This window comes from Chenopodium album, chromosome 9 (genome assembly GCF_948465745.1).
Source record: "Chenopodium album chromosome 9, dcCheAlbu1.1, whole genome shotgun sequence".
NCBI classification, from domain to species: Eukaryota; Viridiplantae; Streptophyta; class Magnoliopsida; order Caryophyllales; family Amaranthaceae; genus Chenopodium; species Chenopodium album.
In genome coordinates this window covers 58,157,594-58,301,772 of record NC_137842.1, presented here as the reverse complement: position 1 = coordinate 58,301,772, position 144,179 = coordinate 58,157,594, and the positions used below count along the sequence as shown (strand labels likewise).

General features: G+C 35.1%; 9 protein-coding genes, 1 long non-coding RNA gene and 2 pseudogenes across 14 annotated transcripts in view; 7 read left to right on the top strand and 5 right to left on the bottom strand.

The window, feature by feature from the left end:
* The window catches only part of LOC145558616 (uncharacterized), a 12,538-nt gene extending 11,401 nt beyond the window's left edge, over nt 1-1,137 (bottom strand). For both annotated transcript variants that reach the window (XM_081619909.1, XM_081619910.1), the window contains exons 1-2: nt 694-1,137; nt 1-102 (exon numbers count right to left, since the gene is read on the bottom strand). The exon at nt 1-102 is cut by the window's left edge and continues 497 nt beyond it. In XM_081619909.1, the coding sequence (XP_081476035.1) occupies nt 1-62 (62 nt within the window). In that variant the 5' untranslated portion in view covers nt 63-102; nt 694-1,137. The remainder of the gene's footprint in view (nt 103-693) is intronic.
* Nucleotides 1,138-4,179: 3,042 nt separating this feature from the next.
* LOC145557792 (uncharacterized) lies at nt 4,180-4,956 on the top strand. Its single transcript, XM_081618971.1, has one exon. The coding sequence runs from the start codon at nt 4,180-4,182 to the stop codon at nt 4,954-4,956; it is 777 nt and encodes a 258-aa protein (XP_081475097.1).
* A 26,821-nt stretch (nt 4,957-31,777) lies between these two features.
* On the top strand, nt 31,778-41,162 carry LOC145558615 (serine/threonine protein phosphatase 2A 55 kDa regulatory subunit B beta isoform-like). 2 transcript variants are annotated; one of them, XM_081619908.1, is made up of 14 exons: nt 31,778-32,237; nt 34,408-34,511; nt 34,594-34,692; nt 34,800-34,919; nt 35,239-35,445; nt 35,839-35,930; nt 36,739-36,857; nt 37,737-37,860; nt 38,065-38,188; nt 39,665-39,733; nt 39,815-39,906; nt 39,993-40,070; nt 40,153-40,220; nt 40,345-41,162. In XM_081619908.1, the coding sequence occupies exons 1-14, from the start codon at nt 32,102-32,104 to the stop codon at nt 40,479-40,481; spliced, it is 1,569 nt and encodes a 522-aa protein (XP_081476034.1). In that variant the 5' UTR covers nt 31,778-32,101; the 3' UTR covers nt 40,482-41,162. The 2 variants fall into 2 exon arrangements, with proteins under 2 accessions (XP_081476034.1, XP_081476033.1); XM_081619907.1 differs by having other exon boundaries at nt 35,239-35,448.
* A 658-nt stretch (nt 41,163-41,820) lies between these two features.
* On the bottom strand, nt 41,821-45,407 carry LOC145559956 (uncharacterized). Its single transcript, XM_081621223.1, has 4 exons — nt 45,306-45,407; nt 44,382-44,848; nt 42,661-43,261; nt 41,821-42,246 (listed from the first exon to the last, which is right to left on the bottom strand). Exons 1-4 carry the CDS (start codon nt 45,405-45,407, stop codon nt 41,821-41,823), a joined length of 1,596 nt encoding a protein of 531 aa, XP_081477349.1.
* A 3,399-nt stretch (nt 45,408-48,806) lies between these two features.
* LOC145559955 (phosphatidylinositol N-acetylglucosaminyltransferase subunit C pseudogene) lies at nt 48,807-51,150 on the top strand (annotated as a pseudogene). The gene is made up of 2 exons (XR_014093043.1): nt 48,807-48,929; nt 49,617-51,150. The product of XR_014093043.1 is annotated as a phosphatidylinositol N-acetylglucosaminyltransferase subunit C pseudogene (transcript).
* A 199-nt stretch (nt 51,151-51,349) lies between these two features.
* LOC145559954 (uncharacterized) lies at nt 51,350-56,102 on the bottom strand. The gene is made up of 3 exons (XM_081621222.1): nt 55,922-56,102; nt 54,599-54,701; nt 51,350-51,848 (listed from the first exon to the last, which is right to left on the bottom strand). Exons 2-3 carry the CDS (start codon nt 54,687-54,689, stop codon nt 51,646-51,648), a joined length of 294 nt encoding a protein of 97 aa, XP_081477348.1. The 5' UTR covers nt 54,690-54,701; nt 55,922-56,102; the 3' UTR covers nt 51,350-51,645.
* A 2,704-nt stretch (nt 56,103-58,806) lies between these two features.
* Nucleotides 58,807-63,225, bottom strand: LOC145557791 (uncharacterized). The gene is made up of 2 exons (XM_081618970.1): nt 61,359-63,225; nt 58,807-60,887 (listed from the first exon to the last, which is right to left on the bottom strand). Exons 1-2 carry the CDS (start codon nt 63,223-63,225, stop codon nt 58,807-58,809), a joined length of 3,948 nt encoding a protein of 1,315 aa, XP_081475096.1.
* Nucleotides 63,226-78,885: 15,660 nt separating this feature from the next.
* Nucleotides 78,886-79,623, top strand: LOC145557790 (uncharacterized). Its single transcript, XM_081618968.1, has one exon. The coding sequence runs from the start codon at nt 78,886-78,888 to the stop codon at nt 79,621-79,623; it is 738 nt and encodes a 245-aa protein (XP_081475094.1).
* Nucleotides 79,624-86,239: 6,616 nt separating this feature from the next.
* Nucleotides 86,240-113,540, top strand: LOC145558614 (brefeldin A-inhibited guanine nucleotide-exchange protein 5-like). The gene is made up of 33 exons (XM_081619905.1): nt 86,240-86,703; nt 86,794-86,881; nt 88,091-88,337; nt 88,551-88,672; nt 88,770-88,828; nt 89,862-89,919; nt 90,815-90,899; nt 90,991-91,224; nt 91,379-91,437; nt 91,538-91,607; nt 91,680-91,748; nt 93,450-93,572; nt 93,757-93,810; nt 93,888-93,976; nt 94,092-94,188; nt 94,284-94,382; nt 95,148-95,336; nt 96,032-96,142; nt 96,223-96,407; nt 99,050-99,673; nt 100,576-100,993; nt 101,200-101,439; nt 101,551-101,674; nt 101,780-101,928; nt 103,044-103,394; nt 105,241-105,407; nt 105,513-105,724; nt 105,815-105,981; nt 106,936-107,052; nt 108,822-108,958; nt 111,153-111,486; nt 112,026-112,121; nt 113,057-113,540. Exons 1-33 carry the CDS (start codon nt 86,595-86,597, stop codon nt 113,120-113,122), a joined length of 5,349 nt encoding a protein of 1,782 aa, XP_081476031.1. The 5' UTR covers nt 86,240-86,594; the 3' UTR covers nt 113,123-113,540.
* A 332-nt stretch (nt 113,541-113,872) lies between these two features.
* On the bottom strand, nt 113,873-114,433 carry LOC145557789 (BURP domain protein RD22-like). The gene is made up of 3 exons (XM_081618967.1): nt 114,350-114,433; nt 114,107-114,248; nt 113,873-114,000 (listed from the first exon to the last, which is right to left on the bottom strand). Exons 1-3 carry the CDS (start codon nt 114,431-114,433, stop codon nt 113,873-113,875), a joined length of 354 nt encoding a protein of 117 aa, XP_081475093.1.
* Nucleotides 114,434-118,312: 3,879 nt separating this feature from the next.
* On the top strand, nt 118,313-130,122 carry LOC145557788 (ABC transporter C family member 3-like; annotated as a pseudogene).
* Nucleotides 130,123-135,557: 5,435 nt separating this feature from the next.
* On the top strand, nt 135,558-137,819 carry LOC145558613 (uncharacterized). 2 transcript variants are annotated; one of them, XR_014092558.1, is made up of 7 exons: nt 135,558-136,013; nt 136,171-136,257; nt 136,337-136,398; nt 136,699-136,820; nt 136,978-137,073; nt 137,399-137,467; nt 137,584-137,819. It is a non-coding gene; the product is annotated as an uncharacterized LOC145558613 (long non-coding RNA). The 2 variants fall into 2 exon arrangements; XR_014092559.1 differs by lacking the exon at nt 136,699-136,820.
* Nucleotides 137,820-144,179: the final 6,360 nt, after the last annotated feature.

The following is a 144,179-nucleotide window of genomic DNA, read 5'->3' as shown; positions in this document are numbered from 1 at the left end:
TGAATCAGATTCATGTCATCCATTGTAGAGTTCATCCCTAACCCACTCACCGGAAGCAACATTCAGCATGTCAATCCTAACCAACCTCCAGTATCTTTTACTCTGCCAATAACCAACAACACACAGCTCATTCAACTCAACAAATGCAATGTCCATACTTTTAACTCCAAAAATCATACATAAATTACAAAGAAAATTATACATCAATGAATCAGCACAGGTACTCAAGACCATCTAAATTCAATTTCTTTCGGGATCGATACCCGAGGGCGTGCCAATATGACCACTCTCAGGCTATCAGCCCCCCACCTCAACCATCCCCACCCCCCAAATTCAACTCCTCTTTGCCCCCAGTGAGATGAGAATTTGAGAATAAGTGTTACACAGTGCAAATAACATAAGAAACAAACTTACCAACGATATAATTTACTCTTTCACCCTAATTTTCGATTTTCATATAACAATTACGGAGTATAAAAGAAAATCACTCAAAACAGACTAAATTTTAACCAAGAAAAAAAATAAATTAAATTGACATATCTTCTTAACATAATTAACATCTGATTTGCTAAAAACACGCCAATAATCAAAATCAAAATTCAAAAATTAACAAATATTTGAAACCAACAGATGCACAAACAATAATAAAAAAAACTACCCAGAAACTAAAATTAAGTATAAGTACCAAATTACCTCAAAAATCCAGGAAAAAGATGAAAACTTTGAAAATCCAAGACATGGGTTTTCCAGGATTACACTTTTACACACTCAAAATCCCCTCTTTTTTCAATCCAACTTCAAAGATTAAACCAAATTGGTAAAAAATTGATCGAAATCTTCAACGAGAGTACACAATTCTTTCTAACCACTCCCACTTCACAAACACACACTCTCTCTCCTCCCTCTCTCTAACTTTGAAGATTTTGATTGGAATTAATTTATGGGATTTTGCAAAGTGCAATTAATTTGGTGTACAAACAAACATAATGGAAGAAGAGAGGAAGAAAAAACAGTGGAAATTTTTGGTATTTTTAAAGTTTAATTTTGCTTCTTTCTTTCCAGACTTTAATCATTCTTACCCGTTTCTTAGCGCGTGTAATGCTGTTTTTGTGTTTTCTGTTTATTTGGATCACCTTATTTTCGGTTCATACTATAATAATGATCCATTATGCAACTCCTTTTATATATTCAATAAAAAAATTAAAATAAAATAAAAATTGGGTTTTGTTATAATAGCACAAAAAACAACAATTTCATGTTATTAATGCCCTTTTCTTATTTCATTGGAATTCAATTTATTAGTATTGAATTAAAAAGCGTATTTAATAATCTACTAAATATTTTGACTAATAATTATAAAGGCACAAGTAGTTCCCTCTAGGCCGCGCCTTGGGAGGGTTTTGTTCTAGCGTTTTGGCTAGGTTTTCCTCGATTTCGAGGCTCTTCTCGATCGCTGATCGAGTTTTGTGCTCTGTTTTCTTAAATTTATGTGCTCTTGAATATTGGTACTGCCCTAATGCCGAAAATAAATCAGTCCTTAGCAATGGTGGAAAGGGAGAATGGTGAAGGCAGCTCCGAGGACCCGTCGAAGAAGGTTGATCCTGATGAAGCGATTGATTGGGATGAAACTGGAGAGGATGATGAGGAGGCTCGAATTGAATTAGCCCTGGTAGGTAAAATCTAGACTATGCGTAATATTAATGTCATTGCTTTCATAAATACTATAAAATCAGTATGGCACCCTAAACATGGTGTCGATATCTCGAACATTGGGGATAATCGATTTTTATTCCAATTCTATCATTGGAGGGATAAGCAGCGAGTGTTAGATGAGCAACCTTGGCACTTTGATAGGCATGCTTTAATTCTTGGTGATACCATGGACTCTGTGAAACCCTCTGATATTGAACTGTCTTACTTGCCTATGTGGATAAGAATTTACAACCTTCCTTTAAAGGGGAGGTTAAACCTTGTTAATATTGAAAATATTGGCAACAAGCTGGGAGTTTTTATGAAACTTGATGCTGCTGCTCAGGTTGGCATTGATAAGTCTATAAGACTTCGTGTGATGGTGGACGTTCGAAAACCCTTGATCAAACATGTGTGGCTTAAATTAAGGGGGGATTGAAGAGGAGTTTGAGGTGAAATATGAAAGACCCCCTCTGTTTTGCTTTTATTGCGGTATGATGGGACACAGACTCAAAGATTGCGAAGATCACCAAGACTCTGATGAACCGAATCTCCCTTTTGGAAACTGGATGAAAGCGTCCCCGTGGAAGTACAATGTCGGCACTAGGGACAGCAAGGAATCGAAAGGGGGGGATTGTGCAAGAACTTTGTTTGTTACTAAATCGAAACTCACAGGAACAAAGAAGACCGGTGACTCTATGCAAGTAAAGGAGGTGATGGACAAATTGGAAGGTGTGGGGTTGAGCTGGGAAGGGTGAAAGAGGTGTACAAACTAAAGTGGGGGAGGGGGCTAGCATAACGGAGATGGTGGGGGCAGGAGACCTGATGGGTATGATGAGTGAGGGAGGGGCAGGTTCTACTACGGGCTGGCTGGGGATATTGATGTCATTGTCGAGGCTGCGATGGGCGTTGTATTGGGGCAGCAGGTCACGGGGTTCAATATAGGGAAGGGGGATGGTGGGAGCAAGTCTAGTGGGAAGGGATGGAGGGAAAAGGTGAAAGAAAAAGGGGGTAATAGGGGAAGTGGAATGGAGATTGACAAGGATTTGGTTCTTGGGAAGCAGAATCGGGAATTTACTTTAGGATTGGCAGAGGGCTAGTCGATGAGTAAAAAGGTGGAGGTTGATATTAATTCTGATGGATGGCGAATGGCGGAGAATGTCGATGAACAGTCCCGCCAAGCTCAATGAGTATTTTATGTATTAACTATAAGGGGTTGGGCAATTGTAGGGAATAATTTCAAGCCTTTAAAATCCCACTAGCTTGAACCCCACTGTGATCATACACTAAAGTACGGTGGCGTCCAAAAGGGAAGAAGATAGAGCAAAAGAGTCGCCAACAAGTTTTTAAGGAACTTGTAAACCATCACCAGGTGAAGGTTACACCCCTTAACGATCCAAGAGATCGTCAACTCCATAAGGTCATGAACCAAATAAGGGTTCGGGGATGATGGTACAAATCCAACCTAAAAGAGATTGAACCTGCCCTAATAATAGGCCTCTACTTTATTCTGCTCGTATTCATGTGCGCTTTCTGATTAACATGCAATCAATAGATTAACCCTAAACCTGTTTATCTATGTTGGTTGAATATTAATGCACAAATAAACTTATTATTGGCGATCACTTGAATTATAATCACAGTTAACCTAACAAGATTATTAATTATCTTATTAAGCGTGATTACAAGTACCAAATTCCCTTTAAACATGCAATAAAAGGTGTGATCAAGCAATAAATAATAAGCATCAAGCAACATAATAATGAATATCATAATCATAAAAATAAATTATAATTGAAATAATCATGATAATAATCATAAAAGAAAATAATCATCATATTAATAATAATTGAAATAATTATCATAAATAAAATAATCATCAAAATAATAGTATTCATAATCATTATAACAATTATAATTATAATCATATTCATGTTAATATTAAAGCATAATAATAATAGCAAGATCCTAGGCATGATACTAACAAGATTAATAACAAACCCTAGCATGTCACTAAGCAATAAAAATCAAAGCTTTAGCCCTAACATGATACTAACAATCATAAATATTAGGAAGAGAATAAAAGGCATCATAGCAATCATATTTAATATTAAAGTTACCCTAGACATGATACTAGGAATATCATAACAACAATGTAAACATGATTTCTACATCATAAATCAATTAATCAATTAAAGTACTTACTTGGATGCCTCGTACCTCTTTCTAATAACAAAATACACACGTTAGTAACTTCAAGGAAAATAATAATCAAAACAATTAAATTAAACAATTGAAAGAGAGATTTGGGACCAAACCCTCAGAAATTAAAACCTTTCACGTCTAGGGCGAAGACAACTTCGAATATGGCTAAGTGTTTCTAGATCTAATGAATGCGGAATTATTTATTTGAGAAAAGGCTAGTTTAGAAAAGAGAGAGAGTGAATAATCAAGAAAATCTTGACGAGAGTTGGTTTTGGGGAAACACAAATGGGTGTCTACAGCAATACCCCTGCAGTTAATAATCTCCGGAACTTAGTACGGAGAGAAGTCTCGTCTCTTGTTTTCTTGATGGAGACGAAGCTGAGTAGTGGTGAGATGGCAAAAATTCGTTCAAAACTTGCTGGTTATGATGGTTTAGCCGTGGATAGTAGAGGTAGAGCCGGTGGTGTGGCTTTATATTGGTTGAAGAGGATTGATATTGAGTTGCGTTCTATGTCGTTGCACCATATTGATGTGAATGTGGTGAAAGGGTTGGGCTCAATTCCTTGGAGATTTACCGGTTTTTATGGATGGCCTAAGGTCCATAATCGTCACCTTTCGTGGAGTTTATTGTCTTCGTTAGCCAATGAGGATGATAGTGCGTGGGTTTGTGCGGGTGATTATAATGAGATTCTGTCGGATTCTGAGAAAAAGGGTGGGAGAGATCGTGCTATGTGGCAAATGGATAATTTTCGAGAGGTGGTTGATATTTGTCAATTGCGGGATGTTCCTTATACAGGGTACTCATACACTTATGACAATGGACAATGGGGAGATGATAATATTCAGTGCCGGCTTGATCATGCCTTTGCTAATCAAAGTTGGATGGATATTTTCTCTCGGGGTAAGGTGTTTAATTTGGAGCGAGAATGGTCGGACCATGCTCCAATTAAAATTGTGTTAGATGAGCAGGAAGGGGAAAATAGGAGGGTGGAGGAGAAAATTTTTCGCTTTGAACAACTTTGGACCGAGCATGAGGGATGTGAGGAGGTGAATTCCCAATAGTGGCAGCTAGGGGGTGCGCTACTAGAGCAAAAGCTGGAAGCTTGTGCAGTTGAGCTTCGGTTCTGGAGCAATAGGGAGTTTGGAATTTTTTTTATGGAGATCCGGAAAAGAAGAGAGGGACTTGGGGTGTTAAACAAGGGTGGTCGGAGTGAGGCCCGAGTTAGAGAGAGGAGGAGGGTGGTGCGCGAAATTAATGATCTATTACACCAAGAGGAGATTTATTGGAGGCAGAGATCTCGGGCACTATGGTTGGAGGCAGGGGACCGCAATTCAAATTACTTCCATCGAAAAGCCTCACAGCGCCGGAGCAAAAATAGGATCACTTTGCTTGTGTCTGAGGATGGGGTGCGACATTCAGAGGTGGAGGAAGTCCAAGGCGTTGCTACAAATTATTTCCAGACTTTGTTCACTTCTTCGGTGCCTACTAGTTTTGATGATGCTTTGGCTGGAATTGATCGTAGGGTGACGGATGAAATGAATGAAGGGCTTTGTGCCACTTATTCAAAGGAGGAGGTGGTAGTTGCTCTCAAACAGATGCACCCTTTGAAGGCCCCGGGTCCGGATGGTATGTACCCTCTATTCTTTCAAACCTATTGGCATATTGTTGGCTCTGCTGTGACTACTTTGGTTCTGAATGTGCTTAATGGTGCTGTGTGTAACACCCCCAAATTACTCTCTAATATTAACAATAGTATCCAACTTTAAGGAGTAACATGGGAGTATTACCGCCACGTGATTACGTAAGGCTTAACAGAGTTTTGCAGCGGAAAACAATACTTATCTTTTATTAATAATAATAGTAATAATAATAGTTTGATACACTTTCAAAGTAGCTATACCACTGATATTATGTTTACTAAATTAAACTAAGTGATCACCGCCCATCGTTCTCAATGCAGCACATAGTTCACGTTGTTCGATCGTCATCACCTATCTACTCATCAAAATGATAAGTAGGGCCAAGCCAAAACAAAACAAATACGTATTAGCCAAAATGCTAAGTACATACAAATGCTAGTCATGTAAAATCAATTTAATTAAAAGAGATTTAACTTAAATAAATCATAATTTATCCAAACCATTCATGAATAGAAATTCATGTATAAAAACTTGTCCAAAGAACCAATTTTCGAAACAACCAACTTTCCAAAGATAATTCCGAATAGGATGGATCAATCCTTATTTTTGTAAATCATTTTACCACCTAAGTGTGCACACCCCCCCAAGCTAGTAACTCCTTTACATAGTGCTATTAAGGGGAAAGACTAGGTCATACAAAGTCCATAGTCTTCAACTTACTCCGCGTAGTGGGAGTTAAAAAATCCAAAGTAAAACAATAAAACTTCCTTCTTGAATATCAATACAAGTTTATAATCAACCATATAACATATTTTAACATTTGAGACTAAACGATTAAAACATGCTTCACTGAAATATATTTCACAATTATTTAAACATGGTTCGAAATCACTTAACATGTAAAACACGTTGCATATAAAAGTCACTTCTAAAAGACCTAGCCACGTGTACGTACCTTGATCTTTGCAAAACAACACGGGGTTCCTAGTTATGAACCGGAAATACCTCCTACAACAAACCAAATATCCTAATCAAATACTTTTCAACCCTGTAATACCCCTAATTTTTGAAAATATTTTCTTAATTAGTAATTTCTTTAATTAATTGAAATAATTAAAATTTCTAAATTATGATCTTGGTCGGTCCGTATTTTTATTAATTAACGTTGTACGTCGTTTTTAATTTTATTTTTCGGATTTTATCTTAATAATACTTAACAACTTTAGCTTAATTATTATCTCATAAATTACAACAAATCTTAGTTTTGATATTATCTATATATTTTAACTTGATTTAATTATCAAATCTAATTATTTTATTTATTTAAGAATGATTTTCGTTATATATATATATATATATATATATATATATATATATATATATATATATATATATATATATATATATATATATATATATATATGTAAAAAAAAAAAAAAAAAAAAAAAAAAAGGGTTGGCCGTGAGAATTGGAGTAATTCCATTCAACAACCTTTGTTAAGTATCTTAATCTATTCTACTTCCTATCTTATTTATTTATTTATTTATTTATTTTCCTAATATCTTTCATTAGTTTCTTTTCTACATAAATTAACCTAGGCCAAATGACATTCAAGTTCATTTAACTAACCAAACTTATCTAGTTTTCATACTAATCCTATACCTTCTTGAACTCTATCTTTTCCACCCTTAAACACTATAAATAGACCCTCAACACTTCACAAATTCCTCACACCAAAAATCAGAAATCCTCTTCTCTACTCTCTATCTCATCACCCCTTCTTCTTACTCTATCTAGCTTAAATAAACTCTGCAACCCATAACCAAGTTGTTGCCACCGAACAACCACCTCATCCGCCACCAACGACCACCCAACTATACTAATAGCACTATTTTGATAAAGGTTAATATTTAGGTAGTTCATGCACAATAGAATGGTGTTTTTGGTTTTGTGTTATTTTGTTAACCTTATATTAATTAAGGTTATTTTATTTGTGTAGGAGGAGTCTCCCGATCGTGGTCAAGTTTAGTAGTCGTACCTTTTTGTTCTCGTGATCAAGGTACGTATAGGTGGCTAGGTCCTTGATACAATTTTGAATGCGTGTTTTGTATAATGTTTGTTTTAATGATTGTTTGAATAAATGTTGCGTATGAATATTTAAGTTAACAATTTTCATGACAAGTTAAAGTATATAATTTTATGATTTGAAGGTTTGATCTCTAAATGTTGATCGATTTAATAAAAGTTGTTTGATTTATAAATCACTTGGTTTAATTAATTTGTAGCTCATTGTGAGCCTAAGTATTTGATATTTTAATTGTCCCTCTACCCGGGATTGGTTAAGTAAGACCATGAGCTTTGTATGATCTGGTCTTTCCTCGAGTATAGTATAACTTGATTGGGGGGTGTGCACACTTAGGTGAGGAAAATTGGTTTAGAAATGTATTAAAAATTGAGAAGTTTATAAATTGGAAATCTATTGGTTTGGAAAGTTTTTATTGATGGATATTACTACCCTTGGAAGGTTTAATTATTTTTGGAAAGTTTTATTTTGGAAAGTGACTCGTGACAGGTTTAAATTTAGATGGTTATTTCGAAAGCATGTTTGCCTAATAAAAGTATTTACATGCCTTGCATTTATACGTACTTAGCGTTTTTGCTAATCTGTTTTCCTTTTTGTTTTGGTTCGCCCTGTTTACCATTTTTGTAAGCAGTCTTGATTTCAGGTGTGAAGTTGTTCGTACGCATACTAGAGTCGGGATTGGGATCACATAGATAGGAATTAATTTTATTTATGTATGGACAAGTTTTTTATTAGCTTATTTTGAAGCAGTTATTATAATTATTCATATTATTAATAAAAGTTAGTTATTTTTCCGCTGCAGTTTGAGTAATTAATTAAGCCTTACGTTTTCACGTGGCGGTAATACGCCCAAGTCTATCTCTACGGTATTTGTATACGTATAAATATAGTATTTACGTAGAGGGAGATTTGGGGGTGTTACAAACCCATAGATATAAGGACTTAGACTATCGACTTTGACTAGTTGTGCATGAACAACTTATTATTATAACCCTTTTATAAAATTAACACTTGTATTTATAAAATAATCTATAATAATAATTAATAATAATAATAATAATAATAATAATAATAATAATAATAATAATAATAATAATAAGGTAGTAGTAATGCTACGTAAGTAGTAGTAGTACATGTGAGTAGTAGTACTCATATTAATAACAATGATAATGATAGTAATAATAATAATAATAATAATAATAATAATAATAATAATAATAATAATAATAATAATAATAATAATAATAATAATAATAATAATAATAATAATAATAATAATAATAATAATAATAATAATAATAATAATAATAATAATAATAATAATAATAATAATAATAATAATAATAATAATAATAATAATAATAATAATAATAATAATAATAATAATAATAATAATAATAATAATAATAATAATAATAATAATAATAATAATATAGGAAGTAGTAGTAATACGTAGATGTAGTTGTAGTAGTAGTACTACTAGTGCTTAGTAGTAGTAGTAGTAGTAGTAGTAGAAGTTGAGAGTAATAGTAGTAGTAGTATTACTAGTACTTAGTAGTAGTACTAAAATGAGAAATATATGGCTTACTTACGGTGCAACGCAAGGAAGGAGGTGGCGGCTAGGTGGTGGCCAAATGGTGGTAATAGGGTGGCGACGAGGAGGTGCTCGTGAGGAGCTGAAGACTACAAAATGAAAGCTTAAAAAGGAGGTGAAAATGGAGGAGGAGGGAGAAAGGAGAAGGAAAGTAAGAAGAGAAGTAGGAGGTGTGATGGAATAGCTCATGTTTCATGGCTATATATAGCCCCAACTCGGGCACTATTCCAACCGATTTCATAAATGCTGCCAACCCAATTAATGATGTTGGCCTAATAAATGCAGTTGACCCAATAAATGCTGCTGACCCAATAAATGCAGCCGGCCTAATAAATGTTGTGGATATGAGGAGTAAGGGTTGACCTTGATTACGGGAGGAGGAATAGTTTGGTGCTTGATAGTTTGACTCGGAAGTAAAATACTGAAGGCTGAAATTCCGACAACTTTGAGTTGACTCATATAATTACAACGCGTAATAAAATTATATTTTTGTAAAATCATATATAGACTTAAATAAATATTTTTTTGTATAATAAAATATTTCGGAAAAATCCATAATTAATAATTAGTAAATGGCTTAAAAATACGGGGTATTACACTGTGATCCCGGAATTTATTAATAAAACTTTTATTGTGCTAATTCCGAAGAAAAAGGATCCGGAGAGTATGACGGATTTTAGACCAATTAGTCTCTGCAATGTTGTGTATAAGTTGATTACTAAGGTCCTTGCTAATCGTTTGAAAGTTTTTCTCTCTGATATTACTTCTGTTAATCAGAGTGCTTTTATTCCGGAGAGGTTAATCACTGATAATATTTTGGTGGCTTTTGAATTATTTCATCATATGAAAAATTCAAACAGTGAGAGTGGTTCGATGTAGGGGTGTTCATAAATCGGTCCGGACCGAAAAAATGGACCGGACCACCCCGGATCGGACCGGACCGAATTTATCGGTCCGGTCTTCTGGTCTTGAAATTCATTTTCCCGGTCTTCGGTCCGGTCCAAAACCCTATAAAAACCGGTTTTGGACCGGACCGATTTTTTTTATTAAAAATATGTGTGAAACCTTAAATAATGGTTAAAATTATCCTTAATAAGCTTAGAAAACTTTAAATTTATAAGCCTTTTTGCACTAAACATACAAAAAAAAGACGTAAAAATGACGTTACAATATAGTTTTTCCAATACATTTTGTGTGCTTTCCTAAACTTTATAAAGAATTTAGTTTTCTTTTTTAAAAAATTCTTAAATTGGTCCAAAGCGGTCCGGTCCGGGTTTTGGACCGATTCTTTCGGTCCGGTCCGGGTTCGGTCTTAACTTAATCGGTCCGGTCTTCGGTTCTTAAAATTCTAATTTTCGGTCTTCGGTCCGGTCTTGGACCGATGAACAACCCTAGTTCGATGGCTCTAAAATTGGACATGGCGAAAGCGTATGATAGGGTGGAGTGGAATTTTCTGAGAGCGGTTATGGAAAAGATGAGATTTGCTGAGAACTGGGTGAATTGTGTGCTACATTGTGTGTCGATAGTAGGGCTGGCAATCAGGTCGGGTCGGGTCAGGTTCAAGTCGACGTGTTTAGATAAACGGGTCAACACCCCCAAACCCGAACCCGACTTGTTTTCATAAACAGGTCAGAAATTCTAACCCGACCCAACCTATTTATAAACGGGGTGACTTGAACACGACCCATTTAACCTGATTTTTCTAAAGCGTGTTCATGAGTCTTAAAAGTTAAAACCAAACAAAATCGTTATTTACCCACTCGAATTAACACACTGTAGCCATTAACATTCTTTAAAAAAATGAATCATTTAATACATATTAACGTTCACAAATACTTGTACTACTTACTTTGTATACATTTTGTATTACAATTTTCAACAAAAAAATAACTTTTGCAGAAATCAATAATCAATATTCTCCCGCTTGTCTTGGTTGAATTGCTTCTTCTTTTCAATGGGTAATTTCATGGTAATGAAACATCAAAATTCAAGAGCTAGATATTTGACAGGGTAAAGTCGTATCCCCTAATAAAAAGTAATTCCTAAATCCTCTAACTAATGTAGATAGGGAAGTAGGGTCGAATCCACAAAGAAACGAGTCTTTCTATTCTTAATTAATTAATATAATCTAGATTGTAAAGTAACCAAAATATAATAATCGAAGGAAACTAAACTACTAAGAGTAAAAGCGGGAAAGAATAAAAGTAGGAGGAGAAACAATGAATAAAAGGCCTAGGGCATAGGTTCACCAATAAATAATATTCCAGGGTAAAACATAATAATCAATCAACAATGCATATATTAATCAGATCATAAAGGGCTTCGCTACGTATTACAATCACACAATTAATTTACCGGTATTAGATCTCATCTCTCGAATCTCGACTTAACCATTTATAAATTAACCTGCCTATTGAAAATAGACCTAAACATCAATTCTCATCTGTCGAATCTCGAATCAATATTGTTAAACTCATGCATAAAAGATCTGCGCAAATCTAGTCACAGAGCATTAAATCAATCAATAGGAAATTAATCTAGCATTGATAATCAACAACAATAAATTACCCCTTCATATTATTTATGGATCCCCACAAACCCTATAAATAAAACTACTCACACATAATTAAATCTAAACAAATCAAAGTAATAAAACAAAACATGATCAAAGGAATAAAATAAATAACTAAGATTAAGAGAAGAGAAATCGTTACCAAATAAATCTGGAATTAAGAATAAAGTTTAGAACAAAGTATCAAAGAGAGAAACTAATCTAAAAGCTAAGTAGAGAGAGAAAATCTAAGAAAAAATTAAGAAAGAGTAAAAGAAGGTAATTAAAATTACGTACAAAAATCGTACTTAAGCCTCCCTAAAACAAATCCTAATTGAAAACTAATCAAATCCCCTAAAAAAAACACGCGCCCGATCGGGCCCGCCTTTTTCTCTGTGTACTCTCCTAAACAGCCGCGCCCGATTGAGCTAGCAGCTCACCCGACCGGGCGCGCTTTTGGCCACGCACCTGCACACTCTCGCGCCACGCCCGACCGGGCTAAACTTGCCTGATCAGGCCCTTGCTTAACCTCAAGGCTTAGAACTTCGATTGGGCTTATTTCTTCGGCCTAATCCGGATATCCACTTAGGGTCTTGATCATTCGGTCCAAATACCTCAGTATCCCGATTACCGAGCCCTTAATCACCGACTTGATGACTCTAACCGGCCTTGGGCTTCAAAGATGGTCGTGCTCCTCTAATTTCTGTAGTTGATCCATGAAAACCCGGGAAAATGCTTCAAAAGTGCAATTTTCTACAAAACTCAACCAAAACTACAAAAACACTAGAAAACACCAATTAGTAATAAAAGTGGCTCAAAAGAGCCAAAAACACTACCAATTATGACCAAGGGACGGGGGTAAAATGCTATATAAAATAGACACATCAATATTGAAGAAGAGAAGTTAAGAATAAATCCTCACCTAATCGGCTATGAACTACCTCAATTAGTGTGTTAGTGAAAGAGAAGAAAGTTAGAGGAAAGTGGTGTGCCGCCATAGTGGAGATCAGGAGAGAGAGTGAATGAGCCTAGTGAAGAGAGAGAATGATAGATAGGAGGAGAGGCGGTAGAAATGAAGAATCAGTTTCATTTAGGGTTTAGTTTATATTTATATGACTATCTGTTGCATTGGGCTAATTTCTTATGGGTTAAACGGGATATGATTTACTGACCAAAATTAGTTAAGCAAGTTAGGCGGGTTATTTTCGGGTTGGGATTTCCAACCCGAACCCGACCTGTTTATTTTCAGGTCGGGTTCGGGTTGACCCAATTACATAAACAGGCTGAAAATTTTAATTAAAACCCATTTATTTCAGGTTGGGTTCAGGTCGGGTTGTCAGGTTGGGTCAACTTTTGCCAGCTATATATATATATATATATATATATATATATATATATATATATATATATATATATATATATATATATATATATATATATATATATATATATATATATATATCAACAATTTTATCATTGATTTATTGGTACTTGGGTAAAAAAAAATACTACGAAGTATAATACTTCAAAATAGTTAAACAATGATTGTCCATGCTGACATGTAACTTCTTAGTGATTTCAATTATAATTTTATTATTTTTTAAAATCATTCTTTAGTGATTAACTGATTAAGAGAAGTTTAAGAAAAAAATTATATCATAAACCACTGACTTTACAATCACACATTGTTATCACTAATTTAATTTTCATATAAAATAATATTCATTAATTTTTGTTATTATTTTTCATACTCCGCATACGATCCTTGAAATGAAGGATAAATCTATCGTAAATCGATTGGGCAATAGGTTTAATTAATACTAGTTTTGTGCCCCATGCGATGCCCGGACTGTTTATTGAATTTTAAGATAAATTTTTAATGTATATATAAAATTTTAAAATATATCATTGATACAAAATTAGTTAGTAATTGATTTACTTTTGTGACGATTTGTTATTTAGTATGCATGTGGTGGCTAATAATAATGTTGGTGGAAATGTTCGATTTAATACATTCAAAAAAAAAAATTACCAAAAAAATTAAATTAAATAAAATTAATGTTTAAAGCCTTTTGGGTTGACTTGAACCCAAAACTTTGGGCAAGGGTTAAACATTTCTTGACTTGTAACCTTAAGTGACCAATTTTAGATGATTAATGACCTGACCCCAATTGACAGTTCTATATAGTAATAAAATCCTATTAGATTGTGAAGTATATTATTTTAACTGATTAGGATATATTATAAATGGATGTTTTACGCTTTGAACTGCTTCCTTTGCTCCAAAAAAAAAAAATTATGATATAAAAAATAAATCTATATGATAATTTTTGAGAATTATAATCTATTAATTTTTTTAAATAAAATTATAATTCAATTTGTACATCTGAAATATTGGTATTTTATCGAAAATAAGAAAACTCTAAACTAACAATTTTATCCTAAAATTCTATCCAAATAAAAATTTAAACTAACTTTTTTTATCTAATGAAATCTATTTAAATATATCCAACGTGGCGCAACACTTGGCGAAAAGTTAGAACGCCAAGTGTCGCTGCCTAATGACCTGGCTAAAAGTTTAGCTTTATATATTAGTTATATGATAAGCCAAATAACTAGAAGTGATTATCCAACATGTAATCTATATTTTTCGAATATTCTTATGCTTTTAAATGAGTTAACAAAGATTAGTTGATGACTAAGCTAATATGGACTTGTGGGCTTGCAACTTTTCACTTTTAAAGATAGCCTTTGACATGCAGCTAATGTGTGGAGAATTAAAAACTCTTTTTTTTTTTTAATAGTTTACATTAACAGGTTTTACACTTCAATCTATACACTCAATTATTTATTTTTTTTAAGGGTTTTTCTACATAGTACCCCCAAGGTATTGCGTTTTCTATGTTATGCCCTCCTAAATCTAAATGTATTGTTTAATGTATGTCCTTCATAAGCTGTTTTGTTAACGATAATTAACGTATGGTTAAATTAACCACCCATCTTAGTTGAGTACTACTTAAATTTAAAGGAAATAATTAAGATAGAAAATTAAAACCCTTCTGATCAAACCCTCACATTCATCTCTCGCCCCTGTTTATTTCTAACGCTTTTCTCATTGAATTCCCAATTGTTTCAAACCCTAAGATTATTGCTCAAAAATTCGAAGCTAATAAGGATTTATTAATAGAGTAACATCTCCAGTATTCTTCTTTGCCTTTTGTTCGATCAGTTTTTGGTGTTCATCGCTTGGGCAGAGGTATGATTGAACTACTTTTTTCATCCTAAATTGATGATTAATTTTTTGTTATTATGTGAAATAATTAAAGGAAAAATTGATGGTAATAATCCCACCTTTTGAGCATCGTAGATTAATAATCCCACCTTTGGGATTCTTTTTAATAATCCCACCTTTGATATCAATCTGCTGAAAATAGTCCCAGGTGACCAGTAACCGGTTGAAGAGGTATTTTTTTTATTTAAGTTTATTTTACACGTGTAACAATTTGATTCGTCCAAAATTAAAAAAAAAATTAAAAAAAGTAAAATCAAATAAAAAAACCCACCACCACCACTAACTGAGTTTCAGCCACCACCATCCCCACACACCACCAAAACTCAGCCCGAAACCATCGCCCGATCCAGCCGGAAACCAGCGCCACCAAGACACCACTGCGGCACTACGCCGACTAGGAACCAAACCCAGCCCGCCTAAACCCAACTGCCCTTCAAAAAATTGCCACCCACCAAATCAATTAATCCCTTCAAAAAATCGCAACTCCTTCGAAAACGGCGTGAATCGAGATCAGAGGAGGACGGAGAGGTCGGAATGGGGGATAGGGAAGGTCGACGCGACCGGAAAAGGGATGGAGGACGGTGAGGGGTTGGGATCACGACGGGATCAAAAGGGGTTTTCGAGGGGAGGGGGCTGGTGGTGGCTCACTTCGCTTTTGTTGCGGAGCTGGGTTTACGAGGGTAGGGGTGAGTCGCGACACGGCGCCGGAGCAGGAGCTGTCGTCGGAGGTTGGGTGCCGGAGTCGTGGGCTGGTGGTGGCTTGGGCAACTGGTGGGTTATAACAGGTTACTTGACCGGTTGGGACTATTTAAAGTGGATTGATATCAAAGGTGGGATTATTAAAAAGAATCCCAAAGGTGGGATTATTAATCTCCGATGCTCAAAAGGTGGGATTATTAATCTCCGATGCTCAAAAGGTGGGATTATTCTCATCAATTTTTCCATAATTAAAAACGATTAAATTAACTAAAAGAGTTGGCATTTTTCAAAATTAAAAATGATTACACTAACCATAAAAATATTGTTGATATGCCCTGTTATCTAATGATTTTAGTTTTTATTTTTGGCTTTGATTTTCGTTTCTATTTTCAATGTAAAAATCCTTGCATGTGTCCTTTATGTTTGTTTGAGTGTAGTTGCACTGACTTACAATAGGTATTGAATTTTAAGGTTTATTGTTAGAAATTTAAGTTTGTACATGGTTGTTTGTGAATTTGATGCAGAATGAATAGGAGGGTATTAAAAATTAATCATGATGGTAACGTTGTCGATGTTGTGGTAGATGGCGTTGATCAATGTGTGCTACACTGCTACTTGATGTGATCAATGATATGTGTGATGAGTTCTTGAAGAGAGGTTTTGTCTTGCCCCGATACCCAAGCCTATACTACTGTGCTAGGATGATGCATGTAAAACATTAACTTAAAAGAGGGTTAAAATGGATTAAGTTAATTAAACTTATGGGCACCGTGTAGAAATTTAGATTTAGGGGGGCACAACATAGAAAACGCAATACCGAGGGGTACTATGTAAAAAACCACTTTTTTTGAAGTGTAAAGCTAACAATTTTATTTCAAGGTAAATCGGGTCAATGTTGGGTATTATAGTTCGGGTCGTGTCGAAACCCATGATTTCGGATTTGGTTGTCGTTGGATCGGAATTTTTCGGATCGGTTTAATATTGGATCGGACCATTTTCAGATCGTATCCATTCGGATTTCGGACTAGCTTCGGCCTAAGTGGTTTTCGAATCGAATTCGGATTGGACCAAATCGTTCAAATTCGGACCATCCCTTTTCGGATCCAAGTCGAGATATTTCGGATCGGATTTTCGAATTTGGACCAACTTTTCCAGGTTTAAGTGAGAGTAAGGGTAGGTGTGGGTGGGTCCCAATGCATTTTATAGACGAAAACACGTAAAAAATATAAGTGTCATAGGTATTTTGAAACATCCAAAAACTGAAAGCGTAGTAGGTAATTTGAAACTGAGGAAGTAAATTAGTTTTGTCATGTTATGAAAGGAGTATCAGGATTGTGAAAATTTACATTTTAAGTTTAGCCGTTCAATTAGAAATCAACACCCCATTGCATATGAAGTAGTAATTAGTTTTTAGTATTTAGTTTTTAAAGGCATAAGTAGATTGAACTACTACCATAATATATAAGTTGGCGTAAACGGAGATGTGAAATTACAGTTCCCTCATACACATGACATATCCCTTAGAGCAAGTGAGCAACTATAATGGTTGGCTAATTTATTTAATAGCTTGGCATGCCACATCATCTTATTAAGCTACAACAATTCAAGCTATTTATTGCTCCAATGGTTAAGCAAGTTGTAAATTAATTTATTTTTAAATTAATAACATTTTTTATCTAACAAATGTTTGCCAAGCTAATTAGCTCTACAAAGCTAATTTGCTTGCCAAAGCTAATCATCAAGATGTGCAACAATGGTGTAGCTACTAGCTTAAGATTTTTTATATTTGCAAGCTAGTCCCTTTTCCCAACCATTGGAGTTTCTCTTAGCTTGTTTAGAAAAACTTGAGTTCATCAAATTTCTAATATTACAAGGAAGGTTCTACGGTTAGTTCATGTATCCTTCTCAAACTAGCCTGGCCACTTTATTTGTTACGAATCCGATCCACCTTCTGAACATCTCGCGGCCTTCCTAGCATTCCTCCCTACTTACAAAACATAATACAGAGATTAGTGTATCCTTCAAAATGTTAACTACGAAGTAATAAACAAAATATAAAGCTTATGAATAAGCAATGAGTTCCCCACTCCAAGCCAGCTTAAGGGAACTTTTCTAATGAAGTCTTATAATCCATGAACATGATGACACATTGCATATTCCCTCGACACCTGACATCACAAAGTTCAAGTAACAAATGAGAGCACGACGAGGTACTATGTGTAGGCGTCGTTTGAAGTGCGCCTACGTTAAGCAAGTGTAAATATGCTGGGCACTCATAGGAAGTAGAAATTGACATATACGATTAGGGGAAAATAAAGTAGTGAGCCGCCAACAAGTTTTTAAGGAACTTGTAAACCGTTCACGGATCATAAAAGGCAACCACGATTAAGGGACAACGATAGGCAACAACGATTGACCCGTTGTAGGAGATATTTCAAGCATTCCACACTTGAGCCCCACTGTGATCATACACTTAAGTGTCGCCAACAAGTTTTAGGAACTTGTAAACCGTTCACAGGGTGAAGGTTACACCCCTTTACGATTCATGAGATCGCTAACTCCATAGTAGTCTGGAACCATGACAGGGTATTCGGGGATGAAGGTATAAATCCAACCTAAAAGAGTTGAACCTGCCCTAAAAATAGGCCTTCTCATATTCATGTGCGCTATCTGACTAACATACAATCTATATATTAATCCTAAACCTGTTTAATCCATGTTAGTTGAATACAAATGCACAAACAAACTATTATTGGCGATCACTTGAATTATAATCATATTAGCCTAAAAAAGATTATTAATTATCTTATTAATCGTGATTACAAGTACAAATTTCCTTTAAACCTGCAAGAGAGGGTGTGATCAAACAAAAACAATAATAATAATCAAGCAACATAACAATCATCATAAATTCATAATCATAATAATATTCTCAAAGCATAATAATATTAGCAAGATCCTAGGCATGATAAGATTAATAACAAATCCTAGCATGTCACTAAACAATAAAAATCAAAGCTTTATCCCTAACATGATAGATGAAATAGGAAACAACCTAAACATGATACTAGAAACATACATGATATTAGAAATATTTAGTTATTACCCTAAACATGATACTAGGAATCATAAAGAAATCCTAACATGATATTAGAAATTAAAATAATATAAGCATGTTTCCTAAAAAAATATAGCAATAAAACTACTTACTTTGTTGCCTCTTATCTCTTTCTATCAAAACAATACACACGTTAGTAACTTCAAGGAAAATATTAAATCAAACAATTAAATTAAATAATTGAAATATGGATTTGGGACTAAACCCTCAGAAATTATCAACCTTTCACGTCTAGGCGAAGGCAAATTCGAGCTTGGATAGGTGTGTCTAGAACTCGTGAACGTGGTATTGTGTTTGAAAAGGCTAGGCTTAGAAAGAGGGAGAAAGAAAAGCTATTGCTTGAGAGAGAGAAGAGAATAGAATTAGATGATGATTGTGAATAATTGATTCAAAAACAGGGAAATACGACCCTATTTATAGGTAAATAGCCCGGAAACGATCTGAAAAAGACCGAATCCTATTAGGAGTAAAACTGCCCCTGTCGCAGAACGACAGGGTGCAGCGCAACGTGACAGACCTGTCGTTGTGCGACAGGCTTGTCGTTCAACGCCAGCTTTGTCGTTCCGTGCTGATTCATGCATTTTCTAAAAACCTGTACTGAATCCTTAATCTAATTAAAATCGATTAACAACGCCCGTACTTATCTTTGAAAACCAGATTTAATCTCCTTAAAAACACTTATTTTAATCCAAAAAGAATTCCTTATTTTCGTAAAAAATATAATTATTATTCCTAATCTCATTAGAACTCAAAACAACCTTCTAGATTATTCTAGAAGATTAAAATCAATCCTAATAACTTTAGGAATATTAAATAATGGGCCCTCCACTAGATCATTGAACCATAAAACCATTTCAAGCCCAAGTTAGTATTTTGGTCATAACTTCCTCATTATTCATCGAAATTGGGCTTATAATATATCGTTGGAAAGCTATTTTCGAGCCCAATCCAACTACATTATTATTGGACTCTTATCATGGACCAAACTAAATTAGAGAGTACATTTTCAAAAACAGAAAGAAGAGATATTTTTATTAAAACAACCGCATCACAAGACTTTTCACACTTTAACTTCGTTTGATAATCAAATGATGCGAAAGGTATTCATCACTGGTTTTAGTTTTTGGGGAGACACAATTAGGTGTCTACACCCGTTAAAGTTACACCCCATTCACAAGCCATAAGATTACTAACTCCATATGGTTCGAAACCATGAAAGGAGGATCGGGGATGATGGTACGAAGTGAGCTATGGAGTCACATTTGCCCGTATTGGCCTCTACTCGATTCTTATAGTGAAAAGTTATTCCTGCGATCTCAAAGGCATGCAAACAAAGATTCAATTTGCTCCAAATTAACATTAGGCTAAATTAGTTGAATATTAATGCAACACATAATTCTAAAATATCGTGATCGCTTGATTAAACAACAAGATTAAAAAGGAACCTAAACCGGTCATCCAAATTATCTTATTAGGCGTGATTTTCGATTACATATTCCCTTGAAACATGCAATATAGTGATCATAATAAATATAGTAAAAATCAACATTAATATTGGAAGCAATTTAACAATAATATTGTTATTCAAATTAAATCATATTAAACCTAATGATGATACTAGCAACAAGAATAAAAATAAGAGTTATTAAGTAATTAATTACTCATTTTCCGCATTTCCTTGAATTGTCACATCATGAATAAATTGTTAGTAACTTCAATAAATATATAAATCAAATTAAAACAATTAAATTAAATAAAAAGTAAAGTTGATTTGGTCCAAACCCTTAGTTAGTTATACCTTTCATGCCTTGATTTAAGTATAGAGTTTCAAGAATTGTATGGACTCCTTGGAGTGCTTAGGGGAAGTATTATGGAAGAATAGGGAGGCTAGTGTTTAGGCTTAAGAGGGAGAAGATAATGATTTTGTGATCAAACTTGTTAATGATTCAAAATGGGGTTATATGACCTCTATTTATAAAGAAAAAAAGAAGGGTCGAAGAATTAAGATAAAACCCGAATTCGAATCGGAATAAAAATCTTGTGATAGGCAGCAGTTTTTGCAATTTTTGTTTTTATCATATCTTTTGATCCAGAAATTGGAATAAGATAAATAACATGTCGTTGGAAAGCTCTTGAAGTCTACTTTTTAATTCAATTAAAACCAGATTAAAATAGTTTGTAGAATAAAAGATATGGCCGAAATAGTGGGACGATATCAGTTTTGGATAGAGTTTCGTATTTCTTTTATATCTTTTTCGTTATAGCTCGGAATTAGTGTTATAATATATCATTGAAAAGATAATTTCAATGTAGAAACTTCTAATTAATCCTAATTGGTTTAGGAATATATGGGATTAAATCCTTTGGACCCTCCACATAATCATTGGGTCGTAGGTAAGGTGTGTTTAGGTTCGGTTTAGGCCCAATTAAATTAGTATTTTGACAATAACTTATTCATTATAACTCGAATTTGGGCTTATAATATATAGTTGGAAATCTCTTTTCAAACCTCATCCAACTATTCAATCATTGGACCCAAATTATGGACCAAAATAAATTGGACTAAACGTTTTTATAAAAAGGACACGAAATGAATGTTTAAGGGACACGAAATGAATTATTTTTAGGTTTGAAGGCATGAAAAGAGGTTAATAAGTTATGATTTGGGGAAATGGGCTAGGAATTGGGTTGGCTTATGAAATGTATTAGGATTGAATATGGATTTAAATACTCCAAGATTAAATACTCAACCCGGCCAATAACGGCGGTGAAAGGTTTTTCATCATCAGGTTTGGTTTTGCGGAGACATTTTTAGGTGTCTACAGTATGTTATTTGAATTTTTGTATGTTAATGGGAAATTTATGGATTAATAATCACTTATCAAATTATCAACTAAAAAAAATAGAAGTAATAATGTACAACCTACAAGAACAGTTGTCTAAAGATGTGATCTCTTTTCATTTTCTCCGGACATCTAAGGAAAGGTTGGTTACATATTAAGACTTAAGAGAATGGTTATATATATTAACATGTCTCTTTGATTTTTTTTTTCTTTTGTACCTCTGTAGATCCGTCATTTGTATAGAAATATTGGTATTTTATTGAAAATAAAATTCTAAACCAAAAGTTTTATTGAAAATAAAACTCTAAAATAATTTTTTTAAAATTGTACTAAATCATCCAAATTTTATTGAAAATAAAACGCTAAAATAACTTTTTATCCTAGGCATTAAATCAATCCAACTTTTTTATCCTACTCTACAAAAAAATATTCAAATAAATTTTTGCCCCGTGTGATGCCCAAGTTGTTTATCGAATTTTAAAATAAAACTTTTTATCTAAAATATATATGTTATTTGAATTTTCTACTCATGTGATTCTTTTCATTTTCTCTAAATATTTAGGGAAAGACTGGTTGCAGGTTAAGACTTAAAAGCTGAGAAGGGTAATATAAAATCACGGATTTCTTTGATTTTTTTTTCCTTTTGTATGTCTTTGGATCCGTCATTTGTATAGAATATTGGTATTTTATTAAAATAAAATGTTAACCAAAATTTTTATTAACAAAATTCTAAAATAACTTTTTTATCCTACTCAATCTATCCAACCTTTTTTATCCTATTCTACAAAAAAATATATTCAATAAAAACCTAAGTGTCATATTAATAATTAATTATTTCCCACGCGGTGCGACACTTGGCGAAAAGATGAAATGTCAAGTGTCATTGTTTCGTGGCTTGGCTAAAAGTTTAGCTTTATGTATTAGTTATATTATATTTTCCTACATAAATCAATGATTTTTTTATGTCAAAATAGAGGATAAAATGATTATTTTTTATGATTAATTATTTACATTAATGACGAGTGATACAATTTGATATTCAAACAAAAAATTTACGAAGTACAAAAAATCTAATCAACAACTCGAGGTTTCATCCGGACAAAAGTTCATCAAAATTACTCAATATATGAGTAACAACATCAGTTTGTCAAAGGACACTATCAACATTTCACTAGTTTAGTTGGGGGGTAAAACCATGAATTATGGCAAATGTTGATGAAAACGATTGTTAGGACTAGCACAACGGTATGAAAACGATTGTTATGTCAAAATATTTTTATACGTATTTTTATTTTAAGTAAGTATTTTGGAAAGTATTTAAATAATCTGAAATGAATTATTTATGGCATTTCAATTATTTATTTTAATAAGTTTGTAAATATTTTATAAAAGAAAAGTTTTATTTAATTAATTATTTTAGGAAATTTTTATAAAAGGAAATTTTTATAAAAGTTAAATTTTATTAGGAAAGGGATTAGTAAGGATAGAAAGGGAATTTAAGGGTAGGAGGGTTGTAGCGAAAAGGGGTATAAATATTCAACACATGAGCAAATTAAACTTTGCCCATAGTGGAGAATACCCAAGGTTAATTTTCTCTCCCTTCTCCTTTATTTTCTTTCCTTTTTCCCATTCCCCTTTTTGTAGCACACGGCCGGCCACACCACCACGCACCATTGGCCGACCACCACAGCCACCGGCGCAATCGCCAGCAGTCGCGGCGACACCGGCGGGCGCAGCAGCAGCCCAGCCCGTATCGTGGTGCTTGTTGCTGCCGCTTTCATTTATTTTCTACAAGTTTTTATGATTTAATATTGCTGGAAATTTTTGTTAGTAAGCTAAAAATCAAGTTTCTTGAATGAAGGAATTTTGACTACCCATCAATTAAGGTTAAAGTAAGGGGTTTTAAATTAATTTTCAGCTTGTTTTAATTAAATTATGAGTGATTTAATAAGAGTATATATTGCTGAAAATTTGTGTGGAGTAGATTTTAATGTCATGTTATAATTTTGGATTGTAGGAGACTTCCAAGTGAGTGATTTCTTTAGTCGTGGAGATTTTAAGATCGTATTTAAGGTACGTTCACGTACTAATTGGTATTTATTTGGTGATGTAGGAACCTGCTAGAATTTGAATAATTGATTCCAAATAGTATCATGATAGATTTTGGTTGGAATTTATTATTTGGTGATTGAAATATGAAGCATGAATTATTTGTGATAGATTATTGAATGTAATTTTGACATGCTGTATATGAACCACACTTTTATTATTGGCATGATAGGGAGCATGTTTAATTATACTAAATGTTTAATTTGGTTTGGAATATTAAAAAGAAATTTTATTATGGTTCATATAATTTTTATTGATGCTATAAGCATGAGAAAAGAGCTATTTATGTGTCTATGTACACGAGGAATAAATTATATTCTTGGTGCCTTAGTGCACTTAAGGTGTTTCATTCTAACACCGAGGGATAGGAATTGTGGCGCATTACGGGTTTAAGGTGTCATTGATATCGAGGTAGATTAAAAAAGGGTTCAACATTAAATATTATGTGGTCACTAATTATTTAAGAATTAAATTGGAATGTTTAATTGTTTGAATAATTATAATGTTTGATTGTGTATGTCATTGTTTGAGAGTCATCACCAAGTTTAATAAAACGTAAATAACGTTAAGTGAAAGAGATTACACACTGTATTGTAAATAACGTTAAATAAAACTCCTGGAACGTATATATCTTGAGTATGAACATATGGGGGGAGTTATGCGACTTTATATTTGACCATAACTTCTATTGGGAATATAGGACACTGTATTGTCCTTTTATTATTATGCGCAGGAATTCCGCCACTTACGAGTGGTTATTTTTTTTATTGGTACGGTTGGCTCCCGTGTTAGTACCCCTTTATTGGGGCAGGTTAGGGGGAAACCCGTTTGATGCGTAATCAATGCTAAATGAATCAATTAGTTATTTTAATTGGGAGTCATGTTGTATGCTTGTAAACAGATGCAATGAAGCAAGTTGTGTGAAGATAGCATGTTGGTGTGTTTAATTACCCTTATGTACTCGGCATTGCTGATATTGTGCGTCTGTATATTTGTTTGGGCTTGTCTTTACTTTGGCCTTATGATGACCTATTTTTAATGGAGAGTAGTGGAAACAAGTAGAGAGAAGCTTTTCAGGTGATGAAGTATATTCATGATGGGCATGAGTGATGAGCGAATCATGCTAGTTTCCATAAATTTATGATGTGTTTATTGCTTTAATTCTTTTATTATATTATGTATGTGAGACTAACGTAGGTTTTGAGTTGATTTGGTTTTGTTAAGGGCCTACAGTGGTTCCAAGTTGTAGGTTGACTTCGTTTTAATTTGGTTTAATTTGACTTTACTTTCGTTTGGTGGAAGTTGAATGGTTTTTGAATGTTTTTAAAAATAGACTTTCGTTGTGTGTCTTTGATAATTACCTTAGCCGTTTTCATGGTGGCTGGCGATAATGTCTTAGATTTTCCTATTTTGAGTTTTTAAAAGAGCAAAACAATTATTTTAAAGGAAAAGAATTTCTAGGGTATTACATGACGCTAACTTTGGAGCAAGCGTTTTTTAAGAGTTAGGTTAGGTTTCTCTGAAAGTTTGGGGTTTCAAGCTCTCAACAATGGAAGTTGAGGTTTCCTTAATCCTGCAACAATGGAGGTTGACTAAATTGGTGGTGGAGGGAAAACTTACAAGCAAATGTTAAAAACCTTCCTTTGGGCTTAATTTGAATATATTTTACGGCTTTTTTTTTTACTTTGCAGTTGGAAGTGGTGGTGTTGGGATTGAAGTTTGTGTCGGTGTTGGATCGTATCTGCTATTGCTGTTGAGAAATGAAAATTTGGAGGAAGAAGGGAGGAAGAAGAAAGGTTAATAAAGACAGAAAAAACTCACGAGTAAATGGGTAATAACTAACAAATGTTTTCAGCACTAAAAATGAAAATTTTGAAAGTAGTAAAAACTCCCTCGAAAGATAGGGCAAAACTCTCTCGAGAGAAAGACTGTTACTCCGTCACGAACGACAATCTCCGTCCCGAACGACCTGACTCCGGCAGTATGGCTGAGGAGTTGGCGCAACAATACTCTTCCTTGAGACAGGAGGACGAGGAAGGCGACCTTATTGATCTGAACATCAATTTGCTCCTTTTGGGGCGTCTGTGTACCAATCGTCCGTATAATGTTGAGGCATTCAAACGTACGATGCTGAAGGTATGGGGTCTTACTAATAATCTTGTGATTAGGGCTCTTAGCCCTAATTTATTTGCTTTTTAATTTTTCCATTGGAAGGATAGAGATAAAGTGTTGAAAGGTAGACCTTGGTGTTGGGAAAATCATTTGTTGCTGCTGAAAGAAGTAGATGGTGATGAACAACCGGACCGTATAAAATTAACCCAACCACCGTTCTGGATTAGGGTGATTAATTTGCCTTTTAATTGTCGTTCGAATGCTTATGTGAAGGATGTTACTTCGAATTTAGGGGAATTTATGGAAATTGAAGAAGATACGTTGGGATTGGATCGTTATAGGAGGGTCAGAGTGATGATTGATATCGATAAACCTCTTAGGCGATACCAATGGATGAAGGACAAGAAAGGGAATGAGGTGAGGGTGGAATTCAAGTATGACAGGCTGTTGTACCTATGCTTTGCGTGTGGAATTATTGGACACTCTGAAAAAGATTGTGTGAATGTAACTGAGGAAGATAAATTGCAAAAAATGGGTTGGGGGCTGTTCTTGAGGGCGTCACCCAGAAAGGGGGTGATGAAGAAAGAAGAGGAAGTGTCTTAGATCATGTCCACTAGAAGACAACTTTTTATAACAAAAGAAAATGATCCTGCTGTTGATATTGATAAGAGAAGTGAGCTAAAGAAAGGAGAGAAGGCTTTGAGTTTGACTTGTGGAAATAATGACTTTGTGGAGAGTAGTAAGGGAGGTGGGACCGTGGTAGGTGGGGGACACAATTAATTGTTCCAATCCTTGATGTTTGTTCTCAAAATGTCGAGGGAAAGTTGGATGGAAGCAGGGGACAAAAGGAGGGTGAGGAAAACAATGTAACTTTGCCTTATACTTTTAAGGTGGGGGGTTGACTTCTCCTAAAAAACAAGACAGAAAGATTTTCAAGGCTGCTAGATACCGAGGTAAAGAACATGCTGATATGGAAACTGACGAAGGGTGTGGTGATCTGCAAACTGGTAAGAGGAAAGCTGGTATACTGGGGGCTGGGGATACTTTGGTTGGGGATGAATTATGTTCGAAGAAAGCAAGAGGGGGGATTGATGACGGGGTGCTGTCAGATTTGCATCAAGTAACGGAGGTTGGAGATGTCCAACCCCGTGAAGAGCAATGAAAATACTAAGTTGGAACTGTTATGGGCTTAGCAACCCATCGACAGTTAAAGCTCTCCAAGATTGGTGTTGGAGGGACCGACCGAATATTGTTTTCGTAATGGAAACAAAAATTGATTCTCACCGTCTACAGTTGGTTCGGAATAGGTGTGGTTTTGTAAATGGCATGTGTTTGAGTAGTAATGGGAGGTCGGGAGGTTTGGGGCTTTGGTGGAGAGATTTGAATGTGGAAGTGGTTTCTTTTTCTGCTCACCATATTGAAGCGAATGTTTATGATGCCCATGGTAACCCGAGCTGGAAGTTTGTTGGTGTTTATGGCTGGCCCGAAGCGGCACATAAATACCGTACATGGGAGCTTATGAGGCAAATTCATAGTGGCTGTGCTAACCCGTTGCTCTATGCTGGTGACTTTAATGAAATCTTGGGCCTTCATGAGAAGAGTGGCGGAGCAATAAGGGGGGAAAGGCAGATAGATGCTTTTAGAGATGTTTTGGTGGATTGTGGGCTTCGAGATCTCGGCTACAAAGGCAATATATTTACTTGGGAAAAAGGTAATTCAGTGGATACGTTTGTGAGAGAAAGACTTGATAGATATGTTGCCTCGAGTGATTGGTGTGCTTTGTTCCCATATGCGGAGGTCATTAATTTCCCTATATGCCACTCTGATCATGCTATTATCTTGCTGAAATTTGGTGAAAAAAATGAATGTGACAGGAAAAGCAAAGTGTTTTGGTTCGAATCTCTATGGCTCTCAAGTGATGAATGCAGTAAAGTGGTGTCGGATGCGTGGGTATGTGGAGTGAGTGAACCCATTCACAAGTGAATTGCAAGGGTGGGTGAGGACCTCTCCTTTTGGGCTGGGCGCAAGTTTGGGGATTTAAAGAAAAAAATTAAAAAGGCTAAGACAAAACTGCAAGAAGCTCAAAGAGGGTGGTTTGATGCGAGTCGGATGGATTTATGTAACAAAATCAAAGATGAGATTGAAAACCTTTGAAGACTTGAGGAGTCATACTGGTATAATAGGGCGAGATCGAACGAGCTAAGAGACGGAGATAAAAATACTAAGTATTTCCATCACAAGGCAACTCAGAGAGGAGGGAAGAATTTTATTTCGGGGTTGTATGATGATGCAGGGGAATGGAAGACTTCTGTGAATGACATTGATGGGGTGATTGCTACCTATTTCGGGGCATTATTCAGTTCTTATAATCCGGGCATCTTGGAAGAGGCTACGGCTGGCATTGTTCCTCTTGTTTCGAATGAGATGAAGGAGTGTTTGGAGAGGGAGCCATCGGGGGAGGATATCAAGGGGGCCTTATTTCAAATGCATCCAAATAAGGCCCCGGGTCCGGATGGGATGCATGCTCTATTTTTTCAGAAGTTTTGGGATGTGATTGGTGGTGATGTCATTAATTTTGTGAAAGGCTGGTGGCGTGGAGAAATAGATTTGGGTGAGGTTAACCGTACTTGCATCGTATTGATCCCAAAGTGTAATGAGCCGAAGAGAATGACAGAATTCAGACCGATTAGTCTATGTAACGTACTGTATAAAATTATTTCGAAGACTATGGAAAATAAAATGAAAAATATGTTGGGTTCTGTTATTTCTCCTAATCAGAGTGCTTTCGTGCCTAATCGTCTCATAACGGATAATGCACTCATTGCTTTCGAGGTCTTCCATGCTATGAAGAGGAGAGAGGAAGGAAAAGACGGGTCGGTGGCTTTAAAGATCGATATGAGTAAAGCCTATGATAGGGTTGAGTGGTGTTTTCTCGAAAAGGATATGCAAAATATGGGGTTTCCGCAGTCCTGGATTGACCGCATTATGGGGTGTTTGGCTAGTGTCTCTTTTTCCTTCAAGTACAATGGTGGTATTTCGGGCTCTTTGGTTCCGAAGCGTGGTTTACGTCAAGGTGATCCTATCTCTCCTTACTTATTTTTGATTTGTGCCGATGCTTTTTCAATGTTGTTATCTAAAGCGGCCAATGATAAAATTATTCATGGGGCACGAGTTTGTAGAGGTGCTCCTAGAATTTCTCACCTATTTTTTGCGGATAATAGTATTTTATTTGCTAAAGCTACATTGTTTGAATGCTCTAAAATTGCTGAAATTATCAGTGTGTATGAAAGGGCATCTGGGCAAAGTGTTAATCTCAGTAAAACTGAGGTAGCGTTTAGTAAATGTGTCACTGCCGATAGAAGGAAAGAAATTACTGATATTCTTGGGGTGAAAGAGGTGGATAGGCATGAAAAATACCTTGGGTTACCTACGATCATTGGGAGATAAAAAAAAAAGCAATATTTGCTAGCTTAAAGGAGAGGATTTGGAAAAAAAAGCAATATTTGCTAGCTTAAAGGAGAAGTTGTTGTCTCGTCCGGGGAAAGAGGTCCTTATTAAAGTCGTGGCTCAAGCGATTCCCACTTATATGATGAACATTTTTAGAATACCCAATGGATTGATTAATGAAATTCACTCGATTCTTGCTAGATTTTGGTGGGGTTCTAAGGGGTCGGAAAGGAAAATGCATTGGCAAAAATGGGAGTCCCTTTGTCTTCCAAAGTCAATGGGGGGTATGGGTTTCCGTGACTTAAGGGTTTTTAATCAAGCTCTCCTTGCAAAGCAAGGGTGCCGACTTTGTAATAACCCGAACTCCCTCCTCTATGGCATTCTTAAGGCTAGATATTTTAAAAATTCAGACTTCCTTGACGCGGCTAGAGGTCATGACCCAAGCTATAGTTGGCGAAGCATTTGGGGGGCAAAAGCTCTTCTTCTTGATGGAGTAAAGTGGAGAGTGGGGAATGGTACTTCAATTAAAGTGTGGGACAGTGCTTGGCTCTATGGTAATGGCTCTCATTTTGTTCCTACTCCAAAATCGGACAACAATTTGAACCTTCGAGTTGATGAATTGATCGATATGGAGGGTGGCTGCTGGGATAGAAACATGATTGAAGAGGTCTTTTCTGAGGAAGATATGCAGGCAGTCTTGAACATCCCAATATCTAGAAGATTACCCCGAGATAGCATGTATTGGTGGCCTACACCAAATGGTGAGTACACTGTGAGAAGCGGGTATTGGCTAGGACGTCTTGGTGTGCTGAGGTCGTGGGAGCTGGTTAATGGGTTGGTTGATAAGGATGTGTGGAGTGCGACATGGAATCTAAATGGACCCCCGAAACTTAGTCATTTCCTGTGGCGGGCGTGTAAGGGGCAATTGGCAGTAAGTGATGTTCTTTTTAGGCGCCATATTGGTGAGTCTAGGAACTGCAGAGTCTGTGGAAGCTATGAGGAAACTATTGTACATTCAATTTTTGAATGTAAGTATGCTATGGAAATTTGGGGCTACAGCGAGTTCAGGGAACTCCTTGATGAATGCTCTGAATTGGATTTTGCTGCTAGATTTTGTTGGTTTGCTAAAAAGGTGAGTAAAGAGAAGTTGCGTGCCTTTGCTTCTTTGTGTTGGGCAGCCTGGCTCTGCCGTAATACACATGTTTTTAATGGTCCAAGTGGTATTAATGCTGTGGGAATGGCTGCGGGTTTTGTTCGATTAAGCTCAGACTATGGGGTATACAATGAAAAGGTGCGAACACCGGCTGCAGGGGTTGTGGAAAGGTCTGCTAGTTCGTGGTCTCTTCCTCCAAATGGGGTTGTGAAAGTGAATGTTGATGCCCATATTATTGATGGGGTGGGCACTCAGTTTGGGGTTGTCATTCGTGACAGCCAGGGCGTTCTAATGGCTGCTGCTGTCAAACGTTGCGAAGCAAGGTGGAGCCCGGATATGGCAGAAGCTGGAGCTATGAGGTATGGGGTGGAATTGGCAGGGAGGATGGGGTTTAATAGGATTATCCTTGAGAGTGATGCACTTGCTGCTGTTCGTGCAATCCAAGCCAACCAAGAAGGAGCTGCTCCCATTTTTCTTCTCTTTGATGATGTGAAAAACATGAGTTCTAATTTCCTTTCCTTTTCTTGTAAGCATGTTAAACGAGCGGGGAATACGGTAGCCCATTTCGTTGCTAGATGGGATACTAGTATGGCTCCAGAGCGTGTTTGTATGGGTCCTTTTCCCCAAAGTCTTAATACTTTGGTGGAACTTGATTTGATTTAATATAGTTTCGCTCGTTTGGCTTCAAAAAAAAAAAAAAAAAGTTTTCAACATTAACCTACCGTTTTACATTGGTCCAACCCACTTGTACAGTTAATAATATTACGCGTAAACCAAAGCATACAACAATACCAATAGAAACACCATTTGTTTCTCATATTGAGTAACCACCCTATCACATTAATAGAGGTACGAAGATTTAAACCCCCCACTTTAACCATCCCTCAATTTCTCAAAATGAAGAACGAAAGTAAACATGTAAATTACTCCGTAATAGACAAACACTAGTAAAACACAATTAAAAAGAACACACACTAACAAGGAGGAAAAAAAAAAAATACAAAGTAAAAGGGAATAAGGCTTTGAGAAAAAAGACAACAAGAGCAAAATAGAGTGCAATGTACTATGGTAACAAATTTTTTTTTTTTTTTTTTTTTGAAGAGAAATTTTTTTAAAAATAAAACCCAAATTCCACAAACCCATTTACTGTAAGTCTGTAATTATTATTTTATTTTGTTCTTCCCATTATTATTTATTTATTTTTTTACTTTCTAAAGTTCAATTTATTCCCAAAATTTCAATTTCTATCCTCTGAAAAATAAAAATAAAAATAAAAAGACAGAAAGAGAGGAGAGAGAAAGAGAGGAAGAAGGGTGGAGGAGAGAGAAAGAGAGAAATCGAAATCTGATAGTTGGGAATGTTGGAAATGAAAAGCTGACATTTTTCATAGAAATCCGCTAACCCTTTTTTGTGCTGTGTTTTTTGGTTGATCTTTTGTATAATTTTTCTCAAATTCGATCGAAAAATCAAACTATTTCTTGATGAAGGAGGAGTAGTGAAACTCTGAAGATTTTCGCCCTTTTTGATTTTGACCTAGGAGAGAGAAAATCAGGAGAGAGAAAGCGATGAACGGCGGCGATGTAGGTGCCGGAGTTGTTGGTGGTGGTGAAGTTTCCGGCGTCGGACCACCGCCATCTCCGTTGGACTGGAAATTCTCTCAGGTCTTCGGTGAAAGGGCAGCTGGTGAAGAAGTTCAGGAAGGTGAGATCCAATTTCTTGACTTTTGTTATTGATTTTTGGGAAATTGATTGTGTTTCATGATTAGGGTTTGAGTTTTTTCGATGTTTTAAGATCTGGGTTAGTTTTTTTTTGTTTGTTTTGATTGGAGTGGGTTTATGGGTTGTGATTATTGTTGATAAAAATGTTGAATTTAGGGATTTTGATTTGAGGGGTTTTTTGGGGTCAATCTAATCAGTGAAGTTGATTGAAAAAGTTTTGATTTTGATGTTGATGTTATGTTACCATGCAATGATTCAGGAATGTTTAGGAATTGGTTGACATTAGTATGTGGATATTGGATATGCTTGTAATATGGGAGGAAATATATGTTTAGCTCGGCTTAGCTAGCGAGCTTGGAGTGATTGAATCGGCGGGTTCATGGTAATTGAGTTACTCTACTGGAGGGAATTGTGTGAGGTATGAGTCCGTCTTCGATAGAGCTATAAGTAGTAGTACCGGATAATTGGATTGCAAAGGTCTAACTTGGATAACTACTGTTTTGTATTAGTGCCAACTTATTGTTTCTTTAGTTAGTTGATGCCTTTCAATCAAGACCATTTCATAAACACTAAACAGATTAGTGGCTAATATAACCATTAGCCTGTCGTTTGTGATATGGCAGGTGGTAATTGAGTTCTTTTATTGGAGGGAACAGTGTGAGGTATGAGTCCGCCTTTGATAGAGCTATAAACTAGTATTACTTGATGTTTGGATGATAAAGGATTAAGTCAGGTAAAATAAGGGAACAGTGTGAGTTGGATGATTTTTCCAGTCAAGCCTGCTTCTTAAACGCAGTAATAGTTAAGTTGTTGTGTGTAGTTTTATCTTATCCCAATCCCATAATGGCAAGAGCTGGGCGAGAGGAATTGGATTGATAAGAATGTATCTGTTATTTTACTTGTTGGTGCCAGGAAGGATGGCCTCACTACTGCTACTATTTCACACCTATTCTATTGTGGATGCTCTGTGTATAGGTACTTAATTTGTTGAGGTTGCATCCCTTCCCACTATTCTTGTGTTGTTACTTATACTTGTCTAAGCAATCACTTGGAATGCTCAAGCTCATTGAAGCCAGAAGAAGCAAATATATTAGCTGGGAACTCTTTAATGGTTTTTAGAGTGTGTTTGGTTAGCAGTGCTAGAGGGAAGGGGAACATGAGAGTGGGGGGGGGGGGGGGGGGAAGTGAGCTTGCATAATCATTCCAATATTTAAAGGAGTTAGTTTGTTAAAAGGGGAAGGAAATTAGATGGCTCCAATCCCTTCCTGTCTCATTTCTTAACAAGGAAATTTAGATCCCTCAGCCCCTCCCCTTACATTACATCTAGTATTGTTTTTTTCATCCAAGTACACTTCTGGATTTAGCATGTTTAGTTGTAAGTGAGAGGATCAATATTCATTGCAGCCATTAACCTCCTAGAAATTTACAATTAGTTGTCTAGTTGGAACTTGTTTCTCAAAAGCATATAAACTCCATCATCTTTTTTACAAGAGCAGTACTTTTGTAGATCTTTGTTTGGACTTTGGGTGAGAAATATACCAGATCTGGTAATCAGCTGGTTATTAGTCAATTTTAGCAATTTGATTAACTTCATAGCTTGGAAAGCTACACCTTTGATTAATTCATTATACATGATTTCATTTGTGTGCAATATGTTACTGTTTTGTGGATAGCATAAAAGAGAAGTTTATCAGAGAGTGAAAATGATTAAAATATTTAATCCTGTTTTTACTGCTAAAGTAATAAAGCTAGAAATATTTGTGCAAGGATGCCCCTTCTCCTATCGGATTACTTTCCTTACAATTAATATGCGTGGAATGCCCTGGATGCACCTGCTACACTAATTTTGCATTAACTATTCGCAAAGTTTGAATACAAAATCTGAGTCTTCAATTAATGTGTTAAAATGCTTCTTATAGCCTGTATCTCCTTCTCAAGTCTAAATTAAGATGGATCGCGCTGATCCCATTGTTCTTGTTTTCGTGCTAACTGCTATGGCTTATTACCTTTTATCACCATATCTAATTTCTCCTGAAGCTACCATTTTTTTTATGCTACACATGTAACTCGTATTAATTATTAACATTTTGTCAATGTGTGAATTTAATATATAGTTGGCTATTTGTTCAGACTTTTGTGTTTCTTTTTTGCAGTTGATATCATTTCAGCTATAGAGTTCGATAAAACTGGAGACCATTTAGCTACTGGTGACCGTGGGGGCAGGGTGGTTTTATTTGAGAGAACAGACACAAAGGATGTAAGTCCTTTACGTATCACCTTATCTCAATTTGAACAGTATTTAAGATTTATCTTCATTTGTTTTATACGTCATTGTACAGCATGGCATTGGTAGAAGGGATATGGAGAGGATGGACTATCCAATTAGTAGGCATCCAGAGTTTCGTTATAAAACTGAGTTTCAGAGTCATGAGCCTGAGGTAACTCCGGATTTCTATTTTCTTGGTTGTTTGATGTATGGATGCAATTTTTATGGTGAAAATCTTCTCTCAGTTTGTTAATACTGGGTATGGTTTTCTTGGATCAGTTCGACTACCTGAAGAGTTTGGAAATAGAGGAGAAAATCAACAAAATCAGATGGTGCCAAACTGCTAACAGTGCTTTGTTTCTTTTGTCTACAAATGATAAGACCATTAAGTTTTGGAAGGTAGGCTTTTCCGTTATTACATTGCAACGTTATTGAAATTATCTCACCCACTTATTTCACTGAGTGCGTGGCTGTAGTTTAATGGTTTGCCAATTATCATCTTTATGTGGCCTGGTCAAAGGTTCTTCGTTTGACTGATTTGGAAGTGGTAGTTGATTTTCCTAATAACCCCTTTTAAGGCCTATTTCTTTCATGAATATTGAGCAGATCATTCATGAGATGGATTTGTTTTTTTCTTTTTCCTATTTTGTACAGTAGTTGTGCTTGTATTACATCTTCTATTGTTGATCGCTTTTTTTCTTGATTGTTCATTTGACAGGTTCAAGAAAAGAAGGTAAAGAAGATAGCTGACATGAATATGGACCCTTCCAAAACTCCAGGGAATAATGGTTCTGGTTCTAGTTCAAGTGTTCCACCCAGTCCCAAGCCGTATGTTGTGAATGGAGGATATCCTGACAAATTGCCTAATTCTTTGAATAATGAGTCTTTCCCACCTGGAGGGATCTCATCTCTGCGTTTACCAGTGGTAGTTGTACCCCATCTAGTTTTTATTAATATATATATTTTTATGTGACTGAGTGGTTATTGTTCCCCTATCTATGTTAGGAATGAAGTTTCCCCAGTCTTTTCCCTGCTAACTAACTTGTTACAGAGTACTTGGTAATTTCACTTTGTCATTAGGTTCTAAATGGCACATTATGTGTATAGAAATATGCATATTGTATATTACATTATTAGATGTAGGTAATTCAGTCAGTCCTTTAACATGAATAAGAGCTAAAATGATTTATTACAGCTTCAAATTGAGTCTTTTTGTGATACTTCATATCTTTTTTTATCATGCAACTAATTGTTCTTTCTTTTTATTTGATCATTCAGTATCTTTTTTATGCTAATGATGTGCGCCTTGAATATGTAGGTCACCAGCAATGAGACTAGCCTTGTTGCTAGATGTCGGAGAGTATATGCTCATGCTCATGACTATCACATTAATTCCATTTCAAATAACAGGTAAATGTGCCTCAGATATACAGCTATAATATCACATTTCTTAAGTTGTTTCCCTGTATTTCTTGTAAGTTGTTTATGAATATATACCCTTGTGATACCTAGTGAAGATGGATTTATCTGCATCTGTTTGTGTTTGCATGTGTACTTTTATAAATGTATGTACACCTGCATTTATATTTATGCAGTAATTTCCATGGATCTTCAATTAAGCAATTTCTTTGATCTTGTCGCAACAAATGATAGGTGATTGTAGAGTGATAGTGAATGTTGGTATGATCCAAGTCCTTGCAGCATGCTTAAAATCAGGATATTTGCATCTTCTATTGCTTAGTGAGTAGGTAGATGTTGAGAAGTACAGAATTTACCTTTTTGTATTTATTTCTCTTGTTGTTGTTGTGGGATCTGGTATGCCTGTATGGCCAATAAAGATGTTTACTTGTATGTTTATGTTTCCCTGCTTTGTTGTATAATATTCCTTTTACTGATTTGTTACCTGCATCTAAATTTTTTTGTTTAATTGCTGGCTTTATGAGTAATGAAGTCCTATATGGCAATTCTTATTCTATCAGACATTCACAAAAATTAAATTTCTTGTTATTTCTTCTCCTTCCTAATTCTTATGTCATTGCATGCTTGTACAATAAGGTTCTGCGATTTACTGTAGATAGATCACTGACTCACATTTTACCTATGAGAGAACATGCATTCTGAGCTTAGCAGTTAATAATGCAGATGGTCTTTACCAATTGTTATTTTGCTGAGTGTTATGATGTGGTTTCCGTGACATTCAGTTTTATCTCTGTTACAGTGATGGAGAGACTTTTATATCAGCAGATGATTTGCGAATAAACCTTTGGAACTTGGAGATAAGCAATCAGAGTTTCAATATTGTTGATGTAAAGCCCCAAAACATGGAGGATCTGACTGGTATATTTGATTTCACTGTTGCCCCTTTATATTTCACTGCATGGAGGTTTATGCCAAGATCTCACTTGATTTACTGTATATATATATATATATATATATATATATATATATATATATATATATATATATATATATATATATATATATATATATATATATTAAAAAAGCTCTTCTTTGCATTAGGTTGTAGTATTTGGGTTTTTGTAGAATTGAAAGGATATTGCTGTGTAGATTTTTTGCAAGTTATTTATGGGTAATATTATTTCAAATTCATGATGAACAATTGTCCAATTTACTTTTGGGGATTATTATTCTAAAATCATGACGAACAAATGTACATAGGCAATTGCCACTTGCTAGCTCCTTAAGCAATTGTTTGGGTGTGTCATAAGGGAGCTGAAAAACATCTTGAGCTAGATGAAAGTTTGTGTTGTACTCCAAACAAAATTTGAGCTTGGCGAGTTTTATTTGTAAAGAAAACAGTTTCTCGTGATATTGGTGTTGTATTCCACTTCTGATTATCTGTGAAACAATTGCAATGTTCCACCATCAATTTGGAGGCTGAGAAATGAGACTTTATAACGTGTTTGTGAATTTAAATTGATATGCTAGTCTGTGTGTTTCTGATTGAATGGCTGCTCATTAGGATGTTTGGAAGTTATTTCTTTGAAATGAACTTGTGGTATGGTATATTGTTATTGAAACAGTAAAAGTTGTGGAATATTAGTGACTTGGGATAATTATCTCAATGTGCCTTTTGTCTTAAACCCCTCACAAGTCGCTTTTTTTTTTTGTTTATAACTCTTGACCACGGTGGCTTTTAGTTTTACATGTAGAGGGTCCTCTGAACGCTTTTTATTTTATTTTTATTTTTGGCAGAGGTTATTACATCAGCTGAGTTTCACCCATCCCATTGTAATACATTGGCATATAGTAGCTCAAAAGGATCAATCCGCCTCATTGACTTGCGGCAATCAGCACTATGTGATAGTCACGCAAAATTGTGAGTGGTGAAGTGTTTTTGTTTCTTCTTTTTTGTGAGAGATTTTTGCTCTTTTGAAGAATGAGGATAAAGTAAAAGAGGATGTTGTTTTGCCTCCCCTCCTTATGTGTCATTGCATAGGGGGTCCAAATGAGTAATCAAAGTGAATAGTGTTGTCTTTTATATTCCTAAAAAATTAACTCAAAAATGACATTCTTCATGCAGATTTGAGGAACAAGAAGCGCCTGGTTCAAGATCCTTTTTTACAGAGATAATTGCTTCCATTTCAGATATTAAATTTGCAAAAGATGGGAGGCATATACTTAGTCGTGATTACATGACTCTTAAGGTTTGATTTTTCTTTATGTTGCTTATTATTGGTTTGAACGTCCCCCATTCTTGAAAATTTATGATTGGTTGGCTGATATTGGTCTTTCTTCATTCATGGTAAATGATTTCATGCACAAGGGCTGTTTAGTGTACTAAATCTGTCATTAATTTTCTCTTAACCTTAACCTGTAGAAAGGAGATAAAGTTACTCTATTCCTCTTCTTTTATCAGAACTCAATATTTCTGTAAGAAATAAAATTGATTGAATTTTGAGTAGCTTGATGGTTGAGAGAGAGCACATCAGCTTACTTTTGAGGCATCATAAAGAGATAGTGTTCTTAGCTGCCTAGGAGTATGGCTAGAGGTTAAGCTGTGTGTGTGTAGGGAAAGTGACACACTAGTATGAACCACTCTGAACCAGTGTATAAAAAGGCGTGTTGAGGCACAAGTTGGCAAGGTCAAGCACCTTTCTTGCCTAGTTGAGGCAGTTTTATAAAGGCAGGCCTATGCCTACGAAAATGCGCACTCAGACATTGTCCTAATAACTTATCCTCCCCTCAAACATATCTCCCAAAATTCATCCTCCTTAACCTGCTTTGCTTTCCTAAAGGGGAAAGCTGTTGGGAGCTTTATTTTTGGGGACAGAGATTTGTCGAAGGTGTTTTTATCATGGCATTGAAGGTGCTCTGGGATAAGCATTGTTGCCTGTCAACAACCCTCAATACTAAAAGATAGTGGGAACTTGGCTATTGGCTCACTTTTCCTGCTCAATGAAGTCCAACATTATTTGTGAATTAAGATGATGCTAAGATTGTAACTTCTTACTGCAACTCTTAAAAATTTTATCATCCGTGACCTTTATGTTCCTGAATCACGGTGATCCTTATACCTTCGGTTCTTGGTGCCTGTCTTGGTGGTGATTCATAGCAGAAGACCTGTGTGTGTGTGTGTGTGTGTGTGTGTGTGTGTGTGTGTGAAAGCATAAAGTATAACACGAGTATACATCAACGATTGAGTTCAAACGACTGGATACAGCATGCTAGACAAAGGCCTTTTCCTGCTGAATCCTTTTGTAACGACATTGAAATTACTTCTCATAATAATGTTTTTACTATAATGCAAGTAACATAAATCTGGACCCTTGGCTGATAAAAGCTGCCCAATGTTGCTCACTATGGTCAGGGACTCAGGGCTACACCCAATTTAGGATGTTCTGTCTGTTATTCCCAGTATTTCCCAATTCTCCTCCCCCCCCCCCCCCCCCCCCCCCCCCCCCTCCCAAGTGAGCCGCGAACTTGAAAAGGCGAATTATATTAGAGAAGTGATAAATTTTTGGTCCAATTTGCCAACTCCAGTAGCAAAATCATTTCTTTTTGTGAAATTGTGTACCTGAGTATGATGAGCTCCTGTTGGCTGAGGGAGGAATTTTAATACCTTTTTTTACCCCTTGTTTATGATGCAACACCTTTTGGTAACTTTTATTTTTGCATTTCAGTTATGGGATATCAATATGGATTCAGGTCCTGTAGCAACCTTTCAGGTCCATGAATATTTAAGACCCAAGGTGAGGTTTGAGGTTATTACCCATTTAGATCTGATATCGGTGAAGTCAAAGAATCTTACTAATTGATGATTACTTTTGCAGCTGTGTGACTTGTATGAAAATGATTCTATTTTTGATAAATTTGAGTGTTGTCTGAGTGGTGATGGGCAGCGAGTGGCAACTGGTTCTTACAGGTATGAGTGTATATACTGGACTCAATTTTTTGGATGCTATTGTTTTGGTTTTGTAACCCTTTATTGAAGCAATTCTTGTGTTCCAGCAATCTTTTCCGCGTGTTTGGTTGTGCTCCTGGAAGCACAGAAGCCACAACTTTGGAGGCCAGCAAAAATCCCATGAGGTACCCTTGATAATAAAGAAGGGAAACTAACAGTATGTCTGAAATTATAATTTAGTTATTAATGTGATTATAATTGTTGCAGGAGACAAGTGCAAACCCCATCAAGACCCTCCAGGTCGTTGAGCAGCATAACACGTGTTGTTAGACGAGGTTATCTTTTAATTTTTGTATTCCTTTCACTGCAAGCTTAGGATCGTGTAATCCATTTAACTTTTCAGATGAGTAGTTTCTTTTCAAAGACCTTTTCACTCAATAATTGGAATGTGTATGGCAGGATCTGAGAGTCCTGGTGTTGATTCAAATGGAAATTCTTTTGACTTCACCACTAAGTTGCTTCATCTAGCTTGGCACCCATCAGAAAACTCAATTGCTTGTGCCGCGGCAAATAGCTTGTACATGTATTATGCATAAAGATGGCTCAGGAGGAAGATATATTGTTGCTTGGCTAACTTTTTTGGGGTTGATACTTGAGAAGGGCGGAAGACCGTTTTCCCCTTACAGCACCAACAGTAAATTAAACGTGGCCCGTTTGCTCTGTGTTGACTCAAAAGTGCCTCCTAAACCTGCAGCTGCTGTCACAGATTTCATCAAGGTCATTTTTTTAGGTCACAGCTCTGATTATTTATAACCACCGGCCACAGATTCGTTTTTGTTTATTATTTTTAGCCTTGGCTGCTGCTAGAAAAGATAGGGTGCAGCTCTGTTCTTTACAATGTGCTCGAATGAAGCCCGGGAAAAATTTGTGTTTGTAGCTCTCCTACAACCAAAAACTAAAATGGATGTTTCATATTGCCACTAAAAAGTCTAAGATGAATGTAGTCTCTTCCCTGCTTTTCCCCTTTTTTGACCTCAAATGTTGGTGAGAAAGGAGCTGTTTAAAACATCTAGTGAATTGATTTATTTATTTCTTTTAAGTATGGTTAGTACAATTTTTTTAATCTTCTTTTCTTTTTTTTTTTTTCTTTCTATATTTTTTCTGGGGGTAATTATGGTAATAACTCTTTTAGAGGATACTGTTGTTCTGAGTCTGACACTGTTGTAATATTCAGATAGTAATTATTTGTTCCAAGGATCATACCTATTTTTACTTCATCTTTGTCCACACTGCGATGCGATTCGGCATTATTGTAGAAGAATAAAATTGATTCAGGTTAACTTGTGAGTACCTTGTATGGAACACCTATTAGTAACATTTATTCTTAGCTGCTACTCTGCAAGCAACATCCCACCCCTGAATGTGATTTGACCCTCATTTATCTACTCGATAGAAGTTGCCTACATGATAACATTTCGATGATTCGACTGTTATGGCTCTCCAATCTCTGTCCTGACCCGAGCACCGTAACACAGGGAGCCATATTAAACTGTACACTATCAAAATTTCCAGTATATATGCCTCTACCGACATTGAATGAGGAGTGCTTCCCATGAAATTTTTTTATACACTCGGATGCACCGTATAAGGTTAGTTTTTGCTCTTTATTTGATGATTAAATGAAAAAAAATCATCAAAATGAAAGTAAAATGCTCATGGGTGTACAGTGTACCAGGGTGTATATAACAATCTCTCGGCTTCCTAATGTTATTTTCCTTATCTTTATTCTTTTTAAAAAAATTAATACATAAGTATATTTTTTAGACACACAATTCCAACGATGCATATAAGATATAACACCCTTAATTTCAAGCCCCGTTTTTGTGAGGAAGAATAATCACAAAACTATAATTATAATTCAACATTTATGCACCATCAAACGCAGAATGCAAACAGTGACTTTCCAGCAGTCCAATACCCATTAGCAACATACACACATCCATCACCAACTGATACACCCCCATATACTTCTGAACCTGTTTCATAAGACCACAAAACAGCACCATTCTTAGCATCCATTGCATATATGTTCCCTTGCTTATCATATGACCCAGCGAACACTACACCATTAGCAACCGTCACAGGGCCAAAGCTAACACCATTTCTAGGATTCGCCGTAGTCCATAAGATTTCCCCACCTCGAGGATCAATTGCCACCCATCCTCCAGCTTTTGTGGTTAAGTTTGATGGCTTGAGAGTGAAGTTTTTGGCATCACTATTGGCTATGTTGGTGTAGACTCTTTTTCCATCTGTCGCGGCTCCCCATATGCCTCCTCCCTTCATGCCTCCTGGTCCAGCCTCCTACTTGATCATCAGTTGGTTAAAGCATGAATTATAGGTATGAATATCAGTCACATATGTGCTACTAAGGGCATGTTCACCAACAACTTTTTCCATATAATAGTTTGACAAAGTAGGGGTAGATGATGACTTATAGCTTATAAAAGTAGTGTTTCACAATAGCCCAAATTTATTTTACTATTTCAGCTGCTAATTTATGTCGAACACCTTCACCAAACAACTACTTTTAACAGAAGCTAACAAAACCTATATGATAGATTGATAGCTAACGTTTTCTCTAACAGCTAAAATCTACTACAATCAACAACTAATTTTGCCAAACACGAAACACGTCCTATGTTATTATTCCGTTGCAATAAAAAGTATCAAAATTCATATAGCAATAACAAAAGCCATAATATAACACATACGTACCGTGCTCCATATGACATCCCCGGTATCTCTATCCAAACCCCAAGCAATCCCACTCTTCTGAACAGCAACAGCAACATCTCTTCGACAACCATTCACCACCACACTCAACAACATCGGCGCCTCCCCGAAATCAGCATCAGGGTTAGGCCCTGGAGGACAATTCGGGGTTGAAAGATTCATACACTTAGCAAACCATACATCATACCCTCCTAGCTGTTGGTACCACTTAATATCACCACTCTCCAACTCTAATGCCAAAATCGAGTTTTCGTGGTTTTCGGGTTCTATACACTCCTCAGGGTGTGTAGGGATTGTCTGATTGTTTTCTCTTTCTTGGCATGCCTCTACTCGCTCTGGAGCCGAGTAGAGGTTGCCTGTGGCTATGTAGACGAGGTTTCGCGACACGTCGATGGAAGGGCTGCTACCCCATATGACTGCCCCTGAGTATTCTCCTTGCTTTCCTTGGTTATCTGGTAGCATGTAAGTTTGCCATTGGATTTTTCCTGTTTTAGCGTCAAGTTTTGCAAAACTTCCACGAAATGTGCAGCATTTGTCTATGCTGGCTAACTCTTCTAGTGAGGATGTTCCTACATAATATCCCCTACACATAATTTTAATAATCGCGTTAAAAAAAAGTTATGTTTTTAATCGTGTTACCTTAAAATTAAAAAGAAGAATAAATTATACAAACTATTGACTTTACATTGCAAAAGTATTGTACGAGTCTAAACTCATGATAAGACTGATAAGTATAAGTTATTGGACATTTCATATAAGTTTACAAACATCTTGACTTCTAAATTTTAAATACTATACGATGAGTTTTTAGACATTTTATATGTATAAGCTACTGACTATATTAATTTTTGAAACTTTAAACTCACGGTAAGACAGACCCATGTAACACACCAATACTTTGTGTTCCGTTTAAAATTGAAACATTTATTTTCCCAAGGTCAAACGATTAGAAGAAGACTTACCTATAGGAGAGTATATTCTTATTAACACTTGCTTAGTTACTTTATCAATACTTCATTTTCTGTAATTTTATTTCAAAGTGACGTTACTTGTACTCTGGCAATATAGACCAGATCTCAACTCATACTTAAAGATTAGATTAGAAATCTATGGTTAATTAATAAAGAAGTTAGCAGTAATATTTTATTTCAAATTGTATCACATATCATTTACTCGTAATTTTCTAAGGGAATCATGCAGAAAATTAATGTGTCATACTCAGTAGATTACATTTTTAGTCATTTCTTTCAAATACCTAATATTATATCATATCAGGGAGTCAGACATTATTCACTTAACCACTTATCTTTAATTCTAAGAACAAGTGGAGTATAATAAAGAAGTTATACTACGTAAATAATGCAAATTCATTAACGTAAAAAATTACTACCTTTTTCAAATGCTACAGTGCTTTGTCAAATTCCTAATCATCTAATTTAATAACTCAAGAATTAATTACAGCAACATGTTTAGAGTTTAGAGTGTACTATAGTAAATAGATCAATTGAATCTAGTTTAATTTGACCTTTAAATAATTGGATCATTTGTCAAAATAAATAAATAAATAAATAAATAAATAAGAGTAATTTGTCTTTTTTGTTTGTCAAGTTTATGTTCTAGTGAATGTCAAAAGTCAAAACGTGTCAACTTATTTAAAACTAAAAAACGCAATAATCAATGCAAGAAAAGTTATTTGTATTTACCCGTTATAGTAAGTCCCGGACATGGTAATTACACTATCAGGATGATCCTCAAGGCGAGTCATCCACACAAATTCACCACTCTCTCTTCTAAACCCAAGAACAACAGCAGGGCCATACATTGTAACAATCACTAAGTCATTAGCTATTGTTGGAGTTGCTCTTGACAATACTAGAGTCCCTTTGAATAAGATTATAGTCGAATTAAACCCGGTTATTTCGTGCAAATTTTGCTTCCAAACAAGCGATCCATCCGATTGCTTGATAGCATAAACGTTACCATCAAAGCTAGTGAAATATATGGTTCCTTCATATATAGCTGGTGTTGCTGTTGTGTAGCTTTTGGCTTCGAATTCCCAGTTTAGCTTGAGGTTTTGGGCTGTTTTCGGACTTATTTTCGTCTCTAGCTCGGCGTATCTCCGGTTTTGAAGGTCTCCTCCATGGTTTAGCCATTTACTTTGGTATTTAGGCTTCTGAAGAAATTGTTACATGCCATATTAGTAACATTGTAGACATTGTAACAAATTGTCAGCACATTTGTTTAAAACTAAGATGCTTGGGTTGCTTGTTTGCTAATGCATGCACATCTTTGATCACTAATATCTCAAAAGTAATTATTTTGCAGAAATGATTACTTGGTACATTTAGAAAATTCATTGCGACGAATCAAACAATACCCTACATAACTGCTTTTACTGACATATCAGGAAAATTTAAAAGATTCTTTCATACCTTGAATAGTTGCTAGATTCCAACCAAGAACATCCGAAAAAACAAAAAACAAAGGGAGTAACAATTTTTATGAGTAAATTACTAAACACTTGGTTTTGGAAAATAGCCAAAAGAATAGCATGCAACCAAATACAGTTAATTCACAAAATAGCAAAGAGAAGCCATGAACATGGAGAAGTTGAGAAATATACATACTTGATCATCACAAGATTCCACTGAAACTAAGATCAAAGAAGTTGCAACCACCAATAAAATTAATATTGAAGGGACAATGAAAATGCCTTGTCTCAAAGCCATGAATAATACAAGTGAATGGAAAGCTTAAAGATTGATGAAAACGTATGTATTTAATTATGTTAGTTTATTGATTTAAGGACCTAAGATAAATTTAATGACAATCTTACATACCATCATTTTATATATTAAGAACAATTAAGGCATTGACTTAACTTCTTTTTATATTGAGGTGGAGTAAATCTTTTACTTGTATTTGATATACAAGTAATTAATAATGACCAAAAAAATGGCTTCTAATGGTTGTGCACCTATTACAAGAGTGGAGGGGAGTTGAGCATAACAATAGTCTTGAAACTTTGGTCTATGCAAGTATTGATTGGTTTGTGCACCCGGGTGTAGTGTAAAGTGCTCACCATGCATCCAACAAATACAAATGCTAAATTCAAATAACATAAAAGCCAAAATGAATATTAGCTATGGCGTGCATTAGCCGTTCTAGTAAAAATAAATGTTGAAAAAGTGCAATTTAAAAACCAAATATTATACTCCCTCCGCTTTTTTTATATAAACTAGAGTTGAGATTTTCTACTATTTATATGTCATCACTAACTTAATTTTTTAACCAGTATATAAATATGATTATGTAATATATTGTTGGATTTGTCACAATGTCTACTTTTATAAATTAATTATTCCATAGTTTTTACTAGATCTGTCAATTCAGGTAAACGGGTTGGGTTTGAGTCGGGATAGTGTGAGTCAGGTCATCTCGGATCGGGTCAATATGAGTTAATGTCATAACATATGCAGGTCGGGTTCGGGTTAGGGCATGCTTGAGTCGGGTCACGTCGGGTCATATATCTTATCGGGTTTGGGTCACGGGTTAGTAAAAGGTCGGGTTACATTCGGGTCAGGTGAAAAATAAGTCGGGTTATATTCGGGTCTTTATGGGTTTAAACAAGTTCGGGTCGTTCTCGGGTTCAAGTCGGGTTCGGTTCAAGTCAATTATTTAGGGGTTATAATCAGGTCGGGTCATTCTCGGGTTCGATTCAAGTCAATAATTTGCGGGTTATAATCAAGTCGGGTCATTTCCAAGTCTGGTCATTCTCAGATTCGAGTCGGGTTCGGTTCAAGTCAATAATTTACGGGTTATAATCAAGTCGGGTCATTTCCAAGTCAATAATATCAAGCTTTTGTTTTTTAGTTATTTCATATGGCACAATGCCCATCTTGAATTATAATTTCCTAGAAACCATATGTCACATTTCTCAATTGTTTCGTCCCTGAAATTCGTCCCTAAAAACATGTTGTGAAACTAACCTCTTAAAATTCAAAGTGAAATATTGAAGGAATAGAGTTAGGATTCAATTTCCGTTCCAATACCAATATGAGATAACGACCTATAGATATTGATTCAATAACAAGTCGGGTTGAATTTGGGTCGGGTTAATAACAAGTCATGTTGATTCGGGTCGGGTTTGTAACAGGTCGGGTTGAAATTCGAGTCAGTTTGTAGCAGGTCGGGTTAAATTCGGATCGGGTTAAATTCGGATCGGGTTAGGAAAAGATCGGGTTGAATTTGGGTCGGGCTAGGAACAGGTCGGGTTGAATTCGGGTTTTAACGGGTTAAAACGGGTTTGAGTCAATTTCGGTTCAGGTCGGATTCGGTTCAGGTCAATAATTTACGGGTTACATTCGGGTAGGGTCGTCTCTAGGTCGGTTAATGTTCGGGTCTCAAATTCTCGGGTCAACTCGAATCAATTAGGTCGGGTTCGGGTCACCATTTTTTTCAGGTTCGGACGGGTCGGGTTAGGGTCGGTATTTCGGGTCGGGTCGGGTCAGCTTTTGACAACTCTAGTTTTTACTAACCCCCTTTATAAAGATGTTGATGGTCAAAGTTGTATTTTGGCAAAAGTGCAAATCCAACTCTAGCATATAAAAAAAAATAGAGCGAGTATTATTAACAATATATACTACAAACTCTTTTCATCTTAACATAGTATTTTTTTTTTTTCCCGAGACCGCCCCAATTTCTCATCAACATAAAATGTCTCTGTTAGGAAATAAGGGTATAATTGTGTTTGTTTAATGCAGAACAAGTCAATGAATAATAAGAACGAGAAAAGCAATAAAGAAGATAAACAAACAACACAAGGATTTACGTGGCTCGGTCAAATTAGACTTATTACATCCACGGGTGGGAGATTCGAGAGCTTCTTCAGTATAATGGAGAAAGAACGAGAGAATAATACAAGGTGTTCTAAATCTAATGGCTCAAAAGGTATGATCTAATTGATCAACTAAACGGTCTTTTTATAACACAAGAAACCCTAATAAAAACTCTAAATTGTCCCCCAATTATACTCAAATAGCTGTCATATAAAAAAGATAAAATTTTAGGAAATATTCCATAAAACACATAAGCTTAAAATTGACCCCAAAAACCGCCCAACTCGTCCAGGCACGGACGTGCTATGTCGAGTACTTCGTCAGGTTTTCGTAAAACGGCCATGACTTTCTTGTTTCTTATTGGAATTGGGCATATGACTTATCGTTGGAGAGCTCTTGAACCAAGCTAACACCTCCAACTTGAATCATCTCAAAATCACTTTAGTTTGAGAGATATCTGCATTTAAAAGTCAACCCTACTAGATTTCGAGTCACAGTTTAATAGTTGCTTTACTCCGGATGTTGTAACGGCTGGAAATTTTTAAAGACAGTCGCACTTGTGATTTCGGTTGTTCTAAATATGGTCTAACACTTTAAGGTATGAAAAAAAAAATGTATTAAATGCTTCCTATAACTTGTTACAACAGATTAAACAAATTGAGTACAAAGTTTAGTACTCTAACTACAACAATAGATAGTCAAGTACCTAATTTGAAACTTTGTCAATAGCTTTTTTTTTTTTTAAGAAAAACTTTGCCAATAGCTTAGTACCCACCTTTATAAGTCCATTGATTTTTATTGATATTTACTTAGAGCAAAGCCAATGGTTGCCCATTTAAGGTGGGCATCAAGAGAGAGAAAGAAAAAAAATATTAAAAAATATTAAAAAATTCAAAAGATGATACTTTAGGAGAGATAAATTTAATGATCAGGTCATGACCTGATGACTATGACCATTGGCAAAGGGTGGGCAAATAATATGTGTGTGCCACTTGTCACGGTATGAGTGGACTATCTTTTTTATTATTATTTTCTTAGTTAGTGATGAATATTATGAATTTATGATCATAAAAAAAATAAAGGGCAACCAATGGGTATATGTGGGCATAACTGGGCATGGTGATTGGGCATAGATGAGATGGAAGAGAGAGATATTAAAAAAAAAATTTGATGACCACCATTAATTTGGGCAACCATTGGCTTTGCTTTTATGTAAAAATAAAAATAAAATAAGGTCAAACTTGTGCATTGACATTAAAATTAAAATTTTATAGTATTTTTACCAATGAATACTCTGTAGTAAAAAATGGATTTATTTGCGACTTTAAACAACTCCAATGAGCGACGCGCGTACACTGTTTCCTCCATTGTAGCGGCTTCTTAGCTAACTCCTCCATTGAAACAGAATTTGAGGTAAGCTTCTTTTTTTTTTTCATATCTTTTAATCATTGAATATCAATGTTACAATCTAAAGTTTATCGCTGATTAATTTTCATTATAGTCAAATTAGGGTTCTTCTGAGGTGAATTATTAAACTATTGGTAATATTACTGAATGTATGAACTAACATTCGCATTTTGATTTTTGGAACCTGAATTGATTCCAATTTGGTTGCTAAATAACCCTTTAATGTTGCTTCTGATTTCATATTGGTTCTGATTCATATACAGAAAACTTTTGATTTGCAGAGTTTTTAATTTGTTACTGTGAGACCTGATTTGATAATTGATTCCAATTTGATTGCTAATTTGTTGCTAGCAGTTGTTTATAACCCTTTAATGTTAGTTTTGATTTCATGTTGGTTCTGATTCATATGCAGGAAACTTTTGATTTGCAGAGTCTTTAATTTGTTACTGTGATTGATCAAATCGGTTTTGTCTCTTGTGAATTTGTGGGCTATGATGTGTTGCCCGGGTTTTTCGGGTTGTGGTTTACCTTATGGGTGTGGATATGAGGATCAAAATTGATTACTTTCGCGTTCATTTGGTCTAGAGTAGCTGGATTGTCACCTTTTATTTCATTTTGGAATTTGGGTCTGAAGACAGATTGTGAAGTTTTAAGTAATTGAAATATATTCTTGAAATATTTTTCTGTTTCTAGGTACAAGAATGGAGGAAGATTTGTCCCCTGCTCCGTGGAAATGGAGAAAGGTAGCTTATGGAGGTATGCAGCCGGGGTTTGATGATAATTATACAGGTGATTCATTCCTCGAGGATATGGTCACAAATGCTAATGTTGTCAAGAGGGACTTGTGTAAGGTGATCCTTGATTCAGTGTCCATTTCCCAGTATCTTTGCACCGTCATCCTTGTGGTGTTGGTCTGGACCTACACTCTTGCCTCAACTATTAGTTTAAAATCCCTCTTGCTTCTTGATATAACTATGCTAGTTTCAGGCTTCGTAGTTCTCATTTTAACTGCGAGGATGATTTCCCTCAAACTCTTCGCCCAATATGCTCTTAACATCTTGTATTTCATAACTGGGTTGTATGCCTTGTCTCCAATTTACCACACTTTAACGAAATCCATTAGTTCGGACTCCATTTGGGCTCTAACGACTATGCTTATTGTCCTCCATCTCTTTTTGCATGACTACACTGGGTGCACTGTGAAGGATCCTGGTTCTCTGACAAATCCTACTTTAAGTAGCAATATCTCTTTGAACATGTCCATCATTGCTTCGGTTTTGATTGCTTCCCAACTCCAATCAAGGCAACTTGTTTTTGCTATTGTGTTGTTTTCCTTGCAGGTTTTCCTCTTTGCTCCTTTTGTTGCATACTGTATCAAGAGATATTCATTCTGGTTGTATCTATGGTTTTCACTGGGAGTGGTGGGTCTCACTTTGGTGCTAGTTTATAGACTGCAAGGATTTTTCTTCGGCATACTTCTAGGATTGCTGGTTTTTATCACTTTCATCTGTCCTTATTGGCTTACCAGAATTCAAAAATACAAGTTTGAAATAAATGGTCCATGGGATGAGGCCAAGCTCTGCTTTGACATTAATGAATAGTGAGTGCTTTGGACAATGATTGAGTTGTCTCACTACTCACACCATCATCTCTTTGGTCGGAGAATCATCTTAAGCAGAAATGAGGCTTGTAAATTTGATTATTGTGAACCGATTCTAGCCTTTTGACATGTGCAAGTGGAAGTCATGGCTTGCCTTTATGCTCTTTGATAAGCCAAGACTAATTGGTTCACCTCATATATATGAGTCTTTCCTTGTCCGTCCTGTACCTTGATAAAGGTTTGTGCTTAGAAACTGCTATTCAGTGGACACTGCAGGATTTTCAGAAATTGGGAGTAGGCTTCCAGGTTGGTGTGCAATTTGAAGGTTTTGCAGAGCAATTTGAGGAGTCCACACCTTAGCACTTTAGCAGTGAGTTGCAGTAAGCGCTATATTAATACTTTTTAACAGTTTTTGTTATAGAAAGGAAGAAATGAGATTAATCAGTAGATATTATGAAGTTTTGATAATGTAGTAGGTTAGTTTTATGTAAATGAAATTTTGTAATGTATGGGTTGGGAAAATGTTTTCTCCCGTTGTTCATGATCACTTTTGATACAGTGTATGTAGGGCAATTTTATGTAATGAAATTATGTAAATGTATGGAGCTAAAGTTTTCTCCCATTGTTCATGATCTGTGTCCTTACTTCATCTGTGTGCTGAACTCTTATAATTCTGCATTAATTCTTGAATTATCGCACTAAGATGTGTGAAATAGTTCATGTACAATGCAGATTAACGAGGCTTGCAGTTTTAAGGAAACTCACTAGCTCCATTATGGCAAGGATAAACAGAATAGGACATAGAAGAAAGTTAACTATAAACCTCTCAAAATCAATTAAAGAATAGATAAATAAAAGCTCACTACATTAAGTAGATGAGCAGCAGTATTTTAGCCCATCCGAATGGATAAGACAATTATTATAAACTAAAAAAGAGTAAATTTTGCTGAAGAAAATCAAAGACTTCTATTTCTACTGAATTAGAACTGAGAGACATAGTACAAATAACGTTCATTACAGGCTATCAAAATTTTCCTAAAATATCAGCGCTTTGGACTGTTCAGATCTTCCTCGTGCTCCCACTTTGCAGTCTGAGGTCCTTTTCAGGCTGTATGAACATGCCTAGTCCACTTTAGCACCACCACTGGGTTTTCTTTGGTTATTTGTAACCGTAGCCTTGGCTACAAAAGCAGGATCTGGCTTGTGCTTACCAATAGGCTCTTTCATTGCCATGCATATGTAAAATGCAAGCATTATATTTACTGATACCACAGCAAGAAACCCACTTAGCAGTATCTGAGAAGAAGGTGATATGTTTGAGAAACCTGAAATTTATGCATAAATAAGCATTAGCAGAGGTAATGATGGTTAAAAGTATGAGTTGTGATTTTGTATATCTAACACAAGATAATTAAAACAAATTAAACAGTTGAAATGAAAACAGCATAGCAGAAGTAGCTTAAATCCTAATGTTAAGCATTAGGAGTAATAATTGATCTTGATCCTAAGAACAGGAAAAATAGGTAAGTGGCCATCACAAAGGTGCTGCAATATCCAGAAATCTTATAATACCCTCTCAGGATGTAAGGGTGTGAGCAAAATAAACAGTATGAATAGAAACAATTAAGCAAAAACAGCTTCAAATACTAATGTCAAGCATTAAGAGCAATAATAGGCCTCGATTCTGTGAACAGGACAATTAGGTGACAAAATTGGGTAAATTGCTGTCCAAAAGTCCGACGTTGCCTTTTGAATTAGCAAATGTTGTACAAAAGAAAGTTTCATGTTTATAACCAATAAAACATTCTTGTAGATGACAAGGGTATGCATATACTGAAATTACCCTGTAGTCCCCAGATAATAAAGAAGAAACAGGAAAGCAGAATATGGACCGATAATATAATTAAATTCTTTTTTTCTAACATCATTAACAACCTTATTTTCACTACGTCAACTAGAAATCTAGAATCAGAAAAGATGAAATATTTACTCCACTTCCCAATAAACTATGTGGTGAAGGTAATCCATTAAAAATTGAATGTCAGAAATGTCTGATACTCTGAATCAACTTTTCATCCTAAAAGTATGATCCTGGAAGAGGGAAGAAAAGCAGGGTCACAAATCAGTTTAAGATTAGCAGAGCAAAGTATCCATTTTTCTCACACGAAGGACCATGAACGGAGAACTTCCATTTTAACTTATCTTTAACAATAAAGTTACTCATACTGTCATACACACGGAGCGCTTTCGTGATGATTGTTACTTGCCATACTACGATAGTGGGGAGATATTAGAGTAAAAAGAGCAAGATTACATGTTTTCTCACTAGATAATCATGAAGGCATGAATACAGAGCATGTTGAAGGGTAGTTAACTTCCTGCCCTCATAACTTGGGTCCTTCACCAAGAGATATGCCCTTTGCAATACAGTAGCATTAACAATAGTGATTGTAATTTCCTCAGAAACAACTGGAGTTTGTCCACATCAGCTAATGACAACGAAAAGGCCTCATGCAAGTACAATGAAGGCATCTCGCTAATATATTGTCTTTAAAAGTCATCACATGATTAGTTATCTATGGGGAGAAAGGTGAAGAGAAATTTTATTAGCCCCCAGAGTTCATGTCATCTTCACACAAATGACCATGAACATGTGGTACACTGAGAAAGAGTGAGAGGAAAAGGGGGTTGACTAAATCCACTACTTAAAGCTCTCCATGAAACCATCACTGTTAGAGTGAAAGTAGTCGATGCATGACCGACTGACCGTATGTCGTATCCCTTCATGTTGGGGTTAAGGTTATGAGAATTTAGTATCATTGGAGCACAGATCCTACATATCCAAGTTGGCAAGAGTACAACCAAAAACATGATGGGCCACCCAACCATGAGCTCCAAGCCTCCTACATTGTTGATGACTTATGGAGCTGAATGCTGATTATGTTAATGAGACGGGGGCAAGCAACACCTGAAAGTCCTGAATTCAAGCTGAGTAATCATCTTTCAACCAACCTCCTTCAAATCACAAAGGTCTTTTAGTTTTTTCAAGACAAAATCATGAATCCTTTGAAAACCTTAAGCTGCAAATTTCTGACCACTAATTGAAAGTTAGTCTAGTGAGTGAACCAGCCAGTGCTCACAAAACTTATATAATCTGGCTCATTATTGCAAGGTCATGACATCCTCAGCTTCTAATTGTTGCCCAATTCCTCTTACATGATGGCCCCCTCTAAGGGAGAGAAATCATCATCGAATAGGAAGATTTTCACCATCTTATCAACCTTCTGTAATGAACTGATGTTTACTGCTTACTTATGCAAATAACAGTAAAACTATAGGGAAAAATCGATTCTTTGAATCATGTAGATAATCTGATTTTTGTAAGTTGCAAGAATGGAAAGATGGAAGCTTTACTAACGAATGATAATGGTAAAAGGGTTACAAACGATAGGTTAATAGCTTAAGGCTATCAAGCTTCGATGGTGAGTTTAGCTCACAACTCTCCAATAATGGCTTTAGACCATAACTCTCCAAAAGGTTCTCACCATATTTCTTCCTACCTATTTCCTTCCCTTCCTTCTCTATTTATACTAAGGACTATTAACCCTAATAAACTAGTATTACTAAAATACCTATACTACCCCTCCAAGCTAGTCTATTACACCTTCACTGCCAACTCGCCAAGAATTGTGAGCCAAACTCTAAACTACAAGAAGGAGAATGGAAATAATTATTTGTTGGAATCACTCATCATTCTATGAGAAACACTGACCGTCATGTAATCATTAAATGCAGGTGTGGGTTATTTAAACATGGCATCTAGATGGGCTAGCCCTGTTTTTGCAAGTGTCTAATGTGATTAGAGTGAGACCCCTGAAAGTCAAATGGTGTCACAGAAAGGCTCGGATCCTAATATGAGTAGACAAATCCCAGGGCGATATGAATAGTTTTTATTTAAGCATAACCATAAATTTATCACATTGAAAGGCAACTAACATAACTATCAACTTCATAGCGAGTTTGACAGAGTCACTGGGTCTTATCTACAAGTGAACTTAGAGATAAAAGGACTTACCAGGGTACCAGCCATGCTGAAAGCCGTATAAGATTGCAAATGGAACTGCCCACATGCATATTGAGGCTACAAAGAACTTTCTGGTCACCATTGCTGCCGTAACCTGAGGACAAAAGGTCAACAAGGACAAATAAATTTTGATGAGCATTGATGACCAAATAAACAGCAGATTAAATTTTAAATATTGTTTACTTAGAACACAAAATGTTCTATTACATTTAACTGGCAAGGGAACCTAATTTGTCAAACCAGTACCACAAATCAATCCAACGGTTCAAGATTGTGGTTCGCAAGGATAATGAGTGAGTTAAGTGACATTAATTTGTACTTACTTTATCTTATTAAAATTTTGCATAAAAACAGATGTAAACAGACAAAACAGTAAGACAGATCAAATCACTCCCGACCCTGGGAATCATCCCATTTCCTATTAAAGGCACTCCACAAAAGCCTTCCTAAATTTCATAAAAATTGTTTAAAAGTTACAACACAAATCAATGCAATGCAGAAAATTCTAAGAAGAAATGTAAGAATCAATTACAAAGCTCTTCTAAAGGCCACTTAGGTAGTTTACTTCTTACTTGACACACACGGACAGATGCGTTCATTGCATACACTTTAGAATTGTGTTTTCTTATTTGTAGTTACAATAGTACACTAGAAGGCTTGTGTTCTCAAGTAACGCGGCAATAATCAAAAGGGAATACGATTCATACAAAAGCAAACCCTCCATTTGCCCCATATATAGTTATTGTCATATCAATTTGGAGGTGCTGAGGTGCATCTGTATTCGGGAGAGAACCAACATATGGTTTATCTTAAATACACTCCTTCACACAAATGCTTATTGGGTTTGAATTTTGAAGCCTAGACCGTGCACATTTGCACATAACATCCCCATATATTAGCCAACATATATAGTTCATTAAGACCCCCCTAAGATTTGATATCATAATAGACTTGTTACTTGTTAATTCCTCAAAAACCAACTCAATCAAAACTTAAGCTAGTGGCTTGAGACCCAATTCATAAATTCATCTTTTCCACGGAAAATCATGAACATATGATAATTGCCAAATAAATACATCACATTGAGGAAAAAAAAAAAACAATATATATGAATTAAAATCAGATGGGTATCAGGTGATCTAGCAACTTTGACTCTAATTTAATTTCCTGAGGCAAGCTAATAAGTAATAACATGAACTTGTATTTTCTCAACAATTATTGAGCATACTGTAAATCAAACAGAAAAAGAAAATAAATTTATAATAAAATCAATGATACAGGAACTGAGCAAATGAAAAGAGTAATAAATCAAACCTTGGGTTTTTGATTCTTGACTTAGATTTTGGTAATCAAACTCAAGAAATTTTGAAATCTTTGTATAGAGCTGTGGTTTTGTTGGGTGGAAAACTGGTGTAAAAAAGAATTAGCTGAGCTTGCTACAGCCTCCGGAGTCGATGGATTAATTTATTTGATTTGATAAGTTCAACGACGAGTAAGAAAACCATTTTTTTTTTTGGTTTTGGGTGGAAAGCTAAGGTATTCGAGTTTATAAGGTGTACACATGCTTTTTCAAGTTTCTAAGTTGTGCCCTTCAACTCCTTATCAATACTAAAATGTCCCCTTATTAGTTATTTAAAAGTTAATTGAGAGTGTGATTTCGTGGCTTCAGTTTTCATTATTAGGGTTGCGGTGGCTAAGATTTCTTTCTCCTATCATTTCCTTACCTTTTATCATCTTTCTATTAAATTTATAGTTAACTTTAGGTGACGTGGAAGTCCCAAGGAGGGTACCATTCATTAATGGTAGTGAGTTGAGGGGCACAACTTAGAAACTTGAAAAAGTATGGGTACACCTTAGAAACTCGAATACCTTAGGGGTATAACTTAGAAAAACCCTTTTCTTTTTTTAAATGCCCCCACTATCATATCAAAATGGGTAAGAGCGTGTCCGCTGCTAGTTTTGAGTACCTTTTAGGTAGCTATTAGCTTAACGCCCGTGTCATGTACAATATTATATTTTTTTTTTTTTGATGGAATAAGGAGGGGTGATTTCATTAAATATTAATAGGCATTCAGCACTTACAATCATCTCTTAAAAAATCTAAATTCTCAATACAAGTATTATTATACACCCCTAAACTAATGACATTGCTATGAACCGCTCTTGGATAATTTTAGATTTCTTTGCATCATTTTTGACGGAACTCCGTGGGTGCACCGGTGCGAAGAGTGGAAGAGTGGGATCATGGAGGGATTAAACGAGGAAGAGGGAGACCAAAAATGACTTGGTTGGAAGGAGTGAGGAAGGATATGAAGTGCATGGATTTACGTGAGGATGAAGTTTTGGATCGTAAGGGATGGAGGAGAAAGATTTATGTTGATGACTACACGGAATAATCATATTTGGTTCATGTTAGCCGACCCCACTTTTGGGATTAAGGCTTTGATTGATTGATTGATTGATTTTTGACGGAACTCCATTGATGTATAGTCGCAAAAGTGATAAAATTATTAATCATCCAGATCGGTAAATTTGCAAGATGAATCTTCCAAATCTGTACCCTTATGACAACAGACCTACAATTCCACAAATTTGCAAGACAAATCTTTCAAATTTTAATTTGTATCCCTGCACACACTAAAAACAAACAAAACACTACTAAACCTTACATGGAGGGACTGACTAAAGTCAACGTACTGATTCTTAATTGACTAAAAACATTAAACTAGAGAAGAATTTGGGGCTTACCATCGATAAAAATCAATGACAACCACTAAGGTTTAATATGGTGGCTAGGTTTGAAGAGAGAGAACAAAGGAAATTTTAGGGTTTTTTTTTAAGAGAGAAAAGAATTGGTCTAGGTTTTTGTTTTAGCTTTTTGTTGATAAGAAAATTAATTATATCGAACCAATAAAATATGATAAAACATACAAATCAAATACTTCGTATATAGACATTATAATGTCATAATCTATGTTAATAGGCAAAGTAAAAAAAAATAAAAAAATAAAAAAAATTATTTATTTATGGATTTTTTAGGCTGCCTTAACCTGAGAATTTTTCAGGCGGGACTTGGTTTGATTAAGTCTAGTGGCCATATTAGTAAATACTAATTAATAAACGCATTTTTAATAAACATCAAAAATCAATCAAATAACAAACAAAAATTTTCCGCAAAAACTATTAGAGCATGAATATCAAAGAGGATATATGTCCTCTTGTATGGTACTTTTGCTGATTTGGAGTAATCCTCTTTGATGTTAGGTAGTATAGAGGATCCTAAGGGGAAAAGGAGTCTCATTCATCCTCATCTGGTGAAGGATTATTCACCTCGTCCTCTGTGTCAAATAGGATGGAGCAAATCAGCCAAAACCCACCGCTTGAGCAATTTTAATGGACAAACGGCGACGTTTAGCTGGTACAAAAAAAAAAGAAACTGAAAACTTACTGACATATGACAGAAACTTCAAAGTAGCAAAAATGATGTGTAAACAAGATGGATAACTTGCTCACAAAAGGATTAGAATTCGTGTGATGTGTTTAGGTTGATTTAGGGATGATAGTTTAGAGTAATCAAATAAGTTTAGGGGAACTCTCACCCTTAACTTGAGGATATAACAAAGAGGAACACTCACTCACTTGTTTGGACGTAGTAGAGGCTAGGGAACTCTCACCTATTCAACAACTACAAGCTTTAGTTTTAGGAACTCTCACTAAAACTCAAACTCTTCAAATTTGGAAACTCGCAAATTTGGGGAAACAACTCCAACTCACACAAGTCGAAATTAACAAAACAAACTTAGAAGTTTATGCAATAATCTGATGTATGTTTCATTGATCAAATAGCACGCTATTTATAGCTTAGTACATCATCATTTGCACCTATATTTAACTAAGGGAAAACAGAAATAAAAGGCAAATTAATTGGCTCATAATCGTCCAAATTAATCCCCATTACAATCATTAACTTAATTCAAACAAATGAGCTAAAAATAAGGAGAAAAAAACGTCCAGCAATTAACCCTCAAAACTGTTCAAATGTATCATTCAAACAGCCCTTGATTCACGCCCTTGCTTCGTCCATAATTCACTCCTAATTAACGCTGCTTTATTCCCTAAAATAAATCAGAAGAAAACTCCTAATAATACTCCTTAAATGAGCTTAACTACCAGCTTGAAAACCTCCTTGAAACAGCTCGTCAATTGCTTGCAAGATAATTAGTCACACTTAGCAAAGTGCAACCATTAGAGGACGTATGTGGACCATGCACACCAAAATCCATAGGAGTAATATCGAAATAAGCTTTGGACAGAATTAACTCCCTAGCATTGGATTCTTGGACTTGATCATTTGCATTACTCGTACCTTGGCCTTCTTGGTCATCCTCCCCTTCTTCGAAAGGAATTGCCCTCAATTCTTCATCATCATAGTATGGTGCTAGATCTCCCACATTGAACGTGCTTGAAACCCCATACTTCCCTCCCAAATTAACTTTGTAGGCATTGTCATTGATCTTTTCCACCACCTCAAATGGACCCTCGGCTCGTGGCATGAGTTTGTTCTTCCTTTGAGCTGGAAACCTTTCTTTTCTCATGTAGATCCACACTAAGTCACCAACTTCAAAGCTTTTCACGTTTTTGACTCTTTTGTTAGCTTGCTTCTTGTAGATTTCATTAGCCTTCTCGATGTTCTTTCTCACTTCCTTGTGGATTTTGACCATGAACTCGGCCTGTTCTTTGGCGCCTCCATGCACGAACTTGTCTTGTGGTAGAGCTATGAGATCAATTGGAACATAGGGATTAGAACCATAGACTACTTCAAAAGGAGAGTACTTTGTAGTAGCACTAGGAGTTCTATTGTAAGCAAACTCGGCATGAGCAAGCTTAACATCCCAATCTTTGGTGCTCTTACTAACCAAGGTCCTAAGCAAAGAACCTAGCACTCTATTCACCACCTCGGTTTGGCCATCAGTTTGTGGGTGATGTGAGGTAGAAAACAGCAACTTAGTTCCCATCAAGCGCCACAGAGACTTCCAAAAATGACTTAGGAATTTTGTGTCTCGATCAGAAACAATGGTGCGTGGAACTCCATGAAAACGCACTATCACATCAAAGTACAATCTTGCCACTTTCATAGCATCGTCAGTTTTATGGCTCGGCACAAAGTGAGCCATCTTTGAGAAACGATCAACCACCACCATTATTGAGTCCTTACCTCTTTGAGTTCTAGGTAAAGCCACAATAAAATCCATGCTTATGTCTTCCCAAGGTCGCTCCGGTACTGGCAAAGGCTTGTAAAGACCTTTATGGAACACCATCTTCGCCCTTTGACAAGTAGAGCAACGAGCTACAACATGGTGGACAGTAGACAACATGTTAGGCCAATAAAAGTGAGCTTGAAGAAGCTCCATAGTCTTTTGGACTCCAAAATGACCGGCTAGACCACCGCCATGTGTCTCATGAATCAATAAACTTCGAATTGGGCACCTAGGAATGCATAATCTATTCCCCTTAAAAAGAAAATCATTTTGTAAGGAAAATAAATCATAAACTCCATTCACGCATTTCTCCAATATAGCCTTGAAATCATCATCTTCCTTGTAGTATGTTTTGATCAATTCGAACCCAAGGACCTTAGCTTCAACGACTCCAAGTAAAGTATGCCTTCTAGATAAGGCATCCGCAACAACATTCGCCTTTCCACTTTTATATTTGGATGAAAAGTTAAATGTTTGCAAGAATTCCACCCACTTAGCATGCCTTGAATTCAACTTCTTTTGACCATGGATGAACCTCAAAGACTCATGGTCGGAGTGAAGTATGAACGGTTGTGGCCTCAAGTAATGTGACCAATGATCCAAAGCTCGCACCATTGCATAGAACTCCTTGTCATAGGTGGAATAATTTAGCTTGCCTTGGCTCAACTTCTCACTAAAGTAGGCAATAGGACGCCCTTCCTGAATCAGCACAGCACCAATTCCTTTCCCACTTGCATCACACTCAACTTCAAATGGCTTTGAGAAATCTGGAAGTGCTAGGACGGGTGTGTTGCACATCTTCTCTTTGATCACCTCAAACGCCTTTTGAGCTTGGGGAGTCCATTCAAATGAACCCTTCTTTGTGCACTCGGTGATAGGAGCCATGAGAGTGCTAAAATTGCGAATGAACCTCCTATAAAAGGAAGCTAATCCATGGAAAGAACGGACCTCCGTGAGTGTCTTGGGACTAGGCCATGATTGTATAGCCTCAATCTTGCTAGGATCGACTTTCACGCCTTCACCTGAAATAATGTAACCAAGAAAAGTGACCTCATATAGCATAAAATTACATTTTTCAAGTTTTCCATACAATTTTTGCTTTCTTAATACAATGAAAACTTCGAACAAATGGATCAAATGTTCATCCCTATTCTTGCTATAAATAAGGATATCATCAAGATACACCACCACGAACTTGCCAAGAAAAGGTCTCAATACCTCGTTCATCAACCTCATGAAAGTGCTAGGAGCGTTGGTGAGCCCAAATGGCATTACGAGCCACTCATACAAACCGTGCTTGGTCTTGAAAGCGGTCTTCCATTCATCCCCTTCTCTCATTCGAATTTGGTGATAACCACTTCGCAAATCAATTTTGGAGAACACCTTAGAACCACTCAATTCATCAAGCATATCATCGAGCCTTGGGATCGGAAACCTGTACTTGATAGTAATGTTATTAACAGCCCTACTATCAATACACATACGCCATGTACCATCTTTTTTCGGAACCAAAAGAGCAGGAACAGCACAAGGACTCATAGACTCACGCACATACCCCATACCCATCAATTCTTCAATTTGACGTTGTAACTCCTTAGTTTCCATGGGATTACACCTATAGGCAGGTTTGTTAGGTAAAGGTGCGCCGGGAATGAGATCAATTTGATGTTCAATTCCCCTCAAAGGTGGTAATCCGTTAGGTAACTCATCGGGAAAAACATCCTCAAAGTCCTTAATCAGCTTAGCCAAATTAGGGTTTTGACTAACAAATTTTTCGTGGACTTCCTTCGAATACAACAAGTACAACTCATCCTCACCATCAATTTCTCTTTCAAATTCTTTAAGAGTAAGCAATGACACCTCTTTAGACTGTTTAGGTTTTAGTGAAAACCGTGGGGGTGGTAAAGGGTGCAATTTTTTTTGTTTTCCTTGGTGAGTTATAGTGTAAGTGTTATGGTACCCATCATGTTGAGAATTACGATCAGTTTGCCAAGGTCTACCAAGCAAAATATGACAAGCATCCATAGACACAACATCACACAATTGAGTATCATGATAAGATCCAATGGAAAAACTAACCATGCATTGTTTTCTAACCCCCGTGCTTGAATTAGAGTCTAACCAACTCAACTTATAAGGATGTGGGTGATTTATAGTTGTAAGCCCAAGCCTAGTTACCAAAGTTTTGGAAACCGTATTTGCTTCACTACCACCATCAACAATTAAATCACATACCTCGCCTTTAACCTTGCACTTGGTGATGAAAATGTGTTGCCTTTGCGGTGCTAAGGGTTCCTCCACACGAGCTTGCAACGCCCTTCTCACAACCAGATTGGTTTTGGCCTCCTCTTCGGGGAAACATTGATCTTCCTCCTCGTTTTCCTCAGTAGGATTCACATCCTCAACTTCTTCAACCTCGAACTCTTCCCAACTAATAGTCTGATTAGCAATAAGCTTTATCTCTTGCATAGTCAAAGCTCTTGAATTAGGACAATCCTTCTTGAAGTGACCTCTTCCTCCGCACTTGTAACAAACAATGTCACTTAGCTTGAAATCTTTCTTGTCTTTCTTAGGGGGGTCGTTGGGTTTGACAAAAGAAGAACCATCCTTTATAGGGAAGGTTGGTTTTCGTGTCACTTGAGGGGTGTAAATCGGCTTCTTCTTCTTTCTCTTCGAATCAAATTTGACCACAAGTTTACAAGCATCTACGAAGGTCAAATTGGTATAACCTTCAAGTTTCTCTTGCAACTCTTGATCCAACCCAGACAAAAAACGTCCTATCTTGAGTTCTTCATTCTCCGTGATTTCACACACAATAGCAAGTCTATCAAACTCCTTGATGTAGTCTTCAACCGGATCGCCATTTTGTTGCAAAGTGCTCCACTTCACGTATTGGCTTTGCTTATAATTGTGAGGAATAAAACGATCCCTCATTCTTTTCTTCAACTTGCTCCAAGTTGAAATGGAAGCCTTGCCCCTAAGGGTACGTCCCCTCTGTTCTCCTTGCAACCAATTGTCACCATAGCCTTTTAATTTCACCTTGGCTATTTTGTACCTCTTTTCCTCCTCTTGAATATCTTTGTACTCAAAGTACCTCTCCAGAGATTTTTCCCATTCCAAGTACTTTTCCGGATCAAGTGTCCCATCAAAGGCAGGAACGTCCACTTTGAGACTCCTATCTTCCCTCCTAGGTGGAGGATCATCACCTTGATCTCTTCTATCTTGCTCGTTCATGAGTCTTGCCATCAAGGCAGCAAGATTCCCTTGTAGATTGGCATTGGTTTCGGCCAACCTCTCTTGACTAGCAATGGATCGATTGAGAGCATCCAAAGCCAACCTCAATTCTTGATTTTCTCCCATGGTATGTAGGTATTCGACCCTTTTGGAAGAATTTGAGAAAACTCTCCCCCTACCTGACGCGCCAAATGATGTGTAAACAAGATGGATAACTTGCTCACAAAAGGATTAGAATTCGTGTGATGTGTTTAGGTTGATTTAGGGATGATAGTTTAGAGTAATCAAATAAGTTTAGGGGAACTCTCACCCTTAACTTGAGGATATAACAAAGAGGAACACTCACTCACTTGTTTGGACGTAGTAGAGGCTAGGGAACTCTCACCTATTCAACAACTACAAGCTTTAGTTTTAGGAACTCTCACTAAAACTCAAACTCTTCAAATTTGGAAACTCGCAAATTTGGGGAAACAACTCCAACTCACACAAGTCGAAATTAACAAAACAAACTTAGAAGTTTATGCAATAATCTGATGTATGTTTCATTGATCAAATAGCACGCTATTTATAGCTTAGTACATCATCATTTGCACCTATATTTAACTAAGGGAAAACAGAAATAAAAGGCAAATTAATTGGCTCATAATCGTCCAAATTAATCCCCATTACAATCATTAACTTAATTCAAACAAATGAGCTAAAAATAAGGAGAAAAAAACGTCCAGCAATTAACCCTCAAAACTGTTCAAATGTATCATTCAAACAGCCCTTGATTCACGCCCTTGATTCGTCCATAATTCACTCCTAATTAACGCTGCTTTATTCCCTAAAATAAATCAGAAGAAAACTCCTAATAATACTCCTTAAATGAGCTTAACTACCAGCTTGAAAACCTCCTTGAAACAGCTCGTCAATTGCTTGCAAGATAATTAGTCACACTTAGCAAAGTGCAACCATTAGAGGACGTATGTGGACCATGCACACCAAAATCCATAGGAGTAATATCGAAATAAGCTTTGGACAGAATTAACTCCCTAGCATTGGATTCTTGGACTTGATCATTTGCATTACTCGTACCTTGGCCTTCTTGGTCATCACAAGGGCAACGACTAGAATTTCAATTTGGCCTCCAATTGCTTGACAAGTGTCAACCTTTTATCTTTTTATTTTTAACAAAATTTTACTACCTCAAAATATGTATAACGGTAATTAGTGAAAAACGGTAACTTATTTTAAAAAACTGATTTCACCAACGGCTTAATTTTTTTTTTCTCTATAAAATGAACCTAATTTTGGCCATTTTTTATGCACTTTAATTTTTTACCTTTTTTCACTCCTTCCTCTTTTTCCTGTCTTTTTATAATTTTCTTTTGTAATGGATGAAAATAATCATAATTATGGAAGGAGTAATAATTTTCCAAATTCTCAATACAATTCAAACACTCCCCCTTTTGATCCAAATATATTCAATAATCCACAATTTCAAGCTGCTTTGCAATGGTTTGGTAGCCACCAAAGACCTATAAACCCGAATTATACATCCCAAATTCCTCACCAATTTCATGGGGGTTCATCTTCACAAAATGTCCCGTTATTTCCCATGTCTCAACATTTTACCCAACCCATGAATCAATCTCCAGGTTTAAATGTTAGTAGCACTGCTTCTCCAACGGAAGATGTGCGGGAAACGCAACATCTAGAAGATCTCGATGATGATGTTGTTGACATTACTAGAGAATACCCAAGTGATAAAAAAAAGCTAGTGCATGGAGTATAGCTGAGGATAAGGCGCTTGTTTCATGCTACATCAATGCCGGTGGGAATGTTACCATAAATACGAAACGAACTAAAGCCGGTTTATGGGCTGCAATTGGGAAGTTATACTAAGAGGCACGAGTAGAGAACCTTGAAGAGATAAATGCACAGACTATTAAGTCCATGCAACAACGTTGGGATTTTCTCAACAGATGGGTTTCAAAATGGGTTATGGCGTACAATTACATCCTACGACACCCGAAAAGTGAAAACTCAGGCGGAGACGATGTCCAACGTGCCCATGAGTATTATGCAAAACTCAATCATGGAAAGCACTTTACTTTGATGCATTGTTTTGAAACAATGCAAAATTTTCCTAAATGGGACCCACATATGATCCAACAGCTTCCTTTAGAGAGCGAGGGAAGTGGGAAACGATCCGAACCAGAATCACCAAGTGTGGGTGCTGGAAGAAAGCGGCCTATGGGTATAAAAAAATCAAAGAGTATAGCTGCAGAAGGTAATTCTTCCACATTGATAAACCTTGAAGCTTTCAACACAACTCTTGACGAAACTAGTGATAAGCGGCTTGATCAAGGAGAACGAATGATCGACTTGATAAGTAAAAGGAGCGAAGATAGGAAAAAAGCTAAAGGAGGAGGAGATGAAATTTAGCATGTTACGTTCATTGATGGCAAAACCCGTCATCGATGAATTTGAAGTTGAAATGTACAAGAAACTTAGAGAGGAGTTTAGTAACATGTTTTTTTTAGAGATATTAGTTAAGTACTAGTTATTTTTTATGTATTAAGTATTTAATCTTTTAGTTTCTATATCAAGAGTTTATATTTCATCTAACAACATTATGTTTAAGATTTGTTGTAGTACTTTAGATGTAATCGTACGTAGTAGTAATTTTAATCGTTTGTATTTTTATTTGATATTAGATGTTGTAATCTTATGTGTGAATAATAATATTATGTTTCTATTAAAAAAAAAGCATGTAATTTTCTATCTTATCTACCAAAAATCTTATCCCTCTGCTATAAATCTTATCTTCTGTGAAAAAATCTCATTTTATCTGTCAAAAAATTTTATCTTATCTGCCACAAAATCTGACCTTATCTACCAAAAATCTTATCCCTCTGCTAAAAATCTTATCCTCTAATGAACAATCTCATTTTATCTGCTAAAAATCATATCTTACTGTAGGGAATATTTCAAGCATTAATCCCCTATCTTGAACCCCACTGTGATAGAGCAAAAGAGTCGCCAACAAGTTTTAGGAACTTGTAAATCATTCACAGGGTGAAGGTTACACCCCTTAACGATCCAAGAGATCGTCAACTCCATAAGGTCTAGAACCAAATAAGGGTTCGGGGATGAAGGTACAAATCCAATCTAAAAGAGATTGAACCTGCCCTAATAATAGACCTCTACTTTATTCTGATCGTATTCATGTGCGCTTTCTAATTAACATGAAATCAATAGGTTTACCCTAAACCTGTTTATCTATGTTGGTTGAATATTAATGCACAAACAAATCTATTATTGGCGATCACATGAATTATAATCAAATTAACCTAACAAGATTATTAAATTATCTTATTAAGCGTGATTACAAGTACCAATTCCCTTTAAACATGCATAAAAGGCGTGATCAAGCAATAACAATAAATGTCAAGCAACATAATAATAATAATAATAATAATAATAATAATAATAATAATAATAATAATAATAATAATAATAATAATAATAATAATAATAATAATAATAATAATAATAATAATAATAATAATAATAATAATCATGACAATAAAATTATAATCATCATCAAGATAATAATATTAATCATAAAAATAATAATCATAATAATAATCGTCATATTAAAATAATAATCATCAAAATAATAATAATAATAACATTCATAATCATCATAAATTATAACAATTATAATCATCATAATCATGTTCATGTTAATATTAAAGCATAATAATAGCAAGATCCTAGGCATGATACTAACAAGATTAATAACAAATCCTAGCATGTCACTAAGCAATAAAAATCAAATCTTTAACCCTAACATGATACTAACAATCATAAATATTAGGAAGAACATAGGAAGCATCGTAACAATCATATTTAATATTAAAATTACCCTAGACATGATACTAGGAATATCATAATAACAATTTAAACATGATTTCTACATCATAACATCAATAAATCAATTAAACTACTTACTTTGATGTCTCGTACCTCTTTCTAATAACAAAATACACATGTTAGTAAATTCAAGGAAAATAATAAACAAACAATTAAATTAAATAATTGAAAGAGAGATTTGGGACCAAACCCTCAGAAATTAAACCTTTCACGTCTAGGGCGAAGGCAACTTCGAATATGGCTAGGTGTTTTTAGATCTTGTGAATGCGGAATTTTATATGTAAAAAAGCAAGGTTTGAAAAGAGAGAGAGATGAATGAATTGATGGATGATTAAAAGAGAATTCTTGATGGGAATTAGCGAATGATTAAAGAGAATGAAAGAGAATTGAAAACTGATTGTAGGTGAATGAAAACGGAGTTTTTAATACGTTATTTATAGAGAAAATCAGCCAAAAAGATAAAATTAACAAAATAGAGTATTGGCGCACGTGAAACAGAGCTGGCGCCAACGCTGGCTAATTGGCGCCAGGCGCCAATAGCTGGCACCAGGCGCCAGGCCTAGCTCCAGGCGCCAATGCCTGGCGTGGGCGCTAGTCCTGTTTTTGACGCGTTTTCGAAAATCAGATAAGTGTTTCCGCACAGGAGCATAAAATCGTATATTTTCCTCAAAAATGCTCTTTGATTTTAATTAAAACTCTGAAAAGTCAACAAAAGTCAACTTATCAATGCTAATTGAATTAGGAATGAAAAGAACCTTCTAGAAGAATCTAGAATACTAAAACCATTCCTAATTGCATTAGGAATGATAAATCATATCAGGCCCTCTTCTAGATCATTGGGCCGCATATAAGGCTCAAACCGGGCCCAGTTTGGTAAATTGGCCATAACTTCCTCAATATTCATCGGAATTGGGCTTATAATATATCGTTGGAAAGCTCTTTTCAAACCCCATCCAACTACACTACTGTTGGGCCCATATCATGGACCAACCAAACTGGATTGACTGTTTTCTTAAAATAAGTTTTCAAAAACAGAGAGAAGAGAAAAGAAGTTAACACTATCCACAACACTAAACTTTCCACACTTTCGCTTCATTCGATTATGATTCGACGTGAAAGGTACTCATCACCGGGTTTGGTTTTGGGGAGACACAAATGGGTGTCTACACTTACCAGATGGCAAAATATTTTTTGTAACTTTTATCTCAATTGCCTATAAATTGACCTATTTCACTTACAACACTTCTACTATCACAACTACAACTACATATTAATATTTTTAAAATGAGTAGTAATTCAAATTCTTCCACTTCTAGTGATGAAATCTATGACTACATGTTGCTTGATTTTATTGAGGAAAATCGGCAACAACAAATCATAGAAGACGCATTGAGATATGTGGTTAACACTGAAGGAGTTGTGTCTTCGATAAGTGCAATTACTAGATATATCAAGGATCACTATTATGGAGATAATAAGTTCATTCTCTTGGGGCGTCATCATCTGTTGCTAGACTATGAGAGATGATCTTTGGGCTAGTAAAATAGTCCAAAGCCTGCTAGAATGGATCCTATGAGGTCACATACAAAGGTATTGGGTTAAGCAAGTAAGAGGCCCATTAATGGGCCTTATGAGCATTTAACTGATCATGAATAGGATTGGGCTAGTGTAGTTTGATTGGGATTAGGAATTGGGCTTGGTCATGGACTCTTATTTATGGATGTGATCTATAAATAAGATCCATGCCTAGGGTTGCAAATATACAGGAGTCACAATTAACTTACAGTGAATTGTGAATCAAGGCAACAAAATCCCAAAACCCTCATCTCTCTCTCTCTCTCTCTCTCTCACTCTCACTCTCATGGCACCCCTCTCCCCCTTTTGGTCGCGGTGGTTCGTGACTAGTTCGTTGCTCATACTTCTCCGTAGAAAGTCGATTGAAGAGTTCGATCGCGACTAACTAGCATTAGTGGAGGTCTTAATCTGTGCCTGTGCACCAAGTAGAGGAATCACGTATGAGGTTCTTTGTCTCCCTTATTCTTGCTCGATTACTAGTGGAATCACACTTCAAAGGTATTATTCTTACTCTTTATGTGTTATGCATGAGATCCTTGGTTAGGTGCTATATGAATATGATTCATGATTATTTCCGCTGCGTAGTACCTATATTTCCCAACAATGGTATCAGTTAGCCTCTTGCAATTACATATATTGAGTATTAAACCTTTGATAATCCACAATTTTAATTCAATTAGGAGGGACAATAATTTAATTATGGGTCAATTATTATATTAAATGTGATTTAACAATATAGAATCATTAAAAGTTGTTTAATTATTTGCTCCATATTAGCCCTAAATTGATCCGAAAATTGCCCTATAATATTCGAAAAATGCGAACCCCCCCCCCCCCCCCCTTAATATTTCGAAAATTTCGAAATCATTTACTCCAATTTATGAAATTTGTGTTTTTGATTTTGATTTAATTCGAAAGTTTTATGTTTAGAGAATTTAATCTATTTGATTTCATGTTAAATTGTGAATTTTTCATGATCAACCTATTTAATTTAAAAGTTAAATTGAATTGGGATTAAATTCATGAAGAACCCTAATTTTAAAATTGAATATGATTTAATTTTACAATTAGATGGACCACATTAATTTTAATTTTAATAAAAATGTTTTGTTTTAAATTAAAAATCAATAAAAAAAAAAAGGGGATTGAGGTGCGGCAGCCGCGGCTGGGTGGCGCAGCCGCGACGACTGCCGCACCGGTGGTGGTCCAGGAGGGAGGGTGGGCTGGGCAAGGGTCGGACAGGAGCAGCGCAGTAGTGCACCACCCCGTTGCGTGTGCTGCTGCTGCTGTCCTTGCGTCGCTGCAGGGGCAGCGTACACCGCAAGGTGTACGGCCACCGTGGCCGGCTTCGGCTGGCCACACCACGGTGGCTGACGCGGCTTTCTCAAAAAAAAATTATTTTATTTTGGATAAAAATCAGTTTTCAAAATTAAAAAAATTAAAAGATAAGTTTTGATTTTGAAAAAGATAATTAACAAAGTTAAAGTTGTTAATTTTGTTAAGACAGGATAATTATGGAGCAAAAGATTCTATTTGGATAATAATTGATTAAATAATGTGATTATCCCATAATTATTTTAGGATATTAATTGATTTAAAATATGTGATTGACAAGTAATTAGGATAGAATTTTCTAAAAGTTATTAGGATAATCATGGAAAATAAATATGATTTATCTTCCATAATTAAAATAAGATTTGATTCTATCTCATACCTAAATTAAAATATATGATATTTTATAATTGGTTATGAATAATATATGATATTATCTAATTACAATAATGAATTAAATATGAGATATTTAGGAGTCATGTTTCCTTTACTGTGAACATTCGATGTTGTAGTTTAGGAAAGCATGATGAGTGATTTATTATATGGCATTTTATAATATATGATGTTATATATTGCTATATAGACTAGTATGGCCCATAGATTCTAAATACGATCTGCGCATCGTTTCGTATTTTTGTAATATAAATATGGTCTGCGTACCGTTAAGTATTTTTGTAATTTATTTTATTTTATTTAAGTAGTAGATAGAATAAAATAGTATTACAGGTTGCAGTTAATCCAAGAATCCATGGAGTGGAGGCCCAAAGGAGCAAGATGGATGAGATCCATGAAGGTTCAAGTGGGAGTTTTTGCTTTATTAGTTTTCTTAGGATTAAGGGCCATACTATGTCATGTTTTTTTATTTATGCATTAGTAGATTATGCATGTTAGATTTTATTTATGTTGTTTGATGATGCGCTAGAGTTCACTAAATAATCACAACATTATGAATCTAGGTCCCAGTAATATTGAGGTAGCTTTTCCAATCAAAAACCCGATGAAACCTTCGATATTTATGATGGGTCATGCCAAAGAAGGGTGTCATATTATATCTTAGGGGAGTGGGGGTAAAACAAATTTTACACTTTTGATTGGTTATACTCAACAAGGTTACCTAAAGAGTTTAGAACCTTGAAGCTAAGGGTAATAATTAAACATGTGATGGATAATTATTCAACCAAGAATTACAAAGAGTTGTAATCAGTATAGAGTTTACTCACCTTGAAAATGTAATAGTTGATGGTAGGGCCAAAGTCCGGTCAATTATTGCACAAATAAAGGATCTTAGAATCATTATATTCAATAGGGATCAATTAAATTGAATGAATGTTTTAAAGTTACCAGTTTTATAATCGCTTATGGTACTTTAAAAGTTTGTTAAACATAATTATTGAACTTTGCCTCGTTTGTTTTTGTTTATAGATGAATAACTTATACGACAACACAATTTTACCAATGAAACTTAACTTAAGGCTGAATCTCAGAAACTTCAGGGAATGGGAAAATGAGTTGAGAAAAGTTCTCACAAGCCATGGGCTTGAATCTCGTTTATATATTCCTGTTGAGAGCAAGTATACAGAAAATTATGAAGCTGAAAGGCATGCTGAAATTGTTTCAGCTGCAGAGAAAATCAGAGGACTCATTTTAGAATCTATTCCAATTTGTTGGAAAAGAAGATTCAGGCACTATGAGCTAACCATCTTGTACAAATGTCTTCGTGCTATCTGTCGAGGTGGCATTGGGGCATTAGGAAGTGGAGGCAACAATGATCATAATGTAAGAGAGGTCATTAACTCGATCCCTCAGATTTACTATTCCTGGCCTGGACTGACAGTGTCAGGTATGAGGCTTACAATGTTCATTGTAAGATAATGGCTAAAAGACTCATGTCTGGTCAGTCAGTAAGGGCCCATGTCAGGGAACTGATTGAAATGTTCAATCAAATGGATGTCCTTGGGAAACCGATCGATAATGACTCTGCTCATGATATTATCTTGTTCTCACTCCATGATGCTTTTGACATTGTCAAGCTCACTCATAATGATGAGGGATCGTCGGTGACATTGATCAATCTTTTGCTTAACCATGCTGAGGAGTTCCTGAAAAGGAGAGGAAGCGAATGCTTCTTTTGCGGTAGTTGGTCATGCCATACACCAGGGTGTCCCCACTATACACCAGTGAAAACAGAAGGTAAAGAGTTACTTGATGTTTTCGTTGTAGAAATTAATCTTACTTCATCTTCCACTTGGGTATTTGATACCGGCTGTGGTGCTCATATCGTTAATAACGTGCAGGGCTTGAAAGATAGTAAGAAGTTAGCAAAAGGGGAAGTGACGCTTCGAGTAGGAAATGGAGCAAAAGTTGTTGCACTTGCTATTGGAAGTTATCATTTAAAAATTCCCTCTGGACTTGTTTTGGTGCTTAATAACTGTTATTATGTACCAACAATTACTAAAAACATTATTTCAGTTCCTGTTTTAGATTCTGAAGGATTTTCATTTGAAATAAGAGACAAATGTTGTTTTATTTCGAAAGAAAATATGTTATATGCTAACGCCAAATTAATTAATGGTTTGTATGTATTAGAATATACAACCCATGTCTACAATATTGATCATAAAAGGCAGAAAACAGATGGTTCAAACCCAACTTACCTATGGCATTGTAGGCTTGGTCACATCAACCAAAAGCGCATCCAGAAATTACACAAGGATGGACTTCTTTCTTCATTTGATTATGAATCATTTGAAAATTGTGAGTCATGCTTGCTTGGGAAAATGACTAAGTCACCCATCACGGGTATAGGTGAAAGAGCTAGTGACCTTTTGGGACTCATACATACGGATGTGTGTGGACCAATGAGTTCAAAAGCAAGGGGTGGGTTTAACTACTTAATTACTTTTACTGATGATTTAAGTAGATATGGTTATGCCTACTTAATGAAGAACAAATCGGAATCCTTTGAAAAGTTCAAAGAATTCCAGAATGAGGTACAAAATCAACTTGGGAAAACAATTAAAGCATTACGATCTGATCGTGGTGGTGAATATTTAACCCAAGAATTTGATGAACATCTGATTCATTGTGGAATAATTTCACAGTTAACTCCTCCAGGAACGCCACAGTTGAATGGTGTGTCAGAAAGGAGGAACATGACTTCACTTGATATGGTGAGGTCCATGATGAGCTTTACTGATCTTCACATATCATTTTGGGGATATGCATTAGAAGAAGCTGCCAGAGTACTAAACAGAAGCCCGTCCAAAGCAGTTGAGAAGACACCATATGAGGTATGGACTGGAAAGGTTCCAAAGTTGTCTTATCTCAAGATTTGGGGATGTGAAGCCTATGTAAAACGTTTACAAGGTGATAAACTACAACCTAAATCAGACAAGTGTTTATTTGTGGGCTATCCAAAAGAAACAAAAGGGTATTTGTAGGGAATAAATTTCAAGCGTTAATTCCTAGCTTGAACCCCACTGTGATCATACACTAAAGTACGGTGGCGTCCAAAAGGGAAGAAGATAGAGCAAAAGAGTCGCCAACAAGTTTTAGTAACTTGTAAATCGTTCATAGGATGAAGGTTACACCCCTTAACGATCCAAGAGATCGTCAACTCCATAAGGTCTTGAACCAAATAAGGGTTCGGGGATGAAGGTACAAATCCAACCTAAAAGAGATTGAACCTGCCCTAATAATAGGCCTCTTCTTTATTCTGATCGTATTCATGTGCGCTTTCTGACTAACATGCAATCAATAGGATTAACCCTAAACCTGTTTATCTATGTTGGTTGAATATTAAATGCACAAATAAAACTATTATTGGCGATCACTTGAAATTATAATCATATTAACCGTAACAAGATTATTAATTATCTTATTAAGCGTGATTACAAGTACTAATTCCCTTTAAACATGCATAAAGGCGTGATCAAGCAATAACAATAAATATAATATAATCAAGCAACATAATAATAAATATCACAATAATCATGATTAATAATCATAATAATAATAAAATAATCATCATAAATCATAACAATTAAAATCATAATCATGTTCATGTTAATATTAAAGCATAATAATAATAGCAAGATCCTAGGCATGATACTAACAAGATTAATAACAAACCCTAGCATGTCACTAAGCAATAAAAATCAAATCTTTAACCCTAACATGATACTAACAATCATAAATATTAGGAAGAACGTAGGAAGCATCGCAGGAATCATAATAAGCATATTTGATATTATAACCTTTTCCCTAAACATGATACTAGGAATATCATAATAACAATATAAACATGATTTCTACATCATAATATCAATTAAAACCATTAAAGTACTTAATTTGATGCCTTGTACCTCTTTCTAATAACAAAATACACACGTTAGTAACTTCAAGGGAAATAATAATCAAAACAGTTAAATTAAATAATTGAAATAGAGATTTGGGACCAAACCCTCAGAAATTAAACCTTTCACGTCTAGGGCGAAGGCAACTTTGAATATGGCTAGGTGTTTCTAGATCTTGTGAATGCGGAATTTTTTATATAAAAAGAGTAGTTTAGAAAAAGAGAGAGGAAAAGAATTGATGAATGAAGGATTAGGAGAGAATTAGAGAATTAATGATTGCCAATGAAAACTGATTATAGGTGAATGAAAATGGAGTTTTTAATACGTTATTTATAGAGAAATCAGCCAAAAAGATAAAATTAACAAAACGGAGTCTGGCGCACGCAAAACGAGGTTGGCGCCAGCCATTGGCCATTGGCGCCAGGCGCCAACGTCAGCGCCAGGCGCCAATGCCTTGCGTTAGGCGCCAATCTTGTTTTTGACGCGTTTTCTAAAATCTGATAAATTTTGCCGTATAGGAGGATAAAATCGTATCTTTTCCTCAAAAATGCTCTTTGATTTTAATTAAAACTCTGAAAAGTCAACAAAAGTCAATTTATCAATGCTAATTGAATTAGGAATGAAAAGAACCTTCTAGAAGAATCTAGAATACTAAAACCATTCCTAATTGCATTAGGAATGATAAATCATATTAGGCCCTCCCCTAGATCATTGGGCCGCACATAAGGCTCAAACCGGGCCTAGTTTAGTAAATTTGTCATAACTTCCTCAATATTCATCGGAATTGGGCTTATAATATATCGTTGGAAAGCTCTTGTCAAGCCCCATCCAACTACACTACTATTGGACCCATATCATGGACAAACCAAACTGGATTGACTGTTTTATAAAATAAGTTTTCAAAAACAGAGAGAAGAGAAAAGAAATTAAAACTTTCCGCAACACTAGACTTTCCACACTTTCACTTTATTCGATTATGATTTGACGTGAAAGGTACTCATCACTGGGTTTGGTTTTGGGGAGACACAAATGGGTGTCTACAGTATTACTTCTACAATCGCGAAGATAACAAAGTGTTTGTTGCTCGCGATGGTGTCTTTCTAGAAAAGGAATTCCTGTCTAGAAAGCCAAGTGGAAGTAAAGTGGTTCTCGAAGGAATTCGAGACGAGCAACAAATGGATGTGGATAACACCACATCAGAGGCGAGGGCGCATGAGTCGATTAATCATGCGTCGGAGCGAGCTAATTCAACTAGCGAGACTTCTATCGTCCCACTTGAACCTAGTTCATGCGAAAATCTTCAAGGAGTTGGAGAGAATATTTCTATTGTTGCTCCTACCCCACGTAGGTCTGCCAGAATCAGAAACAAATAGTTTGTTGAGGTTCTGATAACTGAGGATTCTGAAATCTTCTTATTGGAGAATGAAGAACCTACAACCTACAAGCAAGCTTTGGCGAGCCCCAACTCAGATAAATGGCTTGAGGCCATGAAGTCCGAAATGGAATCAATGTCTGAAAATGAAGTGTGGACCCTAGTTGACTTGCCAGATGGGGTAAAACCTATTAGTTGCAAATGGGTTTATAAAATTAAAACAGACAAGGATGAAAATGCCTACATCCATAAAGCAAGACTGGTTGTGAAAGGATACAGATAGATTCATGGTATTGACTATGATGAAACCTTTTCCCCAGTAGCCATGCTTAAGTCCATTCGGATTCTTCTAGCAATTGCTGCATTTTTCGATTACGAAATTTGGCAGATGGATGTCAAAACCGCCTTCTTGAATGGGTTCTTGACGGAGGAAGTGTACATGACACAACCTGAGGGTTTTGAAGATCCAGAAAATCCTAGTAAGGTATGCAAACTTCAGAAATCCATTTATGGATTGAAGCAAGCATCCAGGAGTTGGAATCTTCGTTTTGATGAGGCAATCAAACAGTTTGATTTTCTCAAAAGTGAAGAGGAACCTTGTGTATACAAGAAGTCTAGTGGGAGCAGCATAGTTTTCCTAGTCTTGTATGTAGATGACATACTGCTCATGGGAAATGACATACCAATGCTTGAGTCAGTCAAGGAATGGTTGAAGAGTTGTTTTTCCATGAAGGACTTGGGCAACGCCGAGTACATTTTGGGAATCAAGATCCATCGAGACAGGTCTCGAAGGATGATTGGACTAAGTCAAGAGACTTATATTGATAAGGTTCTTGACAGGTTTGAGATGACAAACTCCAAGAGAGGATTTCTCCCCATGTCTCATGGCATTACGCTCAGTAAATCTCAATGTCCGGTTATGCCGGATGAGATGAGACGTATGGCTATCACTCCTTATGCTTTTGCAATAGGATCGATAATGTATGCCATGATTTGTACGAGGCCGGATGTTGCATTTGCTCTAAGCATGTGTAGCAGGTTTTAGGCAAATCCAGCTGATGCACACTGGACAGCTGCCAAGAACATCCTTAAGTACTTGAGAAGAACGAAAGGAATGTTTCTAGTTTATGGTGGCGAAGATGAGTTGGTTGTCAAAGGTTATACGGATGCGAGTTTCCAAACAGACAAGGATGACTTTAGATCACAGTCTGGGTACATTTTCTGTCTGAATGGAGGAGCAGTGAGCTGGAAGAGTTCGAAGCAAAGCACTGTCGCAGACTCTACAACAGAATCAGAATATTTGGCTGCAGTTGAAGCAGCCAAAGAAGCAGTTTGGATAAAGAAATTCCTAACTGAGCTGGATATCGTACCAAGTGCTCAAAAGGGAATCGAATTGTATTGTGACAACAATGGCACCATTGCTCAATCAAAGGAGCCTAGGTCACACTTCAAATCCAAACATGTTGAGAGGAAGTATCACCTCATTCGAGAAATCGTTAACAGAGGAGATGTGAAGATGTGCAAAGTTCATACGGATGAGAATATCGCTGATCCACTTACTAAACCCCTTCCACTACCTAAGCATGAGAAACATGCTAATGAAGCTGGATTGAAGCAAATGATATAATTAGAAGTTGTATTTATTTTTGGAGAAAAATAAGTTACATATGTAATACACTCATTTGCAGAATTATGTTTAATCAGAAATTTTATTATTTCTCTTATTTAATGATGGTTTTCAATATTAAATAAAATGTCCACAATAATTATGGGTTGATGGGCTCATCAGGTTGATGACATGGTGAATGAAACCCCACAGGTGAACAAAATCCATATATTATTTAAGTTCCTAGTTCAGAATCATTAAATTGGACATAAATGATTTCTAATAATGGACTAGCATGTAAGATTGATTGGATAGCGCAGTTTCATGGGCTATAAGAGCATAGTGAGGCTCGGTCAATCACATGGATATGCATGAATGATGCATGATCGAACTATAGACCTACTTTGAAGTTCAAGTATAGAGCTTCCGGATATATTAGTGGATTCCTTTTACATGAGTGGAACATTGATTTCATTCAATGGATGTTATGGCTGTGGTAAACTCAAACGTCTGCTCGTAACTGGAGATTATAAAGGGTGTTTCCCGGTTATTTTAGAAATTGAGTGGGAGCTTTGGTTGCCACAAGATTGGATTGAGTCTACCTATTTATTAGGAATGTGTCTTGGCCCCTTGAGGAGGGAGAATTCAGAAAAAAATGCATGGCCGTGCTCAAATGCATTACATAGTAATCATTTGTTCTTTGAATCTCACTCAGTTTTCAAGAAAAGATTTGTAGACTAATATGATCACGACATGAGATGCAATCATATTATCAAATCGACACACATTGACTTAAGGAATTTGAATATTGCGCACTTGTCTCAGACAAGTGGGAGATTGAAGGAGTTGTGTCTTCGATAAGTGCAATTACTAGATATATCAAGAATCACTATTATGGAGATAATAAGTTCATTCTCTTGGGGCGTCATCATCTGTTGCTAGACTATGAGAGATGATCTTTGGGCTAGTAAAATAGTCCAAAGCCCGCTAGAATGGATCCTATGAGGTCACACACAAAGGTATTGGGTTAAGCAAGTAAGAGGCCCATTAATGGGCCTTATGAGCATTTAACTGATCATGAATAGGATTGGGCTAGTGTAGTTTGATTGGGATTAGGAATTGGCTTGGATCATGGACTCTTATTTATGGATGTGATCTATAAATAAGATCCATGCCTAGGGTTGCAAATATACAGGAGTCACAATTAACTTACAGTGAATTATGAATCAAGGCAACAAAATCCCAAAACCCTCATCTCTCTCTCTCTCATGGCACCCATCTCCCCCTTTTGGACTTGCGGTCAGCCACCCCTGGTGGTGTTCGCGGTGGTTTGTGACTAGTTCATTGCTCATACTTCTTCGTAGAAAGTCGATTGAAGAGTTCGATCGCGACTAACTAGCATTAGTGGAGGTCTTAATCCGTGCCTGTGGACCAAGTAGAGGAATCACGTTTGAGGTTCTTTGTCTCCCTTGTTCTTGCTCGATTACTAGTGGAATCACGCTTCAAAGGTATTATTCTTACTCTTTATGTGTTATGCATGAGATCCTTGGTTAGGTGCTATATGAATATGATTCATGATTATTTCCGCTGTGTAGTACCTATATTTCCCTACAAACACTACCATGCAACAACAACAAGAAGATGTTCCACGTCAGAGAAAACGAAGGGAAGTTATACCACGTAATCGTGAAGCAACACATGATCAGTTGGTTGTTGACTATTTCAGCGAACAACCATTTTATGGTGATGATAAGTTTCGACGTAGGTTTCGCATGCGGAAACCTCTATTTATGAAGATAGTGAACCAACTAAGTGAAACTGATCGATTCTTCCAGCAACATCCAGATGCTAGTATGCGTTTGGGTGCTTCTCCAATACAAAAGTGCACAGCGGCTATAAGGATGTTAGCATATGGCTGCGCAGCTGATCAAGTTGACGAGTACCTCAAGCTTGGGGCAACTACGGCTAGACATTGTATCACACACTTCGTTGACGGAGTGATTCGTGAATTCTCAGCAGAATACTTGAGGAAACCAACCCCTGAAGATATGAATCGCCTTCTAAGAGAAGGAGAGGAAAGAGGTTTTCCTGGTATGTTGGGAAGTATCGACTGCATGCATTGGGAGTGGAAAAATTGTCCAGCGGGGTGGAAAGGGATGTATCAAGGGCGATCAAAAACGACGACGGTTATCTTAGAAGCTATTGCATCTTGTGGTTTGTGGATATGGCATGCCTTTTTTGGAACACCTGGATCCTGCAACGATATAAATGTCCTTCAACGTTCATCCGTCTTTGACGACATTTTAAATGGTCGTGCTCCACAAATTCAGTTCGCCGTGAATGGAAATACTTACAATTAGGGGTATTATCTCACAAATGGGATCTATCCAAATTGGGCAACATTTATAGATGCAATAACTGCACCGCAAACCCCTAAATAACGATTGTTTACTACCAAACAAGAGAGTATTAGAAAAGATGTAGAACGTGCATTTGGAGTGTTGCAAGCCCGATTTGCCATTATAAGACGTCCTGCTTTAGCATGGAGTGTCGAAATGTTGTGGAAAATTGTTATGGCGTGTATTATCATGCACAATATGATCGTGGAAGATGAGCGCGAAAGTTATCTTAACTATTGGGATCCTAATGAGTTTGCTACTGAACAACTAGAGTATTTAGCAGGAACTTCAAACCGAAGAGCAACGACTTTCACCGTAACCCCGCCCTACCAAAATCCCAATCTTACCACATTAATGGCAACACCAAAAAATCTCCACGATAAACAAACTCATATGTCACTTAAACAAGATTTGGTAGAATATTTGTGGGCAAAATTTGGGCATACTAGTAATCGTTAAGGAAAAAGGAGGATATTTACTTATTTGTCTTTAATTTCTTGTATTTGTTGTACTTTAGTGTATCAATTAGTGTTTTTATTCCTAATTCCGTGTGTTATTGTATCAAAATATTGGTAAAGTATGGTAATTTTTATTATGTATGCTAATTATGGAATACTAATTATTATTATTATTAATGTTGTTGTTATTATTATTATTATTAGATCTTATCAATAACAAATAATGAATATTAATATGGTGGGGCCATATTTATTGTATAAAATATATCAAGAGGATACCCTTTGATGTGGGAAAATTAAATGGAAGAGGATGGTAGAGAGGAAAGAGATAGTGGAAAATGAGGTGGATGAAAGAGAGTGTGAGGTGTCAAAATAGGGTAAGGAGAGAGAATGAATGAGAGGATAAAACCATCCTCTCCAATATTCATGCTCTTAGCAAAAGTGCAAACATAAAATTACAAACATAAAATTACAAAAACTATATCCCCTTTTATATCTAAAAAATCATTTGTCAAACACAACTTTTATTTTATAGCTATACGCCTATACTATACTATATAAATCCTTAATTTGTGATAAAATGTACATATATTAGTAAAATTTCAAAAGCAAAATTGTAATTAACTTAAATATATATTTATATTAAATTGAAATAAAATATTAGCTAGTTGAGGTATTTGAAAAAAAAAAATAATAAGTGATGTTTTGAAGTAATTTCTATAACATCTATTATATGAACCAATTTATTATTACTTTTATGGCAAAATCTAATAATACTCCATTTAAAAGATAATTAAAAAAGAGTTGAAATAATTATTTAGGTAAATGTATACAGAAAAATTATGAACACCGAATGAAAAAGAATATATATTTGTCATAAAGATAATATAAAAGATTTGGAATGATATTATTATAGAAGCAAATATTAACAAAAAAAAAGGTTAAAAAGGGAAGGGGATTTTGGAGGGGAAAAACAGCATTAGGATGTGACACGTGTCACTCCCAGTGTCTGTTTAAGTGTTGAGTTATTGATTGATTGATTACCACTAAGTAAACATGGGCACGGGCCGTGCCGGCACGCGGGCGGCACGGCACGGTATGGCGGCCCACCTGTGGGCCGTGGGCCGTGCTGTGAACACTTTTTTGGAAATCGGCACGGGCACGGCACGTAGCACGGCGGGCGCCACGGTGGCCGGCACGTGGGCCGGCACGCTGGCACGACCCGCCGGCACGACATGAGCCCGCCATATAATAAAATATTTTAATTATTTTGTATTATTAAATTATCGTACCGGCTACCGTCATATAATAAAATAAGTTATTCTTCAATTTTTTGTGTTTTCGGATTATCGCACTCGTATTTTTTTTTTATTATATGCATTGTTGTTTTTTGCTAAATTAATAAAATTGTTTTTATTTGTTTATATAAACTTAAACATAATTATTAATTAGATAAATAATTTATATAACCTAAATTAAAATAAAGTTGTTCAAAAAATGTAAACAAATTATATTAACATTAACATAAACATAAATTAATCACATATATTAAGTTGTACTAAAAAAATATATATATCGTATAATTCGTTTTTTTTTTCATTTATTTTAAAAAAAAAATTAAAAAGGGTGGCACGATTTGGCCCGCGGCCCGACACAGCACGGCCCGCAAGGCACGTGGGCCGTGCCGTGCCATGGGCTGGAGTGTGCCAATTTCAGGCACGGCACGGCACGGCCCGCCGCGGAGCCGGCACGGCACGACCCCCACCGCGGCACGGCCAGGCACGGCCCGCGGCGGCACGGCACGACCCGTTGCCCATGTTTACCACTAACCAAAAACTGTGAGTGTTTGGCAATGTAATGGTTAGGGTAGCTTTTAGTGGTGGAGGTAATATTTATGAAAAGTTAGTAATATTAACGGATTTGCCAATTGCAGTCATTTGAAAAAAAAATTGCAAATTGCAACCAAAAAGTTCTCATAAATTGTAAACTGCAGCGTGATTCAACTTTTTCATCGGTTTACATGTAAAAAAAAATCGTTAAGGTTTTAGAGGCCATTTTAGCCTTTATGAATCCGAATTGAACTCGGAATTAGCAAAAAATAACGTAAGTGCGGAAACCTTAACTGAATATTTTCCGACACATAAATCGATGAAAAGTTGAATCATACGGCAATTTATAAGAACTTTTAGGCTGCAATTTGCAATTTTTTTTAATGGCTGCAATTTTCAAAATACTAACTTTAAATGGCTGCAATTTGCAAATTTTTCAATATTAGCTTTTAAAGTTAGAAGTAGCTTTTGAGATAGTTGTTGAAAATTTAATCTATAATTTAAAAAGAAAATATTGAATTTTGTATGTAACAGCTAATCAACGCTATTTTATCGAACACTTATACCTAAATTATTTATCTTTACAGCTAATAGTTTGTTGACAGCTAACAACTACCTTCACAACCATATTTTGCCGAGCACGCCCCAAGTTTTGTGTCAAGCCTGTCAACCGTCTATGGTTAGTTATGGTGTGACCCGTGAGAGTGTATGACCATATCTAAGGTTTTAAAAAAGGTAAAATTGACAGGAATAATCCGAACTATTCATTATCTTCTCATTTTAATCTATACTAATCTTTAACTTAGAATAAACCAAAGTAGAGGGGGTAGTTTCTCATATTAGTCTGAGCAGCTTAATAACTCGCTAGACAGGTTAAATAACTTGTGTAGGGCCCTTTTTTTAAAAAAAAAATGCATTTACTCCTCCTCTACCGTTCATTTTTGTAACCATTTACTTCTTCAAAATCACCATCTTCGATTTCATATATTTGGTTCCTCCTTCCAAAATTAAACCATGCATGTCTGCGAGTACAAACTCATTCAGCCACTCATCTATCTCAAATTTCTCAACTCATTCATCAAAATTATGGCTTAATGTGTATTGTCAAAACGAGGTTCTAGCAAAGCATAGGTATTCAAAAATGGAGGAGTACATATTGGGAATCTGGGAAGCATTTTTATGGACGTGGGAAGTTCCCAGCAAATGTTTTTTTTTTTTTTTTTTTTTTTCAGTTTTAATTATTTTGTTACATAAATTTAAATTTAAGGATGTGTGTTTGTGTTTTATTGAATTGTATTGTATGTTATTTTATTAGTCTGAAAATTGCAATTATTTCAAATGGGAGGAAGAGGTTATGCGAGATAAATTGAGGGAAAAATAAAAAAAAAATCGTTGATGAGCTTGTAATTGAACTTATGGTAAGGGAGAAATCATTATAAGAAGCTGAAGTGAAAGAACAAAAAATTTGAGCAAGAATTGGTGGAACTTAAAGCTACAGCTTCTGCACATGCAGGGGGGGGGGGGGGAAGAATGTTCGCCTCGTCTCACCTCTACCCTCCAATAACATGAATTGCAATTGAATTTTAATAGAGTACTAGAAGCAACAAAATACATAATTGTAATCAAGTAGTGGAAAAAATGGGAATTTACAAAATTTAAAGACGAACTGTCATACATGCGAAATTGTTCTTTGATGAAGGCACATTCATGGAGGAAACCCCAAGCTTCAGAAAAGGCATGAAAATGGTACTCTGTACTATAATTTCAGTGGTGAGATGAGTTAGGAAGAGAAACTAGGATTAAAAAAAATAAAAGTGGGGCCCACATATTTAATTTAACTTGTTTAGTACTCCGTAGGTTGCTAACTTACTTAAACTAATATGAGCAACTACCCCCTATACTTTGGTTTATTCTAAGTTAAAGAATAGTTTGGATTAAAATGAGAAGATAATCAATAGCTTGGATTATTTTTGTTAATTTTTCCTTTAAAAAATGTATGGTGTACCTCTTGAAACTTTCAAATGCAACGTATACTATGAAATTTGTAAAAAAACTTATAAGTAGTATATAATTACAGAGTCAATTCATCACCACATCCCTCCAAATCCCAAAAACTCAAATCTCATGTATTTGATTTTTTTTTTTTTTATATACAAACCAATATCTACCCAAGTTCCCATCCCACTACTTTATATATTTACTAGGTTAATCTCGTGCGATGCAAGGTTTAAGTAATTAAAAACTTATTGTATGTGTCCAAAATAAATATTTTAAGCAAAACATAATAAATCGTGATCGATCCCTTTAGCTTGATTGATTAAACTAAAAAATATTCTAATTAACTTTGTAGTTATAATTTTTTAAAATAATGTTAGCATTCGTTTTTTTACTTATTATAGAAAATTTGAAGAATTAATAAAGAGGGAAAAATAATCTAAACTGTACTATCACTTATAACTTGTGTAATTAGCCATTTTAGTCATGAAAGCTTTTAGAAAAATGTATAGTTAATCTATAATTTTCAAATATTAGCTTTAATTTGAAAAGGAAGAGAGAGAGAGAGAGAGAGAGAGAGAGAGCGAGAGAGAGAGAGAGAGAGAGAATGATATCACAAATAGTTTAGGAGGGAAAATTTTTTATAAGAAGGTGACACATGTACAATGGTGATATGATGTCAGACGGTTATTACTTTAAGGCCATTTTGGTTGAAGGGGTTTGGATGGAAAAGAAAAGAAAGGAAAGAGTTTTAATCATATTCCCATATTTGGTTGAATAAATGACATGAGAATTCAAAGGAAAGGAAGGGAAGTGAAAGGAAAATTCCTTTACAAATTTGTAGCTTTCCTTTCCTCCCAAATTTGGAGGAATTCGATTAGAAAGTGAAAAATAAAAATTATACATTATAAATTTTCTTTCTCTTCCCTTTCTTTCCTTTCATTGACCAAATGTTGGAAGATAAAACCACCTTCTTTTCCTTTCTTTTTCCCTTCTCTTCCTTTACTAATTTTGAACCAAACAAAGCCTTAGTACTAGTTATAAGAGATAGATTTAAATTTTATTTAAAAAAAATAAATAAAATCAATAACTACCTATCTCACTATTTGTTTTTCAAGGGACTGCAATAACTAATAACATTTCACCCCCTTTTTGTTGTTGTTGTTGTTGTTGTTGTAAACACTACTAATATTTCACTTTGTGTTATTTTATTTTGCTGAATAAAATTTATTTATACTAAATTGAGATTTTTTTTTACCTTTTTTGCAAGGTGAGGTGATCAAGGACTACAAAAATTAACGGTCAAAGTTTTCTATTAACTAGGGTGGCTAATGCACGCGATGTGCACGTCATAGCTAGCCATTTTTGAAGAGCCTTTTTAGTTGTTGACTGCATTAATGAGGGAAATATGTAAACACGTATTGTAGGAATATAAATGTCTATATACTATGTAAATTTTTTTTTTTTTTTTTTTTTTTTTTTTTTTTTTTTTTTGGAAAAAAAACCCTTATAGTACATACTAATGAAAGTAAACATGTAAATACACATTTTGAATGATATAATCGACAACACATTATTTATAAGAGTAATAAGCTTGCATGTTGTACATATTAATAAGTGTAAACATACAGGGAAAATTTAATTCTAATAATCCAACCTTTGTGTGGTCTTATTTTATTACTCCGACTTTTCGATTATCCTACAATAATCCAAGATTTGGGGGATGTTTTATTCTATTAGGTTAAGCATGTCAATTAACCCACAATAATATTCTCTTTACATTCTTCCTCCCTTCCACATCGGTGGCCATTTTAGCCCATTAGGTTTCGAATTGAACTCGGAATTAGCAAAAAAATAACTTGAGTGTCTCATTTTTACAATTTCCCACAAATAGATACAATTTTGTTACGCAAAATGAGATAATTACGTTATTTTTTTTTATAATTTTGAGCTCAATTCGGATCCTTAAGAGATAAATATCCCTTAAAACCTTAACCCGAAATTTTTTCAATATGTAAACCGATGAAAAAGTTAAATCAGGCTACAATTTACAATTTATACGAACTTGTGGACTGCAATTTGCAATTTTTTTAAATGACTGTATTTTTCAAAATACGAACTTTAAATGGGCTGCAATTTGCAAATTTTCCGAAACGTTTTGCTAAAAAAAAAAAAAAAAGTAGAGAACCTAGAGAGTAGATGGTCAAACCTGAATTTCTAATCGGAGTACATTTATACTTGCACTTGCCTGAAATTGAAAAAAAAAAAAAAAAACAAGTGCGATTATGTGAATGCTAAGTTGCTCTGAAAATATTATAATTTTTTCTTTCAAAAAGTTGATCTGCAACTAAATCTAAAATTAAGCTCAATTACCTCCATTTCTCTCTCTCCTCACTCTTTGAATCTTCATACTCACGACTTTCTTCAATCTCACCACCATACCACGGTGGAATTCACCAGAAATCACCCAAAAAACCGCTGCATTCGAATTCTCCAAACCCCATTTTTCTCGGATCTTCCATTTTCGATTCTTTGACCCTTTGATCTCAACTGGGGTTTTCCCCTAATTTCATTTCATCCCAATTTTTGGGAAGAGATTAAGAAGGAAGAAGATCAATCAACCCATCTTTGAATTGCGCAGCTGCCATTAATGGCGGGTGCTGCGGGTGGGTTTGTGACTCGGGCATTTGAGTCTATGCTCAAGGAATGTTCAGCCAAAAAGCTTACTTCACTTCAATCTGCAATTCAATCTTATCTGGGTTGGTGTTTTATTAGCTAAATTTTGATGGGTTTTGGTTGATTTTTGATTTTGTTGATGATATGAATGTTGGGTTTTGATGTGTTTGTAGATGTGATTAAAGAAGGGAATCAGCAAACCCATGTGGAGGAGAAGGCTCAATCAGTGCCAGCGCCAGCAGCGGCCGAAGCTCCGAAGAGGTTAGATCTATATTGGGATTCTTGTGTTATTGTTTGATCTTTTAAAAATTCAATTATATTGATGAATTGGAAAGCATGATTGTTGGCAAATCAAACTTCGTTTTTTGTAAATTGGTTGGATTTTCGACTTGTTGATTTGGATATTGCTGGCATTGGGGATGCTGTTCATGCTATAATTGTGATCATAGACTAAAGAAGCAATGTAGCTCACTAGTGGAACTTAATAGTTTTACTTCTAGCATTGAGCCATAACCTTGACTGAGAACAATGTGGTGAAAACTGTGGTCTCTTTGAACAATGTACTTAGTAGAGTGAGTAAAAAAAATTGTTATGCAAAATATTTTGAGGAAGCTATGTTGTAGTGAACTACTGGTCAGGTGATTCTTGTTGAACAAGCAAATGACATGAAATTTTGTCGGTGCGGAAATGACTAGGGATTTTCTAGTTAATGAAAAAATGACGCTCCCTTTACATAGAAGTAAATCCATTAGAGTATTTTTTTTTTTTTTTTTTTTGAATTGAGAAGTTAAAGTTGACTAATAATGGTACTTTCTATTGGTTTCTTGCACTTTATCTGATTATTGGTGTCAACCTACCACATCTTTAGCGTTTTTACCATGAAACCTATCCATGCTTTTCAAACACACAAAATTTGTTGTAGGTATTAGTTGATGCCATAAATAGAGAAAATGTCACAATGTCTCTTGGCACCCATCATTTTAGGGTCACTGCAAAGATTTGGACTTATGGTACCTTACTAACTGATTATTCTTATTTGATCAAGATTGTCATGAATAAATAAATGACTGAAATCTATAGTGTGAACCATCTTATGCTAATTAATATGAAAGGCTGTCTAAAACTCTAGACTGTTGAGTATAATATTGTTTCTTCATCATGGGCCGTGAAACTACTTTCTTTTTTGGTTCATTATTTCGTAATGGTGGATACTATATTCTTTCCAATTTTAATTTCTCCTAATATAAGGCTGGGGCCTTTGGGTGGAGAAGACACTTCGAACTAATTTGAGCCTGACAGGATGTAACTATTTGCCTTTTCTAGTATTGACCTTTTAGGAATATACTCGCTGCTGTATTCAGTCAGGTTAAGTGCTAATGTGCTATCTTTAATATTCTATTCCTATTGCACTGCTAATGTTTTTTTTTTTTTTTTTTTTTTTTATATATATATCTATTCATCTCCGTGCAGTGAACATGGTTCTGACGAAGGTGTTGACAATGAAAATGTGAAGCCTGATGAATCTCATGGACAAACTTCAGAGGGGGAACAACAAGCTGAGACATCAGCACGGATGAATATTTCAATTGCAACAGCCTTGTCCAATGCAGGGCAGACTTTAGAAGGAGCTGAAGCTGAGCTTGTTCTAAACCCACTTCGACTTGCGTTTGAGACAAAAAATATAAAAATTGTAGAATTGGCATTAGATTGTCTTCATGTATGTATCCTATTTTCGAATTTCACTTACTGAACCAACTTAATTGTTCCCATGGTTTTGGCTTCTGGATTAGCCTTTTGCTAAAACTTTTGTTGTACGTTTAAGTTTTTTTCATATAAAGTTTGATAACTCCTCTAAGTCTTTGTTAAAAGTCATTTACTAATGATTTTTATTTTGCCAATATCATTGCTTACGTAATTCATTTTGGAGCAGAAACTTATTGCCTATGACCATTTGGAGGGTGATCCTGGTATAGATGGTGGAAAAAATGCGCCTCTGTTTGCGGACATCCTAAACATAGTTTGCAGTTGCGTTGATAATTCATCCTTGGACAGGCATGTAATATTTGCAACATTTACATTTAGCCATTTAGGTATACTTGTTTTTCTAAAGTGAATACAATTTCTTAACTTGGTTTCTCTGTATTTACAGTACTGTTTTGCAAGTATTGAAAGTGCTCTTGACAGCTGTAGCATCTGCGAAGTTTAGAGGTATGAGTGTTTAGCTTGAATCTTGTATAGCAAGTTCTTTGTTTTTCTACTGGCTAAAACAATTAAATTACATTAGTTAGAGAAAAAAATGTACAGGGGTAAGAGTAGAAATCCCTACATGAGAAACAAAGAATTAATGCTTTAGAAATTTCCAGTTCAAATGTATGTCTTTCAATGAAAATGTGGGAAGATGCAGTTTGTGAAAACCTATATTGAAAAATCAACTCAGTCTCGAATATCACTCTAGAGAGCTTGATTAAGTTATAATCAGTAATCCAATATTTGATTCTGTATAGTGAGCACTCTTCAAAATACTTTAATTTCCCAAGGCTTAAGGGTAAGAGTTGAATATCATTGTTTAGACAGTGGCTTAGTGCAAGTTAGAAAATCTTTCACTTGCATTTTTGATTTTTCTTTTTCAGTATTGGGAGCTATAGGGGAGGAGAGTCAAAATGCAATGACCTTTATTCTCTCTCTCTTTAATGGTAAAAGTATTGTACTTCTTCCATTTCCTAAGTTCTACTCACTTTCTGTTTTCATCCATTTTCGACCCACTTTTACTTTATTCCTTTTATAACAACCTTTTATTCATTTTTTATTATATTAAACCCTACTTTGTGGAGCCCAATTTTCTTACTCTCCATCTCTCTCTTCTTTATAGCAAAAGTACCCTCATGCGTGGTCCCCACTTTCACTTGTCCTTGGTTTGCGTAACTACAGTAAATGAGTAGAACTAAGAAAAATGGAGGGAGTACAATAAAAGGTGAGGAATAGGTGTCAAATGTATCAATTTTATTCGGTTTGGCATTGGCATTTGTTCTTTGTTCACATTGATTTTTCTTGATGTATAAGTACTATGAACTAGCGTGATTACCTATGGAACTTTAAGGGGTTTAGTTTTATGTGTTTAATGTTTAGTATTATGTCTTGGTCATTTGGTGTCATTCCTCTACAACCTATGATGCTTGGTAAAACTATCCTATCTCTTTCTTGATGATCCATCCTAGTCTGCTAATATTTGCATCATATGCAGTGCATGGGGAATCATTGCTGGGAGTTATTAGAGTTTGTTACAATATTGCTCTGAACAGGTAATTTTATCACTTTGAAATATTGGTTTAAATTTTAATGTATTTAGGTAGTGATGAAGAAAAAGAGGAAATCACACACATGTAGCATTTTTATTTATTTTTTTGTTTTTATGGTTTAGCAAGAGAGACATTGAGGAGTAATAAATGAACCATCTGTACCAGCCTTCAATCCTTGGATGCTATGCCCATTGGCACTCTCTCTGGGTGGCAGATTGTTTTCATTGCATTAAATAGAGGCACACAAGGGAACACCCATGAACATGAGCCCTAAGCGAAGCTAATTACTTCATTCAAACCCCCACGAACTTGAAACTATAGAAAACTGCTGACCATGAAAAATCCTGTTGTTTCTCCCAAACCAAAGCATCCTCAGTCCTCAGAGTAGCAAAGGAAGGAGCCTGCCACAAACTTTAATGTCCTATCCACCATCTATATTTCATATACTTAATTTCTAAAGACATATAACATCATGTCAGTAAGTGGAGCAGCCTAATTAATGCCTAACAAACTCAAATCACTCAACAATCTCTTTCACAAAAACATCACCTGATGACAATGCATATTTTGATTCCCTGTCTCCTCACTAGAAAAAGCCTTGTTTGTTTCCCCAAACTAGCATATCAAACAAAATCTTTCATCCACTTTGGAACTTTGCCTTCATATAAAAGCTGTAGGAAAGATAAAAAAATTGTGAATATGGGCATTGAAGTGTTATCTTATGTGCAATGCCATAAATTTAGCTAGTGAAAATACTTGCCGGTCTTATCTCCCGGTGGAGTTTCAAACTACTGTTAAATTAGCTTCTGACCACTCAGCTGCTAGCCTACATATTATTTTGTTCACACTTAAGCTTTTATTTTAATTTGGAGATGACATGAAACTACTGTGATGGCAGCAAAAGCCCTGTTAATCAAGCGACGTCAAAGGCAATGTTGACCCAAATGATCAACATCATATTTCGTAGAATGGAGTCTGATTCGGTATGAAATATGATATTGATCTACTTTTGTTTGTTTATTCTTAAAGTGAATGCGGGAGCACAATAATTATGTTACTTTAAAAAAATTTCAGAGTATCAATAATGTCTCTAAGGAGATTCAAGATCGTAGCCCAACCTCTTCTGATACACATTCAGAAGATAAATCTACTAGTAGTTCACAAAAAAGTGGAGAAGCCTGCTCTGTGGATGACCAAAGTGAGAAAGAGATGACACTAGGAGATGCACTTTCTCAAAACCCAGTTAAAGACGAATCTATTGCGTCTGTAGAGGAACTCCAAAATCTTGCTGGTGGTGCTGATATAAAGGTGGTTACTGGAAAAATTATGACATATTTCACTTGTAGCTTATCTTAAATTATTATCTTGCTGTCCTCTCCTTTAGAGGACATATTGTACCATATACAGAGGGTCTGTTGTCCACACTTTCTGGATATTAACTGAAGTTGTATTGGTTTTATAGGGTTTAGAGGCTATGCTTGACAAGGCAGTGTATCTTGAAGATGGGAATAAGACAAAACAGTATGCAGCTCTGAGCTATTTTTCTGTTGAAGTTGTATTTGTTTAATTGCTAAGAATTATTTTGTGATTGTAACCTGATGCCATTCTTTTAATGCTAAAGTGGTATGGATCTCGAGAGCATGAGTATTGGGCATCGTGATGCCCTTTTGCTATTCCGCACCCTTTGCAAGGTTAGTATTTTACAAACTGTTTTGAATTCTGCATATTCCCAGGTTAGTCACTAATTTTATAACTGTCTTCAGATGGGTATGAAGGAAGACAATGATGAAATTGCTACAAAGACACGCATTTTATCCCTAGAGCTTCTGCAGGTTATTATCAATCTCCAGTTCTATGTTTTGTGATTCGCACCAATTAAAAGTAATGGTCTGGTTTTTGGATTGTTTTTTGGCTGGCTGTGTAATGTAAAAGTTAGTTGCATATAATAATTTGTATTACTGCATGAGTGGTTGTTATTGGATTTGAATCCATTGTCCTAAGGGGCATTGGAGGCATAAGTGGTGCTGTATATGAAGCATTGATTTCCTTGGATGCTTGTTCAATCCGATGCAGTGTTACCTGATTGTGGAAAGGATATGGGAACACCATTTGTTAACCTAGTTTCTCTATACTAGTTCAAAAGTGCACATTTTGTATTATACTTCACTCAGGGGACACTAGCGATTGTGGAAAAAATTTCTATATGAAAAGTTGAATTTGTTCTTTAGTGTATATTTTATTTTCCATCAATACAAAAGACCATGATGTTATGTTGTTTTATATGATAAACATCATTATATTTGCAATTATAGTTAGAGTTGACATTTTGCAGATTTTACATGGTAAGAACCTTGTGCTTGTGTTGGGAACTAGGCCTTGAATATTTTGACTAGGTCGTTAATGTAGTGAGAATTGAAATTCCCTTTCTCTTATTAATTATCAAGACAGGTACCCCAATATCAAGTGCGAAGAGGATGTATCTAGGAGAGTAAATTAGTTTTCATCAATCACTTATCACTTTTATTATTGAATAGGCAAAACAGCTGCAGAAAAGGTGTTTTCTAGAAATTAATGTTCCCATTGTCTAATTGTCTCCAAAGCTTTTCTTTGCAACTTTGCCCAACCCCTACCGATCAGACTCCAAGAGCTACAACTTACTAATTGTCTGCAACTATGTTTAATCTTCACAAGGGATATCACCTGGTCTTATTGCTTGAATTTAAGGAGGCTAAGTACACTAAAATCATCCTGATGTAGACCCTTCAGAAGATATGACCAAACCTCTTCAACAAAGATAGCTAACGATTGCTATAAATACAATAACCTACCACCACAACAAACCAAATGCTTTGGTGTGGTCTAGAGAGGTATTGGTGATTTGGTGTGCACAGGTTTGCTCCTATGGATAGGTGGAGAGACCATTTTTTAAAGATAAAGCCAACATACCAAACTTATCAATAAGATTTTCATTGTAGTCAGATGTATCCAAGGGTTTTGATGATTGTTCGATGTTCAGACATGGGTGCCTATGTTGGTTTTGGTACATGAAAAAGTATCAGTATACGTCAGGGATCAAATTTTAGACATGGAAGCGCCGTCCTAAATTTTGACATGGGTGGGAGGACACTACATTCTCGATACACATTCCTGGTTTAATACTACTTTTGCCTGTACGTTTCATGTACAAACATATCTGCACAATTCAGATTAATTAGTATGCTAATTCTTGTTAAAATTCTGAACTTAAGTACTTTTATAAGCTTATAACTCATGAATTTCTCTTCTTCCCCCTTTTAATTTTATTATAATTTTTTTTTTAATTTTTTTTTGTATTAATAAATTTCGTATTTTACAAGAATGTGGTTCAAGATAATTGAAGTGTCTGGTTGACTATTGAAGAGTTTTGGGGATACCCTACCCTAGTAGTTTTATCTTTTTGGATTATATTCTTCAATCTTGTTCTGTTAAAACCTATATATGTATTTGTGGATTCATACACATTATTCAGTTTTAAGTATTAATTTTGGTTGCAGGGATTACTGGAAGGTGTCAGCCATGCATTTACCAAAAACTTCCATTTCATTGATTCAGTGAAAGCATATCTTTCCTACACTTTGTTGCGGGCATGTGTCTCATCATCCCCTGTTATCTTCCAGGTTTATCTACATGCCTTTTTTCTAATCCTATGTTGATATTATGAGTTATCTCTTAGTCTCAGTTTACTTGCTCCATTTTGACCATAAAGCTCTCACAAAAATTGGTCAAATGAGCAAGTAAAGTGAGGCTAATGGTTGTATCACTGTTAAATCAAAATTAACGATTCTTTTGTTTGTTTGATAGCATGCAGCCGGAATATTTGCGGTATTATTGTTACGGTTTAGAGAGAGTCTTAAGGTACTATTATTGTTACTTCAGCTTAAAGTGTTCGTTTCCATGATTTTCAACCTGAATTCTTTGCTTTTCTCTTCCAGGGTGAGATAGGGATCTTCTTTCCCTTGTTAGTGCTAAGGTACTTGGATAATGCAGAATGTCCACCTAACCAGAGGTTAAGTGTACTTAGGTAAGGGCTTTATATGTGAAATTTGTTTGATATTTCATCTGTCATCCATGATATTGTTTTCTTATTGGCGCTGGCTCTCATTTCCATGGGTGTCTCACAAGGAAGAGTTTTGTAGGATGCTTGAAAAGGTGTGCAAGGATCCACAGATGCTTGTGGACATATATGTTAATTATGATTGTGACCTTGATGCACCAAACCTTTTTGAACGCATGGTATTAGCTTTGGTCTACTTTTTAGTTGGTAATTTTTTTTATTGCTCATTTGACATCATTCCTTCCTCCTGACTATTTTTTATTACTAAATTTAGGTCACAACTTTGTCAAAAATATCTCAAGGGACTCAAGCATCAGATCCAAATTCTGTTGCTGCTTCTCAAAATGCATCAGTCAAGGGCTCTTCACTGCAGGTGAATTAGTTTGTACTTGGTTAAGTTGGTTTTCCATCTAACCTTTGTAATGCCTTGTATTTTCTTACAAGGCATCATATTTGCCTTTTTAGATTCATTTGACATTTTCTTATATGCTCAACCTTTTTTTTTTTTGTCAAGTTATGCCATGCTGTCTATCTTCTTGGTTTTATTTATGTATCTTTTCTCTGCTATTGAGTATTTACTTTTCCGTTGTATAAAAAATTTGGAGCTATACCAATTGCTGATGAAAATAAAATGCTTTCCTTATGCTATTAATGTTGCAAATGATACTTAAGTTAAACATGATGACCAGGGAGCAGGGTGATTTGTTAAACGATTTGGGTAAACTTTATGATATCCGTGTCTGACCAGCCATTCTTTTTATGCTATCCCTGTCTGATCAGCCATTCATTTTATGCTATCCCTGTCTGATCAGCCATTCATTTTATGCTATCCCTGTCTGACCAGGCATAGCTTAGAATTGTTTCTCTACAAACAAGAAATAAGAATAACTTGGTGGGATTTGTGATTTTGAAAAGTCAGCCGTTTGCAACTCTTTTGAAATTTCGTTGCTCTACAACTATCAATCGAGGCAGTCTTTCGGACAGTTAATTACCATTTATACTGTTAAGAATATTTGGAATCCATATCTTGCACATGCTTTGTTACATAGAAGAACTTGATTATCTGCTGTGCCAACAAGTGTTTTGACATTCCTTTGTTTTTCGGAGTCTCATACCTTCAGGTTTACTTTCATTGCAGTGCCTTGTAAATGTAATTAAATCGTTGGTTGATTGGGAGAAGTTACTTAAAGAATCAGAAAAGCGAAATTCCCCTGATGATGAGATTTCTGGCAAAGATTCGGTCAGAATAGAAAATAAAGAGGACTTTTCTAGTGATATTGAGAAGGCAAAGGCTCATAAATCCACCGTGGAAGCAGCAATATCCCTGGTAAGATCTGAGAACTGGTTATCGGTCTGTAAGTTGCTGTCTAGAATCAGAATCTTAAACAAACTTTGGCTTATTTTTCACGTATGTTATGCATTAATATAGATCTTTGCAATAACTTACGAGGGCAAGAATATTTGTCAGTGAGCAGAATATGTGAAAAAGAAAACTGGTTAATGGGATTTATTAGTGATGTACTCCCTCCATCCCATTTCCCATTTTTCACGGGAATTAAGGGTATTAGAGGGAGTATGTAATATTCTTATACGAGATATTTTATGCAGGAAAGGTAAAAAAAGTAACACTTTGTTTGGATTGAAGGAAATGGAGGGAAAGGAAGGGAAGGGGAATGAACGGATGTATATAAGGAAGGGAATTGGAGGGATTAAACTGAAAGAAATTGATCCCTCCAACATTGGGGAGATTTGGAAGAAAAACTCATCATTCTTCCCTCCCCTCTCCACTCTTTCTCCTCCCTCTCTCTTTCTCTTCCCAATTATCTATCCAAACACACTGTAAATAGTGACATTTAATTATACTTTGGATGTATGGTATTTTGTATGGGAAAGTTAAAAATAAGTTGGCGTAGTATGGTAAATAGAAATATTAGAAACAGGCACAACATTTTGGAACCTAAAACAAGGTCTATATTATAATATTCATCATTAATGTCTGGCTTTTTATTTCTGCTGCTTCAGTTCAATAGGCAGCCCAGCAAGGGTGTGGAGTATCTAATATCTAACAAGCTGGTGGAGAATACACCTGTTTCTGTTGCAGAATTTTTGAAAAATACATCCAACTTAAACAAGGTAAAATAGTTAGCACTTTTGAACATATTGTGTGTGTAAGTGTGGAATTAAGAATGTTAATGATGCTCTCCATTTTGTAGGCTATGATTGGTGATTACTTAGGCCAACATGAGGAATTCCCTCTGTCTGTTATGCATGCTTACGTTGATTCCATGAATTTTTCGGGAATGCCTTTTGGTACTGCGATAAGAGAATTTCTTAATGGATTTAGACTTCCTGGAGAAGCTCAAAAGATTGACCGTATTATGGAAAAATTTGCTGAACGGTGGGTATTTGTTGCTGTATTTCTGTTTTGATTATCCCAAATTTGTGTTCACATGGTGTTTCTGGTGAATGCTAGCTATGATAGACTGGTTTTTTTTTTTTTTTTTTCCTAGCTGAATAAAATGAATCCCATCCAAACGACCTACTAGTTGACTTTTAGCTTTTCTTTCTGAATAATTCCCATATAATCATGTTTCAACTAATTTTTAGGCCTAAGCAATGTCTAGGTTACTTCACGAATATCATAATCAATTTTTTTACAGTTATTTTTTCATGTATCTATTTTATTTGAAAAGTTAACATTATAGCTTAGTGGTTAACAGTTTAGTGTTTAAAGTTGAAGACTTGAGGTTACAGGTTTAAATCTTGTGAAATCTATGTTTTAAGTTACATGAAATGAAAGACTTATGTAATGAGGAGAGTGCCACGTGGAATATGAGTTTGTTAGGAATGGTTTTTGATGTATAGTACAGATTTTGTGATCTCCCAAAATGCAGTTTCATGTTCATGATGTACCTTTACTTTGTTCTGGGGACTTAATCTTCTGCCTTAGGGTTAAAGCCTTACATACGCTAATTTATGGCCTTATTGTTTGGGTGCTGACCTGTAATGGCCTCTTAGCCTTCTAATTATCCATTCCTATAAGTGTTTACAAGGGCATGAAGATTATGTAGTAGTTAGTCATTGCATTGGTAATCAAAGTTGTTTTATATTTGCATAAGTTTTTTAACAAGTAATACTGTGTTGGCAGTCTAAGAGACAACTGATATGAAGTATTTCTGTTTTAAATATTTAATTTTATATGCAGCGCTTCTCATTTCATGCTTGACAATGCACTTTCAATTACTCACTTTGTTATTTAATAAATGCTCTGCTTTGACTTTCACAAAGTTTTAGTAGAAAAAGTTTCAATATGTTAAAAAAAAAAAAATCTGAAAAAATATTAGTGGGTTATTTTGGAGAGAGATAGAGATATATATAGAGAGAGAGAGAGAGAGAGAGAGAGGGGGGAGAGTGAGTGAAAAAGAGTTATTAAAATGAAATTGGAGGGAGGGGGGGTGAAAGAGTTATTAAAATTAAATTGGGGGGGGGGGGATATAGAGAGAGAGAGTGAGAGAGAGAGAGAGAGTGAAAAAGAGTAATTAAAATGAAGGGAAGGGGGACTATAAGACCAGTGTTGCTGTATGGTACAGAATGTTGGGCTTCTAAGAAAGAGCACATCAAAAAGATGGAGGTTATGGAAATGCGAATGTTAAGGTGGATGTGCGGGAACACTCTAAGTAGGGGTGTTCGCGGTGCGGTTTGGATCATAAACCGCACCAAACCGCAAAAGTTCGGTTTGTAATTTTTTCAAACCGCACCAAACCGCACTGCAAGATGCGGTTTGGTGCGGTGCGGTTTGCAGTTTAACCGTATTTTATTAAAATTGTAATTATTCTTTTTAAAACAAAATTTTTATTTTATATTATAATTATTAGTTGATAATTTAAATATTAAACTCTTTTTATTAACCTTTAATTAACTAATAGTAAAAAATTAGCTCATATATTTTAGTTCTTTTATATAATTTTAATGAAAATATAGTATAAAAATCGCAAACCGCATTAAAGTGCGGTTTGCGGTGCGGTTTGATCTCAATCATTTTGAAAACCGCACCAAACCGCAAACTGCGGTTTGATCATTTTAAAAAACCGCACCGCAATTTTCAAACCGCAAAATTGCGGTCTAAACCGCACTCTGTACAGCCCTAACTCTAAGAGATAGAATCAGAAACGAGGTTATTTGCAAGAAGGTACATGAACCAAATTTGATTATTTCATGTAATCATCGAATTTGATTATTCGCAAGAAGGTATTGTTCAGTGGACAAGCAATTAGGAATGTAGTAACATACTACCTCCGTTTCATGTTATTTGCAACAATTTGACATAAAGTGTGAGTGCAAAGTGTCTAATCTTTGCAAATAATATAAAACGGAGGTAGTATATAGAAATTTATACTTTGTCCCTTTTGTAGAAGAACCTTCTTTAATATCAAACCAATGCCATTCCAAGAGTCACAATAGGATTTGATTGGAAATTTTGTTAAGTGGACAAGCAATCAGGAATGTAGTAACATATATAGAAATTTACACTTTGTCCCTCTTGTAGAAGAACCTTATTCAAAATCTGCCATTCTAAGAGTCCATATTGCTTCCTTAATGTCCATTTTCTTGAATGTGTAACACATTTTAACAGTGAACCCTTTGATCTTCCTTCTTAAGTCTATCACTTCCTTTGGAAAGGTGAAAGTTTTTATTTTGGTGGAGGGATGTATTAAAATGTTTGCATGGGAGTGTCTAGCTTGTCAGTTGGTTTTATTTGGGGCTTTTCCCATTGCTGTATAGACTCATTGGATAACTGTAAATAGATGACAACATAAACTCTTTATATATATATATATTATTTTATCCATTCAAAAAGGTTATGATTTGGATGTAAATGGCCACTTTGTACAAATGTTGTGGCCAAGTGATGTCTTTTTTCTATTTGTGTCTACTGTGATATTTCCCTCTTGCTATCAGCCTTTATTCAATCTTTTGTAATGCCTTTCTGTATTGCTTGTGCTGGCTATTTAATCAATCTTTGAACTCTGTGCCTTACAGATATTGTGCAGACAATCCATCTTTATTTAAGAATGCGGATACAGCTTATGTTCTTGCCTATGCAGTCATTATGCTGAACACAGATGCTCATAATCCTGTGGTGCCAACCAAAATGTCAAAGGCTGATTTTGTGCGGATGAATACTATGACTGATGCAGAAGAGACTGCACCTCAGGAGCTCTTAGAAGAGATATATGATTCTATTGTAAAAGAAGAAATTAAAATGAAAGATGATCTGTCTAGCATTGGTAAGAATAGCAGACAGAAACCTGAAGCTGAAGATAGAGGGCGCCTGGTCAGCATCCTTAATTTGGCTCTTCCTAGGAGTTCTTCAACAGAATCAAAATCTGAGACTGCTGCTATAGTTAAGAAAACGCAAGCCATATTCAGAAGTAAGGCTGCAGAAAGGGGGGTTTTCCATACCTCACAAAGAATTGAACACATAAGGCCCATGGTTGAAGCTGTAGGATGGCCTTTACTTGCTGCATTTTCGGTTATAATGGAGGAAGGAGATAATAAGTCAAAGGTTCTGGCATGCATGGAGGGATTTAAGTCCGGAATTCACATTACTCATGTCTTAGGAATGAATACAATGCGTTATGCCTTCTTAACATCATTAGTCAGGTAACTTCTTGTGCCAAGCTATAATACTTACTATAAGATGTTAAACTTTTTCCTGATTGCATCACTGTCATTTGGCTATTAGACATCTCTTTCTTTGTTTCTTTCCTCGTGTTTGTGTGAATTTTCAACTTAAAGAACATGAACTACCGCAGTTGTTCACGTTTAGACAGGGTTCCCTTAATGTTGCCTTTGGATTTATTCTTAAATCTTGAAATCAGTCTGAGAATATTTAGAATGTTTCTCTTTAATGGTGGGGAGCCTGCTGTAGATGATGCTGCGAGTATTACCACTACAGCTTCCCCCGATAGACATGACACCCTCCATAATCAGACAGGGTAGATATTCGTCCTTTCAAATGGGCGGGTTTTTTTTTTTTTTTTTTTTTTTTTTTTTTTTTTTTTTTTTTTTTACCTTTCAGTTGTTTCTTCGTGATCTTGAATCAATTCTCTGAGAACAGTTTTCAGAATCCTGTATGAATCAGAATTATGGGTTTTCTGGGAGTTTTCAGAATCCTTTATGAATACAGATTATGGGTTTTCCAGGAATTATTTTTTTTCAGATGTTTTCTCGTGATTTTTGATATCATCTTGTGAGAGTCTCTTACATGACCATAACTTATCTTTCCTTTCAAAACATATAAAACTAGATAGCTGGAAGGTGGATATTGATATTTTAAATGCTGTTCATCTGAGAAACTTTATATCGTCAACACCGTTGCTTCTGATTGTTGGAAAACATATTGTATATGGAGGAAACTTTTACTCTGTTGATAGATGATGGACCTTTTAGATGTCATTTTGTTTAAATTATCTCTTTTTACTACCAGCTCAAAAGTGTATTTTGATTTTGTTTGGAATTTCTTCATAGCTTCTCAGTTTTGTATGGTTGATCTTTTCATACAGGTTCACATTCTTGCATGCACCTAAGGAAATGCGGAGCAAAAATGTTGAAGCTTTGCGGACTTTGCTAGCATTATGTGAGTCTGATACTGATTCTCTTGAGGACACATGGAATGCTGTTCTGGAATGCATTTCTAGACTAGAGTATATCACCTCAAATCCTGCTATAGCTGCAACTGTGATGCTTGGATCAAATCAAATATCTAGGGATGGACTTCTTCAATCTCTTAGGGAATTGGCAGGAAAACCTACGGAGCAAGTATTTTTGAACAGTGTTAGGTTGCCAAGTAGTGCGATAGTTGAATTTTTTACAGCCCTTTGTGGCGTATCTGCAGAAGAACTAAAACAAACACCAGCTCGCGTTTTTAGCTTACAGAAACTCGTTGAAATAAGCTATTACAACATGGCCCGCATACGTATGGTATTCTCTCTGCCCCCTATAGTATGCATGCTTGAGTGTTCTTATTTTTGTAGTGATATCATTGGTGGGCATTCCAAAGTGCTCTTTTGATTTTGAGTTATGATTAAACATCAGAACTTTATTAGATTAAGAGGATGTTCAAAAAGCTTATTTCATGAAGATGTATCTGATTGGGTGTGGGATTGATGTTTAAATTATTATTTCAGGTGTGGGCTAGAATATGGTCTGTCCTTGCCAATCACTTTATTTCTGCTGGAAGTCATCATGACGAGAAGGTGGCAATGTATGCTATTGATTCTCTAAGACAACTTGGTATGAAGTACTTAGAACGTGAGGAGCTCGCCAACTTTACATTCCAAAATGACATATTGAAGCCATTTGTTGTCCTTATGCGGAATAGTAGAAGTGAATCCACGAGAAGGCTCATTGTTGATTGTATTGTTCAGGTTGCCAAGTGAACTTTTCGATTGCTCTCTCCTGCATTTACTGTTTTGGCAGGTTTAAATTTGAGTATTCTTCTAATGTTTTATAATTTACATTATGACTGTATTTCACAGATGATAAAATCAAAGGTGGGAAGCATAAAGTCAGGTTGGCGAAGTGTCTTTATGATTTTTACTGCTGCTGCAGATGATGAATCAGAACCCATTGTTGAAAGTGCATTTGAAAATGTGGAGCAGGGTGAGCATTGCTGTTAACTTTTTTGTTTGTTTGTTTGTTTGTTTGTGTCTTCAATTGACTTATCAGATGTAATTGGATGTTATCTGACACTCATATGACTTTCAGTGATCTTAGAACATTTTGATCAAGTTGTTGGGGATTGCTTTATGGATTGTGTCCACTGTCTTATTGGGTTTGCCAACAATAAAACCTCCCATCGCATAAGTCTGAAGGCTATTGCACTATTGCGTATTTGTGAAGACCGACTTGCAGAGGTTTGACTTATATTACTCAACAACCAGCAATCATGCATTTTTTTAGTTTCTTTTCTGTGTATGGTCATCTGAGATTTAGCTTATCTGCTACTGGCCATCTTTCTTGGTAACTGCAGGTCTGCAGTCTGCAGTCTGCATTCTGCTGTCATCATTTGCTAGTGTTTCATTTCCTGATATAGATGAGAAAGAATTTTCATGTTTTTGCTTTCAATTACGAGAAACTATTAAATATCGTGTACGGGCTACCTATCCTGTCAATTTCAATGTGTAGGGGATTACATGCATTTACACTTAAATAGTACACATGTAAAATCTTAAGCATATAGGACGTCAGAACATATCTTCTTTTAACCTTATTCTTTCTATCCAACCCTCTGTTTTGGCATCATAGTTTTATAAAGAATTATAAGAATTAATTTCCTACAAAGTATACTCCACCTAAGAATTAATTTATCGTTATTTCAATGAAAGAAAAAGAAGTTCGTTATATTTGTAAATAAACTTACTAAATAAGAAAATGGCTTTCCACGTTTGTTAGATGTTTCTCCGTGTCACCGTTTCTGGATTTCTGATTCCGTTTCTATGCAACATTTTTTTTATGAGAGTTGCTTAAGCATTGCGCACAATCTGTTTTGACTAGTGATGTGGATTTTTCGGCTGTCTAACATTATTGTTTTCCTTCTCTGTCGATTGCTGTCAACAGCTCTAAATGTCCAGTATCACTTTATGCTATTGATCCATAGTTTTTGTAAATCCTATTACTCTTTGGTTCATTTTTTCTCACTGATTTTTTTTTTTTTATTTTTTTTTATTTATTTTTTATTTATTTTTTATGTAAAATGTCAATTTTGGAGCTCCATTAAAGTATTGGCTGGATTTTGTAAATTTGGTTGTCTCCATTCCTGTTCATCCATTTCAAGTAATTTTAAGTTTGGACTAGTTTGATCTTGTGGGGACATATCATTTCTCGTTTCCAAAGGATTTCAATAATAAGATGTGACAGTCTGCATTAGCGTAACTGTATTCTGAAGTGGTGTATCATGCATTATTCATTTATGTGATTATGTCTTACCTTACTTTAAGCTAATTGGACTGGTTGGTTTGTCATATGTAAGGGTCTTGTGCCTGGCGGTGCTCTAAAGCCTATTGATGTTAATGCGGATGAAAGTTTTGATGTGACTGAACATTACTGGTTCCCAATGCTGGCTGGCTTATCAGATCTTACTTCAGATCCAAGAGCTGAAGTCAGAAATTGCGCATTAGAAGTTCTTTTTGATCTATTGAATGAGAGGGGTAGCAAGTTCTCTCCATCTTTCTGGGAGAGTATTTTTCGCCGAGTCCTTTTTCCTATCTTTGATCATGTAAGGCATGCTGGAAAGGAGACTGCTTCTGATGATGAGTGGCTCCATGAAACCTGCATTCACTCACTCCAGCTGCTGTGTAACCTTTTCAACACTTTTTACAAGGTATGAATCGTCTTAGCTATTCTTTTATTTGTCTCATGATTTTTGTAAAAGCATGTATGGCATGGAAATGGAATAACCTGAATTAATGTGTTCCATCATTGACGCCAAGTGTGTTATTTTAATAGATTTTTTTTACTCTCTTAGAGTCTAAACATGTAAAAGTCATGAATCAATATTAAGGCTGTTCCGTTATGTGTGATTGAACTCTCGCAAGTTTTGTATTTGAATTTGATCATCATGATTCCCTTGAACAATACCCTGCTTGAATTAAGATTCATTTGTTAAAGATGAGATATTTTCTTTCTAACCTTAGTCTTATTAAAGACCTTTTTTATCCACTATCCTGCCTTTTTTTTCTTTCTATTTTATTTTTTATTTTTTTTTAGGAATATCTAACATATTAATGAATTTACTAACCTACCCTCCCCATTTACTCTCATCTTCATCTATCATCCTCCATAGTCAATCCCCACTATGTTTATTCTTCCTCTACCTTCCTAACTTTTATTTTTTGTCCTCCATTTCTCTTAATTTACAAAGTACTAAATTCCCCTGTTCCTCATATGATCAACACTGTCATGCATCCCAATTTACAAAACCCAACCCCTCCTCTTATACAGCCTTCTCCACCACAAAGCTCATAAATCTGCTTCATATCATTCACAATCTCATCTTGAGGTTGTAGGGGCTGCAGTTGCATACCATTTAGGTGTATCAAATACTTGCTGCATTATTCATTCCCCAGTCCCCGAATCAGTTCATCAAACAGCTAGCTAAGTATTTATTTATGAATAAACTAAAAGAATGATGCTCCTGCTTAGATCTTATGGAAAACTTGGACTTGTTCTTGGTTCATGAATACATGTAGTTTTTGGGTTTTGCTTTTTCTGTATAAATTCAGCCAAATTACACCATTCACGATGAGGATTGAATTGAGAACTTCTTGAAATATTGTCGAATCAAATAATAGTGGACCAAGTGAGCAATATAACTTGAAGCATAAAGTGAACATTAATTGAAGAGAAGAAAATTTGGGGATGACTCAAATTGGAACTGGAAGATGAGGAAAGAGAAAGGGGAGGATATAGAAGAGTTAAATCGGGTTGAATTGAGGAGATGATAGAAGATTGACTGTAGGAAGAAATCCACTAGCAGGGTGGTTTAGGTTGACTGGTGAGGTTAGATGGTGCTGTTGGGTGGGCTGGTGGGGCTAGGTGGTGGTGTTGTTTTTGGCTGGGATGGTGGTTGGAGATTTTAACTAGAAGGGTAGGTTAGTCATTTAAGTGTTTATTCTTAGAAAATTAGCCATCAAAGTATGGGTTAACCATAAAGAAGATAATTTGTGCAACTTAGTTATTTATTCAGTATCACAAGGTCACTTGAGAAAGTACCCAAAAAAGAATTTGCTTTACCAAATACAAATTACAATATCACAGGGCCACCATGTAGAATTTCCCAAAATTAATCCTTTCATACCTTAAATTATGTTTAATAGCGAATGATGTCCTGATTGTTTGCTGCTATGGACAAAAATAAAAGCAGTTCTAGATAAAGCTTTAGATGAAATACTGAGAATAACTGAATAAGCTAAAACTATTGTTAAGAATCTAAAGTAATACCTCAGTGTGTGTGTGTGTGTGTGTGCTGGCTGGACTTTCACAGAGGCTGGTCGCTGGAATGTTGCTTTTAGTTTATGTTTACACTTTTCTTTCTATTTCTTCTTCTAGAATGTTACTCACCATTTTGCACTTTCTCTAATCTTGTATGCTTACTATATGCTGATTAAATTAATTGGTAATCGAAAGCCTATTTCATAATGAAGTATATTAATTTTTCTATTATTTAGGAAGTATCTTTTATGCTGCCACCATTGCTTAGCTTACTGCTGGATTGCGCCAAGAAGACCGACCAATCAGTAGTATCTATAGCACTTGGTGCACTTGTACATCTCATTGAAGTTGGCGGACATCAGTTCAGTGATACTGATTGGGACACTTTATTAAAAAGCATAAGGTTTGTACCTGCTTTTCCCCGTGTGTGTGTTTCTTTCTTTATTTATTTATTTTTATTTTTTTGTGATTCAATTCAAGTTATGTCATTGCTTTCTTTGACCTGCAGAGATGCTTCATACACTACACAACCACTTGAACTGCTGAATGATTTAGGTTTCAAACAATCAAATACACCTAAACATCTGGGGGATTCGAAGACTGATGTAGGTGATGGGGTGTCTGTTAATTCCATTGGCCACGAGTCTGTGGATAGCAGACAGATGGATGGTGATAAAGGGGACACTAATGGTGCTATCTTGCATTCGGAAGTATCTGAAGGTCAATTTCCAATTCCATGTTGATAGCATTCATGGCAACTTGTTAATCACAATGGACTGTGAATTAAAGCTAAAAATTTATATTGTGCAGGATTACCATCACCGTCTCAGAAGTCCACTGATTCTGGGGATCAGCAGAGGAATCAGAGCTTTAGTCAAAGAATAATGGGCAATGTGATGGAAAATCGTTTTCTCAGAAGCTTCACTTCCAAGGCAAAATACGACGAAGTTGATGTTGCTGTGCAATCTCAAACAGAGGTAATCATGTAACTCAAATATCTGAGGAGAATTTGGATGTTTGTAAAAATCCTTAGATTGTAATTTCAGGGGTCCACATCGTAACAATAAAATTGCAATTGCAGTAACAACATGTTTTGACAAATTGGGAATAATTCTATTTCTTCACTGTTTGGAACATTTATTTCAGAGTATGCTCGAATACAGGATGTAGTACCTTTTTTTTAAAAAATATTTATAGTGGCAAAAATATAAGTTTAAAGGTATCTATATATCTGATGAAAGTATCAAATATCAAATGCATAATGTCGTTAGTGATCAGTTGAATCATGCTAAAACATAAATGTCTATGAGGAGGTTGTGGTGTGATTTAAACACGTTACTGAACAACTTTTGTGGAACATGTAGTTGAAAATCCTTTTCCACATGACCCCTGCATTCAAAAACGATCTTGATTTAATTCCTTGACTTCACTAGCTCACTTTATGTATTTTTTCCCAGTGTCCTAGAATTCTTGATTTAGTAAAGTTTTAATCCAGGCCAATTTCAAAAATAGGGGAAAAAAATTATTATTCCTTTGCTAAGAAGAGCCAGTCATGGTGACAAACCCGAATGAAAACGTTAGATCTGTAATTCAAGCACTTTGATACAGTTATGAGGCTTAAAAACATAGGACTTTTATATGGAATGTGGGTTCCAGTAGATTTATAATTTTTTATAAAACCTATGAGTCTATTTATAAAGGTTCCTTCAACAAGTTTGAGCTTTATAAATCTTTCTAATTTAAAATGGTTCCCTCATTAGATGCTTTGGTTTTATGCTGTTGTTTTTCAGCTAGATCACTCCCAATTACATTGCACATATATTGTTACCTGTTGGTTGACTGTATTCACATGATTATCTTACTATCAAGTTTCTTACTATTTCAATGTAAACTCATATTTTTGTTTTTGGTTTGAACCTGTTCAACATCAGTTGCCTGAAACAGTAGAGTTTGATACAAAGGAAGAAGCGGAAAGTCTATTGTTAACAACGATTAGGGGTAAATGCATCACCCAGTTGTTGCTTCTCGGTGCAATAGATAGTATTCAGGTATGAAGCTTGTTCCTTTGATATACTTAAAGCTAACTGTTACTGCTCATTTATTATACATGTGCAATCTTTTATAATTATTCCTTGTAGATAAAAGAAGAGGTCTTGTTGGCTGTTGGAAAGAATAATTCACGATTAGATGATTTCAAAAGCACTATAACTTATGTTTGAAAGGCACACCTAGGCTCTTAAGCTTAAGCTGCTGCAGCCCCTGGGCTAGGCATATTTGATGAGGCACTCAAAAAGGCACAATTGCTGCATTAATATTTAACCATTTTTTAGAGACATAATTTTAATTCAAAAAATTGAACACTTTGATGTAGTGCACGCCTCATGCTTGCAGTATTCTTGTAGGTTCTAGGACCCTATCGCCTTAGTGTTCCTTGAGCCGTTCAAACCTTGCTATATTGGGCAGATTATGATTATCCAAGGAGTTCTGCCTTACCTACCGCGTTGCTCTTCCTCTAATGCGGGAGCTGTGTAATGATGTGTTGAATTATGAGATTAAGGCTATGCTAAAATCATGCTATCTTTTTTCAAAGATTTATATCTAGCGCAATCATTTTCTGAGTGATAGTTAAGCTCTTAGGAAGCTGTACATACACTGTTAATTGGAGAAACAATGTGTTTCTGCATTTACATTAACCCTGTTGAAAGCTAATTGTTTTTAAAGCATTTTTGAGAATTGTAAATTCATTATATGTTGACTATTATTATTTAGGGTGAAAATTTGTTGTACAGTTTAAATTAGGGCCGAAACCAAAATAATTGGGTTTTTTTTTTCAATTGATATTTAAACTGAATCAGGACTACAAAATTAACCAAACCAAATTAGGGCTACAAAACAGTCGAATCCAATTGGTAATTCTATGTGCTTATCCAGGTCCAACTTGACATTTTAAAGCTGATCAATACTTAAATAAACAAAAAATAGAATTTTGCTTAATGAAACTAAAAAAGAGCAGTTCAACCACGATTACAATATCAGTCATTGATAGTAAGTAATTACTAAGGCCAGCTGATTAGTGATTACACCATAAAATGAAAATGAATTTTTTACATATGTGACTTTTTTCTGTCATAGATTTTAAAATAAATTTATACAGATTAAAATGAATGAACAATGTATTGCATATGCAATTTTTTTTCTCCAAATCTAATGATTTACTTAATGAGATGAAGGAGGATACATGAGTGAGGGAGGGTGTGAGATAGGGAGATGAGAAATAATAAGAATGAGAGAGGTTGAATATATCTGCGTATGGGGGATGGTTTATGAAAGTTGTTGAGACACTGTTTTCTAAGAAGACTGAGGAATAAGTAAAATGACTCTTGGGAGAGAAGGGGTGTCTTTAGGGTTAATAGTAATTTTCTTCATACAGGCTGTGGGGGGCCCAATTTCAGTATTTTTGAAAAAACTGTAAAGATAGTTCTTATAAAAGTTTGGTTAATTTGGTTATAGATTGGATTCGTACACATTAGATTTGATCTAATCAGAAAATTCTATTTTCAAATTATAATAATAGAAAATTAAACAAGAATTGAGTCTAAATCAATCCGAATTGAATAAATTCAATCTGAATTACATTGATTTGGATTGGATAAGATTTTATTGGATTTAGATTTTTATCTGAAATATCTTTACCCCTGGCTTTTATGCTGCAATTAGTGTGTTTGAAACATCTTGTCCGATATGCATTGTTCATTTTCCATACAGTTAGTGCTATATTAGTCTACAAACTCAGCTTTATTTTTGATTTTTTGTGCAGAAAAATTTTTGGCCCAAGTTAAAAGCCCAGCAGAAGGTCACCATCATGGAAATTTTGCTATCAATATTGGATTTTGCTGCTTCATATAATTCATATCCTAACCTTCGATTGCGCATGCGCCATATTCCTGTGGAAAGGTAGCTTCTTCTTGATTCAAGCTCTAAGATGAATTTTAGTTGCTTTATTTTCTCATAATGAAGAGACTATAAAAAAGACTGTATTAAAGAATTATATACAATAGTACCTTTAATTAAGGAGAGCGTATAAACTAGTGTGGGACTAAGGTAATAATATATTAGTAGTACGCTATTGTATAACTGAAGATAGGACAATTAATTTGAAAAAATATAATTGAAGATAGGGGTAGTCTTAGCTTTTGAATATTAGTGGGCTGACAGAGCTGGTAAATAATAATTTCTTCCTGAATTAATTTAATTCATTTTGACGTAGATAATTATTTCATAATATAGCCATGTTGTCTAACTAAATTATCAAATTCAGGATTCTACATCATTGCTATAATATAATGTCGTTAGTTAATAATCATGATCATTCATATATTTGAAGAAGTGATTCTTTAACACTGCATGTATCAAGCTACTTTAATTTCTCCCTCCCCTCTTTTATGTTTAACTCTATTTCCATCTTTGTCCTTTCTTTTGTGTTCTACTTTGCTTGATTTTTGTAGGTCTACTCATCTTACCCTCATTTTGTAAATAATGATAGTATTGATGATTGATTTTTTTTTCTTTCTTTTTTTTTTTTTAATACTTATATAGTCGTATATGAAACTAATTAGTGAACACTAATACAATTGATTTTATCATTTCAATTTGTCATTGTTAGATTGGATCGTTGGATTGTACAATAGCAAAATTGTTTAAGAACCTTATCTTTCACAGTATTTTATTGGTAGGATCATCAAAATCCTACAAGTATTCTGCTTAGAATAGGGATCGATCATGTATTTTGGGATCATAGATTTGTAAGATATGAGATCCTAATAATGATTCTTACAATGATGCTCCCACTACTATCAATAAAAGGGATTATTTTGCTTGATGATATATAATACAAGCAAGTTCATTTGCTTCTTATCTTCAACCATCAAATTTTTTCAACCTAGATTCTTACAAGGTAGCTTAGTCCCAAATCGATATATAACAAGGTGCTATAAAAGATGAGTTACAAATTTAGAATCTGATTAAATAAGAGGTTTCACAATGTTTCCTAGCCATAAGTTGGGCCTGGGGTTGTGTGGAACTTGAGTCTTTTACACAACCTGCATATAATGCAAACTTTTACCTTGAGCTGACGTATTTTTTAAAAGTGGGCTGGGCTTCATGAATTTACATCAAAGCTGCTTTTAAAATTCAACTTTTCCGAGCTCAAAAAATTTATGCTTGCCGGGTTTTGGGCTCATGCTGAGCTAGGCTAAATCTTATCAAGCTCAATATGAGCCGCCTACCTGTTCTTGGGCTTGACTTGAAGGTTTATCGCCTCTTGTGTAACCAGTTTTTGCCTTCAATTCCTTGATACTCTGCAGACTCCTTTGCAGTCTTGAATCTGTGTACACTAAAGAAAATGATGATCTGAACATCACTTTTATTTTTTAATCCTGCAGTCGAAAATCCTTAGTATGGAAAACAATTTTTTCTAACTAGATTCAATTTCATTAAGTCTAGTGGCTCCCCTCTTTCATGTGCTGCTCTACAGTGCACATTGGCAATCTTACTTTTGTACTATCTCCATTTGCTAAAAGATTACTATCAGTATGATGCAGTGCTTGTATTTCCCTCTACGTGATTTTATAAAATAATTTTCTTTGTAAAAAAGCTGTATGATTTGGAAATGATTAATTGGTGTGTTCAACTTACATGCAAGACTATACTTCTTTTTTTTCCAAATTGCTCTGCTAAGAATTTTTCCGTGTAAACTGTTCAAAGTCTATAAACAATATTGTAATGGAAAATACCGCTCCAGGTTATGGAAATCTATAGTTCCTAACTTATGCAATAGTGTGATGCAATTTACTCGTGACATAACTCTTACTTTATGTTTGCCAATTCAAATTTTACAGTGCTGTATAATTAGTTAAGCAATGTGTGTGTTGCCTCTACTTCTCTATCACATAACTTTGGAGAAACATAAGGATCCAGTGGCTTTCATCTCCGATTCTTATTGAATTGTTGCTTACTTTTGCCATTGCCTTCCCATGACCTGAGAAAAACGCTTGGTAGTTGATAGCTGATTCTTTCTCGTAATTGCTGCATTCAAATTATCTTTTCTTGAATGATAAGGACATTTAGTAACACACGTTGAATCTTGCAGGCCTCCATTGAACCTTCTACGCCAGGAATTGGCAAGCACCTGTATTTACATGGACATATTACATAAAACCACCTCAGAACTTGATACTACCGCAGAGAACAATCTCGGAACAAATGACGTTCAGGTTTCAAATGTGTCCCCAACTGAGAGTGACCTAAATACAAGGGCCTATTCTTCTGCAGATGAGAATCTTGGCCGGGTAGCAGAAGAGAAACTGGTATCATTTTGTGGACATATGCTGAAAGAGGCGTCTGATTTTCAGTCTGCTGTTGGAGAGACTACTGATGTGGAAATTCATCGGGTATTGGAGTTGCGTTCTCCTGTAATTGTGAGGGTAAGTGCATCACTTATAATTTTATATGGTTATGCTTCCAGCCTTCTTGAATCATAAGCAGTTGCCACTGAATCAAAAATCTTAACCAAATGACCGTTAGATTCAAATTCCTGTTTAATTGCTTGTTGTTCATGTGTGAAGTGCAAAATATTTGATTGTACTCAATGACTTACAAGCAATTAACATTTGGATAAACAGTTTTTTTATTACTATTTTGAGCTTTTGTTAAGAATTACAGTAACTGCTATTAAAGAGAAGAACCTCAGCATTCCTGAGTCTTTTCCCAATTACCAACTTCATTTTTAGGTGTACTTGATCTGAGCGTGAAGATCCTGTCAATTTTTGAATTTCTGTAATTTTTAATCCATGTAAAGAATGAAATTATGCACTGTTTTTTAGTAGCTATTGTTAGTTCTAAAGTAAAAAAAAATAAAAAAATAAATTACAATGATCTCCAAAAAATTTAAATCTAATCCAAAGTAATTACCTTGTTAATTTTATTATGCTCAAACTGAGAGTTCTCTGTCTTCAACTTGCAGGTCATCAAAGGCATGTCCTCTATGAATAGTCATGTATTCAGAAAACACCTCAGAGAGTTCTACCCATTGCTTACCAAGCTTGTGTGTTGTGATCAGGTAGATCATCTTACTTGGTATTGGATTCTTTGTAAATCAATCCTTGTGTATTTTTTACAGTATTAATTAAGCTGCAAGCACCAAGTACTTTGCTACTGATGTTTACTGGAAACAATCTAATGATAAAAAAAATGGATCCAGTTTACTGCTTTTTTACGAAGGGGTGCATCACAGTATAAAAAATATATACAACCTGGTTTTAAACCACTATCAGGGTGCTGCTCTCTGGGATAGTAATTAGAATATTAGATACATAAGAATCTTATGGTTTGCATGTAGGGCTTTGTGACCTGAACAACTTATTTCTAGTTAGGATGTTGGCTGTTTATTTTTAAAGTAGGCTCCTTGTTTTGGTAGGTGGGGAAAAATGTAGTACCTCACAAGGTACCCTAAGTCGAGGTTTGGCCAGTGAGTGCATAACTGTAGTATGTGGAGTCCATATCTGCCTCCACTGCCACCTTTCTTTAAGATTACTCCCAGAGTCCCTGACAATCCTAGCTCCTCTTTATGGTACCAACATGTCTATCATATAAATCCCCTAACCGGTTTCACTTCCTTTGCACCAATTTTTGTGGCCATAATATGACTTTTTTTCTGTTTTGGCGAATGCTTAATTTGGTAGTTCTGATGCACTAACTTGTAAGAGTTGTAACTCCCATAAAACTCCAATAATTCACAATCAAAATCCAAGACACTTATCACTTTCACATACTAGAAGATTGAGAGAAGCTTTGTAGTGCGAAAAACTGAGCAATAGTTTTGTGTAAAAGGTAAAAGGTGTGCTTCATTTGGTTTACATTGATCAAGTGGCGCTCAGAATTATGAGATAGCATGTAAAAGTTACGCATCATAGAGGTCATTGCAGTCCAGCTAATGTTGCTTAACTTTGAAGTCTTTTTACATGGTGAAAATTCTGACCATTGAGCTTGTTTCAGATGGATGTTCGAGGGGCACTCGGTGAACTTTTCAAGAAGCAACTTAGCACTCTATTACCACAATGATTTATGCTTGCCGATCCTTAAAGCTGCTCAGATTGGATGCGAACTTCTGTCACCATTGCAGCACTTGTGTATCAAATTTTTTCATATGCTCCATACACAGCCATCCATACATTTTTGGATGATGACATTTTTGCCTATTGTTATTTGTGCATTCCCTCGGCTTTTGATACAGTTTAACAAAACTCGAGTTACTCTGTCCACTTGTGGACATTTTCCCTTAATGCTCCATAGACTAGGATAAGTTAAGGTTGGCTGTTATGTATAGTTGTAATTGTAAAATGCTGGGGTATTAATTACAGTAGATAATTTGTGTCAAAATTTGTATTACATAGTAGTGTATTAATAGGGTTTAACTGCGCTTTACCATTGTATGGGACAACCTCAAATGTGAAAGTTAATAGTCCATTTCGATATCTACTTTACCCTGTCCAAACAAAATTGAAGGTTAGGTAATTCTTTCACGTTCCCTTTAGCATTCTCTTTCTCTGTCTGTGGAAGTTGCTTTTGGTATCCAGATACTGTATTCAAATACAGTATGTAGAAATTAATGCATATATAATTCTAGTATTTAAAAACAGTATCTAAAGTCCAAAAACCAAATTAATTTAATAATCTACCTAACGTAGTTTGCAACTGAAAAACACAATAATCTTTTTATATATATACTTCGTAATAAATACACGTACAAGGATGTTATTTATTTATTTTTCTAAGGGATACAAGGATGTTATTTACTTTGGGAGCTCTCATCTACTTAAGATACCACAGCAGGTCCTGAGAATGTAGGAAATGGCAGATTGGAGTTCCAGGTTGAACTCCAAGTGCTTTCAATACTACATAATCTGGACTCCATGATGTGGTTTCTTCATGACATATTGCTGTGGTGTCCAACCTATCTTTAGCCAAGAGAACAGAAAAGGCGGTTGTCGCCGCAGGTTGGTGACAATAAAAAACAGCATAAGGAAATCCAACACGGTGACACACGATAACGAGTAAGACCTTGATTAGATGCTGAAGTTGGTGAAACAACTTGCAACCCTTTGACACCCAATGTGTCATTGACAAAGTTGAGAAGATCTTTTAGAGAGGTGGCACAATATTGCCACTTACCATTCATGGGCTTCTTCTGCTCACACATGTGAAGTGTGAGGTTGACCGCATAAGCAGCTTTTGAATTGCTACTTATGTTGAGAGAATTGGCATAGGAATAATTGTCTTTGGCAAGACCTCTTGCCAATACGCTGGGTTTGCTTCTAGTCCCCTAACTTTGCAGAGAAGTACTAGAAATGATATGAGGAAAGCAGCAGCCATTATGAAAGCTCTATCTAGTTTACCACCTTGTAAAATATTCCACTTGCAAGTAATTTATACAGGTGTAGCGGGGATGTTTTTACGGTGTCATTTTTAAAAAAAAATAACCATAACATGATGTGGTGTCATGTTACGATTGATCTATTTTTTTATTTATTTCTAGTGTAGCAGGTAAAAAAATCACTGCTTACATGCTATTAATAATAGACAGTGATACCCATTATAAACTTGCCTTGTAGCCCATTTAATGATGCCCAGTTTTACATAACCCATAATAATAAGGATGTCATATTAAGTTATGCAGTATTCATTACGAAACGCGTAATTCCAATATTGTTACAACCCATTTAATAGATTCCTCCATAATTGCATAACTTGGCATTAATAAACTATTCTTCATTAGTTTGTGCGTTTATTTTCCAATACAGTATTATTGATTTCCGCTATTGTACATCAATGACAACTTCCTCAACCAATATATAGTTATCCCAATATACACTAAATTTAAGAGTCTTGATGAAGATATTAATTTGGAACTTTTATCAAAAATAAAAACAAAAAAATTAGAAAAAAAAACCTCTATCTTTCCACGAAAGTTCTTTTTAAGAAGGAATAAAAAAGAAAATGCCTTGATTGATTACCATATCACAAAAGTTCTTTTTAAGAAGGAATTAAAAAGATAATGCCTTGATTGATTACAATTTACCACAGCACGAAAATTCTTTTTAGGAAGTAATCAAAAAGATTGTATGGGATGATATATGGCGAGGGTTGATATGCTCTAAAAAGCAGACATATCGGCCAGATAAGGGCTGATATGCTCCAAAAAGCAGACATATCAGCCATGTGGGCCCTTCAATACTTGGCACGTGGCAATCTTTTCATTGACACTTGGCGAGAAAAGCCTTGCATGTCTTATAGCCACCTGTCACGAAATTTATTATAAATAGTAGGTTAAGCTTCATTAAATGGTAAGCATTAATTACTCTCTCTCTCTCTCTCTCTCTCTCTCTACTTTCTCTCTCTTACTTACCTTTTCTTAAACACATTCTAACTTTATCATCGGAGTGGTTATCCCCGGAACACCTCGAGCTAACTTCTGCTCATTGTGTAGGTTCTCAGCTTGCCGATAGGAGTATCAGGATCTCAGGCTCGGGTTCTCGGGTTATCGGATCCAGACAGAAACAATTTGGCGCTAGAAAGAGGGGGGCGTTTGGTCTGGTTGTCGTCTGCCCTCGATTTTTTCTCAACTTGGATGTCGGGTACTCTGGTGTTGACAGCTCCGACATTGCCGCCTCGACGATTTCTCAAAGTGGATAACTTTCTCTTCTTTGACTGGTCATCAGGCATCTTTTCAGCTTTTCTTTTGGGATTGACTGGGGAGGCACGGCTGCAATACGAGGCAAGTGTGTCGTAACTGGAGCTGGGAGCTCTAGGACACCTCTGAATGACTCTCTTCCCGTCAGCTGACAATCCAAGCTGCTTATTATCTAACTTGTCGACACCTATTAAAAAATATATATATAAAAATAGGGGTTAAAGTTATGATAAGTTGGTATGATATAGATATTAGACAACGAAAAATAAAATCATAAAAATAATTACAAATAGTGGGTTAATACCATAACAGTCAGACCAGCACAGACCGACATGTGACAATGGGGCATTGCCGAGAATGTACCCCACATTAGGAACCTACACCTTTGGAGCAAGGCGAGATCTACCTTCATCATCTTGGGATTCAATAATGTCAAAATAATTGACAGCTCTAAGTTCATGACGGCCAAGTTCTCTCTCAGGAATAGTGTCAATTCGAGGATGTGGCCGGTAAAAAGTTCTCCGAATAGGATAATCATCGGGAACAGATAAAAAGAAAAACTTGTCTTGCCACCCTTTACAACTAGATAAGTTAGGGTGAACGGTGTATTTCCTAGAAGCAGTATACAAAGACCACCAACCCTCAGATTGGCCATCTCTTTTTAAGGTCATCAGCTTCCGAAAAGCATTAAGAGTTAGGGGAAAATTCCTATACAACATAACCCACACAAGAGCGATTACGGCACGAATTGTGGGAGGGGTTATCTGGACTAAACAGACATTCCAAGCTTTTAAAATTTTTGCCACAAACGGATGAAGGGGAAACCGTAAACCAAAATCAAAATGCTTAGCGTAAACGACAACATGACCAGCAGGACAATCTAGTACAGAAGATCACGCGGCCGGAAGAAAAAGGTCATAACCATTAGGAAGGTTATAAAATCGCTTAGCGCGACGGCAGTAATCTTTTTCTATTGCAGTTTTTCTGAATTTATCACTTATTATAGCTTTTCCTACTTTACTGCTCCTTGACAAAACAAGAGGCTGCCGAAAATCATTGTCATCGGTCTCAGAGTTGTACTCTTCATCCAATCTCTCCTCTTGAATTACCTCCGCTGTTAAGTCAACAACGTTGTCCCTACTCTCATCATCGGAGTTGTCATCATCCTCATCCCCAAGAACTGAATTTACTGTGGATTCATGAACGGGAGATGATTGATCTTCAGGCTGAGGTGGAGGACGCGCTTCTTTGTCGGAATCGGAAGAGCTAGGACTTACCACTTGGCCTTGCCCAGGTTTTTTACTTGATTCTGCAGCTTCCCTGGCCGCAACCTCGGGCTAATAACTTGTTTGCTTCATTCTCGGCATGGATGTGGTATTTACACCAATATTCCCGGCGTTAGAGCCGTATTGGTCGAACCGTGTGTTGTCAAAGCTCCTCAGATGATAACGGACGTTAACTGGTTCTATATCAAGAATTTTAGTGCCTTCCGGAATACAGGGATTAACAGGGCGAGTAGCCTTCTCACAGTCGGCTAGTAGTTTGTGACGATAAAAAGCTTTCTTTTGTTCTTCTGGGGATAACGGCTGAAACGAATCGTCAATATTGTCAGAAAGGGAAGAAGCAGTCCCTCCAGAACGGCCGAGGTCTTTCCCCAACGATTGTCTAATAAGACGATGCCTAATAGTGCTAAGGGAAGGAAGTTCTTCCTCAATACTACTATTGGACATCTAATATCTTAACTTGAAATTTTTTAAAAAAAGGGGGGATAAAAAATCGAATTATGAAGCATGCAAATCCTTTTTTAACAAAAAAATATAATTAAATTCTGTAAATACCTTAAAGCTATTCGCCAAGAGTGCAGAACTTCAATTGTAATTCTGTATAACGAGCTGACAAATAGGCAGTGGCTTGCTATGGCAGCGACGGAAGTGAAGATAGAAACCCTTTTCTCTGAAATCTCAGTTTTTAACCGACTTTTCGCTTTTTAAAAAAATGGGATGTGAAAAGTAAAACAAAAAATTTGTAAAAAGGGAAGAAACTGATGTGACGGTTGAGTCAGAAATCCAATGGCTAGGACAATGTGTAAAATTTAAATGCAAACCGATAGATTAACAACACGTGTCCTCCCCCAAAGCATGTTTCCCGCTTAAAACCTAGCAAACGATTCATCTCCTAAACGACTGCGTTTTAGAAGTTCTTTTATTAAGTTGACCTTGTGTCCTATCGGTACACAAGGTCACTTGGGGGGAAAACAGAGTTTTTCGCTCCCAGTTCTTTTATTAAGCTGACCTTGTGTCCTATCGGTACACAAGGTCACTTGGGGGGAAAACGGAGTTTTTCGCTCCCAGTTCTTTTATTAAGTTGACCTTGTGTCCTATCGGTACACAAGGTCACTTGGGGGGAAAACGGAGTTTTTCGCTCCCAGTTCTTTTATTATGCTGACCTTGTGTCCTATCGGTACACAAGGTCACTTGGGGGGAAAACGGAGTTTTTCGCTCCCAGTTCTTTTATTTAGCTGACCTTGTGTCCTATTGGTACACAAGGTCACTTGGGGGAAAATGGAATTTTTCGCTCGTAGACCTGGTGTCCTATCGGTACACAAGGTCTAAAACACCCACGAAAATTACAATAGATATTATAATAAATATGCTTAACAGAGTGCAAGAAACATAGTATTGAACCAAATAGATTAATAACACATTTTTCTGATATAAAAAGAAAGCTTAAACATAGCATGACATAAAAATTATTTATTATCCGAAAGTGAGAACGTCGATCAATAATCTAACGTCCTTACTTGGGGGGCTAGTTGTATGGGATGATATATGACGAGGGCTGATATGCTCTAAAAAGCAGACATATCGGCCAGATAAGGGCTGATATGCTCCAAAAAGCAGACATATCGGCCATGTGGGCCCTTCAATACTTGGCACGTGGCAGTCTTTTCATTGACACTTGGCGAGAAAAGCCTTGCATGTCTTATAGCCACCTGTCACGAAATTTATTATAAATAGTAGGTTAAGCTTCATTAAATGGTAAGCATTAATTACTCTCTCTCTCTCTCTCTCTCTCTCTCTCTCTACTTTCTCTCTCTTACTTACCTTTTCTTAAACACATTCTAACTTTATCATCGGAGTGGTTATCCCCGGAACACCTCGAGCTAACTTCTGCTCATTGTGTAGGTTCTCAGCTTGCCGATAGGAGTATCAGGATCTCAGGCTCGGGTTCTCGGGTTATCGGATCCAGACAGAAACAAAGATAATGCCTTAATTACCATATCACGAAAAGTTATTTTTAGGATGGAACAAAAAAGATAATGTCTTGATTGATTTCTATATCACAATTTTATTTTATTTTATTTATTTATTTTTTATTTTTATTTTTTTTTGGTATGGAGTTAAAAAATACCTTGATTGATTACCATTCCGTAAAAGCTCTTTTATACAAGCTACTTTATAAGATATAACTATATAAGGTAATCCATACTTGCCTAAATAATAAAATGATTTGTTAGTTGTTACACATATATAGTATTGCTAGGCTCATTTCCTTCAAAAAAAAGTATTGCTAGGCTCCTATAGAAATTTCATACTCCCTATATAGTAGACAGTATAAAGAGATTTAACCTTATCTTGCTTGATTATCGCATTGAGTGTGTATTCTAAATAAAATTTGTCCCTCCATCACACTAAATTTGCAGCATTTGATTCTACACAATATCCTAAATTTGTATTTAATCAATTATATTTTAATTCAATTGTATTTGAAAGCAATACGAAGTATTAGATAAATACTTGTAGAATTAGATAGAATTAGGCAGAAAATAGCTTGACTTTCATTGAAGGTTACTGTCGAAATATATAATACAAAGCTCTCTAGAATCCTAGTCCTAGACAAACATGGAAACTAGAGAAGATAAGGAAATAGAAAAGATATCATAACAAATAATTATTCTCCTAAATATATGATATTTCCTAAATATATATCCTAATAATACTCCCTCTGTTTCTGAAAGTTTGACTCATTTTGTATCTGCACGATCCCCAATGAACATTTTTTACCATTAAAAACTTCGGCTGCCTATAAGTAAATTTTTTAAAAAGTTGATAATTGAAAATTTTATCATAAAGGGAATCTAATTAATTTGTTAATTTATTTTGAGAATATAAATCATAAAATGTGGTATAAGGGCTTGTTCACATTTACTGAAATGAGCTGAACTGAACTAAACTGATTGGAGCTAAACTGAACTGATTGGAGCTGAGCTGAAGTGAGCTGAAATGAATATTTTATGAAAGAAGAAAATTAATAGTTGAATTGAACTGAACTGAACTGAACTGATTAGAGTTAAACTGAACAGAACTGAAATTAAGTAAATGTGAACAGACCCTAAATTATTTAATTAAAACTACATGAATAGTACGTGAATCGAACTTTCAGAAATGGATAGTATAATATTTTGATAGTATATGTCATAAGGGTCAATCAATATCCCACACAACAGATATGTTTCTAGCTATGTATTCATAAGAAATTTTGGTCAAAGTGTGACTCAAAAAATAAGGAAATTGAGTTATTGCCAAAGTGTAAGGAGTATAACTAAAAAGATAACTAGCTGTAGACACCCATTTGTGTCTCCCCAAAACCAAATCCAGTGATGAGTACCTTTCACGTCGAATCATAATCGAATGAAGCGAAAGTGTGGAAAGTCTAGTGTTGCGGATAGTTTTATTTATTTTCTCTCCTCTCTGTTTTTGAAAACTTTATTAAGAAAACAGCCAATCCAGTTTGTTTGGTCCATGATATGGGTCCAATAATAGTGTAGTTGGATGGGGCTTGCCAAGACCTTTCCAACGAAATATTATAAGCCCAATTCCGATGAATATTGAGGAAGTTATGGCCAATTTACTAAACTGGGCCCGGTTTGAGCCTTATATACGGCCCAATGATCTAGAGGAGGGCTTAATATGATTTATCATTTCTAATGCAATTAGGAATGGTTTTAGTCTTCTAGATTCTTCTAGAAAGTTCTTTTCATTCCTAATTCAATTAGCATTGATAAATTGACTTTTTGTTGACTTTTCAGAGTTTTAATTAAAATCAAAGAGCATTTTTGAGGAAAATATACGATTTTATCCTCCTGAACGGCAAAACTTATCTGATTTTTGAAAACGCGTCAAAAACAGGCCTGGCGCCTGGATCTAGGCCTGGCGCCTGGCGCTAATGTTGGCGCCTGGCGCCAATTAGCCATGGTTGGCGCCAGCTCTGTTTTAGGTGCGCCAAGTGCTCTGTTTTGATATTTTATCTTTTTGGCTGATTTCTCTATAAATAACGTATTAAAAACTCCGTTTTCATTCACCAATTGTCATCAACAACCAGCTTTTCAATTATATCCACCTACAACCAATTCTCATTCTCTTTAATTCATTCATCTCTCTTTCTCTCTCTTCTAAAACTTGCTTTTACATACAAAATTCCGCATTCGCAAGATCTAGAAACACCTAGCCATATTCGAAGTTGCCTTTGCCCTAGACGTGAAAGGTTTAATTTCTGAGGGTTTGGTCCCAAATCTCTCTTTCAATTATTTAATTTAATTGTTGTTTATTATTTTCCTTGAAGTTACTAACGTGTGTATTTTGTTATTAGAAAGAGGTACGAGGCATCAAAGTAAGTACTTTAATGCTTTTTAATTGATGTTATGATCATGTTTAAATTGTTATTATGATATTCCTAGTATCATGTCTAGGGTAATTTTAATACTAAATATGATTGTTACGATGCTTCCTATGTTCTTCCTAATATTTATGATTGTTAGTATCATGTTAGGGTTAAAGATTTGATTTTTATTGCTTAGTGACATGCTAGGGTTTGTTATTAATCTTATTAGTATCATGCCTAGGATCTTGCTATTATTATGCTTTAATATTAACATGAACATGATTATGATTATAATAATTTATAATGATTATGAATATTATTATTATTATTATTTTGATGATAATTATTTTAATATGACGATTATTATTATGACGATTATTTTTATGATTATTATTATCTTGATGATGATTATAATTTTATGATGATCATGATTATTTATTATTATTATGTTGCTTGATGATATTTATTTTTATTGCTTGATCACGCCTTTTATGCATGTTTTAAGGGAATTGGTATTTATAATCACGCTTAATGAGATAATTAATAATCTTGTTTAGGGTTAATTTGATTATAATTTCAAGTGATCGCCAATAATAGTTTATTTGTGCATTAAATTCAACCAACATAGATAAACAGGTTTAGGGTTAATCCTATTGATTGCATGTTAATTAAAAAGCGCACATGAATACGATCAGAATAAAGTAGAGGCCTATTATTAGGGCAGGTTCAATCTCTTTTAGGTTGGATTTGTACCTTCATCCCCGAGCTCTTATTTGGTTCAAGACCTTATGGAGTTAACGATCTCTTGGATCGTTAAGGGGTGTAACTTTCACCTCGTGAACGGTTTACAAGTTCCTAAAACTTGTTGGCGACTCTTTTGCTCTAGCTTCCTTCCCTTTGGACGCCACCGTACTTTAGTGTATGATCACAGTGGGGTTCAAGTTTGGGATAATGCTTGAAATATTCCCTACACTAGCATATACTGATTTTTCACTCTTTGTTAAGGAGTCTTAATTTAAAACTATATTTAAATACTATGTATAAAAAATAATTTGGTCCAAAATATATTTCTTATTTGATCCCAAATCAAGCAATTTAAAATATTATTTTATATTATTTATTCAAGCTTTCTTCTATTTTGAACCTGATGGCATAATTATTTTTATTTTTTTTATGAAATTTTGACTTTTACCACCAAAAAATTTTGACAAATTGTTTTTTACCACCTACTATTTTAAAAGTTTTATTTTACCACCAAATAGAAAAATTAAAGTTGTTTTTTACCACCAAATTACAACTCCGGTGACTGAAAAACGCAATGGGTCCCACTACAATGACTAATTTGCATTAATAATTTGCATAAAAAAGTAGTCATTGTAGTGGGACCCATTGCGTTTTTCAGTCACCGGAGTTGTAATTTGGTGGTAAAAAACAACTTTAATTTTTTTATTTGGTGGTAAAATAAAACTTTTAAAATAGTGGGTGGTAAAAAACAATTTGTCCAAATTTTTTGGTGGTAAAAGTCAAAATTTCCTTTTTTTTTAGTTCACATTTGATGATTTTTCATTTACCAGCTCTGTTAGGTAATATATATATATATATATATATATATATATATATATATATATATATATATATATATATATATATATATATATATATATATATATATATATATATATATATATATATATATATATATATATATATATATATATATATTCATGATTTTTTTTACTATAAATATTTATTATACATTAAAAAGGTTTTTTTTTTTTTTTTTTTTTTTTTTTTTTTTTTTTTTTTGTGGGAAGAAAACATTAAAAAGTAATTACTTGTATAGGAATTTATATAAAGTTATGGTTAGATATTCTCTTAAAAAAAAGGTTATGATTAGATTTCTAAGGGCCTGTTCACATTTACTGAACTGAACTGATTGGAGCTGAACTGAACTGAACTGAATGGAACTGAACTGAACTGAACTGAATTGAGCTGAAATGAATATTTTATGAGAGAGGGAAATTAAGAGCTGAACTGAACTGATTGGAGGTGAACTGAACTGAACTGAACTGAAATTAAGTAAATGTGAACAGGCCCTAAGTTGGTAAATATATTATTTTACAATTTTAATATCTTGCGTTTTTTTTTTTTTTTTTGATAGGATTTTGTGTATATTCTCTATTAATTTTTTAAAAAAATACTAAGGAAACACCAGAAGATGACATGATCATTTTTGATGTGTCTTTTAGTATATAGTTATCGATTGATTGATAGTGAGACGCCCGTCCAAGGCCCATAATTTACAGCCATATTAATATTATGTTGTAAAAAAGAAAAGTTAGGGATATTCTACAATATAACCCGCTATTTTTAGAATTTCTACGTCGTACCCTTACTTTTTAAAATTTCTATATAGTAACCCGCAAGTTCATTTAGTAACTATACAATAACCTTGTCCTTATCCCACCATTAACAAATTCTGTTAGTGAGGTCCACTCCCAAATTCTTAATATTTTTTTTATCGATTTGCGAGTTGGTAAACGTTCCGTTAAAGGTTTTGGGGTTATTTCGGTTCTAAAGGGTCCAAATTGAGCTTAGATTCGGCAAATATGAAACGTAAATACCTCGTTTTGCGTATTAAAAAAATCTCGATTTGCGTGTTTACATTTTAATATGTAAAACGAGGTATTTATGTTTGTCTTTTTTTGGCAAATCTAAGCTAAATTTGGACCCTTTAGACTTTAACGCAACAATTTACAACGCCTAAAAATCAATAAAAATATTAAAAATTGGAGAGTGGGCCACACTAACGGAATTTATTAACAGTGGGATGACGACAAGGTTACTACTCCCTCCGTCCCTAAATGATAGTCCCTTATGGGCAAAAATCACGAGAATTAAGAAACTTAAATAAATGTAATAAAATTAGGGCTTGTTTACATTTACTGAACTGAACTGAACTGATTGGAGCTTAACTGAACTGGGCTGAAATGAATATTCTATGAGAGAAGGAAATTAGAAGTTGAACTGATTGGAGCTGAACAGAACATTTTATGAGAGAAGGAAATTAGGAGCTGAACTGAACTGAACTGAAATTAAGTAAATGTAAACAGACCCTTACATTGAAAAGATAAATTTACATTGGGTATGTAAAATAATGGAGGGAGAAAGTAATAAAAGTACATTGAAAAACAAAATTTATATGAAAAAGTTAAATTTGCACAAATATATTGCAATTGAAGGGAATTTTCAATTTTTATCAAAAATTGATATTAATAATACTTGAAAAAAGCAAATGGCACTATCAATTTAGGACTAAAAATAGGCCATAAGGGACTATCATTTGAGGAGGGAGGGAGTATATAGTTACTAAATAAACCTGCAGGTTACTATATAAAAGTCTCAAAAAGTATGGACACATTGTAGAATTTCTAAAAGTAGCGGGTTATATGGTAGAATTTCCCAAAAAGTTAAAAGCCTTATGCTAACAGTAAAGTAAAAAAGATAGAGTTAAAGAAAACAAAATTAAATTTCTAAAATTTTGAAGTCAATAAAATCAAATCACGGTAAATAATTTATTACTATAAACGTTTTTGGTAAATCATAGTTGATTGTTGTTATTATTGCTTGATTATGCGTATAACTCAAATGAATAACGCTGTTATTAGAGTTAAATGCATAATGAAGAAAAATAACAACAATCACTTAAGAATATATAGTTTTCCCTTTTTGTTCGAAAAGTCCATGTTCATTTTCAATTTCTTTCTCATCTCAACTCCTTTGTAATTGTAAGACTAATAGCTAAACATGGAGTTTGACATGAATTTGTTCCAATTCCAAAGTCCCATGTTTTAGCGACAATGTTCGATTTTTGCGCATTCATTCTTATTGATTGGTCTACTAGTATCATGGGTGTGCAAAGTGGTAAAAAGTGGTCATATCATTATCAACCGTCACCCGGAAGACAAGAACAAGGACAAGAGAGTTTACTTATTATGGTCTTCTGTAGCTCTTTTTGGGTACAACCTAGTCATTGTGTTGTTCTGCTTGCATTATTATTACTTCAATACTGATCACGACCATGTTGCTAGGGTGAGGTTGATCCTTTTCGACTTCACGGTAAGGGCACTTGCTTGGTTTCTTGTGGTTATTTACTTGCAGTGTAACAAAACTATTTTAGAGTTTCCCTTACTTGTCACAATTTGGTGGGGGTTTAACCTTGTTGTTTCTATTTATTGCCTTGTAACACAACTCCGATATGTTAACTTTGTTGTGTTAGTGTTGGATATCCTATACAATGTGTCAGGAGTTTTGTTTTTGTTTTTCTTTTGCTGGAATTCGAATTCTGTTGGCGATGAGGGTGGTCTTCAGCAGTCCCTTCTAGCTTCAGATGGTCCAGACAATAGAGTTGATGTTAATGATTCTAGCCAGGCCATTAGTCCTTATTCAAAGGCTGGCCTCCTTAGTAATGTCACCTTCTATTGGGTGGGTTCTTTAATATCCAAGGGTTATCATAAAACAACTCTCGACCTTGATGACATACCTCCTCTTTCACGGGATGATGATGATGCTAGTGAATCCTATATGACCTTTTGTAAGTGTTTGGAGCATGCTAAAGGTGATTCAGGTGCTAACAAGGTCACAAGTATGCAGCTTGCTAAATCCGTTATCTTCATGTCATGGCCTATCATATTGTGGACATTCATTCTTTCTCTGCTAAACACAGTGGCCATGTATGTTGGGCCTTACCTTATTGACTCCTTTTTTCAGTACCTTAGTGGGATGAAGGTATCAAGAATCGTGGATATGTTCTAATTTCTGCATTCGTGGTTGCAAAGCTTGTGGAATGTGTTACTGCTAAGCATTCTGAATTTAAGGTTGCGATAGTTACACTCAGGACAAGAGCTGCCCTTATTCAGAGCATCTATAGCAAGGCCTTGACACTCTCCTGCACATCAAATGAAGAAGGCATGCTCATCGGTGTCCCTCTAGAATCTGGGAAAGTCTTGTCTGCTATTGCAACATTCAAAATGCTTCAAAGTGCCATCATAGAGCTACCAAACCTAATCTCTACTATAACTCAAACAAGAGTTTCTTTATTGAGAATTGCTTCATTCCTCTCCCTTAATGAGTTAAGTGTTGATGCTGTGGTGAAGCTTCCTGCATCTAGGATTGATAATCAGGTAGCTGTCGAGATTAGTGGAGGAAATTTTACCTGGGATCACTTAGCTCCACATCCTACATTGAAGGATATCAACATCAAAGTTGAGCGAGGAATGAGGATAGCAATTTGTGGTACGGTTGGTTCTGGTAAATCAACCTTGCTATCATGCATACTTGGGGAAGTGCCAAAGGTCTCTGGTGTCTTAAGCTTAGGGGGGTCCACTGCTTATGTTCCTCAAAGTGCTTGGATACAAAGTGGAAGTATAGTCGATAATATCTTGTTTGGCAAAGAAATGCATGTAGAGAAATACAACAAGGTCCTAAAGGCATGCTCCTTGAGAAAGGATCTCGAGGTCTTGCCCTTTGGAGATCAAACAGTCATTGGTGAGAGAGGTATTAATTTGAGTGGTGGACAGAAGCAAAGGATACAAATTGCACGAGCAATATACCATGATGCTGACATTTATCTTTTAGATGATCCGTTCAGTGCAGTTGATGCTCACACTGGAACTCATCTCTTTAAGGTAAGACTATGAGTCTTTTGATATGAGGCTACTAATATATTTATGTGTATGTGCCTGGCCCGTCTGAATGTCTATATCTTGAATGTTAAATAATGATTGCATCTCACTACCAATATTGAAGAGTTTTCTGATAGTTACTGAAATGTAGTGTATACTTTTATTAGTTTATTAGTTAGTTATTTCATTACACCTTTGGTACATGACTGCATTCTAGAGCTCTTAGAATCGAAAACAGTAATGTATGTCACCCACCAAGTGGAGTTCTTACGTGCTGCTGATATGATTCTGGTGAGTTTTGAACATCGAAAACAGTAATGTATGTCACATTTATATTGCAAGTATGTAATTTAACAATTTACCAATGTTCTAATGAATGCCTCGTCTAAAAGGTCATGAAAGAAGGGAGTATACTGCAAGCTGGAACTTACAAGGATATTCTAAATTCAGGCACAGATCTAAGGGAACTTGTGGCAGCTCATGAACAAGCCTTATCTACTACACTTGATTTAATAGGGACTTGGTCAAACATAGCTAGTGTCATTGAGGATAACACTGATGAAAAAGCACCGAAAGAGGAGACTGATGATAGTGATGCTGATGAAGAACCAAAAGGACAACTCGTGCAAGAAGAAGAGAGAGAGAAAGGAAGAGTTAAAGCACACTTGTACTGGAAGTTTATCACAACAACATACAGGGGAGGTTTAGTTCCCATCATATTAGTGTCTCAAATTCTTTTCCAGCTTCTCCAAATCTCAAGTAATTATTGGATGGCTTGGGCAACTCAAGATGCCAAACATGTTGCTGATGGCTATACTATACTGACTGTGTACGTTGCATTGGGGGTTGGATGTTGTTTTTGTATCCTAGTGAGATCATGGCTTCATGTGTTAGCTGGGTACAAGACGACATCTTCACTCTTCTACAAGATGCATTCCTCACTATTTCGCGCTCCAATGTCTTTTTTTGATGCAACCCCCAGTGGGAGAATTTTAAGCAGGGTATGATTTCTAATATTATTCCTGGGCCACTTGTTTAATGTGAGATATTTGCATTGAAACCTGGCTTCAAGTGTCTTTGCATGCCATGGGGTAATATTTTGTGGCAGACAATTATACACTAGTACATGATTTACCTATACAAAAATAAAATCGTTTATTCAGTCATGTAATACAAGTACTTGTTTTAGGTGTCAACAGATCAAGCCTCTTTGGATACGGGTACCCCAAATAGAGTTGGTGGCTTTGCGTTCTCATTGATCTCACTTTTGGCGGTTATTGGGGTAATGTCACTGGTTGTATGGCAGGTTTACATGATTTTCATACCAGTTATTGCTGTCTCTCTGTGGTACCAGGTGAATACAATGGCTTAAACAATTAAATCACTACTCCATTCTTTCATCAGATCACCTTATTTTATCTTTTAAATTTTATTCTTCAGAAATTTTATATAACTTCAGCAAGAGAACTATCCCGGTTGGTTGGAGTAAATAAAGCTCCAGTTATTCAACATTTCTCTGAGAGTATATCTGGAATTGCTGTTATCAGGAGCTTTGGTCGAGAGTCTAGATTCTGTGAAACGAGCACAAGTCTAATTAATGATTCTGCGAGTCCAACTTTCTACAATGCTGCTTCAACCCAATGGCTTAACTTCCGCCTAGACATGTTGTCTTCGCTTATCTTTGCTTGCACTCTAATTTTCTTGATCTTTATTCCTGTGGGATCAATAGATCCAAGTATGAAGTTTTATTGATTCTTTGCATTATTCGTGTTTCTATATTCTATATGCAAGTCTGACTGATTCGATCTGTTTTCCTTTCTCTTCTGATTCAAGTCATTGCTGGGTTAGCTGTGGCATATGCACTCAATCTGAATGAGCTACAAAATCGTGTAATCTCAAATTTTTCTACAATGGAGAGTTCGATGATTTCAGTTGAGAGAATCCTTCAGTATACAAGCATTACAAGTGAGGCCTCTCTCGTTTTACAAAATAAAAGGCCCGACCAATCTTGGCCGTCTTGTGGAGAGGTTCATGTGGAAGATCTTCAGGTATTTTTCACCCTCATGTATTCTCAAAGACAAATGATGATATATTCACATTGACAGTTTGACACGCACGATATATGTATATATAACAGGTTCGTTATGCTCCACAATTGCCACTTGTACTGCGAGAACTAACATGCACTTTCCAAGGAGGAAAGACGACTGGGATCGTAGGCAGAACAGGTTACGGCAAATCAACCCTGATACAGGCTCTCTTCCGCATTGTAGAACCTGCGGTTGGGAAGATAGTTATTGATGGAATTGACATTTTGTCCATTAGATTGCATGATTTACGGTCTAGATTAAGCATAATCCCCCAAGACCCTACTATGTTTCAAGGAACTCTTCGAAGCAACTTAGACCCACTAGAAGAGTATAAAGATGAGCACATCTGGGAGGTATACTTAATTTCCGTGTTACATATGCACGGTCATATAAAATGAGCACACTGATCTATCATGATTTTTCTTTGTGTTAGGCCCTTGATAAGTGTCAGCTTGGAGATCAAGTTAGAAACAGGGAATCGAAGCTTGATTCAACTGGTACATATTGCTTAACTTGACCTCTTTTTCTTTCACTTTTTTCCTTAATTGATTTTATAGTTGATGTTGATATCAGTAAGTGAGAATGGAGAAAACTGGATTGTTGGCCAAAGACAACTTATTTGTCTTGGGCGTGTACTCCTTAAGCGAAGCAAAGTGTTGGTGCTTGATGAAGCAACTTCTTCAGTGGATACTGCAACTGATAATCTCATTCAGCAAACCTTGAAAGAACACTTCTCTGATTCAACATTAATTGTAGTTGCACATCGGATTACTTCTGTAATCAATAGTGATCGTCTTAAACGATGGAGTTGTCGAGGAATGTGACAGACCTTCAAGGTTGCTACTAAATCATTCCTCGTCATTTTCGAAGCTTGTCAATGAGTATACAACAAGATCAAAGTCAAAGAAATTGGATACAAGAATAACAAAGCCATAAACATTATAGTATTGGCTCTTAATATTTTTTTACATTTTGTATTTAGCAGTTAAAATACTTAAGTTGAATTTGCATGTAACCCTTGTCCAGAACTCAACAGCGTATGCAATGTTGCGACATTTGTGATTGAATAAGATGCAATTTTTCCAGAAATGAAATATTAGTGATTTAGGAGTAAGTTACCCACTACCAGGTATGGGATAAGGCCAGCCCATACCATAATAAAAAAATGATTTTTTTCTATTTTTTAAAAGCTAAAAAGAATTAAAATAAGTAAAAGTGATAGTAGGGGGGTAAAAGCCAGAACCCGCTAAAAAACATTAAAAATCGCTCCAAAGGTTTTGTGAAGGCCGGAAAACCGCTAAACTCTATTGCAGAAAATCCGAGTATATCTAGCTTCGCATCCTGTCAATTGTAATAAGAAGAGGCGGTCTGTCAAGAGGTGTAGTTCTCCCATAAAAGCTGACGTCTTCTTTATCAGGTGAATTGTAGCTACTACTTTGATCGAAATCCAAAAACACGCAACTACCTCCGGGAAAAATAACTGGAAACCATCCAAAAAAACATAACTCAAATACGAGAGACACAAACTATGGCTCTCGCCATTAAAAATGGTGAGTTCTACGCTGAAAAACGTCTGAGTTTGGTCGAAATTGACGATGGTACTTGTTTGTCGGTACTCAGTTATTATTAATTTTTATGTTGTTATTATTGATTTGCATACTGTTATTTTGAATTTGTATACTGTTATTATAGTGTTGAATACTGTAATTGAGAGGAGAGAGACTACATTGTTACAGCATGGGGTAAATAATACGTGAAATTACATTTTTGCCCCCGATATGGGCCCAACGAGCCCATACCTGGTAGTGGTCTATTACTACTCAGTGATTTAGTGGTATTTGTGTTTGTGCATTCCCTCGGTTTTTGATACAGTTTAACAAAACTCGAGTTACTCTGTCCGCATAAAGGTGAGGTCATTCTTAGGCTCGGTCGATAAAGGTGAGGTCAAGTCAGGTCGAGTTGGGCCAGGTCTAATTACAAATTAAACTTGAGTCATGCTAAACTGCTAGGTCCATATGAGTCAGAATTTAAATATGATATTTTTCGGGTAAGTTTCAGATCAGGTTAGTCGGGTTAGGTTTTAATCTGAATTCGGGTAAAAATTGAAATCTATGTTAGTTTTGAGTCGTAATAATATCAACGCGGGTCAATATAAGTTAGTTTAACGACCTGGATAAAATCTAATCACGGGTCACTAAACAGATTACTATAATTTAGGTAAGTAGTAAGTTATGTTTGGTGTTTATTATTAAAACTTAATTAAGTTGAGTGTTATTTCGAGTTCATATCACTAACAGGTCGGGTCAAATCGGTTGTCGGTTAATATATATTCGTGTCGATAACAAGTTATAACAGGTTATAATCGATTTCAAGTTCTAAACTAGTCGGATACTAATTGGGTCCAAATCATAATCAAGTCGGGTCAAATCGGTTTCCGGTTATAATCAAGGTAATTACAGGTTCGGGTTCAGGTCATAAAGTACCAGGTCTATAAAGTTATCAGTTATTGTTGGATCTGTTCGGTTCAGGTTCTATGTCACTGTTTTCACTTATTCTTTGGGTACGGGTCGGATACAGATCATTGCCTATTCAAGTCGGTTTTTCGGATCGGAACAGATTTTGACAGCTCTAATCGAGACTAATCCAGTAAAGTACTCCGTAACATTTTACAAACCCGTACAAATGTACAGTAGTAATAATAATCCTTGCAACGCACATGTGTAACTAGAATCAATAATAAAAATATAAAGAGGCAGATACAAAGCGCATGCAATCAGAATTTTTTATGCTAAATTTACTACCAGTTACATTTATGTCTAAACTTGCTAATTCTAACCAATTACAAATTTACATTCATCTCTCATTTAAGCTAAGTGCTTAAACTTTTTCTTACTCTCATGGCCCATATGTTTAGCCTAAACATGCTAAATTTTAATCAATTACTACTAATCTACTAATTTCACCATCAATTTCTTAGTTTTTAATGGGTCCACTTTTCAATTTGTTTGGATTAATTAGTCACCCAACATAGTTGGTTTATTCCATTTAGTCCCCCAACATTGCTAATTATTCTCTAAGAAGATAATCACGTTTTTAGGGCAAAAAACAACTTCATTATCATTTTAAGCCCAAAAAATTTAAAAAGCTAACTAAGCATTAAAAGTAATAATAGACACAACTATTGCGGTGGGCAGTTGAACGATCAATTCAATTAAGGGAGGATCATTCAAGATTATTACTTTGTTAAAAGAGAATTAAAGTCATAATTTTTTCTAAGTGAAAATGATATAGTAAAATTAAACTTTTTTTAAAGGTGGACCATAATAAACCCTTCAAAGATGCCAAAATTTAGCCTATATATATGCATTTTATGAATTTAATATAAACATGATATATAAAAAAAACAACCTAAACATTATTCTTCTAAGTACATAAACAAGTATATACCTTGTGTGATTTAGAGTCGGGTTAGTTTCAGATCGAGTAATTAGGATGAGGAAGAGGCAAGTGGTGATAAAGAGAGTTGTGGAAGACTCTAGAAACTCAACCAATTCCGCGGTTGCATATAGAAGTGTAAGGTACATGGAGTGCCAAAAGAACCATGCGGCTAATATTGGAGGGTATGCTTTAGATGGGTGTAGAGAGTTTATGGCTAGTGGAGACGAGGGCACGAATCTTGCGCTTGTTTGCGCCGCTTGTGGCTGTCATCGGAGCTTTCATCGTCAAGATGTTCAGACTGAGGTTGCTACCGAGAGTTCTTCATCACTATATTCATCAATTGGATCTTAATTAAGCTACTCTTTAAGTTCATGTTTTAAGGAAAAAAAAAAACATATAAATGTATAAGTATAATATGTTTTGAAGGTATCTTGTTTTTAATAATTTATGGGTGTATTTCTATATGATGGTTGAATTTGAGTTATATATTTATATCGTTAGTTTTGTCTTCTTATATTAATTTGATTATCCTTCACCAAGTTAAAAGAGCAAATATAGTCATGATTGTTTCATTAAATTCATATAGTTTGCACGAGTCATACAGAAATAAATTAAAAGCATGTGGTATATAGTTGTTTAAGAAAATATTTTGGAGTATATATTTTAGAATGTAGTTAAGCTTAGATCATTATTACTTTTTTATTATATTATTGCTACGTAATATAATTTGGTAGTAGATAGATGCTAAATAAATAATTCATTGATAAATAATAAGTTACATTTTTTTATTTTATTTTTTTGAAACCAAAATAATAAGTTACATTTGAATAAGGGGCAAAAGAAACAAAAAAATATGTAATAATAAATAAATTCCTAATTAAAAATTCTACTGATCAAGGAACTACATTAAAGATTGGTTTACTTTTTTTTTTTTTTTTTTTTTTTTTTTTGAGGAAAAATATTGGTTTACTTTTTTTTTTTTTTTTTGATGCAATGTTTTTTTAAAAAAATTATTCTAAAAATAAAATAAAATCATGCTTTAAAAACAACAAAATTATGAATGACACTTACAAGATTTATTATCTAATCAAAACATATTAAACCCATATTATTAATCTCAAATTAATGGCATATATTATCAGTAAGGCTTAAGTGTATGTTTGAATGAATTAGTGGACTAAAGTATGTTAAAATCAAGTTTTTTTATACCATGTATATATGTAAATCAGTTGAATTATAAGAGTTTGTTGAACAAAGAGAGTATCACGTGTCACATAATAAACTTGCTCGAAAATGCAGTTTTAGTATACGTAGTATATTAATACATTGTATGATAGATTTGAAATTTAAATCAACAGTTAGTTTTAACCTAATTGCATAGAGTGCACCCAAGCTTATATCAATGACAACGCTATTTGCTTTGCCACGTATTATATCGATGTTTCTTGATAGAAGATGTGGTGCCATGCATGTCATATTATACTTACTATTGTTACACCTGCATAGAAAATTAAAATTTGTAAGTGTTTATATTTAAACTCTCGTCATGACCTCATGTTCATTAATGTTAAATTAAACATCTACCACCACTCCAACACATCTTATAAAAAAGAGTTAATCGTGTTCATAAATGGTTATGTAAAAAAGAGTTAATCGTCTTCATAAATAGTTAACATTTAATTTTTAGCTCATGCATAATTTAACAAAATAACAAAATTAATCTTATGTCTTTAATTGATTTAGGGCATGTTCGCATTTACCGAATTGAGTTGAACTTAACTGAACTAATTGGAGCTGAACTGTACTAATAGAGCTGAAATGAATATTTTATGAGAGAAGGAAATTAGGAACCGAGCTGAACTGAACTAAACTGAACTGAACTGAACTGATTAGAGCTGAACTGAATTGAACTTATCTGAAATTAAGTTGAATTGAACAGGCCCTTACTTAAACACATAGGCTTGCTATTTGAAACATGTGAGCCGAAAATGTATTGCAAATTTATTTTAAGATAATTTTGTTTCATGAAATATGTCTATTTTATTGGAATTTCTAATAATAACTGAAGAGCTAAATAAACTAATACCTTCTCCGTTCCTTTATTGCAACATTGGGGGGGGGGGGGGGGGGGGTTGTGTGTTTGAGACACGAATTTCAAGAGATATAGTGATGAACAAAAATAGGGATTTAGTGATAAGGAAAGAGAAAGAGAATAAACATATACAAGTAGGAAAATGTTGCAATATTTGTTTAACCTTTTAAAATGGTAATTATTAACGTATATGTTTAACGGAGGAAATTTTACATATAATTTTCAAAATAATGGATAATAATGTAGATGTTCAATACTCCTGTTTTCAATAAATTTTATGATTCTTTATAAAAATACCAATCTCTACTTTTCCATATTTATATTTCACCTAGTTTATTATAGATTTTTATTTTCAAAATACATATTCCCTCCGTGTTTTAGTAATTGTTACAGATTGACTTTTTCACTATTCACATAATGGTTTTGACTTAATTGATTAATATATTAAAAAAAAACATATGTTATTGTATAATACATTGTTGGATTCAATATAATGTATATATACTTTCATAAATATCACTTTTCCTATAATTTTACTAATATATAATTAGATAAATTAATGGTCAAAATTGTGTCTTGACATGCATGTTTGGTCAAAATGTAGCACTTATTTAAACACGGAGGGAGTACATTAACTTGAGGTCCTGAGGCATCGCACAGGCTAAAAACTAGTTGTATAGTTGTATCTAGCTTATTGAACTCACTCAATGGCTTGAAGTTCAGATCAATTCTCACTACAAGAAAACAGTTCAAGGAGGGCGATTTTATTTTGGCAAAGAGGGCAATTTGAAGTTTGCCTTCTTATAAAGCATCAAGCAGGGCATACGTAACTCGCCCTATTTTATTGTTATCAAAGAGGGCGAAAAACAAGTCGTTGTCTTATACTTGATCAATAAGGGCGATAGAACTAAATTCGCCCTCTTTGATCAGACAACAAGGACGAATTAAACAATCGCCCTTTTTTAAATAGGGCGACCTTAAAAATCGCCATCCTTGATAAACAAAGAGGACGGATTGTAAACATTTGTCTTCTTTGGCTCCTTTCTCGCACAAATAACAAAGACGAGTACGGAGTACTTAGTAAAACACTGTGGAGTAAGGCAAACCCAGAAATATAAAATTGTAAAATCTTTCTCTCTCCTCACAATATGAGCATTCATACTTCGTATTCTCCATTTAAGCGGATTTTGAGCTTTCTTCTCCATTGAAGCGATTTTCGAGCTTTCTTCACCATTGAAGCAGCTTCTGAGCTTTCTCCTCCAATTGAAATAGCTCCTCCATCAAACCAATTTATCAGGTAGTATTTGTTAATTTATCGAAAATATCAATTTCAAAATCTAGGGTTTAACACTAGTTAATTTGTTCGAATTTTTAGAAATTGTTGCTAGGATTCAAAATTTGTTGCAGATCATGCGAAATTTATGGAGTTAAGCTTCTGATTGTCGTTATTGCAGCGAGTTCTGAGCTTTCTCCTCCATTGAAGCAGCCTCTGAGCTTTTTCCTCTGCTGAAGCAATTTCCTCTATTAAAGCACCTTCTTAGGTAATGTGTTAAATTATCAAATTGCAATTTCACAATCTAGAATTACTGCTAATTAATTGTCTCATTATATTTAATTTAGGGTTTGAAGCACAATTAGTTTGGTTCGCTGCTCAAATTCCTTAGTCAAGTCACTAAATTCTGGTATTATTTGAATAATTTGTTGTTTTTTTTAATTAATTGTTTAATTTTTTCATTATACATGTCTATTATCTGATATTTGTTCAGCTGCATTATTTTTTATTTTTTTTTTTATAATTGTGATCTGCTTTTATACAACAAATTGGTTATGAATGACCAATTTTCTATCAGTTTGGTTGAGTTTAACAATTCAAATTTTAAGCAGCATATTTCTTGTTAATATTGGTCTTGAGATTTGAAAATTGATGTGTATAAATTGCAAATTCTGAACTGGCTAAAGTGTTATATCTTCAACTGCTCTAGAGTCATTTAGTAGCATACTGATGAGATAGCTGCCCTTGAGACTTGGGACAATGGCAAGCCTTATGAGTAAGCTGCTAAAGCCGAATTACCAATGTGTGTTCGTCTAATGAGATATTATGCAGGTGAGTATTGAAACAGGCTAAGGTGTTAGCATTGCCTCTTTTTTTTCTTTTCCTGAATGTCTAATTCTCCAATGTGTGTCTATCTAATGAGATGAAGTGTCTTTAGTTTGTGTGGAATTTCTCATTGAATTTCCCTATATTCATGTTTGTGTGGAAGGTTGCGACTACCTTAGCATGCAGGTATACAATTGTTTTGAAGAGTGCAGAACAAATACCATCAACTGCAATCTATGCCCCAAAGCTACTCCAAGAGGTACTTACACAGTGAAAAGTCCCAATATGCACCTCTATTCATCTATTCCAACTTGTTTTGCTTCAAAGATTACACAGTGAACAAGCTAAGTAACTACTGATTGAGGAATAATTCCACAGATTAGCATTAAAATTAATGATTATAATGCAGAAACATTTCATATCTTTAATAGGGTTAATTAGGTTCCTGATAGAATGATCTGATCATCATACTAATACATCTTTCCTTGGCAAGCTTGATTATGTGTTGCACACTTTTCCGGGAGTCAATAATTTTTTCATTGTTGAAAACCTCCTATGAGCTGAGCTTGAGTTTTGTTGGACAGATTACTTTGTGGGATAACTTTGAATAGATAACTTTGTAGACATCTATTCTGCAATACTTGTTGGGCAAGGTCAGTTCTGAATTTCTGATGCTTTTGTATGTATTAATAACCTATAACATCTTTATTTTTTTTTCTCTCACTATTTACCCTCTTCTGTTAAACTTTCAATTCTTTGATTCCTTCAGAAAATGGAGTAACAACATTACAGGAATAATTGAATTGAAGAGTAAAACTGAATTCTGATGATTAATTGCAACTCTATTGTGGAAGACAAGTGAAGACAAGTCCAAGGACACTCGAACCATAAATTTCAGCTTCACTAGCAATGGAGTGAAAATTATATTGCAGTTGTGCATTATGTTAGCTTAATTATGTTTGTTGTACAAGTAGCATGTTTATGAAAATAGTTTTTTTTTTTTTTTTTTTTTTTTTTTTTTTTTTTGGTTTTTGTTTTTTATTGTAAAGACATTCTCTTGTAATATACTTTTTGCTAATAAATAATGTTGATTACATAATTATATAAATTATTGTATTACTTTATATATGCCCTGTATTAGAGAACTAATTTTTTTTTAAAAAAAATTAAAAAAAAAAAAACAAACAGGGCGATTTTTTGATTTGCCCTTCTTGATAATGGACAAAGAGGACGACTAAGGTGCCCTGTTTGAGTTGATTTCATAGGGCGAAAAAACTAGTTGCCCTGCTTGAATCAGTCAAAGAGGGCAAAAAATTTCGCCCTCTCTGATCTCATTCAAAGAGGGCGAAATTTTTTGCCCTCTTTGATCTCATACAAAGAGGGCGAAACATCTAAATTGTCCTCCGAAGCTAATACAACGATGCTAAGAGGGCAACTTTAGGGCGATTTAAAAGTCGCCCTCTTTGCCTAAGAAGGCGAAATTTGGCTCTAAGAGGGCGATTAAAGTTGCCCTCTTTGATCTTATTTCTTGTAGTGTGAAGTCATTCCTCTAAACTCTTGTCCTTTGATCTTCCTCTTACACTTCCATTTGTCAATTACTCCCTATTTACTAATTGATCCCTTTAAAATGGCATCAATTTTCTTTTTGGTTTAATTCATCCCTTTGAGCTTATCACAGTACATATTCATATGCATAACACTGATGACCATGATGAGGGACCATGCATGACGTTACTCTCACCCAAATAAACATCAATGTATATATTTATTCAAAAAAGATTTGTGATTAGCTTTCCGTCCTAAGCTATTCTTGCTAATGAGAGTATCACAATAGTTTTGTCTCGTTCCATAAAAGAGTGTTTACTCTGTCCAAAGAATATTCTTTGAAAAATCAGAACATATAAAATTTCTTTACACTACTTTTTCTATCTAATTCAAGAAAAAATTTGAAAAATGTAAGTAGATATAAGATAAATTTGGATAAAGTAGGATAAAAGGGATGCTCCATTTTGTCATAATGAGAAACTTTGTTTTTCACATGGTATTTTCGTAAATAAATCAACAGCTTTAATATCACTATTATCCCGGCTATTATTCTATGATTTTTTTTATTTTTAATACTAGAAAATATCTTATAGAAACTCAATATACCTATCCTATGATTCTATGAACAAGTATTTAAAACGATGGATAAGATGGGCAATTAGACAAATTTTCTTTATATTGAGGTCCACAGATCAAATCTTGTTGGTTGTTATGGTGGAGTTACTTCATGGTTGTTCAATAATAAAGTTGATTAGAGACCTAATATAAGTGAAAGGTTGAGCTAATAAGACTGCTAACTTAACTATCTTTTACTAATTAAAAGTTTGATTTAGGAAGTATCATTTATGGTTGGCTTACTGTTTTACTTACTATTCATTATTAGCTTTACTATAGGGGGTGGATCCTACAAAAAAAAAAAAAAAATAAATAAATAAAATTAATAATAATAATAATAATAATAATAATAATAATAATAATAATAATAAATAAATTGAAGGTGGATTAGCACCTTACACTTCACAAAGCCTAAGCTAATTGGGTGAATCTCAAAAATGAATGAGTTGGTATCTTTTGATAATTAAGATCAAAGTTGTACGGCATTGCAAATTATAAATGGGAGAGGGGAAATTCGAACATGTGCCCTATCGTATACCAGTTCTCAGTCTTTGTCATCAATAAGTTTGGGAGAGGGGATTTGAACTTGTGCTCTATCGTACACCAGTTCTCAGTCTTTGTCATTAATAAGTTTGGGAGAGGGGATTTGAACCTGTGCCCTAGCGTACACCAGTTCCCGGTCTTTGTCATCACTATGCTAGCTTAGGTCTAGACTCTAGACCACATTGGTACACTTCATTATGGATACGTTGCATCCCTTGCTTGATGATTGAGCATAATTAGACTGCTGAATTATGTCAGATAAATGTAATTTCCATCATTTCATGAATATTAAAAACATGACTTTGATTAAATCATTAGTCTACTCAATTTAACTGCTCTGTATATAGTTACTATCATTTCATGAATACTAAACACATAATCATATATCATATTCTTCTTGATTGTGTATTTTGACAGGTCAAAGAAAAGAAGATCAAGAAGATACTCATGAACAACACTAGCTTAATTGTGGTTTACTATTTATGTTTTCAGATGTTTACAATTCAAGTTGTTTAATTTCTTTTTAATGTTTATGGTTTCAGATGTTTACAATTCAAGTTGTTTAATTTCTTTTTAATGTACTTAAACTTTGTTATAGATAAATACGTAGTATAATTTTAGCCATTGTATTATAAGGGTAACGACGTGTGTGAATACCTTTCGTCTCACAATAATAGGCCTTGTGTAAGATACAACAAGTGGCTTTCCTTCCCGGTCTGCATTGTGTTGAATTGGTCCTTTAACATTTATGCTTCTATTGTCGAGGGTAGAGTTCATGCTTAACTTCTTGTTTTTATAGGTACAAAACATAGAGACAAAGCGCGGTTGCATCTATCTATTTGCCTAATCTACGACGGTATTTCTGCCTTAGCAATAATGGTTTTACGTTGCAATATTGATGCCTTACAAGACCAAGCAATGCCAATTTCGGGTCTATTTGTAGTACATTATTACTTGTATTATTTAGAGTAGTCCATAAAGTTGCAACTACGATTTCTTACATCATACTAGGACAAATTTCCAACCGAGAAAAAGCTACTGTCTAGTGTCTTGAAAATTTCTATTTTTCACCCAAGCATAAGATCATACAAATTGAATAATGTTTTTCCTTATATGTTTATAAAAGTTGTCATCATTTCCAAATTTCCATTACATTCTTTTGTCTAGGTTACCTTGCTCCCTTCAATTTGATCACCTTCGATGTGGGATTTGGGATTATATGCTGCATTCACATTGCAAGCCCTTAGGGCTCTAATGTAAGGGGGCGTGATAGAGCATAAAATATATTCATGGGTGTTAATCATCAGTTTAAACTTTTGGTTGAGTTGATCCGTTAACAGTGTATACAAAAAAAAACAATAATGCTTTTGATAAAAAAAATTGGCGCCTTGATATTGTAGATGCAACTATGCAAATCATCTAGTCCGTAAATGATGTATGATAAGCCATTGTTGGATAAGCCTAAATAATAATATAACTTAAATTGAAGGACGCGATAGCTTTGACTTTGTAGGGTTAGGATCTACATTTAACAATTTCTTGGTGCAATTTTCAGTGAATAACATACTACCTCCGTTTCAGGTTATGTACAACGATTAGACATTTTCCCTCTCTGCTTTATGCCTTTATGTCAAATCGTTGCACATAACCTTTTAACGGAGGTAGTATATGATGAACATTTACGTGAATTGGTAATTAACGTGCATTGTTAGGCCATTAAAACTTCAGCATCGATTATTAAATTTCTATTCGCGAATAAAATAATTGACAACGGAGACATTATTTGTTGCACTAATTGTTGTGTACAATAGGTCAATAGCACTTATTCAGCCTCTTTTGATGTCTGAGTTGAGCTGATTTTGTTTCATGATATACTTCGAGGTCAAGTACATTGAGGTCATGGCGGCGGCTACTAGGCTATTGCAGGTTCAAAGAAAAACTACTAATGTTTTAAAGACTATCCCTAAGAATGGTGGTGCATTCTACTAGCAAGCTTAGTAATCTTTAATATTCGACATATTTCACTTGTTTCCACTTTTATTATTCATGTTCTTTGATTTTTTTTTTTTTTTTTTTTTTGGTATCACGTTTTTTGAATGTATACTTAGCTGGATCTAACTTGTTTTACTATACGTACGTAGATTTCTCTTATTTTTATTACGTCTCCTATTTAAATTTTTGTCAAAAGTATTTGTAAATCGTGTTTTTTGCATTGTATTCAATAAAAACCTTGGTTAAAATCAAGGCATGTTCACATTTACTGAACTGAGCTGAACTAAACTAAATTGAACTGAACTGATTGGAGCTGAGCTAAACTGAACTGATTGGAGCTGAACTGAAGTGAATATTTTATGAGAGGGGGAAATTAGGAGCTGAACGCCTGAACTGAACTGAATTGAACTGAACTAAACTGCACTGAAATTAAGTAAATATGAACAGGCCCTAATCATTATTTTCTCTGTTTTTTGTATAATCGTAACATAATGTTTTCTTGATACGCAAAGATATCAAATTTGATAAATCATTTGACGTGCAATGGTTTCAAGTGTGTGGCAAATCATGTCTCTGAATTTCATAGTAGATTAATATGATCGTAAAATTTTGATGAATATAAAGAGTAGTGTAGCATCTTCTTCTTAGCCCAAATTAATTCCACTTGAAGGCATTATGGCTCCTTACTTTTTAATGGCATGTACTTTATGAGTTTATGTTGTATGGCTTGCCATCGGCCCATCATAATTAATGATAAAAGTTTAATTTCTAGATACATTATTATGAATTTACGAGTAGTTTTAAGAATTTCCAATTATGACATGTATGATAGAAATAGCATGTATAGAAATTTGTTGATATAGTATCATGTATTCCGTATATATATAACTAGTCTTTTGGCCCGTTAGATACACGGGTTGTTTTTTAGGTTAATTATTTTCATATATAGGTATGTTTTTTAAGAGTTGAAATTTTTGTTTTGATATAATATACGAGGTAATTGTTCCATTACTAAAAATTAAAAGAAAAAAAAAGTCAAAGTAGAACTGTGAAAGAAGACGAAGGAATTTGGTTAGGTATACCGTATATACATGAAGGGCTTGTTCTGATACGATTATTTTCAGTTCAGTTCAGCTCTAATAAGTTCAGTTCAGTTCAGCTCAATTCAGTCAATGAGAACATGCCCGAAGATTGTGAAATATGAAATAAATTTAGGAGATGAAAAGACAATTTTTATTAGGAAATTTTGTATTTTACTACCTTTAAAATGCTTAATTTCGAAAATAACTACCTGAATAAAAAAAATAAAAAATAAAAAAAATAAAAATAAAAAAATTAACTACCACTCAAACTCAATTTCTTTTTATTTTGCTACCAAATAACGGAAAACGTTACTGTAAACGGTGGTGGGGCCCACCAAATTAAAACCCATCTTCTTTTCAATTACTCCTACGATTCTCCCTCCCATCCAATTCTCACACCCACGACCCACCTTCTACCTCCTCCATCCTATTGAATTTTTTTTTTTTTTACAGATTCTTTCATTATCTTGCTGTCATTACTCTCTCTCCTCTCTCTATTTTGTTGTGTCACCCTTTTTTTTGGAAGAACATGAAGCAAGGTGGAAGCTATTTCGTGGAACAACTCAGCATCGTTCGTCATCTCCATTGACGCAAAAGGTGGACGCATTTGCTGACAAAAATTAGAATAAGGTATGTAATTCTATACTATTTGTAGTGGTCCAACAATGGGGTCAATTTTGCAATTTATGTGTAAAGTTTGGATCTTTTTGGAAGAAATAATTAAATAAACCCTAATTTAATGTGCACTAATGTGGTCAGATTAAATTAATCATGAATGTGTGTTTAACTAATAATTAATTGATAAAAATGCATGTGCCCGGGTTTGGCGTGGATAGGTACTGTTGTTTAATTGGTTTTGTTGATAGTGTTAATTTATGGTTCTTGTTGGTATGTGTAATGTGAATGTAGATGGCTAGTGGTGTTGCTTGTCGTGACATTAGGCTTAGAATACATGGAGGATTTGTTCAAAAAAACCACAAGGGTAAAACAATTTGGGTTTATGAAGGTGGTTGGGTTTATTGGAAAAGGAATGCAAGACTATCGGACATTACAGTAGAGTATCTTAGACACTCATGTATTGAAGGGTTTGTATATTCCGACAACCCTGTGCCACATATGTTTAAAATTTGGTATAAGGAAACAAGCAAGACTTGGACCTCTGGCAGAAGAGAGATAGTTAATGAGGAAGTAGTGAGAGGGTTTTTGGAGGCAGTCCATGATGATGGGCATCTTGAGTTATTCTGCACAGTGCGGTTGACTAATGAGCCCATAACCCAAACACAAGAACATATTACTATCCAAACTGCAAACTAACCACAAAAAAAAAAAAACCAAAAAACCAACCTTTACTCAGAAGGAGCCCAAGGTGTAAAGAAGTGCAACCTGAACATGTGGATAGATCCGGTGGTAAACAAAAAGGGAAGGGTAAGAGAAAGGCTAGGAGAAAGCTTTTTAGTGATGTTGATTCAGAATCAGGGTCTTCCTCATCAGAATACACAAACTTGGAGATAGATTGGGAAATTGGAGAGGAAGAAGGGCATTTGAGTGATGAAGAAATATATGATACTGGTCCATTACTTGTAGATGA

Excerpts from the sequence above, each read along its gene's own strand:
- LOC145557790 (XM_081618968.1), top strand. The coding sequence starts at position 78,886 with ATGCAACAACAACAAGAAGATGTTCCACGTCAGAGAAAACGAAGGGAA.
- LOC145558614 (XM_081619905.1), top strand. The coding sequence starts at position 86,595 with ATGGCGGGTGCTGCGGGTGGGTTTGTGACTCGGGCATTTGAGTCTATG. Across the intron at positions 89,920-90,814 it reads TACAATATTGCTCTGAACAG|CAAAAGCCCTGTTAATCAAG; the intron begins GTAATTTTATCA and ends CTGTGATGGCAG. Across the intron at positions 105,725-105,814 it reads GCATTCGGAAGTATCTGAAG|GATTACCATCACCGTCTCAG; the intron begins GTCAATTTCCAA and ends TATATTGTGCAG.
- LOC145559956 (XM_081621223.1), bottom strand. The coding sequence starts at position 45,407 with ATGGCTTTGAGACAAGGCATTTTCATTGTCCCTTCAATATTAATTTTA. Across the intron at positions 44,849-45,305 it reads TGGAATCTTGTGATGATCAA|CCTAAATACCAAAGTAAATG; the intron begins GTATGTATATTT and ends TTTCTTCAGAAG. Across the intron at positions 42,247-42,660 it reads GGGATGTCATATGGAGCACG|GAGGCTGGACCAGGAGGCAT; the intron begins GTACGTATGTGT and ends ATGATCAAGTAG.
- LOC145558615 (XM_081619907.1), top strand. The coding sequence starts at position 32,102 with ATGAACGGCGGCGATGTAGGTGCCGGAGTTGTTGGTGGTGGTGAAGTT. Across the intron at positions 32,238-34,407 it reads TGGTGAAGAAGTTCAGGAAG|TTGATATCATTTCAGCTATA; the intron begins GTGAGATCCAAT and ends TCTTTTTTGCAG. Across the intron at positions 39,907-39,992 it reads GTGGCAACTGGTTCTTACAG|CAATCTTTTCCGCGTGTTTG; the intron begins GTATGAGTGTAT and ends CTTGTGTTCCAG.
- LOC145559954 (XM_081621222.1), bottom strand. The coding sequence starts at position 54,689 with ATGGTGACCAGAAAGTTCTTTGTAGCCTCAATATGCATGTGGGCAGTT. Across the intron at positions 51,849-54,598 it reads TCAGCATGGCTGGTACCCTG|GTTTCTCAAACATATCACCT; the intron begins GTAAGTCCTTTT and ends CATAAATTTCAG.
- LOC145557789 (XM_081618967.1), bottom strand. The coding sequence starts at position 114,433 with ATGGCTGCTGCTTTCCTCATATCATTTCTAGTACTTCTCTGCAAAGTT. Across the intron at positions 114,249-114,349 it reads ACCCAGCGTATTGGCAAGAG|AAGAAGCCCATGAATGGTAA; the intron begins GTCTTGCCAAAG and ends ATGTGTGAGCAG. Across the intron at positions 114,001-114,106 it reads TCAAGGTCTTACTCGTTATC|CAATATGTCATGAAGAAACC; the intron begins GTGTGTCACCGT and ends TGGACACCACAG.
- LOC145557791 (XM_081618970.1), bottom strand. The coding sequence starts at position 63,225 with ATGGGAGAAAATCAAGAATTGAGGTTGGCTTTGGATGCTCTCAATCGA. Across the intron at positions 60,888-61,358 it reads TTTGGTTCCGAAAAAAGATG|GTGAAGGCGTGAAAGTCGAT; the intron begins GTACATGGCGTA and ends ACATTATTTCAG.
- LOC145557792 (XM_081618971.1), top strand. The coding sequence starts at position 4,180 with ATGGGTGTCTACAGCAATACCCCTGCAGTTAATAATCTCCGGAACTTA.